Source organism: Phoxinus phoxinus (genome assembly GCF_949152265.1).
Source record: "Phoxinus phoxinus genome assembly, chromosome: 2".
Classification (NCBI taxonomy): domain Eukaryota; kingdom Metazoa; phylum Chordata; class Actinopteri; order Cypriniformes; family Leuciscidae; genus Phoxinus; species Phoxinus phoxinus.
The window spans coordinates 27,952,814-28,096,992 of record NC_136877.1 but is presented as its reverse complement, the minus strand read 5'-3'; the positions used below and the strand labels follow the sequence as shown (position 1 = coordinate 28,096,992).

The 144,179-nt window shown below is 37.0% G+C and overlaps 6 protein-coding genes across 10 annotated transcripts in view; 2 read left to right on the top strand and 4 right to left on the bottom strand.

The window, feature by feature from the left end:
* The window catches only part of dnajb6b (DnaJ heat shock protein family (Hsp40) member B6b), a 49,458-nt gene extending 42,123 nt beyond the window's left edge, over nucleotides 1-7,335 (bottom strand). Inside the window, exon 1 of the mRNA XM_079604885.1 lies at nucleotides 7,009-7,335. The gene's annotated coding sequence lies outside the window, so the exon portion shown is untranslated. The remainder of the gene's footprint in view (nucleotides 1-7,008) is intronic.
* Nucleotides 7,336-10,218: 2,883 nt separating this feature from the next.
* On the bottom strand, nucleotides 10,219-40,593 carry ube3c (ubiquitin protein ligase E3C). Its single transcript, XM_079604876.1, has 24 exons — nucleotides 40,478-40,593; nucleotides 39,341-39,473; nucleotides 39,071-39,124; nucleotides 38,718-38,792; nucleotides 38,460-38,606; nucleotides 38,120-38,235; nucleotides 37,861-38,018; nucleotides 37,555-37,708; nucleotides 34,849-35,069; nucleotides 34,533-34,684; nucleotides 34,248-34,435; nucleotides 29,048-29,134; nucleotides 28,791-28,948; nucleotides 28,368-28,594; nucleotides 24,902-25,006; nucleotides 23,938-24,025; nucleotides 22,068-22,165; nucleotides 21,682-21,814; nucleotides 19,469-19,716; nucleotides 15,937-16,149; nucleotides 14,974-15,162; nucleotides 14,638-14,704; nucleotides 14,107-14,237; nucleotides 10,219-12,049 (listed from the first exon to the last, which is right to left on the bottom strand). The coding sequence occupies exons 2-24, from the start codon at nucleotides 39,404-39,406 to the stop codon at nucleotides 11,879-11,881; spliced, it is 3,246 nt and encodes a 1,081-aa protein (XP_079461002.1). The 5' UTR covers nucleotides 39,407-39,473; nucleotides 40,478-40,593; the 3' UTR covers nucleotides 10,219-11,878.
* A 5,160-nt stretch (nucleotides 40,594-45,753) lies between these two features.
* mnx1 (motor neuron and pancreas homeobox 1) lies at nucleotides 45,754-48,197 on the top strand. Its single transcript, XM_079604886.1, has 3 exons — nucleotides 45,754-46,396; nucleotides 47,516-47,676; nucleotides 47,904-48,197. Exons 1-3 carry the CDS (start codon nucleotides 45,898-45,900, stop codon nucleotides 48,183-48,185), a joined length of 942 nt encoding a protein of 313 aa, XP_079461012.1. The 5' UTR covers nucleotides 45,754-45,897; the 3' UTR covers nucleotides 48,186-48,197.
* Nucleotides 48,198-51,161: 2,964 nt separating this feature from the next.
* Nucleotides 51,162-62,684, bottom strand: nom1 (nucleolar protein with MIF4G domain 1). The gene is made up of 12 exons (XM_079604879.1): nucleotides 61,467-62,684; nucleotides 61,056-61,168; nucleotides 60,797-60,934; nucleotides 58,255-58,312; nucleotides 56,411-56,737; nucleotides 54,881-54,991; nucleotides 54,387-54,557; nucleotides 53,515-53,636; nucleotides 52,915-53,047; nucleotides 52,479-52,610; nucleotides 52,249-52,358; nucleotides 51,162-51,860 (listed from the first exon to the last, which is right to left on the bottom strand). Exons 1-12 carry the CDS (start codon nucleotides 62,472-62,474, stop codon nucleotides 51,683-51,685), a joined length of 2,601 nt encoding a protein of 866 aa, XP_079461005.1. The 5' UTR covers nucleotides 62,475-62,684; the 3' UTR covers nucleotides 51,162-51,682.
* Nucleotides 62,685-64,397: 1,713 nt separating this feature from the next.
* lmbr1 (limb development membrane protein 1) lies at nucleotides 64,398-104,575 on the top strand. Of its 4 annotated transcripts, XR_013796678.1 has the most exons (19): nucleotides 64,546-64,828; nucleotides 69,720-69,792; nucleotides 72,832-72,871; nucleotides 73,210-73,349; nucleotides 73,901-74,004; nucleotides 81,363-81,489; nucleotides 81,584-81,652; nucleotides 82,517-82,581; nucleotides 83,079-83,151; nucleotides 87,007-87,096; nucleotides 89,064-89,140; nucleotides 89,262-89,339; nucleotides 93,107-93,180; nucleotides 93,369-93,459; nucleotides 93,816-93,882; nucleotides 99,255-99,416; nucleotides 99,899-100,020; nucleotides 100,309-100,376; nucleotides 104,176-104,575. XR_013796678.1 is itself a non-coding variant. In XM_079604881.1 (18 exons), exons 1-17 carry the CDS (start codon nucleotides 64,766-64,768, stop codon nucleotides 99,982-99,984), a joined length of 1,479 nt encoding a protein of 492 aa, XP_079461007.1. In that variant the 5' UTR covers nucleotides 64,546-64,765; the 3' UTR covers nucleotides 99,985-100,020; nucleotides 104,176-104,575. The 4 variants fall into 4 exon arrangements, 3 of the variants coding, with proteins under 3 accessions (XP_079461006.1, XP_079461007.1, XP_079461008.1); XM_079604881.1 differs by lacking the exon at nucleotides 100,309-100,376; XM_079604882.1 differs by lacking the exon at nucleotides 104,176-104,575 and having other exon boundaries at nucleotides 100,309-100,392.
* Nucleotides 104,522-116,016, bottom strand: rnf32 (ring finger protein 32). Of its 2 annotated transcripts, none has more exons than XM_079604883.1 (8): nucleotides 115,900-116,016; nucleotides 114,467-114,728; nucleotides 114,247-114,389; nucleotides 109,637-109,669; nucleotides 109,402-109,526; nucleotides 109,178-109,286; nucleotides 107,049-107,222; nucleotides 104,522-104,921 (listed from the first exon to the last, which is right to left on the bottom strand). In XM_079604883.1, the coding sequence occupies exons 1-8, from the start codon at nucleotides 115,906-115,908 to the stop codon at nucleotides 104,706-104,708; spliced, it is 1,071 nt and encodes a 356-aa protein (XP_079461009.1). In that variant the 5' UTR covers nucleotides 115,909-116,016; the 3' UTR covers nucleotides 104,522-104,705. The 2 variants fall into 2 exon arrangements, with proteins under 2 accessions (XP_079461009.1, XP_079461010.1); XM_079604884.1 differs by lacking the exon at nucleotides 104,522-104,921 and adding an exon at nucleotides 106,703-106,938.
* Nucleotides 116,017-144,179: the final 28,163 nt, after the last annotated feature.

The following is a 144,179-nucleotide window of genomic DNA, read 5'->3' as shown; positions in this document are numbered from 1 at the left end:
CTATGTGGGTGTGTGGCTACTGTGAGGGACAACCTCAAACAAACCAACATGTCATGTGAAAGCACCTCTTACATAAAAAGCATATATAAGGAACCGACTGATTTATGACTATTTGTTATTCCCTCTTGTCTCCTGTGTAAGATTTCAGTTCCCTTTGGGAAATCCTATTATCTTCTAATCTACATGGCCATACTCCAGCTTGGTTTAACCCTAATAAGATATGAACATAGACATAGTAAATATAATATATTATATAAATAAATCATTTTCAAAAAGCAGTTTACAGATGTTCTTACAGCATTTTCTGTACAACCCATCTATAACTCCTAAAACCTACAAGCCATTTTTAAAACCGCTATGAGTCATCTCAAATCTAAACTTCTAATGAAGAACAAAATGTCAAGTGCTTTCAAACAAACCTAATACCCAGTTCCAATAGCTTTCCAGCTGGATCTCATTGGTTATTTATATCTGCAGTGTCCTTCAGGACAGGCCCAGAGGTGATCATGGCACAGCACTGGCTTTCCTCTGCGTTTTCCAAGTAAAGGCTGGAATACACTACACGACTTTTAACAACTGAACAGATTTTAAAACACTAGGCATCATACACTTGCCGACTTTGTAAATGGTCAGGAAACTGGCCATCATATACCAAATGAATGAGGATCACGCATTAACAGACTGTAAAGTTGTTCCAAACAGAGAAAGATGTGCCTCGTTGCCAACAGATGCGCGACAAATGAAAACAATATGTGTTCTAAAATAGGCTCAAAAAACGACTGGATGAAATCATGAAGGAGCGCCGTTGCTAGTGGGGTGAAAGGTGGTGACAGTTATAGGGGCCCCCACTGCCCAAGGGCCCCACTAAATCAAGTACTGGTAGTTATGCTACAGTATATATTCCCCTACTCTTACGATTCATTATAATTAATAATAATAATACAAATAAATATATATATATTATATATATATATAAATCGCAAGTCCCACCCCAGCTAGTGATCAGATTTGAGGCTAAAGTAAAGTTAGAGTGGAGACTGACTGAAAAAGTTGTGTAGGGGGATCGGGGTACCACCCCACAAACACAAGAGCGTTCGTAGTTAGTTACCGTTTGATTATTTTTAGGTTATTATTTTGCAACCATAAAATAACATTCTGAGAATGTTGCAGCATGATTAATTTTAAATAACCTTAAAATAACAACCTAAAAATAACCATTAATTAAGGAAAGTTCTGTATATTTAATAACCCAACCTTCCAATTAAAGTGTTGCAGATGTTTTTGTGTAATGACCTAAACAGATCTCTAGTTTAATACAGCACTTATGATAAAATGAGATCAATCAAAATGTGTTATAATGATCAGATAAATCCAACTTTATAGCTAACATACAGTAGAAACTCGAAAAATTTGAATATCGTGCAAAAGTTCCATTTATTTCAGTAATTCAACTTAAAAGGTGAAACTAATTTATTATATAGACTCATTACATGCAAAGTGAGATATTTCAAGCCTTTATTTGTTATATTTTTGATGATTATGGCATACAGCTTATGAAAACCCCAAATTCAAAATTAGAATATTGTGAAAAGGTTTTCATAGTTGTAAGCCTTAATCATCAAAATTATAACAAATAAAGGCTTGAAATATCTCACTTTGCATGTAATGAGTCTATATAATATATTAGTTTCACCTTTTAAGTTGAATTACTGAAATACATTTTTTTTTCGTGCAATTTTTTTTCTTTTGCACGATATTCACATTTTTTGAGTTTCACCTGTATTAAGCCAGAGTTAAGTTAGGTATAACGTGAAAAGCACAGAAATCATAAATTCGTGGGTTTATCTTCATTTACTGTGATCTGCACACTTTTTCGGATAGATTTTACACCCTTATTGAGAAGAGAACATGATGTTAATCGAGAAGTTTTTGTTTACGGATCAAAAGCAGCATGTCTCGCTAAACTGTACAATTCAGTGGTATCCTACTTTAAGTCAAATAGTTGTTTAATTTTTCTTGTCTGTGAATACATTTCATATTTTAAAAACCATAGATTGTGTCATTGAAAAGTCATTGTTATTAGGTGCTGAAGAAATGTAAAATCTCTATCTGGGTAACCAGTGAAATATAGTAGCCTAAATGATAATGGAAAAATGTAACCTTCCATATGACGGTTGATGTGGTATTTTATTAATTAGTCTAAACAAATAAAACAAGATATGGTTTGTATAATACTGATTATTGGCGTCCACACATCCATCTTCCATACAGCTTATACTGGGTCGCAGATGTGCTGGATGATTACTGACATACAGCGATGTAATGATATCAGAGTAAAGAGGTTATGGGAATGACGTTCTACAAACCACAAACAAACGTTCTATTTCTGTCACGAAAATGTTCCTGGCTAATCAAAAATAAATCGAAAAAAAAAAGAACGTTCTGGGAATCAAAAGCAGTAAAAAAAAGAGGTAGGCCTACACCAGGAAATCTCAAACTTTCTTTAATAAGACAGGTTAGTGTGATGGGATGCCATGCCCTGATTATTATTTTTGCAGGAAAAGGACACCTAATAATAATAATAAGAGCTGCTGATACAGTACATCTCATTACTGTATACCGGGCGGCGCACCGTCCGAACTCAAAGTCCCCGTATTTTGCTATTAGTTTGTTGGTTTGAATAACATGCAGAAAAACAAATATGTGTGTCAGAAAGATTGTTGCTTATGTGATATGGTTTAGAATAACAATACTGCTCTTGATGGATACATTCGTTTTATTCAATAAAATATTATGCAGTCTTTATTTTGCGTTTGACTGTATTCTTTTTATGTTCTGAATGTTTACCACAACCATTATGGGAAACAAAAAAAGAGAGAAAAAAAAAACGTTTATTAGGGCAGTGGGGGCCCACAATGTTTTTTTCAGGGGGCCCAGAATTTACTAGCTACAGCCCTAGACTAGTATTAAGCTAAAACAAGTCTGTGCCAAATCATAAACTACACAATATTCTGTGAAATGTGTCAACTCAAGACTGAACAAAATCTGCAGACTGGTTCTGATTTTCACTAGCATACAGACTGCAAATTGGGGCAAAAATGTTCACTGGACATGTGAAAACCAATGAGGTTCATTCTCGTGTTTCGTAGCACGTTTGAGCTTCCTCAAGAACCAATGAGGTTTGTTCTCGCTCGTCAAGCAGATTGAGTTAAGCTTCTGTTTATGTCTGCTGATCAATGTTTATATGTGAATAAAAGTCAATCAAATCTGTTCATTATATAAAGCGATTGAGTCTCTTCAACCGCTCAATTCATTTGGATTAGTTTTACGGTCTCTATGACATTATTGAAGCATCAAAGTGTCAGTTGTGTAGCTGTCTATAGAGGGGCCGAAAGCTCTCAGCTTTCATCAAAAATATCTTTATTCGTATCCCGAAGATGAACAAAAGTCTTACGAGTTTGGAACGACACAAGGGCGAGTATTTAATGAAATAATTTTCATTTTTGAGTGAACTCCCTTTAATATTGATTAATATGTACAACAAATATAACCTAGTTTTTGATTTGTTTATTTTGGGTTTGCATTCATTTCCCTTTAAGGAAATTAAATACAATATTACAATCTTAAAATTTGTTCAAAATGGGTACAGCTAAAATGGCTAAATAAGGGTTACCCAGGTTGACGCAGCCACAGAAAAACACAACATGATTTGTATTGGCAACAATTAAACCTTGGAACAATAGAGAGAAAGATTATACCATACCTCAGGCCACCCCAGTATCCTCAAATTTCACAACAATGTTTGGCAATGCTTAGTCAGTAAGATCTACTAGTCAGTGTATTATTGTACTTCATAAAAATGTTACACAAACACAAAAACAAATTAATATTGAACATTAATAGCCACAACCATTAAGACAACATAAGGTTGAAAAAAATAGTAACTATTAAATACTTAATAGTTTTACTGTGGTGGTGTTAGGACATAATCCGAGGAATTCTGTGGAATGGATTTTTAAATACGACAAACGGTGTTAAAGCAGCGGAGAGTTTTTATCTGAAAGCACAATCAAAAGTAGAATTTTTTTTTTTTTTACTAAATTACTACAACACAAGGGTGAAAGATATGACTTGACTTTGTGAACTTTGACTGATGATCCACTTTCTGCAGATGCAAATTCTCTTAATACTCAAACCCACTATTTCAAGTCCACTCTTCACCCACTTTTGGACGTTTAAGTGCCTTTCTTTCAAACCACACCTACTGCACAACAGCCAACATTCCTGACTCATGCTACAGTCAATCTTTTCCACCTTTTTATAACAGCCTTTTCATGGACATACAGGTGAAACTCGAAAAATTTGAATATCATGCAAAAAAAATTTATTAAGTAACTTTGAATTACTGAAATAAATGAACTTTTGCACGATACTCAACTTTTAGAGTTTCACCTGTAGGCTATACTTTAAGCAGCAGTTCCCTCTTCTTCACCTTCATCTTTCCTCTGCCATATCTTCCTCCAAAATCTGTTGCACATTCCTTTGCTACTTGTCATGAAACAGCAGTCAGGGCAAGCTCACAAATGTGTGAACAGATGTGAAATGGCTGCTGAATTCTTTGGAGGTTGTTTTCTGGCTTCTCATAGTGGCACTAAGAGGAGGCTGTCAGCTCAGCTCAAAGCAGATCACTTGACTGCAATAACTCTAGCCAAACTTGCACCAAATGACCACAGCTCAGTCAGTTTTAGTTGGTGAAAACTGGTTTAGTGATTTAAAAGGCTATCTTAGACTTCTACATGTGAAAGGCACAACATGAACAGTCCTAAAATAAGTCAGTATGATAGTATGGGGATGTGTCAATGTACATTGATGAAGGATCAGTTTGACAAACCGAAGAGCTGGATATGTTGACCAGATGTTGCCATAATAATTACAAGACAATTTGTCCATGTGGCCATTTGTTTTCTCTTCTTTTTCTTTCTTTGCAAATTTAGGAAAGAGAGAGTATTTAACTTGTCAATGCGAGTGACAGATGAGCCATTGCTATCTAGGGCAATGAAAGTCATTATTTGGCAAGAGTGTGTGTTCAGAGGACAGCTTGATGCTTCCAGTGTTTGAGGTTTATGGCCAACTGAACCAAGTTTCTGACGGTTACTAATTAGAAAAGACAACTAAATTAAGTTTCTCTTTCTATCTTTGAACAAGTACAACAACATTCATTTGTGTTCATCTACAGCACAGAACAAAGGCGCACTTACTGTATTTACAGTAAATTCCTGCATCAACCAAAGACTCTAGAGTAACTTGTTTGTCCAAAAGAGGAACTGTCACAAATAAGGCTGAGGCTATATGAACTTCCTGTAAAATATTACATTTGATCTTTCTGGTAAAACATTCAAATATGTAATACACTAACTATATTATGGACTAAACCAATGTTTATGATAATAATGATGACATAAATATTGTCCGTCAGACTCAACAAACAAGTCTAATTAAGTATTTTTTACAACTAAAATAACTGGAAGTGGATGACCGGAAGCCTAACACAAAAAGTAAAAAAAAAAAAAAAAAACTGAGGCTGTTCTTGCATTTAAATCAAGGTCGACAGATAGAGGCACAGCTTATAGATAAGGTGAAATGAACACTGATACCTCTTCAAAGTCAAAAACTACACAGGAGTACCTTTAATAGCATTAATCTCAAAATACTGGGACATTGACAAAGCACAGATAGCCTAATTAAAGGGGAATTTGGTCGGTTCACTTGAAGACGAAGGCTGTCAGATTATGCCATTTAAAAACTTTTAACTGTCAAACTGACTTGTTATGCATTTCATCCCTGATGAACAAAAAGTGATGCAATTCACTTCAACGTGAAAGTGAAGCCAAACCATCAACAGACACCACTTGGACTACTCTCCATTCTACTGAAATATAACTTATGCTGTCAACTCTGATCTCAAATAAAAATAAGACAAATAAATATTAACAATAGGCCTATGAATAAATATGGAAATGTCAGTTTGAAATTGCAGACCAAAACTTAATCATCAGCTCACAAAACAATCATCAATGCATTTAATTAACATCAGCAATGTAATTAATTATATCAATGTAGTAAGAATGCTAGTAGGCCCTATCACCACATCCATGTAGCAGATGTAAATGGAAGCCCGAGAAAGAGAAACGCTGGCACTTTCTATAACAAGAAAACCGAGATGACTTTCTGCCAAACATGCACGAGCAATTAATAAAATTAAAATTAAAGTATTTGAAGAGCAACGTGGTGTCTTAAGTTTAACTCATAACACTAAAACGAATCGTGGAAATAATCTCAAGCACGTCTCAGGTTCATATAGGCGATCCCAATAAAGCATGTTTACAGGTGTGAGAAGACACGGAATGTACTGGAAACTAAGTCAAACATTTTACCAAATTCCGGTGAATATCGTACGAAACGTTTCACCTACAACAGTTTACACACATAAAATACCCTATTTGACATTTGCATGCAAAACTGATCACCTTACCATTCTGTTGTTATTGTTAGTCAACTTATTGGGCGAAATAAAAGCAGTAGCTAGCCTTAAAAAAAACTATAACTATGGGCGAAGGCTACTATTCAACACTAACGTAAAATCGTTTAAAATGATATCTGAAATCTGATAAAAACTTTTAGATGTCAATAAAAATGTTGCGGCTGAAAGTCAAAACGTTTGTCTTTTGTAAAATTATTAGTATTAAACATTTATTTATTTCTGCCTACCATTTAACTTCATTAAAAATAGATCTGCTGTTGTTCTATGTTGTTTTTGTAGGCTATATGAAAAGGCGCTCCAGTGATCCCCGAGCGGGTGTCCGTGTCTCATATCAGCTGCCTGCCTAAACGGGCATCATAGGCGCGAAACTAGCTTTTGACACACCAAAACATTTGTAGGTTTTTCCATCTCGTTTTCATAGCAAACCGAAAAAAACATCAACATATCTCAAGGTTAAACTCACAAACCTTATGTGTCCTTATCCCGGTGCTTGTTTGGACCTGCGATCAGTGCATTCCAATGATGAGGTCGAGTTTCTTTAGTTGAAATAGCCTACTATTCCTGTAGTAATAGCCAACTCTGTTTGGTCCGAGGTCTGTCCGATTATAAAATAGTCTTAGGTGATCGGTAACTTCCCTATATGAAAGACAGAGGTGAGCAGACGAATATATAACCCTTTATCACTGATATTGGGCTGCCACTAATGTTCTACAACCATCCGCCGACCTCTATAAAGCGACATGATTCTTGTGCAATTTCGTCACTTCCTGTTACCCAAAACAGCTGAAGGAGATGTGACAGGTAGCCTAATGGTGTTGTAATATGGGGAATCAAAAGACTTCTTGAGGGAAAAGGATTCATCTTCATATCTCAAACATTTGCGCCATGTTTAATCTTCTAAGGAGCAGATAAATATGGATTAGCCTATAGATGGACAACAAATATTTACATAATCCACTCATTAAAATAAATCTTATTTTAAACCTAATATATATCTAAATATCAAGCAGAGGACAGAGTTTAAGGTTAGTTACTTATGATGCTGAGACAGAAGAAGTGTAGTGGAAAGTGAAAGTGCAGCTTCCACATTCAATGAAGGATGAGAGGTCATGACCTGTGACTGTCTGCGCCTATACAATCACCAGTGTTTAATGATCTATTCTAGAACAAATCCAATTGAGCTTTAGCAGGCTAATAACCATGCAAATTAGTGACTACAAAGCAGAACCCCTTCACACACCATTTATGTTTATGGTTTTATGACTGACAAAAATGCACATTTATGTTTATTTTTTAATTTAGCATTCAACCAAATGATTACATGTTAGTAGACAGGATGTGATGCATGCATTGGATTCAGATGTTGCCTTTCCCCCTCCTGCTGCCTGTGAAGGTTTCTTGAATGGAGATTGATACCATGGAAATCATGTGGAAGGACTTTTTTGTTTTGTTTACCACTCTGATAATGATAGCTAGACCCTTGTTAGTAAACAAAATGGATTGTATCATTCTCCATATTGTGCTATTTTTTAGGGAAAGAATGTGCCAAAAAAAAGTTTGTGCTGGAATCTTCTACTTGTTGGTCCAAACTTGGCAGGGAGCGCGTACGAGATGGAGAATGACTCTTGTCTGCGGGGATAGTTTAAAACAATCTGAAAGTCTGTTCTGACTTTCTTTTTTTCTGCAGAACAACAAAAGAAGATATGCAAGTATGTTACGTAGATAAAAAAAAAAATCCATTTTATTTTTAGTCTATATGACAAAAGAACATTCTTCAAAATGGTTAAGGTTAAACAGAAGAAAGAAACAGGTTTGGAACAACAACATGTAAAAGATGACAAGACTTTTCTTTTGGTGGACTATCCCTTTAAGAGAGCATTATGCTGTTTCATCCAGACGTCAAAAGCCGTAAAAAGTCAGAAGAATGTGAAACCTAAAACAACATCATGTTACATTTTTTCCTTTTTTTTTTTAAATAAATAAAACATAAAGACAAACTGGTATGAGTAAAGTGTGTGGTGTGTTAGTGTTACAGACTGCATGAGAGTATACAGTGATGGGGTGTGATGGGATTTAGTGGAACACAGAATAGTGTCAGTGTTATGTAAAAAGTGTTTTTTCTATAGTGTTTAAGCTCTGTTGTATGCACTGTATGTCTAAGTATTGGCCAGCAGAGGGAGAACATTCCTTTCCTTTGATCAATCATTCCGTTCGCATTTAACCCCCTATTACACAGTACACTATTAAACTTTACACAGCGAGATAATACCAATATGTGCCTTTGCCCAATGGCAATGATTAAATTAGACTTTTTATCTTGTAATAACAGAGATCATGATTTATAAATCCAGCCTGCATATCAAAACTGATACTACATAACTTATTTCTAGTTAGTTTCAAAAAACCTCCACAGGGAGGCACCCTTGGTCTACTAATGATTATTCATCTTTATATGCGGTAGTTAGGCTACTTGTTTAGGCCGGGCAACAAAGCAATGGAAAAATCTAATATTTCTAAATCATAGTATTTGTTATTGTTATTATTAATTGTATTAATCATTTAATAATAATAGTGATATATTAATAACGATGATAAGAAAAATATAGAATGGACAGAGATCTTGCATGACAATATTCTTGAAAAGCGATTATGGATTAACAGGCTATCATTTTGCAGTCAATTCTTTCCAATTTACTGTTGTTAGCAGTATTTCCATTTTTGAGCAAGCTGTAAAATGGAAACCATATAATATTTAATACATCCAGGTGACATTTCTTATTTATGTAGGCCTTTATAATAATGAATGTGTATTTACTTCAAATCTGTTCAGATTTGCGGCAAATTATCTTATGTAAAGTGTCAGATTGTTTTTTATCTCTCTTTGTAATTATTTTACACATTAAATAACACGATTTTTTTTACGACTTTAATCGTTTCTTGGATGGCAATGTACATATTTTCCTGGAGAAAAAAAAGCAACCAAAAAAAACAAAACAGACTAAACGTAAAGTTGTTGTTTTTTAAACCCATTAATTGTTCTTAATGAATTCTCTGAAATTAAATCTTTAAGCTTTCACATTCTGGTGTGAAATGACTTGACCCTAAGTGCAATAATAACATTTCTAAAAGCTATATAAAATACCTTTGGTATATATCTTTGCAGGTGGATGTGATTGATGGCCAGAGGCATTAAGTTTGCCAGCTATAATCCATTATAAGGTAATAGACCCAAATAAATCTCCCCATAATTAAGGCCAATTCTTCATAGCTATAAGACAAGTTAGTTTTTTAAGACCCAATTACCCCCGTCTGAGATTGCTGCTAAAATCCTGGAAATTTGGCCAGAGAGGGAGGAGTCTAGAGACTTATTCCAGGGAGGAGGGTGAGACTGAGGCTGGGAGAATATATGGAGATGATCCAAGGTGGAATAAAAAAAGTTCCCCCTGCTCTCCAGCCATCACTTGCTCTCATTGCAGGGCCCTATTAGATTTATGTCAAACGAACACACCCTTAATTTATGTTATACGGATAATGCATCCGTGGTCCCGACTAGCCTCCTTTCTTGTTCCATCACTGGATGTTTCTTTAATTATATGTCAAAGGCCATAAAACTCTACATGAAATTCTACATCCCAGTTTTTCTTCAAAATGATCTTTTAACAAAAGATGCTAATATCCCCAGTGCAAAAAAAAAACAAAAAACAAAAATTTAATCATTACCACACATTCTATGATACATCGATTGAACACCTGTCTTTGTCATTCAAAATAATCATTCAGGGCACATACACTTAAATGTCGGTAAACACATCTTTACAAACAACTTTGCTTGTCCTTGCTCATCATGAACATCCAGACGGACTCTACACATCAGTGTTTGTGAACGATCAGATATTCAGCACCTGTATGCTGTCATATTACTAAATTACTTGAACAGATTTTGGGAAACAGGTTATTACTGACAAGGTGAGGAGAGAATTTAAAAGTCTTGTACAAATGCTGCGTGAACATTAAAATATGTAGACAAATACATATTCGCATATCCATCATCATCAGCTTTCCACCAACCAACATGTCCATACAGCCATGGTGAACCCCGTAAGTAGCAGCAGAAAAGCATTCAGAGGATGTTGACAGCACATACTTCAATCCTCTTCATTTACCAAATTGTTCTTTGCTACAGCAGAACTTAGGCATGTCACACTTTTCCTTCATTCGTCAATTTGTCTGACCTTAAAAACTCCCATAGATCCACTAATCTAAAACTTGCATGTCCTCAAAGTTTCTGTTTTTAATTATTGCACAATGTCAGCAATCACTCTCTCCATTGCTAAAAACAAGGCCCAATATGTGGAATACATAATTACACAATTTTTTTTTTTTTTTTTTTTTGTAAAATGCAATAGAAACATACAGTAAACCTTGAGGCCTGAAATGCAGCTAGCCATTGTTGTAATTTAAAACTGAATAATATTTTTTTTTTCCAAGAATCAGCAAATTTTAAGCCATCATTACTACATGATTCAAACAAGATGACTCCACACCTGTGCTACTGTTCTACCGCCCCGGTTAACCTCACAATCCTGCCATGATTCTAATCCATTCAATTCTTCTGTTGGTGGCACATTAGCCAAACAATAGTATTTAGCCTGCAAAATTAATAGCTCAGAGTTTTCAGCGAAAGCTACAATATTAGCATGCCCTGTATCAAGGCATGTACATTTGTATAGCTGAAGCAGTGTGACCTCAAACCAAGCACAACCTTTAGTATCCCTACTGTGCTGAAGAAATGTCAGGCATGCTGTTACATTGGAGAAGCGCATGTTTTAGCTTGTTCTTGAGTCAGCGAGGCTAAAGCATGCATGTTTATTGGTAGACACTCAATATGTGCTGCACTATGGTGACAGAGCAGTTAAAATCGTCAGTTAAAACATCCACTTCAATGTACGCAATGCAAAACCAAGGAAAATCTACAAGTAAATTTTGCGCTGCCCTTTTATTCCGTATCTCCAACATTCCGATGTTCCTGTTCAATGTTAGTGCTTTTGATCAATGGACGCCTTTCCCTGATGCTGCTTTGAGATTATAAATGCATTATTTACAAGGTTACTCTGTTTGAAGTAAAAATAAAACTGAGCATATATTTGTCCGTGCCACAACTTCAAACTGTCCTTCTGCATTTGTTTTTTAGTTTTTTATGTCCCAACACCTGTAAATCACTGTACATCCACAGCAGACACACTGTCTGTTCATTCTGATCATTTAATATCTGGTCACTATGACAAAAGTCGCAGCTCAGAGTACAGTTTCAAGGCCATCAAGGGGTTGACGTGTTCCTCAGCTGAGCTCAAAGCCAGCAGAGGATTCAATAGCATAGAGTAACTTGTTCCTCATTTGCTGAGAGTCACAAAACTCCGGTAGCTTGAGAAGGTTCATGCAAGTGCTAGCGGTAGGGAGACGCTCCAGGTCAGCGCCTCCGTTATGGATGCAAAATGCTGGGTACAGCTCCTAGAGACAAAGAGAAAGCGGAAAATCATGAAAAATTATGAAAAGCAATACTCAACAAACACTTTGAAGGGGGAAAAAAGTATCTGGAAGAGACGAGAGGAAAAGACCTAAAAACATTTAGTTTTTCAGTGAAACAATATCATTTTAGTCAAGTTGTAGATGTGAGATTGCCAAAATAAATTTGAAGACACAAAACCATGTCTTTCTATCAAGTTTTGTGGGCTGCATGCAAACCAAAACATAAAGAGTGACCAGTGTCATCCAATTCACAAATGACTCATGAGCCAGTTATTTTAATGAATTATTCAGAAAGATATTACTGGGTTGAATCAGTCTGACAAATCCATCACTGAATGAACTCCTTGAATCCGTCAGGGCGGTTACTGAATTTAAGGGAACATTCGTCAATTTTCAATTGTGGTAATAAAACATCAATTTATTGTCAGTATCTGGTCACACTGCGCTCCATTCAGTGTAGACTGTTATATTATTTTAAAAAATGCAATCAAACAGGCAGCATCTACGCAGATAAATGCAACAAACAACAGCCTAATATCACAGCAGCAGCTAAACAGAAAACTTTTCAGGTCTATAAAAGGTTACTGAAAGAACAACAAGATGGGCCTACTGGAAAAATCCTCCACGTGGCTGCGAGGCTCAACCCCAAAATGAACCGGATTAAACCTGCTTTAAGGGGCCAATTTTTCTAACAATTAAGGTATTAAAGTATCGTTGCTTATCGAGAAAATGTCATGATGGGAGCCATCATTTTGAAAAAAGCGTATCCATCATGATTTTTAAATAGCTCACTGTGACAGGGCTATTTCTCCCCTAATGAATTCTGGGATGTTTAACGGCATCTAATTAAGGCTGAGCTGGCTGAAGAGGCAGACGAGGTGGGAGGCCATCTCCCCTTGATCTGTCTCTCTTCGTCTTTTTCCTCTTACTCCTCCTTTCCATCCGTTCCTCAGAGCGTCTGCACCAAAGTCAAATTCATTAAACAGCCCCACTTTAATTTTGGCAGTAGCACGTATCTGTGGAATTGCTCAGAAGCCATGATTTTCCCCCACCCAAATTCATTCAGGCTAAAGTAATCTGCTTTAAACTGATGACAGATATTAAAAGATGCAATAAAGTCAATGAAATGACAATTACTGTCCTTGGTTAGTCTAAGGAAGGCATAAAAACACATTTATTGATTTTTCTGTTCCCCAGATTCTGCTGAGTGTAATAAGCACAACTGACAGACTTCACACTCTGGTATACAAGAAACAGGCTTAAGGTTGAATTCCTGGAGACGATACTAATCCGAAGAAAATAGTTGGTGGATGAAGTAGTCAGAATAATTTGAAAGCTCTGTATTTTATTTTCTGTGTTTACTGTCAAGACGCTATTCTCACATCCTCATTTCCTGCCCTTTGACTACACGCTAGATACGGTCAACATCAAGCAAGAGCCGTTTAAAGTTCAACAGGGCATTTTATCAGTCAGATGGATTTCACACACCCAGTGGCACTTGGAAAAGCCTCAAATAACATTACAATGCTAGGGGTCACAACCTCTCTAGCACATATAGAGGCCAAGATAAGGCCTATCCTGATAGCTGTTATAATGTGAAAATGATTTGTTACAATAAGCCCGTTTGCTCGTACACCCTTGTGTAAATTAATAACGTGATACTGCGACAAAACATATTTTTTTCACTCCATTATTCCTCCGTTAAGGCGGCACACCTTGCAGGGAGTAGACGTCTTTGTGGTGGGGATCCTGATAACTTTATTGAATAAAAATATAGAAATTAGGACAAAATCATAAGCAGGTGCGAGTTGGCATGAACTTCATCTGAACTTCATATGTGATAACAGAGGTGCGAGTCATATCGATGCAGCTCTCAGACACGGGGTTGGGTCATGTCTGTACATTTCACTTTTCCAGTGAACCCACTTAAGGCCCCTTACAATCTTAGATAAAACATGAACTCATCTTTAAAGAGTTCAGACACAACCCAAAGTTAATTAAAATCATATTTTCAGAGGGTTTAGGTCAATGTCACTGACCTTGAAGCCTAAGAGCGGAGGTCGTGAGCAGCTTGTAACAAACTTGAGAAGCTGCCGTTTCTCCTCATCACTGAAGCTCTCCACCACATCCCAGAAAATGTTGATCACTGGATGATTTGCTGAATAACCACCTGAGTAGTGCAGCAACAGTTAAGAAAAACAAAAAATATAATGCATAATAAACAATAAATATAATGCATTTATCTAAAGTCTTTCATAACTAAACCCTTCTTAATTATCAGATAATACAGCATATCAGCTACGAGCTTTACTGCAAAACATGGTTAAAATATTTGAAACCCTTTTTAATACATCCTGTTTAAGTGGAGGACAAGTTGAAGCATTCTCTCTATAGTTAATAAACTACAAATTCACACTTGACCTGTGCATGTTTGGCTCTCCATTACTAATAAATAAATGCAAGACAAAATGGAAGAGCAACATGACATCTCGGGAAGGAAAGTAAGAGAGGCTAGTAAATCAAACTAAATCTATAAGTGATAAAAAGTCTGATGGGTGTGCTTATAGTACCTGAGTAGTTTGTAAATTTCTTCAGGTCATCCAGACTGATGGGCACATGTGCACCAGAAATCAATACCTGAAAATATAGGTGGACTTAAGTTGTTTACATTTAATTAAATGACAACAACAAAGAAGAGAAGAAAAGACAGACAGTTTTCAATATTATCTGGTGATAATGTCTGTTGATCATTATTATTATTAATCCTTTCTGACACATAACTCATTGGTTTGTGTCTAGACACATGTGTCCTTGCCCACATTTTTAGCATGCGTCTGTGTGCACGTGTGTGTGTGTGTGTGTGTGTGTGTGTGTGTGTGTGTGTGCACGTCCAGGTAAGGTGCTACCTGAATTTCCTGCTGATCAAACATTCGCAGCCACTCCAGGTTGACCACGTTAGCCAGGCCCTGTCGAAAGGCCAGGCAGTGTGCTCGGATCTGTTTGTTCAGACGGTAATCGGCCACTAAATGGATGTAGGCTATCCTGTTGGCTGTGGTTACCGGGATGTCCTTTCCCCCTGGTTTGAGCTCAACCACCTGGAAAAAGAAACAAATAAATGGAAGTGTGACAGGCACTGTCTCCCTGGGTTCAGTGATGATTTAATTCCATGTTGAAAGTGAAACAGTACAGCTGCAGAGGAAAGTGTTAAAGGCAACTGAGGTACATAATGGAAATGAGTGCACATGAACACCCTTTACCTAATGAAGGGGAAAGTAAATAAGAGTTTACTTGTTCTTTGGTACCTTAGTAATAAGAAAGAATTATCCAACTGTTTATTTTTCTCTATTCATGCAAAATAAAAGTAAAAAAAAAAAAAAAAAAAAATCAGTATCAATTATCATTTGTATATATATAAGGACATAAGTGTTACTAATATTTGACCCGAGTTGACAATCAATATTTTCTGAACTTTAAATACCTCCTTTCATTAACAATTTTGTAAAAGATTTGTATTAATTTTTTTAAACTTAAACTTGAACCAAATGTGGAGAGCACACACAATTTCCCTCCATACACCACAGGTTGAATTGGTTTTCATATGTTTGGAAGTGAGGAGTGGCACTGCCAGATATCAAGCTGGATGATTAGACCTTATTCTATGCTACACAGTTTTCTCCCAGTAGGTATGTTTGAGCGGGTCAACAGAGAAGTTCTTTTAAAGATCTAGACAGATACGTGCTTTATCTCCATCAGCCAAGACTAACAACAGTTAGATCAATCATTAACAATGCCAGAGAACAAGAGATGGAGAGAGGAGACACAAAAGACAAACAAAAGGGCACAAAGGGGGGGAGAGACGTGTTGTTCACCTGTGCCTCCCCAAGATCATTGTTGACCACAGTGAAGTTAAGGCCGAGGTCTTCCACGTCACCTTCATAGCTCTTGAGGAAAAGCAGGTTTCTGTACATCTCTGGGTCTAGAGAGGCCAGATGGTGGATGTCCACCTCTGAACTGGTGCCTAAAATCTTGGACAGGAAGAAACTGGCAAAAGGCAATTCCACTAGCATGTTTTCATACAGCGCCTGGGAGACAGAAGAAAGAGAGAAAAATATTTAACAATATGACCTCTAGGACTGTTAAGCACTGTGTAATGTAAAGTAAGTGGCAAAAATGATGACAATATCTATATCCTGTGGGCTAATCTGTCTGTCCCAAATACTATTGACACTTTATATTGAAGAAGCTCAAACTTTAAAAACATCAACTGTATCCTTAACCTGTTGTTCCATTAAGAAGCACAAGGATGGTGAGTCCTGAAAGCTGAAGTACCACAACAGTCCTAAAAAGACCATATCTGAGGTCATTAAAAAACACCGGCCTTGAATAAATGATTGCACTAAAATCCTTCAACCACATAAGCTAAATGGATTATAAATTTCCCAAATCTCCATAATGCATGCATCTAAAACACACACGCAAGCTGTAAATCAGAGCATTTCCTAAACACAGGTTAATCGTGCAACTTCAAACATGGGACATTTTTTATGCAAAATAATCCACTTAGCAACACTCTTCCCACGAGCCCTGTTGTGGGAACATATGTGCTGCGCCCTCCTGAAACCTATCAATAACGTCGCTCCCGGGAAGAAGCCGCAATAAGGATATGGAGGCACAACGCAGCCTATTTTTCAAACCTTCAGGTTATTTATGGGTGTTTATTGCCAGAAATTGTGCCAAAATGATTTGGGATAAAAAGGATTAATGAATGGCCGGGACTTTTAATATAAGTGAGTGCAGTGGCAACGCAATTAATGCAAATTGTGGCACCATCAGGAGAGTAAACGCCAACAACTTAGCAGCTGCCTTCTGTTTCTGCCAAATAAATGTGTAAATTTACAGCATTAAGAATCAATAAAAAATTTAACACACTTGCCATCAATCAGGAGTTCTGACCTTCTCTTTCCTCTCTGTTGCCCTTTGAAGAGGGACAGTTAAGCACTGCTTGTTGAACTGCAGAGCACGTGGCATTTGTGTGTGTGTGACTCAGTTCGTATTTGAGGGATGTGTAGAGTAGAGTGTGAAAATAATTCAATTCTACACAAGGGTGGGTCTTTAATTAAATGGCTGTAGCATGCCTTGATATTTAAATTAAAAAGGTTTATTTTTCAAGCATCCACTTCCAATATTGTAAAAAACAGCATTTTCTTCTACATCATGATCTATAATGCACCCAGCCCATGATGTCTTCCTGATAAAGACATGTAATAGCAATTCTATAAATTAATATTGAAAATGTTATTCGTCACACACACAGTCATATATAGAATACAACTAGCAGTGAAATGTAAACCTGGTCAGCGTCTTAGACTAAACCTAATAAACAATCATCAAAAAAATCATGAAATGATGAAAGATAATAATAAAACAAAAACATTTGCCAAAAACTAGATTGATGAATGGATCTGGGAGTACTACATTTCTTAAATGGTAGCTGAAACAAAGTATAATCAAATTAATCAAAAGCTTAATCAAAACATTTAATGAATAAGTGAAGTGATGTGTCGACCCTTGTAAATGACTATGGCTCCAATTCTGTGTAAATCACCGGTTAACAGGACCACACAAAATCTGCATGTGCAATGATGTCTAAACTCTCTTAAACCTGATGACACAAGTTTGGGCTGCAAAGCTAACAGTATAGGGCTCAACAAGGTTTTATCCAGCTATAGTTTTTCAGGCAAGAAGTTTAGATTTTACGTAATACATGTCGCCACCACGAGAGAGAAAAATAAAAAATAAAAATAAAACTACTGACAGGTTTGGACAAAACCTTTTACCAAAGCCAACTAGATAACTTTACCATGGTGACAAATCGTCAAAATTGCAATGCATCACAAAAAGTAAAATTGACAGGTCTCTTCTTGGACCCTGCCACAGTTACAGTGACGCAATTGTAATCTATACAGATCGTCTTTATAACAGCACTAAACAAATATCAATATCCTACTCAGTCTGCCACTCCTTCACATATTTATGGAGAGAGAAGGAGGGTTAATTGAAAGTCAAATTGAAATTAATCTCGTCACCTTAATAGCTTCGCCCATTACTAAGGAGTGGGGGCAATTGAATGGAATAAGATCAAGAAAGTAGGAGGGAGGGGGCCAGCCATTCCTCAGGGTAGGAGCTCAGTTATGTCCCTTCCATCCTACAAGGTATGTGTGTGTGTATGTGTGTGTGTTCATTATAGCTCTCTAATAAGTGGCCTGAATTGCCTCTTCACAAGTGGTGTTGATGCCCGTGACTGTAAAACAGATCAAAACTCTATTACCAGCGGCACGGCTCCAGTTATTTATGGTGCTAGCTGATTTAGCGTCCATGGCCAAATGCGATGGCTACACAAACAGAGACGGGAAATCATGGGCTAATGGAGTAGCCTAATTGAGCAGCGAGCTTCTTGGCATGAGGTAATTCATCTACCCTTCCCCCAGTCAATGTGCTTTGTGATAAACAATCCTGGGCATACGCATTAATGAAACTTTAAAAACATTAGCGGCTAATAAATACCAGCTAGCGGCCATACAAAAGAGATGGCCAAAACAACAGCGTCAATAAATTGTGGCTCAAGGTGCAGCCATTATAGGAAAGCACTAGGCAAAATTAGGATAATCAAAGAGTTATCAAGATGGTTTTATTGTAAAACCTTTTCCACTTATTGTGAACCATTCTAACCATTACGAAATTAGCATGCGCTTATATCAAATTCTTTCCATCCAACAAAAACTATGTACTGATACTGTATATACAGATTTCTGCAATGCTTGGAAACAGTAAACTGTAATTTCCGTCGCTAAATTTAAAGCTCCTAAACAACTTTGAGGCCTCATTAGACAAAGTAATATAATTGTGAGCAAATTATTTAATTTACATGCAAACATACATTTCTAGTATTTTGATGGAGATTTATTAAAGGTAATTTACTAAATGATCTTACAAAAATAAACCTAGACAAAGAAAAATTATTTGGATCAAAAGGCCACAAATAAACTTGACTTTAAACTTCAGTGACCTCGTAAATATAATGCATATGATCTATAATGTTAACTAAGCTACTCAGCCTGAGACCACTGATTGAGCCTGACATTTGACCTTCAGCATTGATCCAAATGACCCCATTTGACCCCAAAGACAAATGAGACAACTTGAAAAAAATGAAAAGACAAGCCACTGCAAGGGTTATTAAATTATTAACTTGCAGTGAAATATGTTAACTAAATCGTGAACAGGTGTAGCAGGTGATCAAACTGATTTCGTAATGCTCTTTGGTCTCTGCACCACTGAACAGATAAAGACTGTTATAGTGTAATGTAATACATCACATGATCCTTGTGAAATCGGTCTTACCTTTCCCAGTATCCTGCCAAGAAAGTAGTAATGGCGGGTGAAGGATTCTCCCACAAGCATCTCTGCAGTGGGGCTCGGATAGAGAAGCCCTTCATTAGTTGTCTTGAAGAAGCCTTGGTTAGGATTAAAGCCTGACTTCAACAGTTCATTCAAGAACTCTCGAAATATTCCCCCTCCATCAATGCCAGCTTCATCTAGCCCATGAGCATTGAGCAGATGAACTCTGATCCTCTTCTTGAGATCAGGTTCTGAAATGGAGATAAACAAATGTATTTAGAATGTTTCACATGCACCGTAAGAAAAATAATCTGTAGAAAAAAGTAAAGGTAATGATAATTTACTGCCCGGACATTATCCGTTAAAATTACAATTCTGTCATTAATTACTCACCTTCAGGTTGTTCCAAACCCATTAGACTTTCGTTCATCTTCAGAACACAAATTAAGTGATACATTTTGATACAATCTGAGAGCTTTCTGTCCACAACTGACACTTTGATGGTTCAAAAAATTCATAAAGAGATAAAACAAATCCATATGAATTGAGCAGTTTAGCCTAATTTTTCTGAAGAGACTCGCTTTATATAATGAACAGATTTAATTGAGGCTTTTATTCACATATAAACATTGATCAGCGGACATAAACAGAAGCTCAACTGAATCTGCTTGTTGCGTGAGAACAAACCGCATTGGTTCTTGAGGAAGCTCAAACGCGCTACGTAACACATGAGAATGAACCTCATTGAAGCGAACATGCTTCACTAAGCTTATGTTAACCACAACTGATATGCGAGTTGTTGAATGTTTATATGTGAATAAAAGCCTAAATTCAAAATCTGTTGTTCATATAAAGCGATCGAGTCTCTTCAGAAAATGAAATGGCTCAATTCATATGGACTAGTTTTACGATCTCTTTAAGAACTTTTTGAAGCGTCTAAGTGTCAGTTGCGTAGCTGTCAATGGAGGGACAGAAAGCTCTCAGATCTTCATTTATGCTCAGAAGATGAACGAAAGTCTTACAGGTTTGGAACGACATGAGAGTGAGTAATTAATGACAGAATTTTCATTTCTGGGTGAACTAACCCTTTAAGTTTACATTTCCTTTAACCCTGAAACAAAACACAATGCAATGCATAATTTACACTATTAGAAAAACACCTGTGAAAAATATTAACAATACAGTGTGCCCTATTTTACAGACTTTTAGTAATTACATCTGTATGGGGTGAACTACCTCAGAAGTACAGGAAATAATATTATGAGAAAACAACAATTTATGAATTTATGTGACAAAATTAGAAAATCAAGTTCTCATTCAGATCTGCCATTCAACACTAAATCCCTGCACTACATTCCTTCTTTTTCGATAATCTGTTTCACTTGGATGTACATCACAGTACAGGAGAAAAGATCTGTTGCTACTTCCGTTACATAGAAACTTCAAAGGCTTAAAGGTAGGGTAGGTCAGAATTGTCTAAAAAAACTTTTATTCAAATTTGTTTAAACTGTCTTTATATACCAATACATAATTAAAATGCAAGTACTCTGAAATAGAGAGTATAAAAAACTGAGTGACACTAGTGTATTTAATCTTCAATAAACACAGCTCATTAATTCCATTCACTCCCACCTAAAAACGGGTGCGCGACTGCGCGCACGTGGGCAGAGCCAGTAATAGCGGCGGTAGTCATGGCGACGGAGAGTGACAGTCGGGCAAACCAATCACTTGTTTCGTCCCGAATGGAATTAATGAGCTGTTTTTTGAAGATTAAATACACTATAGTCACTCAATTTTTATACTCTCTTTTTCAAAGTACTTACATTTTAATTATGTATTGGTATATAAAGACAGATTAAGCCAATTTGAAAAAAAGTTCTTTAGACAATTCTTACCTACACAACCTTTAACACCAGTCTGTGCTTTGCTATAGTCAGAAAAACATTTACCAACAAAAAAAGCAAACACTAAAATTTGACTAAATCTTCTGTCATCTATAAATGTCTCGTGCTACACAACTAAAAAGACTTTTCTCAGGTAAGTTCTAACACTCAAGAGGCCTCACCCTAAATCATCAAAACAGCTGCTATAAATTATTATATCTTATTTCTTTAATGTATCATCCCAGTGTTTATGAACATCACATTCTGTGTGCTAATCACTTTTTATTAAAAGAGCTTTCAGCATATTTGAAGGGGTAGGTTTGCCTTGTTTACCATTCTCCGGGGATAATTTATCATATGCATCTTCATAGATGTAGTTCCGCCGAATAGTGACGTTAACGCCATCCAAAAAAGGGCCCTCTCCTTGCACCTCCCGCTTATCAGCATAGATCAACTTCTGGAAAATCTAAAAACAGAATGAAAGAAGTTTAGCTAATTAAAGTCAGTTACCGGATCCGAATTTGAGCATGTGTTCATTTAGATTCTCACCGTTTCTTATCTAAAGCACAAAAACACATGAAAGAGTTTATAAAACCCAATGCTATCAACTAATTACAGCTTTTAACCTTCTCTTTAATTCACAGATCATTTAATTTTTTTTTATTAGACCAGTGCTCAGCATGAAACGGAATCCATATCATACCAGAAATGGCTCTTACCTTCACTCGCTCCTCAAAGGGCACAACAAACGGTAGTTCAGTCAGGATAGCCAAATGTCTCTCCTCCGATACTGACAATGGTGGAGGCTCCAGTCCAACTGTGCGGGGGACAAATTTTTTTATTAAACTTTTATTCTTCAAGTCATCTCTAAATATCTCCTTATTTCCCCTTGTATCCTTGTCACTGCTTGTCTTCTTTAAATTGTGCAAGTAAAAAAAAAAGGCAAAAGTAAGATAAACATCTACAAATACTGTATAATAAAATTGTGAAACACCCAATACTGTGTTTTTTGCCTTTAGGAATCTATCCCAATATTTGTTTATTAAACTGCTGTTCAATTTACAAGGACAACAAAATACATAAAACTGAAAAGCAATTTATTCTACAAGCACAGAATTCATCCTCCTGGAGAATTCATGCTCCATCTACATCTATCCTGTTGACAGTCAATTGCTAATGCTTCTCTATTCACCATCCAAACACATATACTACCAGTCAACCGAAAATTATTACTCACCTTACGCACCAAATCAGCATATTAGAAATACAATAAAATAGAAAAGTTGTTTTAAATTAGGACTGTCTAATTTCATAATCACGATTATTTTGGTCAATACTGAAATCACGATTATTTAACAAGATTATTGGTGGGTGATATAATCAGTCTTATTTCAGATATAAGATGTATAAAAAGTACTGTCATGAAACTCTAGATGGCACAGGCTGCTAGGTTCTTTTACCTACTCAATTTGTTAGCGATCACATCATTATCTATATAAGTTGGGCTTTTAGGGAGGAACAAATGGGCACCGCTGTGAAGGAAAGGAAGGTGCGCTGGACAAAGTGCAGCAGCGGCAGAATAATTGTTTTACCTCGATTATCTTTTTTTCATAATCGTTGGAAGCCAAAATCGAAAATCAATAACAATTAAATCACACAGCCCTATTTTAAATAGTACTAATATTTCAATATTTAATTTATTTTGCTGTATTTTTTTATTAAATTGGTGGGATCTTAGGCTTCTTTCAAGAACATAAAAAATATTATTGACTACAAGTTTTTGAACGTAGTGTAGCCTATATCCACATATTTTTTCCATTCACAACCAGGTCAAACGATGTGGCAGTAAATTGTTAGAGATAATTAACCTACACAAGACAATGATGTCTGTTGCAAAAGACCTACTTCATTTACATCTGTACACTTGCACAACCTTGAGTGAGGTCTCCTTCCAGCCTTGCTGAATGTGATATTTACAGAGCATCCCATTAAAGATCACTCAATCCCCCTCTGTCTTTCCTGCCACACACTTTTAATTAACTCAGCAGCGATTTGCCCATCCACCTGTCCTCTCCCTCCATTACAGGGACGTTTGTTTTGTATTATACAAACGTTTCGACCACGGGAAAAAAAACTGCCATAGCAGCAGATGAGAAGTGTCATTCATCTAATACGTTGCTTGCATGGTGGAACGATTCTACTCAATTAGTCCGTCCTTTCTCTCTCTCTCTCTCTCTCCACAAACCAGCCATCAAGAGGCCATCTTGGTGAAGAAATATGGCGCAGCATGGTCAATACAGGAGCCATTCGTCACTACCTCCAAAGTCCATTTAGGGAAATGAAAAAGGTCCGGACAAACAGGCAGCCAGATGTGTCTAGCCTTAGGTTGATTGAATTTTTAAGCACATATGCTCCAGGGTGGCATGGGAAATATCAGACACACCGGCACTGGTTAGCATTAAGACCCTCTTGAGTGTTCTTGCTTTGGAATGAAATTGCTTGACAGAAGCCATGTCATTATTACTACATGTTTTTGTTTGTGTTCCACAACACTTCAATTTAGATGTGGTTGTTCTCCATAAGTCTTACCATCTAACGTGGACTGAAGCGGTCCGATACGTCCCATTCTCCTGGTTCTCCACACATGTCTTGCAGAGGGCACATAGAGCTGAGTCACCTACACACAAACAATAATATACAAAGCAAGTGAGTTTAGTACAAATTATTAGTGAGTTCATGCATTTCCAACCTTGTTTATTTCGAAACATGTATTTTATTTCGAAACCGTGTTGCAGTTTCTGTATATTGTGTCTCTCAGAAATCAGAGCTTGTTAAGAGATACATCATTATACACATTTTCTATCATTTCATTATAATGGGTTCTGTTGGTTTTTGTAGTTTCTGACCAATAGGAGCGATTTCTTATTAAAGCAATATGATTGATGAGGGAGAGCAATCCGCAGTTCCTAAACAGACAAATACACTGTCCTAAAGAACATATCCTTTAATTAAAACAATAGTACTAAATGTTAAATAAAATGAATATTTTAATTATTGTTGTATTTAATTATAATTTATTTAAAAAAATGGTAAAAAAAATAAAAATACATAAAATAATAAAAAAAACAAGAAAAAAATATTTTATAAATAATACAAGGCATACTTGCTATATGCAAATGATGAAGGGAACAAAGTTACATTTACACAGGCTTTTCGTATAGTTTAGACAAACCCCCGGTTTATGTGCCACCCACATTTGGCTTTATCTAAATACGAAAATTTTTGCCATTGCCACAGATAAAAATGTTGGCTTTGCTGTACACCACTAGATCAAATAAATAAAACCATTACACTTTCATAGTAAATTGTATTTATTCTTTAAAATGCAAATGCTTGTCATTCATTAGCAAAAATCTAACTAGTCCAGCTTTCATTGGATATTTAATGTTTATCAATCAAATACATTGCAGTCAATTAATCAGACAGCAAAACTACTAGTAATTCGGTTTATTAGGTTTTAATCATACAATTACATTTCTTTAATTATTTTTACCTTGTCTGCCCTGATGTTGACCTCTTCAGACAGCCAATGACCCGATGGACAGAATGGTCTTCGAATATCTCGGGCTTTGAGCATTTTCACAAGGTTGGTAATCACCTAACATATTTAGAAGAAAAAAAATATTTTTTTTTAGCACAATGTGCATTCACAATCAGGACAGTGGAAGTTTAAAAAATATTTTACCAAAATGGGTGATATATGAAACGCATACCAGTACATATTTTAAGCTTCTAAAAACATTATTAAAAACATTACAATTTAGTTATTAACAGTTCAGCAACCAGAAAAAAAAAAGATCTGCCCCATGTGTTTGTCTTATTTCTTTAATAAGTATAATTAGTTTATGTTGACATAGCTTATGTAGTAGTGCAACCAAAAGTGGAGCAGCCAGCACAACTAACAAAGCATGTATTTTGTTGACATCAGGACACAAATATACACACACTCACTTGTGCAGGAAAAAGTTAAACAATAACAAAAAACAAACTACTATTTAACAAATATGTCTTTTCTAAGTCTTCATTCTCTTTGAACACTGGGTAAGTCACATCTAAAGTCAGTTGACTTTATCTGAAATCAGTTATCTACACTTCTGTTTAATACTCATTTTCTCCGATTACAGTGTCAAACAAACGTCTGGAAGGCCATTTCTAGAGAACGCCTATCAATCTCTGACCGAAGGAATGTTAACGTCACTGTAATAACGGCAAGTGCAAAACTCTGTTGCTGGTGGGCTTGAGGGGCAGGGGGTCCGAAGCCTCTTCCTGTCTAAGTGGAATGAATAAGCATTGGTTAATTAGCCCATCGGGTTAAGTGCAGGCCTTAATGGGTCTCTCCAAAACTCCTGCGGTGACATCTCTCTCCAAACAGGGCCAAGAAGAAAGTTCCATTAGCAATATTAATACAAGCTTAGTTGATCATTTTCATTCAATTAACTTCTTTCAATTAAATAGATAGCTCGACAATAGGAGTGATAAAACATCCGGAGGGACGGCCCATGGCTGGAGGCAAACATTAGTGTGTGAGGGGTCAACTGCGTTAGAGCTGACTGTAAATTGCACATTCAATTTGGGAAATGCGTTTCTCCTGCTTGTACTTCTTTAATGGGTCGTTTTAGCTGACAGGAGGCGTTTTCCGCCATCTTTTGTGGAAATCTTTCAGAGCCTTTTGTATGCTGTACTGACTCAACCAGTGGAACCCAAGCAATAAGATGTCTTTTAAAGTGCTTTTCTCAGAACAAGAGTCTTGCTGGAATAGTACAGAAAATTCCAGTGTGTTTGATTAGGGTTGGAGCTAAACTCTGCAGGACAGCTGCACTCAAGGACTGATGTTGCCTATCTCTGACTTAGGATCTGTTTCTATCAGTTTTAATGACAAAATGAAGGCATAGAACCAGCTTATTTGTAGTGTGCTGACAACATAGTTTTATATAATTAGTTTAATAATAAGGTTAATTACTATAACTAAATTATATTATATTTTAAAAACTATACAAATAAACCTTAAGATAAATACTTATGTACAACATTTTTAGCTGCAAATGATAACTTCAAACTTATTTGAAAGTGACCTATAACATCTTAAGACATGATATTCATCTAAATGTAAATGATCTCATGGATGTGGCTGTTGTGGTTCATGGTCATAATGGCACCAGCTGCTACAGAAAATGAGGCATATTTAAACAACTTTGACAGTTTTTTTTACATTTATCCGCTTTAAATGCACATTGCCCACCGTGCACAGCTGTCCTAAAGCCACCGGGGTGGCAGTGACGCTGGAGCTTGGCCCCGTCATCGCTGCTAGCAGCTATATTTACAATGTTGTTTTTTCCTTGATTAGGTTCAATTTCACAAGGAAACCTTTTTTATTATAGAGTGCACCTGTTTGTGTTCTGGGATTCCGCTCATAGTGGTCATCCGTCAAGATGGATTGACAATTTAGCTCCACAAACTAGCTGTTGTGGTTACACATGTGCATAAATGTATAGTAGTCTGGATTAGCGTTCTAAATGATAAATTACATATAATTTATTAGAAGTACTCTTTGGTTTTCAACTGCGATAAGTAATGTTCCAACCCACTGAATTAGACACTGCTGGGGTTTTTTGTAATGCATTTCCCATTATTAATTATAATACCGCAGCTTGGTTCATTGGTCCAATAGGTCAGATTGCTTTCTCACCATACGCAAACTGCTCCAGAGTTTGTTTTCAATTAGGCCAAGACCCCCTTGTTCAGGCGTTCTCGGACTGATTATTTTAATCCGGATCTGATAGCGATTACTCTGTTCATTTATGTCTAAGCAAATTGAAATGAGGGAGAAAATACACCAGGTTCCGAAACAAATGGTCCAAATGAGCCAGGTGAGAAAATGCCTAAACAAATGTAAACTGAATTTCGCAAATAACAACTTGTTTTTTAGGGGGGGTTTTTCATCCAAGTTTATTTTAAACTTTTAAATTGTGGATCTCCACAATTATCTGTTAACTGAATCGGAGTCAATTTTTGGAAACGTATTGTTTAATCTGTATTCTTGTGTGAGTACCGGTATATAAAGCTGAATATATGATGTAATCAATAGTGGACAAATCTATTGTTCTTGATGTTGTTTTAAACTGATTTTCTATATGAAGAGTCTATCTTTTGTTATCTAACAGTAGTGTGAACTGGATTAGATAGCATTAATCATAGTTTGGAGAAATGTGTAATATCAGTATAAGAAAAAGATTGATGTCATTCATTCAAGGGGAACATCTTTTTTAAATGTACATGTTACCAACATGTTCCTGAAGACACATATGTACTGAGATGTATAATCATACAAATTCACATTATTTTATCATGCGAACAACACTAAGTTTAACTGTCAGTGTTGAAAAACTCTACAAATCTATTGAAAATAAGTTTAGTAAAATGAAAAGAAAAGTAGGAAAATGAGCTGTCAAAAGCAAGCAAGAGATCTGGTTAAACCACAAACAAATAATGAGGAAAAAGCAGAAACTTGACATGGGGATGGAAGTAAGAACATGATGGAGAAAGACGAGGAAGAGGATGGAGATGGATGGAGTGAAGACAGCTGACTAATATCCTAATGCCGTTATTCAGCTCACTTAGTCTTGGCAAACAACCTATTAATTTCCCGATTGAGTGGTCTTCCTGCCTGGCTGATCAGCACTGATGGCCATAACAGATGCTAAGACTATTCGCCTCATTAATAGTCAACTCATCTAATTAGGTCATCAAAGACGTTGTTAGGACTGCTAATACAGCGCCCGGCTAAAAGTAACGCACATCATCCACTGGAGGTATTATCACCGCTAATGAATGTAGAATAAGTGCTAGTGAGAATCTTCTCAGTACTGGTTAAGTTTAATTCCTTTCAACTACAACACCTAATGGAAGAGAATTCTGCATTAACTAGGTAATATGAGAGTGTGAGATATAGAGGAAATCACCTTAAAGAGCTGGACCCATCGTTTCTGCTGAGCTTGAATGCGCTGCTGCACTTGGCTGTTGGTTTTCACCCCGACACTACGGAATGCAGCTACATACTCCTCTTTGTGCTCTGTCTTAGTCTCAGGATAGGCCAGCTTAATGATTCCCAGACACGCGTCCCGCAAACACCGAGACAATGTCACCAACTCTAACAGAGAGAAGGGCATCATCGACGACTGGCTCTGACCTGCCCGAGCAATGAAAAAAACATTTATTATGTAACATCCCATATAAAAATGTGAGTGTAGGGGTTTTAGGAGTGTAATTGTATTAACAAGACCAAAATAAAAAGGCAAAAAATAAGAAAATTACCTGATCTGTTAAATACTTCAATATATTTCTATACAGTTATTAGTACATTTCTGCAGAATAGGTATTATTACCATCTGCTGAGCTGCCAAAAAACTCGCTGTCATGCACAGAGATGAGTGAATGGCTGAAGAGTGAACTGAAGAGATAGAAGAGAGGGATGATCCTATTGGAGTCCTCCGGAGACATTGGAGAACCTCGGGACATCACCTGCAACAAGGGAACCATAGAGCTACACAAAAGAGACAGAGAATAAAGAGAAAGAAAAATGGATTCATTAATATTATATTCAAGAAATATACATTAGAAAAGAACAATGTGGAAAACTCACCCTGTGATCATTTTAGTCTTCATAGATGTGATTAAAAACCAGAGGTGTCTAAGAAACCGAGCATTGAAGGCTAAACTGTACAAAAGCCTAAGAAAGGGACAAAAACACAGAATAAAGATTTTTAGTCAAAGTACACCAGCTAAGAAGCTACCACTAAACATTATGTAGTCTAGGCTATATACACACACATTACCATTACTAAACAATTCACCAACACTTTTAGTCAAAGGTGCTACAGGAACTACGCTCATCTCTAAATGTTCAAACAACCACATCTCCTGCCCATAAAACCTGAACTTCCAAAATTTCCAGCAGGACTCATAAAGTAGAAAAAAATATAAACAACCCAGTGAGCTGGAATTTCTAGTCTTTGTATGTGACCACAGGAAAGATGAAATGAGCCATTAAGCTTTATTTAGGTGAGGCACCTTCCATTAGTAAACTAGCAGTCTGCGTCAGGGTCGTAAACAGACCAGTGGTTCCTGTGGGGGCTCCATTTAAGTTAATGACGGCCAGAGAGACAATGTTGCACGGCTACAATTGCCTGACCGTAGAAACAGCGCTGCCATCACAAATTAGATACTGTGCTTAGGCCACCCAAATCATTAACCTAACAGCCGTCACACCAGGGTGTGAGAAATCGCTCCTCTGGTTACTGCATGCTTGTTTTGTGTCAAGGGGTGAAAGAATAAATAAAGCATAATTGCAAGTAATTAAGGGAGAAAATAAGATTAAAGTTGGGGTAAGGTTAGGTAAGAACGTGTACGTGCACCTTACACCCACACAAAGCACTGGTCTCCAATATGGTTTGTGTCACTTTTACAATAAAATATCAAAACAACTACATAACTCTCACTGAGAGATGAGATGGATGTAACTCTAGGACAAGCTGGCAGACTTAGAGTATCTGGTCCAAAAATGTAAATAAAATCCATCAATACTGGTAAATAAGAAGACCAAATGCTAAAAAGTGAAACTGGCACATAAAGCAAAATGCTATCCGGTCTTTTTCCACATAAAATAAATAAATATATCAGTTTATGATAAATTCAATCAAGGACCAAATACAGTAAAGTGAGTTTACAAATTAAGCAGTTATCTCAGCATCACAGGTTCAGGGGAGATTAGGCGAGAACAATAAATTAAACGTTTTATTGTTATTTATTGCTTACATGCTTCACAGAGCATGCACTGTAATTGACTGTAAAAAATGACTAATTTTAACAGTAAAAGACTGAAAACACCTGTTAATTCATTAACAGCAAGTTCCCGTACTAAATGGAAGTAAAAAGAACAAATCCATCTTATAATTTACAGTGAAAACAACTGTAAACTGACATTCCTAGAATTCCCTGTGTGGCACTTCACATTTTATGGTTTTTAAATGTAATAATTATGTTTCTTCTTAGTTTTGATCTCAACAGTTACATTAGGGTTTAATGTTACATCTTATGTTGTTTAAAGAGTGTTTATTGCATTATTTTAGTGTCGTGTGTTACCATGATGGAGTTTTGTGTTTGTGTTCATGACACTGTATGCAGCTTCTATATATTAGTATTTAGCTCAGCTTGTGGAAAAGCCACTTGCGATGAACAATGATTCATCATGTGGTGTTCTCTTTACCACCATTGTCAGTAAGTGTAAAAAGAACAAGACAGAACATCGCGTGGCTGTTCGATTTACCGGTTACATTTTTTTTCTACTAATTTACAGTTTTAAATTGTAAAATGTACTGGTTGTTCTGTAAATATGTTTGAAGTTTACTGTATTTTTACAGAATTATTCTGGAAAGACAGATTTTATTTTAAAAAATGTACTGTGTGTGTTTGCCTGAAATGTGAACAAAGCTATGGACATCACACAAAACACCCACTTTCACTGACTTTAAGGTTTTGGTTTTTTTTAAAGTGTCTGCCAGCTACTACATATTTATAAGTAAGATATGCAAGGATAATGAAGTTGCACTTAGAAATCTTGTATCTATTATTAACATGAATATGAGACTGCTTTTTCTTCATTTCATCTTTCTGTTCTTTGCATCTAATCGTTATTTAAAAACGCCATGAAGATGATTTGAAATTGTCAAAACAAATACAGCAGGCTTAACATCAATGAGACCTTTCCATGAACAGGAACCAAGCACTCTATTTACAGTAACAGTTTTTGATACTTTAATGACCTGTTTAGAGTAAAATACAGCCACACTCTTCACTTTAAAATATGATAATGTTCAAAAGGCAACCAAGTTTGCACACGCACTGGGTGCTTCTTTAAAGGTTGTAAATCAGCGACAGCTGTTATACCTCTTGTAAAACTATCCCATCCACTCCTGCGAGAATTAATCTTCCTAGGCCAGCTAATTATTTTGTACAGATATCCGATAATGATAAAGTAGTGAAGGCAGGATTTATGATAAAAGCCTTCTCCTCTGGACGGAGCTGTAAAATATAAAAATACCACCCAAAAAATATTCAGGGAAAAAAGGAGGAGTAAAGAATATTAAAGAAAACAATGGAAATAAGCGGTTCATGTCATGTATGAAACAAAATTGGAACAGGTAAAACATGTTAAAGACGTCAGAGGAGCAAGATTAAGAAGGAAGTTTAGTGTTGAGTCAAATGAGGATGCATGTTAGATTTTTTTCATATATTTTTGATTACTCTATTTCCATAGAACAATTAATAATATTAAATAGTATTTAAAACATATTTTTTCTTTGATTAAAATGCCATTTACAGTAATTTTAGCATTTGAAAGCATAATTTCAATTGGACAATATTATTAAATGTGCGTTAAACAGCCTAAACATGAAATCTACAAGTCCCCTAGTCAATCATTTTGTATCTTAAAACTCATCTTTGATCACCAAAATGTCATATTTAAAAAAAAAAAAATCCTGTAATTTTTTTTTATTCATGCCTTAAAATAGCTTGAATGTAACTCTACACCCTTACACGGAACCATAAATATGCAAATGAACCCCATCTCCACTGGCTTACAGGCTCGTCTTCAAGGCGATGTATCAGAATGATAATGCGTTTTATGGATCACTCTCTACAACATCGGACACATAACTGTAATTAATATGATTAGCCTTTTGCTTGACAGCGTTATCAAACAGCTAATAATAAGGTGTTGCTAATGTTACACAAACCATGTTCACCACCTCAAGAGTCAGAGAGCTGCTTTCTAAAAATCAGCATCCTTAGAAACACTTTGAACAATTTAGAACATCAGTGGAGAAAGCCGTATAGTACTTCATAATATCGTAATATACATCATATACATAATTCACCAACAGAAAAATATACCAGGATAACCTGGATTCTCTTGAGACTCCCCTGCTTCAGAGCATAGTTAATGATATGCTATGTTTGTGACATAAGAAACTGTTTCACTACAGTTTTAAGGAGAAAATACTCAGCAATGTTGTTAACTTATGGGTTAGGATTAGGACATTTGCACATGGTTTGTCTAAAAGCATATTAAAAACAGCCCATAGAAATATAAATGACATTCAAAAAATTATTTTCACCAGAGGGGGTCTTTAAAAAAATTGTTATTTAAACATTGCAAAAGTTATCAAAAGAAAATGTGAAAATATATATTTTTTTAAAGAAGTGACTTTTTTTCAGCATACTATATGCAAGATGGATCATTACATTTTTTTCTAAGATTTGAAAGGCTTGTGAATGCTGCCTCCTTAAAGGAGTAGTTCACTTTAAAATGAAAATTAGCCCATGATTTACTCACCCTCAAGCCATCCTAGGTGTATATGACATTCTTCTTTCAGACGAATACAATAAGAGTTATATTAATAAACACCCTGACGTTTCCGAGCTTGATAATGGCAGTGGATTGCAACCATCAGTTTGAAGCTCATAAAAGTAAATCCATTCATCATAAAATAAATCCACACGGCTCCGGGGGGTTAATAAAGGCCTTCTGAAGCAAAGCGATGAGTTTGTGTATGAAAAATATTCATATTTAAAACTTTATAAAGTAAAATAACTAGCTTCTGGCCAAGCGAACATACGGGTTCGACTTAAGTGTAAAGCGCAACTTATGCGAGTAATGCGACGTACTGCTGATATTTCCGCTACGCCATGACGCACTACGTCACAAGTTGCATAAGCTTTGTTTAGGAGAAAGTAGACTGCGTATGGCCGGAAGCCATTTATTTTAGTAAAATATTTTATTTTACTTTAGTTTAGTTTAAGTTTTAAATATGAATATTTCTCATACACAAACTCATCGTTTTGCTTCAAGAGGCTTTTATTAACCCCCGGAGCCGTGTGGAACACTTTTATGATGCACTTTTTCGAGCTTCAAACCGATGTTGTCAGTGTCAGGGTGTTTATTAATATAACTCGGATTGTATTCGTCTGAAAGTAAAAAGTCATAAACACCTAAGATGGCTTGAGGGCGAGTAAATAATCATGGTGTAATTGTTATTTTAAAGTGAACTACTCCTTTAATTGTGAAGACTGTTTTCTGACAAGATTTTAATACCAATATTGAGAACATAAAAGGTATAGGCCAGGGAGCTTATAGCTTAATACACTGCGAGAAATGATTTAGTGAGATGAAACACATGGCATGTGATGAAGTTCTGATTAGCTGATTGACATACTTTCTTTCTCTCTTTCTTTCTCTCTCTCTCTCTCTTTCTTTCTTTCTTTCTTTCTTTCTTTCTTTCTTTCTTTCTTTCTTTCTTTCTTTCTTTCTTTCTTTCTTTCTGCTGAAATCCTGTTCTCATTTTGTCAATATAGCAGAACCAGAAGTAGATAAAGCAAAGGTAATTGAGAGTAGAGCTCATTAAACTAATTGATGAGTGACAGCAACTAAAACTGCCCTGGTAATAGAAAAAACACAGCAAGATGAGACTTAACCGTCTGACTGCTTCATTAGAGATTTTACGGTTTTCTGTTTTTAAAAACCAGCAGAAAAACAGAGGCCAAGATAGAAAAAAGAAAAACAACACTCACAGACTTGAGGACAGTTTGACAGCCCTTTCTTGACTGCATCTCTTTTTATCAATTAGAGAGGTACAGCACGATTAACTTATCTGGCAATGAGATCGTGATAGAGCACAAGTGTGCACTGTGCAGTACATCTAGTTCTATTGGTTATCCTTAATGTTGTGTTGCACAAAATGCTAGGTGATTCATTTTGTTTGTATGTGTGTATGTGCTCTGACCTGACTCTGGGCACCATCATACGGTGCTGCACCATCAACGTGTGACAGATGGAAGCCATCATGGTGAAGATGTCTTCACTTGCAGAGTCTCTCCACACTAATGTTAGCAGAGCATTAGTCTGCTGCTTGGTGTCCAACTTCTGTACACATTCCTCTGTTATGTAATACACAGAAATCCAACTGCCATCCTTTTGAAAAAGAAGCAGAATTATATCCACCTGTTGTATGCTACTCTCTGAAATTTTTATTTTGTGCAAAGATTTGGATAAAAGATAATGTGTGTACCTGCGCAGCAAGAGGCTGTACAGTCATTTCTTCCTCATCTTCTGAATCACTGTTGATGTCAGCTCTCCTGTTGCACTCCGTCACTGGCAACAATGGCAACAGAGTCTGTAGAGCGTTTAAGTACAACAGCAACCCTTCCTCTGAGAGTGAACCTATACAAATAAAACAGACAAAATACTCAAACCTGATTCCCTAAATATACTCACAAAAATATCTAAACCAGAATTGCAAATTGATTTCTAAAGGGGTCACCTTGTACGCACATGTTATACTAGTCATACAGTGCAGTTTTATCTTTCTTACACAGTCTACTTACCCAGTCCTGATTCTCCAACTAACAGCACAAAGTAAAAGAGCCAAGGAGCCTGAGCTCTCGCCTGGGCAGAGGAGGCTATGGTGGTCTGGAGTGACCAAAGGAAATTCTGAAATGGGAAAGCTAGTTTTGGGTCTGCCAAAGCTGGCACGAAGAAATTATAGATTTGTTCAGTGAAAGGCGCTGAGATGAACTCCTCAGTGAAGGCTGTAAAAACAAACTGCCTGTGAATGAGAAGAGAAAAGGTTGTGAATTTAAAACTCTATTGACTAACATCTAGTGTAACTGTAGCATGTTTTAGCCTGCAGGAAGTACTTCAACTTTCATATTTTCTAAATAATCACAATATAGATCCACTACAATACTAACATACATTTACACACACTTTTGGCCATTTGTGTATCTATGAGACAACAAAAACCCCAATCTCCTGTCAACAGGAGACCTTTTATTAGAAGGACTTTGTTAGTTATCATAAGGTGTACTCACACTAGGCACAGTTGCCTTGTAAAGTGCCCTGGCACGATTGTCGAACCAGGCCCGTTATAAACCTAACTATACTCGATTTAAATACCTTAATTGAAAAGTGTACTGTCCAAGTAATAATAGAAGATGTTTGCTGTCGTAATGACAGTAACGCATACAAAAGTAGAAGGTGTTCCGTGCTCCGACACGGTTAGCATTCACACTGCATGCGTACCGCACCCGAGGCTGACTGAACAGTGCACTGGCCCACCTCTAACCAAGCGGGCCAGGGATGGTTAAGCAAACAGCGCCTGGGCATGGTACCAAGCGATCACACTGGGTCAAACATGCTCGGGTGCAGTTCAGATCGCCTAGTGTGACTACACCCGTACATATACAGTACCGGTCAAAATTACTAATTCAGAAGAAACATTACAAATTTTTGCGCTCCATCAAGCCTGCATTTATTTTTTCAAAAATACAGCAAAAACAGTAATATTATGAAATATTATTACAACTTAAAATAATGGTTTTCCATTTTAATATACTTTAAAATATAATTTATTTCTGTGATGGTAAAGCTGAATTTTTGGCATCATTATTCCAATCTTCAGTGTCACATGATCCTTCAGAAATCATTCTAATATGCTGATTATGATCAATGCTGCTTAATTTTGTTTGTTTTTTACTTGTGATACTTTTTTCAGGATTCTTTAATGAATAAAAAGTAAAAAAAAAAAAAGAACAACATTTATTTAAAATAGAAATATGTTTGTGATATATGTTAAAATAGAAATTATTTGCAAAAAAAATGCAGGCTTGGTGAGCATAAGAGACTTCTTTCAAAAAAATGTAAATAGTATTTCTAAACTTTTGACAGGTACTCCACAGAATACATATTTTTCCAAAGTAACAGTACAGTAATTAAGCAATTCTAAAGAATGTATTTTGCCTTTGCCCTACAGTCAAAGTTGTTCAAATATAAATGGCACCTCCACAATTTAGTCTACCCACACTGGAATGAAATATAAGGTTGCAATGTACACTATTGTTCAGAGGTTTGTGGTCAGTAAGATTTTTTATGTTTTTGAAAGATGTCTCTTATGCTAACCAAGGCTGAATTTGTGTGATCAAAAATACAGTAAAAATAGTAGTTATAACATTGTTATAACCCTTTTTTATTTTCATACATTTTAAAATTTATTCCATTTTAATTTATTCCTTTGATGGCAAAAATGAATTTTCAACATCATTACTCCAGACTTCAGTGACACATGATCCTTCAGAAATCATTCTAATATGCTGATTTGCTGTTCAAGAAACATATTATTATTGTCCATGTTTTTAAGGATTCTTTGATCCTTATTTTGATCCAAAGTATTTGAAATCCACTGTAACATTATAAATGTCTTTGCTGTCACTTGATCAATTTAATGCATCTTTGCTATTCATTTATTTTTCTTTTTTTTATCTTACGAACCCTAAACATTTGAATGGTAGTGTACATTATTAACCCTAAAAATGTAAAAGGAAAGAACAGATAAAAAAGTGTCAATGTTAATTTCAATCAAAAGGTGATAACTCGAAACAACATCTGGCTGGTTTGTCTAGATACGTGCCTCTATGTATGAGTATGTGTGTGAGAGAGAGAGAGAGAGAGAAAGAGAGAGGACAAACACAGGACTGTATGCACAAGCTTATACTCTCGCGCTCTTGTCGTTCTTCAGAGAGAAAAGAAAAGAAAACAGCACTGTTCGTCACTCGGAGAGTTAGAATGAAGGGTAAATGTTGTGTAAACATTACATGTTGAGTCAATGAGTCTGTCTGGATTTTACTACTCTCTGTAAACAAAGCAGTGAGAGAATTACTGTCCATTGGTCCTCTGGAAGGATAAAGCTAACGGTCTGCAATAAGGGCAACCTTTTACTGGGTGGGACTCGTGCACCACACATACACCAAAACAAAGACATTCCTCGAACAGCTTAAATCGAATGATCTCCAAAGCATATATAGTGTAAAAGGCTGTGAATAATTTGAACTAGTCAAGTCAAGTCAAGAATATTTGTATAGCGCTTTTCACAATACAGATTGTATCAAAGCAGCTTCACAGTATTGAATTAAAATAATAATAAAACGTCCATGTTTGGTAATGCTAATCAATAGTATTATTAATTGATTAATTAAATTGAATATCCCCATAACTAGTCAGATTTCTTTACAGTATGAATGTATGCGAGTGTGTACCTGGTATCTGGGGGGCAGGAACTGTATGTAAAGTGCAGAGGCTTGAGTGTGTGCTCCAGTAGCGTTTGTGCCAGTGGAATGGAAGGGGAGTCACTATATTCTAGACTCGATGGCAACTTGTGATTCACTAAAACATACAGAGATCTGTAGTATCCTGAAAGACATTGAAAAGAATATGATTAAAGCAGATGCAAACTTTTGCTAAATCAAAAAGAGAATTCTGTGTACAGTCTCTAACTAAATATATTCATCTATTCGCCTCAAAGTATGATTAAGACAAATAAAACATAGGGCAAAACTCTGTACCTTTCTGTACCATATAGCGCAAAATTTGCTCAATAAGTGCAGTGACATAGTTTTCATCCTGTAAAAAGGGCAAGTAGGTTTTCTCAGATGAAAACACCTCCAGCATCCGCATCGGGACTGTCACATTCAGACTGTTATCTTCACGTGCTTGCAATAACCTTAGACAGAGAGAAAATGCTTAGCGACCAACCAACAAGCAGATCTAAAGATTTTTACTATGCCAGAGATGTTTATTTTAGGGATGCTACTTGTTTTGTACCTGCAACAGTGTCCCAGCATCCCCTTGATCTGAAACAGGCAGCTCTGTCTTTCTGGCCCTGTCAGCAGCTTGACGAACTGAGCATGATGCTTTACCAAACTCTGACACATCCAGATCTACAACAGTTAAGACATTTACATCCTTAAATGCACATAAATCCAATGAAGGCTCGTGGATTCATTAAATACAATGACACCATAGAACAAAGCTGTCCAACCTCTTTTTATTTTTCATCAATTCACATTAAAAAGGCAATTAACAAAAACAAAACGTCATTGACCCTCATATGATAACAAAAGCTTTTTAAACCGGCAACGCAGATCATATTTTTGGTTCTTACCATTCTGTTTCTGTCTTCACTTTGTCTGTAAAAAAAGAGAAGCTGGCGAACAAGTTGGCTGAGTATGGCACTGTCTGTAAGTTGAGGGCCAGAGCCTGACTGGCACTGACACACACAGTGGTCAAAGCAGCCCCTTTGAATGGCATACTATATGAAACAGAGAGAAAATTCAGGAATTTAACAATCTGTCAATCAAATACAAGAACGGGTTCAAAGAAACCCATCCACACTTGTAGAGTTTAAAGTGATTCCACATACTTGCTGTTTTCGGTCTTGGTATCCCCTTATGTATGACTGAATGATGATCGAATTTTTTAGTCTTTTCCTCTCATCCTGTGCGAAATACAAAGATAAGTAAATCATCTTCTATTTGTTCTATCTGGCTCTAATCTAAAAAATAGATACAACTACCTAGATACACATCATGGGAATTTTGTGCTACACCAAAAAGTATTTGGACACTCAAGACACTTGAAATTGTATGAATGTCATTTAATTAGATAACACAAGTCAAAGCAAGCTTTTCTCAGAACTAACATAACTTCTATGGTCCTATTTTCACAATAAAATGCTTTAAACATCTGTAAAATATCCAAATGGCGGATACTTACCTCTCTTTTCCTTCTTTCTTCCTGTGTTCGATGAAGAAGAGATGCTTTTTCCTCCTGAACAAAAAAAATGCGTTAGACATATCAAAATAGATCCAATATCAATATGGAACAACAATTACCAGATCTGTGTTGTCCATATGTGGAAATGATTTGCTCTAGTTTAGAATTTGCAAACAAATATTCACAAATATACAAAATGATCAGTTTCTAAGTAATAATCATTGTAGAAAAATGTCAAATGTAGTGATTTCTATCACATGGAAAACTTACTTTTCTGCTAGCACCCCCAAGGGACACCTTGGGTGTTCTCCTGAAATCTCCCTCAAAACTGAACATGGTTACACTTTTCCCATTGAGCAGCAATCAATACAAGTATTCTGTGTGCAGTGCAACAAAGTGCAGTCTGTGCCAGCAAGACAGAGAAAACAAAAAATTATGAGATTGGAGTCTAGTCAATGAACTAATCATAACGGAAACATTATCTCATAACAGAATTTATGTTTGCTTGTAACTATAAGCACCGGTAAAGATGCTGCTTAAACATATACTACTGTGAAATAAAGCAGGCTGTTATGATGAAGATATTTAAAGCAACTTTATCCTTGTGATAGATAACTGAGGAGGTGCAGAAGGTTACAGTGGGCGTGAATGGAAATTGTCACCCCGCTTTCAGCAGGTGTGATGATCCACACTAAATAAAGCTGTATAACACCACCGTATCTCCAACCAGAAATGTCACAACATGACCGCTGAAATATTATTTAAAATGTATGTACACATTATTGTACATGCGAACAAATATCTGTGTTCAACAAATGCCCTGCAATGCGCCCTCATTTGAGCGAAACATGTTCAAGAAAAGGGTTGTTCAATAAGGAGACACACACATTTGTTATGACTCAAGCCAGGCTAGTTAGCTTGCTAACATAAAGAACCAGTAAAGAATCACTATACCAGAAGTTCATCATCATTTACGAACGTGTTCTTTGAAGTTTTAAGTCTAAATGAGCATTCGCGCTGTGAAAGACAGAGTTCATGGTATTTTCTTTACTCGGATCTAATGAACTCCTCTGTTAGCCTCTTGGCTAAAGGTTCTTTGACTAGCTAGCTAATGACTCAGCAGCAGGTCAATTGTCTTTCACCTCGACAATTCCCAATTTCCCAGAAATGTACACGTATAACTGTATGTTATTTGGGGTCTGTCACCGCTTTATGAGAATTAAGACAGTAATTTGGAAACATAAATGCTGTGCTGTGCTCTGCTCTGACATGTTAGTTCAGCTTGACAGTAACTTCAGTCATATATGTCGCTCTGGTCGCTTCTAAAGTCACCTAGTGATTTCAGTGAGGTTTTACAGCTTTTTCTACTGATGAGTCGTGTTAGTAGATGAAATGCGAATTGTTTACCTGGTTTTATTGAATGATCAGCCGAACCATATAGTTCAGCGACTGGAAATCAAAGAAAACAAAACCGAAATCGTTGCTCCTGCTCTACTAAACAAACACAACACAGAGAAACGCCCGCCCACTCAGGAGCACGGTGGAATGTGATTGGACAGCACAACACTGGCTAGCAAACGATTGGTTAAAAACGAGGTCAATAACGGGAAAAATTTCACAATTACTTCCTGGATGAATCCCAGCAATAAAAGGAAACCAGTTGCGGACGGTGAAGCGATCTAATCTCTGAGACGTTGAACTGGATATTCTTAAAAAATATATATTATAAAAATAACTTTCTTTATTGGTTTCTTTGTGTGTAATTAATGTGATGTAATTAATGAATAGGCAAACACATAGCAAAACAAAAAGCAACCATTTACATAAAGTTTTGAAACATTAAAATGATTAGTACACCCAAAATGTAGATATAACTCTTTTTATTATTTACTCACCCTCATGTCGTTCCGAACTTGTATGACTTACTTTCTTCTGTGGAACAGAGAAGATTGTTTTGAGAAACAAATATGTTTTGTTGTTGTTGTTGTTTTCCCTCTCCATAGAATGGAAGTTAACATTCTAACAGGGGGTAATGCAGATTTGGAATGAGTGTGAGTAAATGAGGACAGAATTCCAGTTTTAGGGAGAACTAACTTTGAAGCCAACCAACTTACTTTACAAACACTCATCAGCACTTCACACACATCCCCCTAAAGATTGTAGAATAGGTCTCACACTCATTGCTTGGCATCTGATTCTTCTTGGACAGCAGTAGCAAGACAGGAAACCACTCAGTTTCTCATATATGTTATAGAGGGATTTATGAGTTATTGATTGATCATATCCTGCCTTTTAGACCTGAAAAGGGTATAACGAGCCACTACAGCAAGTCTTCTGGAGCTGCTTCAGAATACAAAATGGGGGTCTCATCATCTCAAAAGGTCTCTAATTTTGAAAGATGTCAAAAAAGGGTCACACATTTATGTCAGCTCCCTGAGTTATATGTCTCCATAACTCTTTGTTGAGTCTGGTTAATTGCTAAATTGTTCAAGAGTCCTTTCAGGGCATTGTATTCTTAGTAAAAAAGTGTTTTTAAGCTATTCCCTGCATCCATATATATATATATATATATATATATATATATATATATATATATATATATATATATATATATATATATATATATATATATATATAATATATGTATATATAGGCTATATTATATTATTATGCTTACATAGTTCATGTATAATATTCTTCTAAACCCATAGGCACTAAAAATATTCAAAACATATGTGGGTTATAAATTCATATTAATTCATACAAACCGTAAAAGAGCAAATTTTATATCTCTAACGTACACTTGTCTTTTTCTTTTCTTTTTTATAAAACAATTGAAAGTTCATCATTAAATCTGTTCATTAAGTCCTGAGCTATGTGCTTTGTACTTTGCAGTCATTGTTTGAAAAAAAATCGCTACAAAAACAAGACTGATCCTTCATCAGTCAGTGAGACAAATGTAAAAGCTGAGCTTGAGAAACATTCATAAGAAAACAGGCAACTGATGTTTTCATTGACTAAAAGCTGTTTAGCTCTTAGGATGTTAGTTGATAATTGAAACATGCTATAGGGCCAAATGCACCTCACTCCTCCCCTTCTTTTTAAAAAGTAATGAAAAAGAGAAGAAAAAAATTGACATCCTCCAATTAATTTGTGGTGGCCAAATGGGCTTTTCTGAAACCCAATACAACCATCACTGTGTCACATTTGCCTAACATAAAAAAAAAATGGATATGTTTTGGGGAGGTCAGGTTTAGAAGACTTAAGTAGTAATTATATCTAAGGCAGCATTGTAGCTTTTATAATTAGGCCTATTGTTTTTAAATAATGTAAGCCCAAATGTGCAGATTCAAATCATTACAGTTTTACTCTGCAACATTTTTGTTTTTACACAAACAAAACAAAAACTGTTATCTCACCACTTTATAGACGAATATTAAATCATAAGGGGTGTTGTTGATTTAGTAAACAGCCTACATTATACATTGCTTTTAAAATATTGTTTTGTGGGCTCGTTTTAATAAACAGCGAGATCTTTGACTCTTTGCTGTGCTTATGACAGGTATGAAATGAATTCATTTAAATTAGCCTGACATCTGGTGACATCGTCAATCACGCTCGTGTCACGGAGAGAGGGGACTCGTGGGTCATCTCGTTTAAAGCACATTTTAAATTACACCACTGACTGAATTGTGTGTGTTCATCACATTAGTGTAGTCTACCAGTATGCTCGGTTGAGTGACACCTGGCTTTCGGGCTTGTTTACAGTTTGGTCCAGTGATGTGAATCAAGATATAATCAGGGTTATCAAATCAAACTGATAAAAACGCTAATTTCGGTAGTAGCCTATAGCCTGCGTTTAAAATGAATTATATTCAAGTTCCATGTTCAGAATCATAGCCTACATATAAGCGCTGAAATCGGATTTCCTTTAATGATTTTTGATAGGCTGGTATCTAGGGCCATTCTTTGTATAACCGATCTTTACAAATTAAATTGATAAAAAGATTATGAGCTCGAAATGTGTTTAAAAGCAGTGCAATATACATTTCATCACACTGCCCATTTGTGCCATTATGATCGAAAATATTTAGGCTATTGCAATAAAAGAGACAGTGGAGGTCCCGTTAAATGGGCTTTTCATAATGAACACATTTACCATGGATAGGCATAATTAATATATAAACTATTTCGATTTGTCATTGTGATATGTGTTCCACTTAATTGTGAAAGTAATTACCGAGCGAATGAGCAGCTTTGAGGAGAGTCCCTGTTTCAGGCCCTTCTATCTGAGGGTGCAATAATAATAATTTTACTCTCCCTGATGTGATGAAAAAGAGCCATAAATCTCTCTGATCGCTGCAGGTCCATGGCTTCATATTTCACTGCTGCTTTAATAGAAATATTCATGCGATCCCTTAATGAAATTAAAACTGATGGGAAGCAGACAAAGCGGCAAGACACAAGAACGTTTAAACGCGTTTAAAGACACAAGCATTTGATTGGGAAGATTGTTGAAGACCTCAAATTGGAGGATTCCATGAACTCAAATAAAATTAAATTTGCGTTGTAAATCACGCAAAACCATTTATTTTTCGCAGTCCATGATCGTCTAAATAGGTTATAAAGTATATGCATTGTAAAGTTGTAGCCACCTGCGGCTATGATTCCTATTATTTCAGAAATGGTGGGCAACTTCATCATTACGCGCGGCACCCTGTTATTTTTCTCCTTTTGGTTCGTGACTTGTTGATTTCCCCAGAGCAAATAAACGCATGCGAGCAGTCTCGAGAGAGTGGTTAGCTGATGAATTGAGGAAAACTAATCCGCTTTATTGGTAGACAGGTTAAGGGCAACAGAGTGTCAATAATTCTCTCTCTGACCTCTTTCTCCATTAGCTTAAAGAGGCTTATAAGAGGAACAGACCCCACAACAGATCTTCCACACCCCCATCCCACATGTGCCCAGCTGCTTGAAGAAATATATAGCCAATTTAGATTTTAAGAGCGAGCTCCACCGTTTGCAGAAGACATAAATTTTAAGAAAGCCATAGGTCTCATCTTTTTTTCATTATTTTTTTCATAAGCTGTCAATATTTTACATTTTATCAAACTAACAAGGCCTGATTTGCCTATGTTTATGCAGAATACAACCTACAAAATATATGTAGCCTACCAACATGTTACAATCAGAAGTTTGTAGCTGTCATGATAAATGTGCAGTTGATTATAATGTGGCACCTAGGCCTATAGCCTACTTTGCCTATATTCGGGTATTTATTAAATACAATCTAACATTGAAATAACCTATTATCTTGTTGTTTTGTATACAAAGTTGCTAAAATATGTAAAAATCCAGAGAGGCTACAGAATAATGTTACTGTTCATCACTAATTAAGTTATTGTTCTTTTTTAACATAAAGACAGGCGCTACATGTCACGCGGAAAAGTTGTCAAGGAGTCAAAAGTCAAAATGTGTTTTCGCAGTGGTTATAGTTAAAATTAGGCCTATCTTACATTAAAATAATGTTGTAAGTATTACTCCAGAGTACACATCTAATAAATGTATATTTCTGTAGCTGTTTAGTAAACAAATGATCACAATAATGTCAAACCGAAACTGGCATATTTTTAGGCAGAGGTCAAATAAAATCAAAGTCGATTTCAAATGAAGGTTTGACCTGTGTTCTCAGGACAAATCTATTTTATATCATGTGGCGGGCAAGTTGTCACACGCATTAGCCTAAATATTGTAAAATAATTTGTTAAATTTAGGCTACATAACACTTAAAAATGTATTAGGGCTATTATTAAATGTAGGCTATAATTTAATAGATAGGCCTATTTGTTGCTCAAAACACTGCTCCGACCAAAGTTACCTTGTACATTTTTGCCTAGGCTATTTTACGTTTCATCGTTGTTTCGCTTCAATCTTTGGGGTGAAAAAAATTATCATTGGCTGTTCAAAAATATTCACTGCAGTGCAAAAAAAGTGTTACAAGGTTTGCCCTAATATGGTTGGTGTGAGACTTTCCACAAATTTGTCCTCTTATTCAGAAATCAAAATAGGCCCATTTAAAATCAAATGCGTATAGGCTATATCCCACTCTGTTAGCTCATATAGGCCCATAATCATCGAATAATTTATTATTTTTAAACAACAAAAAAGGCTCATAGTTTTTGGGTGCACATTCTGGTGGATATTTGTCATTCTCTTTTTCAAACACATAGTCGTTATCTTTATAAGGATATAAACTATATTTTTCCACGTAGCCTACTACCAGTTTTAGCCATTTATTTAGACATCTTCGTTAATAGTCTATAGGCTACTGAAGCTTTTTGCAAAAAACTACACTATATCGTGATAATAAGCTACACTGTATTAAACTCTTTTTAAGAGATGCAATGAAAATTTTTCTGTTCTGTAATTTGAAAAGCATTTTAATAATTGCGGTTTAATTCTCTTAAAACAATTAGCCTGTATGGATATAAAATATAGGCTATAAAGTAGCTGTGAGTGTTGTGTGTCAACAGTTTTTTTCCCACACACCCTTAACTTCCACGATGATACGAGACATTTCTTATCTTTTGAGGACTATTGAATTTCTACTAAGCGCACCGTGAACACGGTGAAATCATTGTCCAATCGGAAATCCACAAGGATGACGTGAATGACCAATCCACACCCTTTCGGGCAGCAGTTGACAAGTGCACTTCTGGCTTGCACACCTTGGCCAAGATCATAACTTTAAGGAGAGGAACGGTGACACTTGTGACAGCCTTGTAAAGTTGCGAACGACGCGTGAAACTGTTTGTGAGGTGGGCCAGATGGAGAAATCTAAAAACTTTCGAATCGACGCGCTTCTAGCTGTCGATCCACCAAAAGTGCAGACCTCGCCGCTGGCGCTGGTCACTTCCCTGCCCACATCTTCCATATCCTCCTCCGAAAGTGTCCAGGCGTCAGATTTGAACACGAACTCCGAAGCACTTCGGAACGAGACTCCTTCGCCCCCCAGGATATCATCTTGCGGCTTGATTCCCAAGCCGGGTTTCTTAAACTCTCCACATTCGGGCATGGTCGGACTACACCCTCAGAGCAGCACCGGGATTCCTCCTCAAGCTCTCTACGGTCATCCAATGTACACATATTCAGCAGCAGCGCTCGGTCAGCACCCGGCGCTGTCGTACTCTTATCCGCATGGGTCGCACCACCATCATCATCATCCCAATGACCCCCTCAAACTCACCGCCAGCTCCTTTCAGCTCGATCACTGGCTGAGGGTCTCAACTGCGGGAATGATGCTGCCCAAAATGGCAGATTTCAATGGTGAGTTCAATTTGAAATGCATGTGGATAAATATATAGCCGATAGGCTTTAGTTATTATTAGCACATTGTTATTATTAGGCTATCATTATTTTTTAATTGTATTTTGTCATAGCACATTCAAAATAGTTTGAATGTTATGCTTTATAAATGTTTTTTTTTCTGTAATTCCTTAATTAGCCTCACGTGGTAAGCTATTTTGAGTTTACAGAATAGCCTGTTTATTTTCATATGATGTAGACTAATAAATAAAAATAGGCTAATCATTTAAACCAGCGCGTGCAGGGTCAGTAAAGCTGTTCTTTGACTGAGACTGAACGAGCACTCTCTTTCAAAGAGGGGCTAAAATGGACAGATAATGGACAGAGGGAAAGTGGCGGACGAGTGTGAAAACCACAGCCTGCCAACTGTGTACACTGCAGACACTGTTTCTCTGTTCCGCTGCTCGTCTGCAGATTTTCTCAAACCTCTCCCAAACAAATCAGACAGGGTGGAAATGTTACCAGATGTACTGACAATGCCGTGGCACATAGAGGCTATGTGTGATTGGGAATTGCTCTAGGGGCTTTTAAGAATGAGAGCTTTTAACATTTCTTGCCGCCCCCTAAATTGCATTGTGTGTTAAAAATCAGTTTTGAGTGCTCTAATGCTGTACAGTAATACAGCACTGCTGCTGGGACTAAATTAAAAAGATATGAAAAGCAATCCTGCCCGTACACTCTCAGGAATAAATTAGGCTATTTAACGGTTCAGTGCAGTAGCATTTTCATCAAATAGCCTAACACTCAAAGTTTTTTTTCTTCTGGTTTTCTTTGGAGATTACGAAAATTTATGTTGATTTCTTGGTATTGCATTATAGTTTTGTAGATATCTGGGTTCTTTAAAACATCAGTTTGTATCTGATTATTTAAGATTGTTATCTTAAATAAATTAAAAACCTGGAGTAGGCCTAGGCTACAAAAAATATTTGCAAAACTTAAAATGTTATTATATTGTATAAACGTAGCTAAATCTGTTTTGGTTCGAATAGTTCTGTTTAAAACAATATTTGCAGAAACTTTATTTATTTATTTCTGCTGTTTTACGAAATATATGATGAATTATACATTTTGTCATTCTAGGCCAGGCGCAGTCAAACTTACTCGGGAAGTGCAGAAGACCAAGAACCGCGTTCACAAGCCAGCAGCTCCTTGAACTTGAGCATCAGTTTAAGCTCAATAAATATCTATCGAGACCAAAACGCTTTGAAGTGGCCACATCTTTAATGCTAACAGAGACACAGGTAAACCTTCAGATTTTCTTAACGCATCGCCTGAAATCACTTCTGTAATGAAAAAAAATGTCTTGTTATAAATAATGTTAAATGTTTTTAATAAATAGGCTATAATAGCCATAAATCTGTTTAATTTAAATATGGCTGATTAACATCAATAACGTCGAAAAATGCCACATTCGATTAGCTACTGAAGAGTTGTTTACGAATGAGAAATGTCATGTTTTTATTTCCAGGTGAAAATCTGGTTTCAGAACAGGCGTATGAAATGGAAGCGCAGTAAAAAGGCTAAAGAACAAGCCGCTCAGGAGGCCGAGAAGCAGAAAGGCAAAGGAAACCAGGACAAAACGGACGGACTAGAAAAGGACTTCCAGAAGGTAGATTCAGTGAAAAGTAACAGAATACGGGACTTTAGAGACAGTGACGACGAAGAAGGAGAAAATTACATGCTGAATTCATCTGATTGTTCCTCCGAGGATGAACGAACCAATGCCAGTGATATAAGTCCACAACCATGAGACTTCTTTTACAAAAAAAAAAAAAAAAACACACCCATAAAAGCGAAGTAGGCTATGTGATATGCATGTTATCATCTTGCAGTCATTATGGAAATGCTGAGGTGGACGCGTCCACATGAGCGGTTTGTATGCATACTAGCTACTTACAAACATTGACTGGATAGGCTACTTTTCCTGAAGTAATGTAGCCTAATGGTTGCAGAGCATGTGGTAAAATCGTATCTCATCAAGCATAATGGATGAGTAGGCCTATCACTATCAGCTATTAATAATTAGCATCATTAAGATGATCCTATTCGAGAACCACTTATTATTTTCTGAACTCGAGTGGGACAAAAAATAATAAGCCAGAACCATATGTGATGTTTATTTTTATACAATGTATTTATAAGAAATTGCTTTTAAAATGCATGTAAATTATTGTTTAGGCTGATCAGTTACACGTTGTGAATAAAATTATTTTTTTTGTAATTTTTAACAATTTTTTAATTTGTAACAATGTTGAACTCATATATTCCATTACAAGCGTTAAGGAAACCCCTCCTCAACAAGGCTGGATGTGAAGCGGTCTCTGTCTCTTGTCAGTGGCATGGTCGGGTCATGGGAATCGCTGTTTATAGAGCTCTCATATCCGTGCAAATGTGCGAGTAAGCATACTCGAATATGGCCAAACATTTCTCACCACTGCAGCAATGGCCACCCAATAATGAACCTTTGAGACAAAGCCCATCCATCATCAGAGCACATCACAGGGCCTATTCTAGGTGTCTTTTATATTTATGTTAGACTTTAAGTGAAGTGAAATTAGACTGACCTTTCCGCTGATTTTAGACACTTCATGTTATATCTATCCGGAAGTCTGTTTCTGTCATGTTCACAGAGTAATGTTGAAAATTAGCCTACAGTAGGATAGCTATTAGCTAAAGACAGAGCGATAGTACTTAGGAAGGACATGAAATGAAAATGATAAAGAAAGAGAGTATGCTGGATTACTCTACAGCACGACTATTTTAATGGTCTTTTCGGCAATCTAATTGAGGTCTATTTCGCATAAGTGCATTTCCTCCTTTATTAATAACGACATGCTTTATTGGGCAATAAACCCAGAGATCCATCTGGTCTTTGCCAAGGAGCTTCTTCGAATCAATTAGAGGACATTTAAATATAATCACTATCCACTCCTATCAGTCCAGGGCCACGATAACTATACTCGGACACTGAATGTGTTCTGAAATGCTTCTTGTTTTTCATTTACTAAGCCACTTTCAGACACATTCTTAGTGGAATAATATGCAGTGTATTCTGGTGAATCAATTCTCTGTGACAGACTCCCCTTTCATTACTCAAAAAACAGCATTTACCTGCCCTATGATGTGACTGCAATGCATAGCAGAAACTAAAATCTGGCTAATCTATTAAACTTGGCATTATCCTTGGGTCCTAAAAGGCTTGTAGGGTAAGTCAAGCCAAAGGCAACACTTTAAAGCAGAAACAGGAAATTCAAAGGGGTGAAGCAACTAAAGAATGTTCAAATTTAGTTCAGTTTAAAGCAGATATAAAACATTATGATGATGTTGGTTATGATAACTAAGACCATGTACATACATAAATGTATGTTATCCAAATATACTCTAATGGGCAACAATTAGCAATGATTTATAATACAGAATTAATTTGGCCCTGAACAGGTAGCAGTCAATTTGAAACATTAGTTACTGATTTAACTAATGCCTAATTTACCCTACTTGCACGTTTACCCAGCTGCATAAGTACAAAGAACTCAGAACCTTATCAGTGCCACTATCACCCTCTAACCATTGGGAAAGAAAACTAAGAGTGAGCAGGGTGGGACATTTAGGCCTACATGAAGGCCTGGATGAGACAGTCAAAGGTGAGACAAAACATGCAGGGTAAATGCATTACTAAGCATGAGTGCATAATAAACCAAATCATATAAATTGTTAAAATTATGCGCTATGTAATTTGTCAGTATAGAGGCCAGTGCACATGGTTTTATATGACATTCGGCTCAGGCCTATGCACATGTATGAATCTCACATGGTCCTTAGCACAGGAACATGTAACATCCTCACAAACAGTATTCTAACTGAGCTGTTATCAGTTCAAAGGCAACTTCGCTTCCTATTACCAGTTCAAACTAAGGTCAGTATCAACCTTCCCATGGTCTCACACAGACAGACAATAGCACACACTATTTACAGTCACCTGTGTGTATCTTAGTGGGCTGGACCCACATTATACGCTTCTCCTCACATATGGTGACAATGTTGTCTTTGTCAAAGGGTGGAAAAGCAGGCCATCTGTAGGTAACCCTCCCGTTTCTAGCTCTAAAACTGCGAGAGAAAAACAGCCAGACTGATGTGTCATCATTACAGGTTCTAATGTGACAGTCTGTTTGATCTGACACCAGGGTATGTGATAAGGTTTAATTAATCAAATATAATTGAACACTTAGCTCTTTTGTTGTAGAGCTGCAAGGGTGATGTTTCCTCTGCCTGACCCCAGATGATGATTGCTCATCCTCTGATCACTCCATGCTGTGGATTGATGTCAGTAATGTTGCTAATGAATTAACCATGGGCATCAAATCTAACGGTAACCCTCTGCTATGTTATGCTAGTTGGTCACGTCCAGAGCACTGCTGAATGTGCAGTTGATCCAAACAACGGCAATGAATCCATATTTCAAATTAGGCAAACAATGCATGGTTCAGCTCTTTTCTAAATTAAATTAATACAGTTTTGTTTTCATGGGATAAGCTATTCAACTCAAGAGTCACATGCTGAATTTGTTAACACAACAGTTATTGTACATTGAATGTTTTTGCGCATTAGAGGAATGAAAGATATTCTCTTTTTCTGCTTGAAACATGACTCTGGCATAAAAAAATATATATATATAAAAAAAAAATATATATATATATATAGGCCATTGTGATTTAACACACTCAAATATCGGTTACAAACTTTGTATTTTTTACTTTCCTTTTTTAATTTTTTTATCTGCTCATAGTTTTCAAATAAAAGATCACTTTTCCAATTAAATAAACATTACAGAATGTCTGACTTACTATTAAAAGAGAAGTAATAAAACCAAACATATGCATCACACAAATGTTATATTCTTCTTTCTCTTACTCGGGTATGCAAGTCAATACAAAATAAGTTCCAAACTTGAGATCTGTTCTGGTCAATGTGCAGTCATGCATGTAATAATAATTAAAAAACATAGTGATAACATCTTACATCAGAATAGAAAAGCTGGCCATTGAGGTTTTCTAATATGTAACTTTTTAAAACACAAAAAAATCATTTATATATTTTACTTTTTATTCTACAGAAAGCCATTAATAGAAAATGCAATAGCATGTCAGTGATCAACATGTGTCTTAAAGCCTGCATACAGGTTTGCATATTGCCCCGTGTAGAAATTGTCACTTTTTTAAGTCTGATGCATTAAGCACACATCTGTGTGCTCTATAGCTTGATTTGGGCGTCTCGGGCCTCCATAGCTTTGGTGGCGACCTCAGCTCTGTCCATGAGTACCTTGGCTTGCTCAGATGGTTCTTGTGTCTGAACGGTCCGGAGCAGAAAGTGACTGATGAAAAGCTTCAAGCCTTCCCGAAGCATTCCTAGCTCGGGAATTCCAGAAATCCTGGGACACAATGGTAGACAGATATTGACACACTAAGCCACACACAAGCCATATTAGATGAACTCAGGCTGTCCGGCACATCTGGTCTTTTTTACTCATTTTACTGAAATTTAAAGTGTTTAAAAACTTGCACTCACAAATAAATATTTAAGTATTCATGTAAGAATTGTTATAGCTAAAATTAAGTTCATTTCTCTTTTGAAGTTCATTTATACTGCCATTATGAACAATGTCTCTGAAACAAGACTAATGTATAATTAGCGATGTCACACTTTTGCCTTTGATTACAAAATATAGATTTATGTCTTTAAAAAATTTATGTCTTTGAACATTATGAACATTTATGACTAATACTAATATTAATTTTTTGTAGACAAAAAATACTCACCTGCCAAATATATTGACAAGTTCTTCTGGCTCCGTTTCTTTAAGGAGTTTCAAGAGAATCTGCTTCAGGAATTTGACTTTGGGCTTATCTAGCTCCCCAAACTCAATAGCCTTATTAAAACACAAAAGACCATCAGAAAATTAAGCCATCCTTTAAATAATATGTAAATGATTCATAAAGAGGATGAAGGACATTAAACATACTACATAGTGCTGCCAAATGAACTTTACCTTGAGAATAGAAAGAGAGAGACTCCTCCGGTGTAAAAGATGAGTGACCATCTGGACCAGGTTACTGAAAGACCTACTGGAAATGTTTGGCAGTTCTTTGAACTTATCCCACAGACTAAACTGAAAGGTCATCTAAAGAACAGAAGAAAAGCACAGAGGGTTTACATTTACAAAATAGATGTTATGTTTAATTGTAAATGACCTATAGTAAACAGCTACAAGCTACTAGGCATTACAGTACATGCTGCAGAAATGGGTGTAAACAGACTGACTCATATTATCAATACATACATATAATATACAGATTTGTATATTAAAAAATTATAGCTGATCTTATATCATATGATAAGAGTAATATTCATTTATAATATCATCAATAGCAATCTTAGCTAACAGACTGAGACATGCTGTAAGAATCACTGCAGCTCCACTCTACCTTGAACCGACGGTCGTGCAAGCAAAGTTTCTCTGCCAGAACCGCATAGAATCTATTGAACATTTTCTCCTGCAAGCAGCAGTCCGTAAGAACATGAACTATTTCCCGCTCTTGCTGGTTTTTCAATCCTAACCTGAGACAGAAAATAATCCACTGTATAAATTGGGCAATTTATGGTTTATGAAAAATATTACAAATATAGTACATCATGATTGAAATACACAGGAAGAAAATAGATGGGTCTCTTAGCAAGTAATCTAAAGAAAGATTTGTGTGAAAACCTTAACTAAAATGAAACTTAAATAAGTGTGTGGCATCATCACACACCAAGGATATCATTTCAGAAGATCTAACGTTCTTCTTGTTCTCTTTTTAACTGAACATAAAATAAACGTTATCTTGCTAATAAAGCAGATCTGTTAATCTGTAAAGACAATGTTTTAAATAATTTTATACAATTATTTTACATAAGTAGGTTTGCAACTAAATAAAAAGTGCATTATCGATTCCGGCATTACATGACAACACTTGCAATTAAATTAGTCAACATGGCCTATGTCACTGAAAATCTATATGAAGAAACAAACTATGCAGACAAACCTTAAAAGTTTCTCAAAGGCATCCAAATAGTCTTCACTGGACATAAGCACGCAGAAAATGTTCCTCCTGATGTCAGTGTTCATTCTTTGTTTGTGTGCAAGCTCCAAAATATTTGTGCTGTACTGCAAATTCATAAATAAATTCATGAATAATACATTTCAGATGACAATTTGACTCTCATAAAGCCAATTTATACACAAAAGTGACAGATTCTGTAAACAGAAATAACTATATTTGGTAACACTTTTTGTTTTTTACAATAAGGTTTTATTTGTGAAAATAACATGAACAATACGACTACAGAATGTATTATTCCTTGTTCATGTTAATCTCAACATTTACTACTACATATTTAAAAAAGTTGTATCTGCTAACACTAGTAATGCATAAACTAACAATGAGCAATACATTTTTAAAACAGGTTAAAAAAATTACATGTTGGTTCTGAGTGCACTTTTTGTTTTTTACAACAAGGTTTTGTTAACATAACTTAGATGCATTAACATGAACTAAGAATGAACAATACGTCAACAGAATTTATTATTCTTTGTTCATGTTAATCTCAACATTTACTTCTACATATTTAAAAAAGTTGTATTTGTTAACACCAGTAATGCATTAACTAACAAAAACTAACAATGAGCAATACATTTTTAAAACATTTGTTAAAGTTGGTTAAAAAAAAATTACATGTTGGTTCTGAGTGCATTAACTATACCCCCAAGTTAATGCACTCAGAACCAACATTAATTTTTTTTAACCAACTTTAACAAATGTTTTAAAAATGTATTGCTCATTGTTAGTTTTCTTCATTCTAATTCTTAATATAAATTTCAAACATTTCTAAATAAGCAAAAAAGAAAAAACCTTACTTGTTCCCCTTTGGTGGATGTGGTGTTTGTCTTGTTCTCATGGTCATCAATCATGGGTGCTCCGCTCCAGGAAGATCCCACAATCCACCAGCGGCCAATGCGTTCAGCTTCCAGAAGATTGTCTAGTGAGACTCTCAATTTCATATCACTGCCACTGGCACTGCTGTGAATCTATTAAGAGGGTTGTGTTAGTGCATGAGCATTCTGAAACCATGTAACGGGCTACAATTAAACATTTATCTGAAAATACTGGACAAAACTCGGATCAATGTCTGACCACACCAAAGTATGGAGTTAGTCTGACCCCTAGTGGCCACAGCGAGAAGTTAATTTGGTACCAATAACACTAAAAAATATATATTATTATTAAGGCTCCAATGAATTTAGAGCTGATAATAATGTGAACATTAACTAGTTATACGCTCCAAGCACTTTTGCATCTCAAGTCCACCTTATAAATCTACCAATGTAAGTAACATCAGTCATTTTCTCACCAAAGTCCTCTGCAGTTTCCTTAATTTCTCCAGAGGTTCAGGGTCATAACCCGGAATCTTCCTCATGTCATTGTTCTTTAGTGCCAGCATAGTCTCCAACATAAACCGAATCTGACAAGCAAACCAACATAACAAACGTCTGTTTGTAGAACTTGAGACCGACTATAGCACAATTGTCCTCATTTGTAAGTCGCTTTGGAGAGTTTAATGATTAATGAGTTTAATGATTAAATGTATATATAATAAGATAATTTCTAATCACCAGGGGCCTCATTTATAAAACTGTGCGTAGGATCCTTACTAAAAGTGTACGTGCGCCAGAAAGCCAAAAATGGCGTGCGCAAAAAAATATTCAGACTTATAAAAGCGTGCGTACGCCAGAACCTGCGCAGGATTCACTTTATAAATCCCAGTCAGAGGAAGATTGTGCGCACATGCGTCTCCTCCCCGAAATAACCATATATGGAGCTTACAACGCCTAGTTTTACTATGCAGATCCTCATCTGCATATCATTTGCATATGATTATTCATCCACGTGATAACATGTTTAACGGTACAAGACATTAGGAAAATATGAAATACGGATGTGCCGTCACATTACATTAATAAAAATAATTTACCGCTAGTAGCATATATCTTTGCCTTGTTTTTGAATAAATAAATAAAATAGTGTGCAATGCATTTCAGAGAATGTTTTTCTCAATCTTTTCCACTGGCCAAATAGTATTTTTAATTGATTTATATTTTTAATGGAAACAGATAGACCTTGTTGTGCATTATATTTGCACAATCTGCTATTATCATGATAAGCATTATCTCTGTAGCTAAAACATTAAAACACAGCATGCCAAAGGAAAAGTGTTCAAAAGCATCGCATGCACAACAAATATGTATAGGCTATTAATTGAATAGGCTATATATATTTAACTTTTCAGTAAATGTCATGAAGTTTAAGTGTTTAACTCCATTAATGAGCATATTTAATCTAAATGTTTATATAGTAAAACATAGTTTAAATTATATTTTATTTAAACTGTTATTTTGAATGTGAATATGCACTGTAGCCTATTTATGATTAGGACTCATAATGAAGATTTACAGTTTTACTTCATCTGCCGTTAGAAATGCGTCAGTTTCACTAACGGCACAACGCGCTCGCTGGCGCGGACATTTAAGATGTGGATATTTGCTTCAAGTGATAGACTTGGTGAGTGAAATTATATTTGTAGCTATTATCTTTCTGTATATGTATAATTTTATTTCGATTTTCTGTCTAAAAGTGACCAAAAAGACATTTAACTCCAGCTCACCATCGGTGTCGCCAAACTGCTCTGTCTCCAAAATGTGCGTACGCATGGGTCAGAGTTTGCGTGGAGGTGCGCATATTTTCACGTCAAGTTTTTCTTTATAAATCCCACCTTTTGCGCAGGAACTGGCGTACGCATGTTTTCAGCCCCGTTTTGTGCGTACGCAAGCTTTATAAATGAGGCCCCAGAAGACAGCTTCTTCACAGGACAAATGAGTCTTACCCTTGTTTGGTCCTGAAAACGCTCTGCTTCAGCGTTGGCTTTCCGCTGAGCCTCAGAGATCAGCTCCTTAAGAGCTAGCGGATCATCCTTTCTCAGAGCAAACCCAACGTTCTTCAGCAGCAGCAGAACTAGTTCTATATCCTTTGAGCTGAAACGCGTCACCAGCTTCTTCAGAATGTCAAACACTAGGAGAGCATGAACCACATGGAAGTTGTATATGTGGGCAATTATGGACAACAAGTTGTCACATTCTTTGTCTGTAGCATCGAGTTGACTGTAAGTTTTATCAAACTGACGGACTACAGTCTCCAGAAAATGAGCTCCAACCTCAAAGAAAACAAGAGAGAAAGTGAGAGATTAGCAGGTGTCAAGCAAATCTACAAACTATGACAGAAATTCTAGAGTATGCCACCAAAAAACAGCAGCCGCTAAGGGTTTAAAAGAATCAGGATGCCCCATAAAAAAACAAAACATTTAACATTAATATTACATCTGCACGAACGAAGAGCACGAAAGTTTAGAGCTACATCAAGCGCAAGCTTTGCTTATGAAAATATTAAGATACATTTCTATAGCTCTCTAATTTAAAATGGTAATTTTGACACATTTCTAAATGTGTCATATTGACATTACTTGAGTATGGTAGTTGAATTAAATACGGTAGAAAAACATCAGGGGAAGTAAGAACACGTCTAAAATGCATGTGCACAGTTCAGTTGAGCTACAAAATGTTCACTCTTAAATCTGTTAAACTGAATGTACGAAGTAAATTGTTTGCTGAAATAACCACAAGATTAACAACACTGTAAGGCGCAGTTCATCTGTCAATCAGCCGCATGTGTTCATTACTATAGCAATTTATTCACTACTATACAATGAGGTGTGTTATAAAATGTTTGGAGTATAAAGAATAATGCACTGAGATTTCAATCACCAGTGAAGACACTATAATCCAGAGAAAGAAAATAAGTAGTTTTTTACTATTCAGTGAAGAAAAGTTAGTTTAGAATTAGTTGGGATATATATGCCGTATTTATAATACATGATATTCTAGTGTAGTCTATCCATGTAAGATTTGTATGATTGTTGATTATTTAATGAATCTGTAATGTTCTTATACATTATGGCTATGCTAATTACATTAAATTAAAGGGATAGTTCACCCAAAAATGATGGTTCTGTCATAATTTACTCACACTTGTTTCAAACCTGTATGCATTTCTTTCTTCTGCTGAACACAAAAGAAGATCTTTTGAAGAATGTCTGTAACCAAACAGTTGACGGGCCCCATTGACTTCCATAGTATGGAAAAAATAAAAATATGGAAGTCAATGGGGCCCGTCAACTGTTTGGTTACAGACATTCTTCAAAATATCTTCTTTTGTGTTCAGCAGAAGAAAGAAACGCATACAGGTTTGGAAAAAGTGAGTAAATTATGACAGAATTTTCATTTTTGGGTGGACTATCCCTTTAATGTAATGTAATTATCATAGCCGTAATTTAAGATAAACCCTTAAAGATTTACAGTTTATTTATAAATGTGTTCCATTTATTATTAGTTGCTTTATTATTGAGTATCTGTGTGCACTAGTTAGGCTTAGTTGTTCCCATCTCACTTAAGCTTGGTGCAAATGCTTGAAAAAAGGGGTTCTGTGCTTGAAGAGAGGCAGAAAAATAAGGGCTACAAATGAACAGGGCGCATAGTTGGGTGTGTTAGCGCCCCATATCTGGAATTGCTTAGGGCCCCCAAATCACTAAGTCTGCACCTGGCAGCTGTGCGGACTATATTGCCATGATGACAAGTGTATGAATCTGTGAGATGTAGTAAAGTAAATATTAGATACCTCCAGGCCAACACTATGGTGGAGGACGCTGACAAGTAGGATGTGCTCCATTAAAAGCCTGGAAGAGAGAGGTGTTAGTGTTAACAATAATAATTTACAGGTATTTATTAGTGTTTGTAGCAGAGCCGCTTATATGTTTTAAGGTCATATTTAAAGGGTTAGTTCACCCAAAAATGAAAATTAGCCCATGAATTACTGACCCTCAAGCCATCCTCCTAGGTGTATACTGTATGACATTCTTCCTTCAGACGAATACAATCGGAGTTATATTAAGAAATGTCCTGGCTCTTCCAAGCTTTATAATCACAGCGAATGACCGTTTCTGTTTTGAAGTCTATCGAAGCGCATCCATGATAAAAGGCTCGGGGTGGTTAATAAAGTGCTTCTGAAGTGAAGCGATGCGTTCATGTAAGAAAAATATTCATATTTAAAACTTTATCGACTAAAATAACTAACTTCCTGCCATTATAAAGCTTGGAAGAGCCAGGACATTTTTTTATATAACTCTGATTGTATTCGACTGAAAGAAGAATGTCATTTACACCTAGGATGACTTGAGGGTGAGTAAATCATGGGCTAATTTTCATCTTTGGGTGAACTATCCCTTTAATTACTCACCCTCATGTCGTCTTCTGAACACAAATGAAAATCTTTTTGATGAAATATGAGAGCTTTCTGTCCCTCCATTGACAGCTACGAAACTACCACTTTGACCCTTCAAAAAGTTAATAAAGAGATCATAAAACTACTCCATATTAATTGAGCTGTTTAGTCAAAATTTTCTGAAGAGACTCGATCACTTTATATGGTTAACAGATTGAATTTAGGCTTTTATTGATGTATAAACATTGATCAGCGAACATAAACAGAAGCTCAACCGAACCTGCTTGATGCGCAAGAACAAACCTCTTGCTGAAGCTCAAACGTGCTGCGTTTCGCAGTTCCAGTTTCACGAAAATGAACCTCATTGGTTTCCGCACATCAAACGAACATGCTTGAGCTTCTGTTTACCACAGCTGATGTGCGAGTAGATGACTTTTCTCCAGTGTTGTGAACTTGTGACGTATTTCCAAGTAAAAAGGAATATTGAACAGAGGGCAGGGTTTTACTTTAGCGCTCTTCCTCTCCATCTCGGCTCATAGCAGACTAACGGTTTGAGAGGAGTGGTTAAGCGTTTTCAACCCAAGCCGTCAAACTGACGTCATCAGAAAAGGAACGCCATTCCAGACCGGAAGTAACTTTTCAGATTTTGATTAAAGATTTACCACGGCAAACTATTGTTTTCTGTGTATTAACGTGCACGTATTAATTGTTCACCACAATACTAGTAATATGCGCTAACAAAGTAAATAGGGTCAATTTTGATTTAATGTCGACTTTAACAGTTCAATTCATAAGGATTCGTGTTACAATCTCTTAATTAACTTTTTGAAGCATCAAAAAAAATATATATATATATATATATATATATATTGTACGTTGGATTGTACTGTGAAGGGTCATAGCACTTACATACTGTTGGTCTACTGCTAGTTTAATTGCTTCTATTGTTTCTCATTTGTAAGTCGCTTTGGATAAAAGCGTCTGCTAAATGAATAAATGTAAAATGTAAATGTAATCAAAGTATGAGTTGGTAGCTGTCTATGAGGGAGGGTCAGAAAGCTTTTAGATTTCTGCGTTCTGAAGCGTTCTGAAGATGAATGAAAGTCTTGCGTGTATGGAACGACATGAGGGTGAGTAATTAATGACAGAATTTTCCTTTTTGGGTGAACTTAAGTTGAGTGTTTATGTTGAGTGTTTTTTAAGGTGGTTGCTAGGGAGATGCTAGTGTGTTCTGGGTGCTCACAAGGGTATTCTGAGTGGTTGCTAGGACATAGATTTTTTTGATCAGTTAGAAAAGATATAACACAGTAAATGCTGGAATACACTACACAACTTTTAAAATCATAAAGGCATCATACACTTGCCGACTTTGTAAATGGTTATAGAGGAAAAACAAGGACACATACATTAAACGACTGAGGATCACATACTAACAGACTTTCAAGTTGTTCAGAACACAATCTCTCGCAGAAACACATCCCTCGTTTCTAGGAGATGCATGACCATTGAAAACAATGTGTTCTAAAATAGCAAAATATCAAACATGTTTGATATCCTCCGACTGGATGGAATCACAGTATGAAGCTAAAAATATCTGAGTCTGTGCTCATCATATACACTACGCATCTGTCTGCAAAATCTGTCAACTTGGACTGTTTTAAATCTGCAGACTGGCTCTGACTTTTAGCAACTAGCATTGATGTGTCTAGACTGCAAATTGGGTTAAAAAAAAACAGGGAGAAAGTCATGTAGCAGTTTCCAGCTTTAAATCAGAACAGTATGAAGACCTGACCTGGTGCTGGTGGATGAAGCTTGAAAGCAATAGGGGTTTTAGTCTCAGAAGAAGAACATCAGTATGTGGGCTTTCTCAAGTCAACCTAATTAAACACTACACAAATGATCAAAGACTGGGTTATAAAATGAAGTATAATAAGGTAACCTTTCAGGCATGAGAGCAGGTGTGACGCAGGCAGCCAGCAGAATGTCCGTGAGTGTATCGTTCATGTCCTTCCTGCTGGTGCTCATGTACAGCTCTTCCAACTGACTGCTGATGGATGCCATGTTGGGCTGACTTAATCTGCCAAGCAAAAGGCGGATTATCAAACCGATCAACAACACGTTGCCTGAATTTCACCTGCTTCGCCAAATATAGTATACAATACATTTTTTGAAATTAAGCTTGTATGTAGGCACATTACCTGTTTATCAGACCTTTTACACGGCGCTTCAGTTTCTCCAGCTCGGCTTTACGTTTGCTGTCCATGGCTTCTCGTAGGTGAGGTGGAACATATTTGCACACAGTGGCAGAATTCTATAAAAAGAAGAAGCCACAAATATCAGCTTCAAAACATACTTTTGATGAGCATGCAATATACTGTGAGTAAAAAGTAATGGTCAGTACACTAGAGCCGTTATAGCTGAATTGAGTTTGATAATTCATGCATTTTTCAACATCAACACTGTTGTTCATGTAATGTTCTTTTTATTACCGAGAAGCTACTTTAAAACCATCTGAATTTTCTCTATAAATAAATGTGACTTGACTGATAGAGAGAACAAGACTGAATTTAGACCTAAACAATAATAATGAAAGATTTACAATGACATACTAGTTCCTGGCTTTCAGGTTTATATTGTTCAGTTTCAACTTCCTCCCCATGATCATTTTCCTCTGATGCGTCTGTGTGATCTTCCTCTTCTTCATCTTCTTCCACACAATCTTCTACCTGTGTGTCTTCTTCTTCTACATCCTCCTCTTCTTCATCTCCTTCCACACAATCTTCTATCTGTGTGTCTTCTTCTACATCCTCCTCTTCTTCCATAATTGTGTCATCCTTTCCATCTTCTACCTCTTCATCAGCGTTATCTTCATCCTCACCGTTGTTCTCATCATCTGTCATTTGCCTGTCGCTGTCCTCTTCTAACTCATCGAAGTTATCCTTCGCTTTGTCGACGTCCATTTCTTCATCACTCTCATACAGTCCTGTCGCAGATGCTCCAGGGTCAAGAATCCCTAAAATATAATCGAGTCCATCGTTGGCGAATGACTGAGGCAGGCTCTTTTTGTTCTTTCTTTTATGCAGTCCAAGGCGTTTTTCTAATTTCTTTATTTCCTTGTCCTCTTCGATATTTGCCTCTATCAGAGCCCGCTTTCTGGTCTCGTGCAGACTAGATTTAGTTCTCTGCTTTGGCAAATGCTCGGAGAAGTGGACTTTCATTTTAGTCGTCTCTTCTACACCATCTTTCAAAATAATATTGTCTTTATTTGTCTCCTGCTGTCTCTCAGCGGCAATTTTAAGTTTCCCAATCTGCTTCGCAGCTGGTTTCTGTGTATTTTCTTCATTTTGCTTAGGTTCCTCCTCCTCGCTGGGCTTCAGGAGGGATTGACCCATGTAGTGACTTTTCATCTTAGATTTCTTTGACTTGCGTTTCTCTTTGCGCAGCTCTTTTCTACTTTTCCTCTTTACGAAGGTTGTTCTTTGGTGGTTTTCATTTTCATCGAAGCCGCCTTTGCTCTTCACAAAGTTATTAACTGAATCCATGAATTTCTGAAGTTTCTCCTTGTGCATTTGCCTTCCACCTTTCCCTTTACTCTTGCGCTGCGCCTTTCCCTTCATTTTCAAAGCGAACTATATCTAACGGTGCATAAACTCTTTATTTATTGTCGATAGTTACGTGTTTACAGACGGAAAATCGCTAAATATCGCATAAAATAGGTTTGGGAAAAATAACACATGCAGAAGCTGGAGGCAGCCATTGATGCTGACTCGTCGTTAGGTGATCACGACATTACAGCAGAGAAAACACGTTTGAGTGGCTTTATCGCCACCTACTGAGTTGGAGCGTACTTGTTGAGATACAAAAAAATGAAGTGTGTGTGTGTGTGTGTGTGTGTGTGTGCGTGCGTGCGTGTGTGTGTGTGTGTGTGTGTGTGTATACTAATTTTTGATGCTTACGTTACACTAATTTTTAAAACCAGATTAGTATTATTATTATTATGTTACAAGGTGTCCTTGTTACAATTAAGGTGTCCTTGTTACAGTGTAATTGTATATGTGAGTTGCATTAGGGTTACACTTAGGGTTTAGTTAACCCTCTGGTGTTGTTCGATCATTTTAGACCGAAAAAAAATTGGAAATTGATTTTTTTTTTGCTTCATCAGAATGGTACGAAGCTCAATTACTTTTATGGCAGTCGCTATGTGACTACACACACACAAAATAATTGTGGACTTGATTCGAAGAAGCTAAATGGTCGTAAAAAAAAGTCCCTCTTGTATTGTTTGCGGTCAAAAATGACCGATTTTTGTGTGTGTGTACAATCTCCAAATCATCCACGATGCAGAAAAAAAGTGCACAGAAGGGGTGACACTAAAATATAAAGAGTGCAAAATAGAAACACTTTTTTTTCAGAGACACACAAATATATGAACTGGTGTGACTGTAACACAAAGCGAGTTTTTGAAAAATGCATGACATAAAATCAATCATTCAGCCACAATGCACAGACAACAAGGAAGGGGTTCTAAAACATTGAGTGTACCACACACACACACACGCACACACACACACACACACACACACACACACACACACACACACACACACACACACACACACACACACACACACACACAAATGAACTATTTTGGCTGTAACAATATGGCAAAATTGAGCCAGAACACTCAAATAAGAGGTTGAAATCATGTTGATTAACCTCTGATAAAGCATTCCTGTTCATTTTAGTTACATTTTTGTTGAATTTGATGTTGTGTAACAAAATTACTTTCTCTATGTTCAGGTTAGACTGTAGTAAAATTCATGCAAAAAACTGACACTTTAAACCAACATTTCAAACAAAAAATATAAACCTTTACAAAAAGTTGTCTGAGAATGTTTAAATATATCCAAATCCACAACTTAATAAAAATAAGTATTTATGTCTAAAAACAACTAGAGAATTTATAATCATTTTATATAGGGCTATATAGGAAGGAATCTTGTGTTTAAACCATGGAATTACATATGTTTTTCTTTCTCTTTTTTTTTTACTCCCACCAGATGGCACTAATCTGCCTTCAAAGGTCTATATTTTAACATGAAATACTGCTTTAATTGCATGGGTTTAATTGAGAAGTAATACAACATATATTTTATTTTAATGATAAATGTATGATAATTATTGCATAAATATTCATTAGTACCATGAAATTCTCTCAAAATAAAAAATATTATTGAACAAAAATATATAACATTGATTTTACTGAAAATAAAGAAAGTTACATTTCAGGTGTTCGGTCACTTTTAACTGCGAAAAACACAAGTGTGACCCCCAAATTTAACAATACCAGAGTGTTATTTTTATGCATAATTTCCTGTAGTAACTACATGTAACATGTTTAGCAAGAACACTGTGAAATTAAGTGTTACCAATTATTATTATTATTATTATATTACTATTATTGACTCAAGACTGGGAGCCTGCAGGATGTTTACCCCAGATATATGTGGTTATGTGTTTGGCCATGCGAGAAAAAACATACTCTCAGTAGTACGACAGGAAACGTCAGATGTGTCCAAAACAACGCGGAACAAATGCTGAAATATGTAATTCTTTAAAATAATTTAAGTCTATTCTCAGTGACAGCTGTGCAACTATGTACATACGCCCTCTAGCCCTGTGGTCTATGGTCCTGTCGTGTGTCGCTGAATAATGACGCAATATATTTTGACTGTGTTTTGATCGTTTATTTGGCGCTGAGACGCGACTGGATCTCTGACTGCCTGTCAGTCGGTCGAGCTCTTCTCCTCAGGGCGGTCTGATTATCCCATAGATGCGCTTTCTCTTACAGTGAATGGACTCGCCACAAAAATGTGTTGCTAATGAATGTGTTTCTGCAATATGAAGAATGGAAGAAGACGATGTGACGATCAGAGAGCAGAATTTCCACAGCCAAGTGCGCGAGTACATCGTGAGTACAGAGAGACTGACGAAGAGTGACCGTGTCTGCCTACCGTGTTGTTCTTTATCGCATTTAGCCTCCATTGCGTATATTTCTTGAAATGAAAATATAAATTTGTGTACTCTAATTAAAACTTTTGATAGTTTCTCTGTTGAAAATCTACTGACTTTGAGTGAGGTTCAGTAGGCTAGTTTGCTAGCCTGTTAGCTTTTAGTTAGCTACATTATTGAGCTCATTGATCCCTTTCAGTGGCATTTTATTTATTAAACAAAGCCAAAAGCTGTGGTTAAGTTATTCGTTGTAGTCTGTTATTGTATGCATGATGCTCAATAATGAATGCTATGGTTTTGTGACATGCATTCCTGCATTTCTAGAATTAGAGTAGACCTGGTAACGTTAGTTAACGTTAGACCAGTTGAGTAATCCTAACGGTTCTGCACTGACAGCTTGTTTACTGTTGTTGGTGTACATATAAGCTTTGCAGCATTTATTTTGGGTGTCAGGATGTAACGTGTATCTCCTTCCACCGTAAGCAAACCTGTTCTCAAGATCTGCAAGTGATTAAATATCACGAATTAATATGTCAATGCTAACTGGCATGTATGACTGAACACATTTTGCAGTCTGTACTTGTAAGAACAGCCAGGAAACTCTAGTGTGATCCCAGCTGCGGTCTCTGCCTTACAACTAATGCAAAACTGTTGAAAAATGCAAAATAGAATGATTTAGTAATCAACGTTGTTCTTGATCCACACTTTAAAACAGGGAATCAAGTTATTCTTTAGAGAGTGAAGCAATGAAATATGCGCAAGATTATAAATTAAGTGTTATTCACTGTTGCATTTTTTAATCTTATTTTCATATTTGTCTGTACATTTCTTAACTGACCTTTACATTTTACCACTAACTTCAGAGTGAAAAATGGAGAAGCACGTGCAGTGTCTAAATTAATTTTGCTTAAAGGTGTGTAGAAGTGAGATAGCTGTTATCAGCTGCTTACAATAAGTTATTCTAACAAATATCTGTTTTTCTGGCTCTTTTTTGATGTTGTGATAATAATGTCCTAGTAGTTTCTAAACTGTTCTGTTTCTTGACTGTCATTCACGGATGACGTTGCTAATATACAATAATCTTGATATATTTTGACCTTTACCACACAAATAATCTTTATTTTCTAAAGCCAACCTTTATTTATTTATGATTTTAAATTACATGTTTTTATCTAGCTTTTGTGTGTACAGTTTTATATATTTTTATATTTTTAATATGCATTCATTCAGTCCGTGTAGGCTACTTTGTTTATTATTCAAGGATTTTGAGAGTGGTGATTGTGAAGATCTCAGCTTCAGAGTTTTTTAAAAAAAAAGCAGAATTTAAGAATAAAATCCCCCATTCACACAAGAACGATAACTATAAAGATTACTATAATAGCGTCCACACCAGCGGATGATATCGTTCTATTTATTCTAAGCGTGTGCTTGTCAGACACTTTAAATGCTTGTGCTCGAGCTCTTTACAGCAGGATGGATTCTTGATTTTATCGTTTATCAGCTGGATAAAATCATTCTGAAAGTGATTCCAACGATATCGTTTCTCTGTCCTGTTATCATTATAGCTGTGGTGTGAACATGCTATTCTTTAATATTGAAAATAATTTTTAGAATTATATCTTTATAGCTATCGTCCTTGGTGTGGACACCTGAGAGTTACTTGTTATAGGCTAGTCTTGGGTGGATCAGTTAGACATATCAGTTATGCTTTCCATATGGCAAGCCATTTTATTTCTAACAAAAGCGTTTATGACGTTTAGCAGTCACAGAGTATCTCTTGTTGAAAATGTATATTCATGTGTTGTAAAAAAATGTTTTTAAAGAAACTATAAAATATAATTACAAATATAAATGTTAAAGGGTTAGTTCACCCAAAATGAAAATAATGTCATTAATGACTCACCCTCATGTCGTTCTAAGCCCGTAAGACCTCCGTTCATCTTCGGAACACAGTTTAAGATATTTTAGATTTAGTCCGAGAGATTTCTGTCCCTCCATTGAAGCTGTATATACAGTATACTGTCCGTGTCCATAAAGGTAATTTAAACATCATCAAAGTAGTCCATGTGACATCAGTGGGTTAGTTAGAAGTTTTTGAAGCATCGAAAATACTTTTTGGTCCAAAAATAACACAAAATAAGACTTTATTACGCATTGTATTCTCTCCCGGGTCTGTTGTCAATCTGCGTTCAGGACTCCGCAGTGACGCTGCTGACGGAAGACGCTGATGACGTGTTATCTGGTGCGCCCGAGCTTCGTTTACAGTCTGAGGAAGACGCACGCTATATTCAAGCTATTCTACATTGTTTGCGTGGAAATCATTTTTTTAATGGTGCGTAAATGTGCATGTCACGGATGAGACACTTTTATAGCGTGCGTTTCCCTCAGTCTATAAATGAAGCTCGGGCGCACCAGATAACACGTCATCAGCGTCTTACACCATCAGCGTAACTGTGAAGGATTCACAACAGACCCGGGAGAGAATACAATGCGTAATAAAGTCTTATTTTGTGTTATTTTTGGACCAAAAAGTATTTTCGATGCTTCAAAAACTTCTAACTAACCCACCGATGTCACATGGACTACTTTGATGATGTTTAAATTACCTTTATGGACACGGACACTATACTGTATATACAGTTTCAATGGACGGACAGAAATCTCTCGGACTAAATCTAAAATATCTTAAACTGTGTTCCGAAGATGAACGGAGGTCTTACGGGCTTAGAACGACATGAGGGTGAGTCATTAATGACATTATTTTCATTTTTGGGTGAACTAACCCTTTAATTTTGTTTTGTTTTGTGGTGCAGCCAGCCAGATTGTAGCATGTTGCTTTGCTGTTGCATGATTGTTCTGGGTGGATAATCATTTGTGGACTTTCCTTAGTAAGCATCATTAAATATGATAATTGTTTTAGATTGGCCTCTTTGGCTTGTACCTCAATAGACTGCCAATCAGTGTTAGACATTGTAGTTTTAAAGGGATAGTTCACTTTAAAATTAAAATTCTGTCATCATTTACTCACCCTCAAGTTGTTTCAAACCTGTATTAATTTATTTCTTCTGCTGAACACAAAGAAAGATATTTTGAAGAATGTCAGTAATCAAACAGTAGACTGTACCCATTGACTTCCATAGTATTTTTTTTTCCTACTATGGAAGTCAATGGGTACAGACTACTGTTTGATTACTGACATTCTTCAAAATATCTTCCTTTGTGTTCAGCAGAATAAATGAATTAATACAGGTTTGAAACAACTTGAGGGTGAGTAAATGATGACAGAATTTAAATTTTAAAGTGAACTATCCCTTTAAGGTTTAAGATTGTCTCACTATGCGAAGGGTTGTCAAGCATATTCTTTTATTTATGCTTTAATAGCAGTTATTTGTTCATCAAAACAAAAGCAACTTAATATATTTTATTGCTGAGAAAGTTCACCTGGAAGAAGTTTAAAGTCGGTAAATTGCGACAGTCTTTTCTTCCCTATTGTGACATTTATTATATTTTGGGTGCAGTCGTAGACCGGTCACCAGAATGTTGCGGCTTCAATTCTCAACACCTGGCAGGAAAATGTAGGTGGGGGAGTGAATGAACAGCAATCTCTTCTCTTCCACCTTCAATTCCAACTGAGGTGCCCTTGAGCAAGGCACCTAACCCTCAGTCGCTCCCTGGGCACCGCACAGTGTGTGTGTGTGTGGGGGGATTCAGTTTGCAGTGTGTGTGTGTGGACACCACTCACTACTCTGCTCCTAATGTGTGTGCATAGTTGCATGTATGTAATGCAGACCTCAGTTAGGGATCTGTAGTTCTGTGAGGCTAAGCAAGGTGTAATATGAGTAAAAATTCACGCTTGACCAGCATGTTTACATATGCAGATCCATCAGTCCCTCCTAAAATACACCCCAGTGTCCTGGACACTCTGCTGATTCTTGCCATACCACATAGCTACAGCTCTAAAGATTACAGATATAGCATATTTTTGATGAATAAAACAGAGGTAATACTTTATCATTTAATTGGGCTCTTGCTTGGCTGGACATATTTTTTTTTTGATACAGGCAAGACTTGTACAGCATTGAATTATGTTGGGAATTAGAGCTGCGCAATTCTGGATAAATTGAGGATACATTTTTTGTGTGTGTGTTTAAAATAGAGATTTACCCACGATTCTGTATTGACAACTAAATACAAACAAATTACCAGACGTTCTGACAACATTGCTGCAGTCTATTTAAAAAGTATTTAATCAGAATTTTTAATAAATCGGTTTGAATTAATGACTCAATCAGAATTTCTTTTTTTTTTTAAACAATCTTTTACTTGTCACCACCTTCTGGTGTGATGATGTAGTCGATCGCTACTGTTAAACAGTAGTGTTCCAAACTAAAACTTTTATCCCACTACTTCGGTGATAAAAATGATTGTAACAGAAATGATACTGTGGTGGTTGAAAAGACAGTTTGTGAAGCTGTTTCATACCTACAGTATACATGACAACTGCTCTCTGGCTCAGTGGCAGCCCCGACACAGACTTTTGGTGTTCGCTGTGATCGTACTTGTCAAAGATTTAGACATGGCTGAATCATTTAGGAATTAGACTGCGTGGGAGTTTGAATCAATATTGCGATCTTTTAATGATTAATTGTGCAGCTCTAATCCATTCAGGACACACACAGCACACACAATCTGTCTAAGGTTAAATGTTCTAGACCACTGAATTTCAGTTAGGTACTACTACTACCTTTTAGTTAAACGGGCCTTAAATGTAAAGTTTACAATGTGAAAAGTTAAACCCTCGCAGAACTTCAGTGTTTGTAAACTCATTCATCTCCTTCATCTTTTTCTAGGTCTGCTTCCTCCTGTTTGCAGTACTATACATTGTGTCGTACTGCGTCATCTCCCGCTACAAGTGGAAAAGTGGTAAGTATATGACTAGACTAATCCAATTGTTGTTACTGATCAAACTGTTGCACCATACTCATGCAATTGTATTTATAATATCTACTATGAATAAATACAGGTTTTTACTTTTGAGATCTTTGATGTTGTAGATAAGTTTTCCAGTCATATATTTGACTCTCACAGGTTGATGATGTCCTGTGAGTAGGGTTGGGTACCATTCACATTTTAACAGTTACCAGTACTGGTACCTGAAATTCGGTGCCGGTATCCTTTATTCGGTCATTTAGGCATGTTTACCTCAATAACTGTAAAGAAACTAAGTCACTTGTCGAAGTGTTATTGACATTATGCCAGAGCTACCTTGGTCATTTTAGTAATAAAAAAAAATAAAAAAATTCTGTGTTGTGAATTTTCTAGTAATCAAATCAAAACATTAATTTAATCGATCTTTTAAATTAATAATTTAATCGAGTTTTTTTCTTTTGACAAAAAAACGTAACTTTTTTGTCAAACATGCGGCACAACTGAGCTTTCTACTGTTAAAATTACAACATAGAAGAAAAAATGTGTTTATTCCTTATAAAATAATTTTTGGATAATTTATTATTATTAGTGTTAGTATTTAATAATAAAAGTTGTATTATTAAAGTGAGATATCTCAATTCTACTGTACAACAGTAATATATTATCAAGTTAAACCGAACTTTTATTTTGACAGGTTGTGGTGAAGACCTTTGAGTTTCCGTGTGTTAATGATATAACGATAGTTTTTCTTAAATTAAACTATAAAATGCTGATGAACTACAGTGACTGTCAGAGCGGCTCTGGAAATGCATTCATGTCCTCATATAGTGACTGCAGAGTCTGAAAAACAGTGTGTGTGTGTGTGTCTGTGTGTGTGTCTGTCTGTGTGTGTGTGTGTGTGTGTGTGTGTGTCTGTGTGTGTGTCTGTGTGTGTGTCTGTGTGTGTGTCTGTGTGTGTCTGTGTGTGTGTGTGTGTGTGTGTGTGTGTCTGTGTGTGTGTGTGTGTGTCTGTGTGTGTGTCTGTGTGTCTGTGTGTGTCTGTCTGTGTGTGTGTCTGTGTGTGTGTGTGTGTCTGTGTGTGTGTCTGTGTCTGTGTGTCTGTGTCTGTGTCTGTGTGTCTGTGTGTCTGTGTGTCTCTGTGTCTGTGTGTCTGTGTGTCTGTGTGTGTGTGTGTGTCTGTGTGTGTGTGTCTGTCTGTGTGTGTGTCTGTGTGTCTGTGTGTGTGTGTGTGTGTGTGTGTGTCTGTGTCTGTGTGTGTGTGTGTCTGTGTGTGTGTCTGTGTGTGTGTCTGTGTGTCTGTGTGTCTGTGTGTGTGTCTGTGTGTGTCTGTGTGTGTGTCTGTGTGTGTCTGTGTGTGTGTCTGTGTGTGTGTGTGTGTGTGTGTGTGTGTGTGTGTGTCTGTGTGTGTGTCTGTGTGTGTCTGTCTGTGTGTGTGTCTGTGTGTGTGTCTGTGTGTCTGTGTCTGTGTGTCTCTGTGTCTCTGTGTCTGTGTGTCTGTGTGTCTGTGTCTGTGTGTGTGTGTGTGTGTGTCTGTCTGTGTGTGTGTCTGTCTGTGTGTGTGTGTGTGTGTGTCTGTGTGTGTGTCTGTGTGTGTGTGTGTGTGTGTGTGTGTGTCTGTGTGTGTGTGTGTGTGTGTGTGTCTGTGTGTGTGTCTGTGTGTGTCTGTGTGTGTGTCTGTGTGTCTGTGTCTGTGTCTGTGTGTCTGTGTGTGTGTCTGTGTGTGTCTGTGTGTGTGTCTGTGTGTGTCTGTGTGTGTGTCTGTGTGTGTCTTTGTGTGTGTCTGTGTGTGTGTGTGTGTGTGTGTGTGTGTGTGTCTGTGTGTCTGTGTGTGTGTGTGTGTGTGTGTGTGTCTGTGTGTGTGTCTGTGTGTGTGTCTGTCTGTGTGTGTGTCTGTGTGTGTGTCTGTGTCTGTGTGTCTGTGTGTCTGTGTCTGTGTCTGTGTGTCTGTGTGTCTGTGTGTCTGTGTGTCTGTGTGTCTGTGTGTCTGTGTCTACCGAACTACCGAAATTTGGCTAACGTGAAACGGTACTTGGTAGTACCGATGTAATTCGGTCGGTATCCAACCCTACATGTGAGTTCTTCAGATTTAGATGAAATTCCTAGATGACAAAACAACAATTTGATTCCTTGCTTGCACACTTTTAAGGGGTTTACACCTTCTATAACTCCATAATGCAACGCCTTACATGTTTTAATGTATGCACATTCCCTTGAGTATCATCCAACTCCATAACACAAAAGCTGCCACTTCCAACCTTTCATTCCTGACACAAACAGATATGAGTTCTTGAGAAGGTCACGTCTTCCCATTTAAAAGTAGCATATGTAACATCAGCTAACCCTTGTGGAAAGCGTCAATCACAACAAAAACTCGGCTGTTCGTGTCGTGATAAATGAACAGATGAGCTTAGATGCTGTTGTGAAGCGTGACTTTAAAGCCAAATGACCCCAGGCCTCATGTAGAGGTTTTCAAGGAGTCTGAATATAGAGGCGGTGCTGGTATGAACCTGGGAACAGCAACAAATTAGACTTCCGGCTTCTGACGTCATACCTGGACCACTCTATTTAGTGATGCTGTTCTATGCTTTTTGTCCATCTCTCTTCCCCTTTTCTTTTCTTTCTTTCTTCTTTTGTTGCCATTTTTCAATCTGTTCCTCTGCCCCTTACTCTCTAACCTGCTTTGATTCTTGACAGCCTCCATCTGGCTGATTAATTGTAAAGGTTTATTCACATGTTTGTGATTTATGATTAACCAGTTTTCATGTAGCTTTCAGTCAAATGAAGAGAGATCATGCTTTAGACATATTAAACCATCTGTCACGTCTCTGTGTGACCTCTGTAGCTAGAGCTATTTGTGTCGCAAGGTCACAGGAAAGAACTTTACACTAGATTATAAAACAGCTGGTTGACATTTGTTTCATTGATAAAGATTGTCAGAGCATCATAGCTCTAAAGAACTAGAGGAACATAACCTTTATTAGAAATTAAAAACTGCAAAACTAATGAGTTTGCATCTGTGGTTATGCCTCGCAGATGACCAGGAAGATGAAGATGCCATTGTCAACAGAATATCGTGAGTACAATAATAATAAGTGCCAATTTTTTTATGGTACTCTAACAGGATCCAGTTATATTAATATCAATGAAACTTTAGTTTAATAAAAAAATATATATTAGATGTTCCACTGTACTTTGAGCTGTAGACACTTGTTTTCCTCATGTAGCACCATATTATTAAATATGATCTTAAATGTGAAGTTAAAACTGATGTAAATGGTTAATTTAATTAATATAATAATGCATAAAATGTTTTTGTCCTCTCTCTCTCCTCTCTCTTTCTCTTTCTCTTTCTCTTTCTCTTTCTCTTTCTCTCTCTCTCTCTCTCTCTCTCTCTCTCTCTCTCTCTCTCAGTATGTACCTGTGTACATTCACATTGGCAGTGTCTGGAGGGGCTGTCCTCCTCTTACCATTTTCTATAATCAGTTATGAGATCCTGCTGTCCCTTCCAAAAAACTACTATATACAATGGCTCAATGGATCACTCATTCATGGTCAGTATCACGCCGTTTTCACTGTATTTTTACATATGCCTACATAAGTATGTTTCCTTTTCGTCTGTCATGCATTAGGTGACTTTCACAGATCGTTGTGGAAATTAAATGTGCACTGGAAAATATTTAGAGTACCGGTATATCATTTTGTTGAGTCCATACTTCTCCCATTTATAGTCATTTTATTACAGCTGAAGTATTTTTCTCCTTAGTTTCAGCCATGGCCACAAGGGGGTGTCATATGTCTTTGTTATTATATTGTGGATGGTTTCTCTGTGCAGTTTTTGGGTTGTTTCACATGATGAGAACATTTGGGGCTTTTTGAACTTTTTAATTTTTTTCATTGCATTTTGAAAAGGGGAAATCTGTGGGATGGATTTAAACACGGCAAAAAGTGTTAAACTAAAAGCACAATCAAATTAGACATAGCCTAATATTTACTGAACAAGGGATGGGGGGATGTTTTCCAAATGCTGTTATTATATAAAATGATATTGATCAGGTTAGTTAGCTGAACTAAAAGTTGAATGAACAGATTTCTCTTTGTTCAGGCCTGTGGAACCTGGTGTCCCTCTTCTCAAATCTCTGTCTCTTTGTGCTGATGCCTTTTGCCTATTTCTTCCTGGAGTCTGAGGGCTTTGCTGGTTCAAAAAAGGTATGTGGTAATGTGTGTTTGTGTTTGTTCTCCAAGCTTAAGGCTTTGTGTTTATATACAATGGCCAAGGACACATAAGATACTAAAGATATTTTTACACATTTGTACAAACCAATACTCCCAGCACACCCAAGTTTGTGCACTTACTCACCCTCGCTTACCCAAACACACACACACACGGTTTTATGTGTGACCATTTTAATTTCAGCCACTCCCCCACCCTAAAAAGATAAAAGTTCAAAAGCAGCGCGGTCTTATTTCTCCAGCTCATTCAACCTTATGTTATTAGTCACTCAAAGAAGGGCTGTCACCGGTGCTCATAGAGACCGTAAACCAGCAAACACACACCGTCACAATAGAGCGTGCAGATAAAAATGAAAGGGTGGGAGGGAATGCATCACGTTGCCCTCTGTCTTACTCTCATCACAGTTTGAAGTCGCTCCTGGTTTATGTCCCTTCTGGCAAAGCTACATAAAGATTAGTTGCTACTGTAGTTTATGAGGGCTGCACTCATTTGTACGGGAGCAAGGCGTACTGCTTCATTTTGTCTCGTTTGCACCATGGCTGTTTCTGGCCATTGATCAACCAGAAACACAGGAGAAAGGGAAGCACTGCTTTATGTTGGCCTACACGTCTCGGAATGACCAGTGGAGAGTATGTATGTGCGCACGTGTAGCAAAAAGAGAGGAAATGATCAGAAACTGCCGCTTGTATGAAAGCCCCCTGCTGGGACAGGGAAGGGTTAAGTCGTCAACTGCAGAAGCCCATAAAATCAAGATTTCATGTTTTCTTTTTAAGTATAAAGTCAAATGGCCTGCTTGTGCCAGTCTCCATGTTAGATGGTTAAACGGGGACGTATATATGGCAAGTTACATTCAGTAACTGGAGGAAATGAAACTGGGTAGTTTGTTAAAAGCTTGTGTGAGCTGTAGCTGGTGCGTTTTATGGGCCAGTGTTTGTATTAGTACTTCATCAAATGTAATAAACAAAACCAACTATATCTGTGGAGGAGAAAGGTGTGTGTGACTGGACTGTTTTTCTCTATGTCCACTTTCTGACTGCCAGTCAAAAGTTTGAAATGATTAAGAGTTTTTTAATGCTTTTTGAAGAAGTCTCATCTGCTCACCAATTCTGCATTTATTTGATCAAAAATATAATTAACAGTAATATTGTAGAATAATAAAATTTTAAACCGCTCTTTTGTTATAACTTAAAGTTTTTAATGTTGTTTATATGTGTATGTGGTGTTTTCACTATGCTTTAAGACAAACCATGTGCAAATTCATAAATCAACACCATTGCTGAGTATTTTCTCTTTTTTTAGCATAACAGACTTCTTTCAAAAACATTAAAAACTTAATTATTCAACCCTCATATGAATAATATATTTGTCAAAAGCTTTATTCCCAGTACACAATGTGCGATTTTGGACTGTCCCAGACGAAATATGGCCAATCGTGATTTCTGTGGTCGTGGATCCTAAATCGTGGTTCTACGTTGTACAGTGAGAAAGGTTCTTGTGACCAAAGATAGCCTGCGATCATTTGCTGACAGTGTCAGAAATTTAGTATGATCATCTCATTTATCGCCTCATTTATCAACTTAATGTAGAAACAAGTGCAAGATCCGAGCACAGAAATCATCTTACGACAGGGTTCACGTGAGTAAACAACCCGGCCAAGAAGAGGAAGTAATCTAATGTAAGAGAAATAGTTTTTACTCCAAAAACACCCATTAACCTTGTAACAGCAAACAATTACATGAATTTAAATGGATATTAAATACCGGTAAGTAAAAAGAAACATTTACAAACATTATAAACATGTAGCCCTATTGTAGTTCCCTCCACAACAAATCCTTTAAATTTAACGGTATTCAGAAAAGTACAAGGATGAAAAATAAGTAGCTTTAAAGTTATGTATTGATCAGATTAATAATGCCATTCATTATAAACAACATACGTCGTCAAGCCAAAATGAATTTATTTAAAGGGAAACTGAAAAGCATTGGGCTCACCGCTCTCATTGGGCAAGTGTCCAAATGTTTCCATATTTGCCATGAAACATTTGGTTGCTAAACTGTTATTCATCATGTAACTAAACAGGGCTTTGTAATCTAGAATCCGCGTAAAACGGCATCCTTCACATGCGCAAAAATGTGTTTGGTTGGGCACTGGGCACTAAGCAGTTTAACTTTTATGTTTGGTTGACTGCATTTTAGTTTGATGATGAATGGCTGAAATGTCAAGCTAACGCTAGAATATATGTTGTGTGTGCGTGTGAGGCGCCTGCGCGATCAGTTGGATTTAATCAAATAAAAAGATCTAAAGAAACAAATACAATGTGCTAGAGTGTCACGAAAACAAGCGTCACAGTTTTTTCTTTTGTTAATCTGTTAATTATTTAAGTTAAATATATTTCATGTTGTCCTATTTATTTTATTCCTTTTACTTAATTTTACTCCGTTTTCTCCGTTCAAACAAGGGCTGCTGGTGTGTGATGTGACGATGTGAGAATCCTCATGTTCTGTTGTTTATGCTGCTATTTGTGCATGTAAAGCTAAACCCTATTTGTGGAATTTGAAATGGGTCACAGACAGCCATGTAATCTAATTGAATCTAATCTTAACGTTTAATGATCGACTAATAAGCTTCAGTTGTCAGTCAAAATGCTCTCATAACATGTCTCCTGCAGATTTACTATGCTGCACGCAAGTTCACACTAACTCAAAAACCTGCGTGCACGAGCTGAGACCTGACATGAGATTTGATCCTAGCCTCGCTCACGTCCCTAAATGCCAAGTTTTGTGTGGAAATGACCGTACGCCCAGTTTTCTGTCATACGTTCGTTTCGTAAATGAGGCCCAGTGTGTTTGCTGCTACGACTTGCGTCCACTGACTAGCCAATAAAAATGCAACATGAAATGGCATATTGATCAACGTGACATGGCGCTAAAACTTAATACTACTATTTTCACCTCTTTTCCATAGCCATGAACTCATCCATATTCTCCTCATTCGCTTCCCTTTTTTTCAGCGCATATACCACAGCTACCACAATAGCCAAAGTGTGATTAATCTTGCTCTATTTGTTTACCAGTAGAGCATGCTGATGACATTTTATTATTCTATACTAACTTGCGTCGTAGCCTACGATTCAATAGGTGTCATCATCGTACAGTCTACATGCATGTCGTACCCAATTTTATTAGATCTATGTCGTACATTGTAATTTGTAATGATTTTGTAGGATTGCCGAAATCGCAGTCTGTCGCAGTCATTATAAGGGTGCTTTGGATTGTAAGATGCCTGCAGTTCTGATCATGTACAACAGATGGCAGGATTATGATTTCAGTAAGCATGAACCGGATGCCTCAGTCAGTATCACATAAAAAAAAAACCTATGAGGAGGTACTTATGGCCTCCTAACTCTCTACGATGCACCTGGGGATAGGACTAGTAAAATCTATTGGTTATCACTATGCGAAAGGACTCTAACTTAACTGACTCCTTACAAATCGTGTGTGTGTGTGTGTGTGTGTGTGTGTGTGTGTGTGTGTGTGTGTGTGTGTGTGTGTGTGTCTGTCTTCCTTTGTAGTCTGTCCACAATAGGACTGATATTTATTTTTGAGATGTGATTCTCGCTCCCAGGCTTTGCTTGCTAAGGCCATGACACTGTGTATTTACTCTGCCTGCGCCCCATTCTATACCCGTTTCTATGACAACATATGAGTTTCTCTATTTTGACGGGAAAAAGCGCGACACTCGATTGGATAATATCCTCCATAGTCAAACCTTAGAAAGCGTGAGGTTTACTTGAATGCAAATGAATGTGTGTTGACTGTTCACTACCATCAGCACTGTTTGTGCAATAGTTTGGCTCTATTACACTAGATGCCTCGACGTGTGTTTGAACAACACACTGAACAATTATTGCCTGCTTCCCTTTTCTATTCATTTCTGATTTTTATCACTCTTAAACATTTTCTTGGCTTTTAACATCTTGCTGTTTGTGTTTTTGACAAACCCCAGATTAGTTCAGAAGCCGTTCTCAAAGGTCTTATTTGTTAGACACCTCATGCTAACAAGAAAAAGATGGTGACACTGTAGAAAGAGGGATAAAAAGAAAATAAAACACACCCACAAACTTCAAAAGTACTGAAGTGCCTTCCTCAAGTCATATATCCTGTTTTCTCGTCATTTTGACGGGCTTCTAATGTATTAGTCAGAATGGCACATCAATGGCCTGTGTGTGTGTTGATATACAGTGATTCATGTCCCCTGCGTGTTCTGCGCTCTGTTTTGTGTCTCTGACACTGCTCTCGCTGTAGCAGGCTTAAAGAGAAGGTAATGACTACTGTTCATGCTAAGCCTTTATTGATGAGAGTTAGTAGTTCACGGAGGGGAAATCGTAGTAGACAGGGAAAACACTGCATGTTTGTGAACGTGTCTGTTTTGCAAGGTCAGATCTGTTTTAAGAATTTTGTCTAACTTCGTAGAGGTTCTTCTCTTCTCCTTTTTTCTTTGTGATCTCTCTCTGTCAAGATTTGAGACCTTGTGAAATTAAGCATTTTGTAGCTTTCCATTTATGCTTGTTACACAGACAGTCATTTTGGGAATGAAAGAGATAGAGCAGTTTGTGACCCTGACGCTGACTGAGGGTGTGTAAGGTCAGGGAGAGCCCTCTTAGGAGACTCAGACCAACAAAACATGCATAAATGCAAACATTTGCATTTCCATCTATTTATATCTCTCCCCTTGTCTCTCTCTCTCTCTCTCTCACACACACACACACACACACACACACACACTTCTTGGAAGTCAACCTGGTAGCAGCGGCCCGAATAGAGTATACTGCAGTGTGTGTATGTGAAAGAGTGAGATTGTGTGTGTGTAAGGACTAGATGCTGAATATTTTAGAGTTACTATATTAAGCAGAGCTCACATTTAGATGGGCAAGAGTAGAAGAGCTCAACCCTTCTCTGGCTTCTCTGCCACGTGTGTCTCTCTCTCTGCTTCTTAGATACCAGAATGGTACGCTTCACTTTTAAAACTATTTTCTTGCCTATATGTTTTCTTGTTCTAAATACAAGTAACTTTAGAAAAATAGCCATGTGACATCACCAAAAGCATTTGTGTGTGCAGATTTTCAGTTATTTATTGACACTGACGCATTCATTCACAGTTCAAATATAAAAGGTTCAAAATCCATTCGAGGGGTGACTGATATGAGGCAGATGTTGTTCATCAGGAAGTCACTTGGAGGTGCTCTAGATTCTCTTAATATCAAGAAAAGCTGTTAACTACTGCACATACATAAAGTGCCTCACGGACAGAGACTGAGACAGGCTTGCATCAAGGATGCAGGGAATGTAGACACTTGAAAAAGTATAGAAGGGCCAGTTGGGTTTAAGGTGAAGGGAAATAATCCTAATGGGTTCAGTCAGATGTGTAATTACTGCATTAAATGACTGCTTATTAATGTTGCACGTACTTGCTTGTAGGGCTTCACGATAATGGTTAAACTGATAATCATGATTATTTTGCTCCGATTATAATCGTGATTATTAATCACAATTATTCTCATTTGGAATATATATATATATATATATATATATATATATATATATATATATATATACATACACACACACACACACACACAGTCTAAAGGGGTAATAGCACATGGACTTCATTTAAACAATTATGATGGCTTCATCACACAGGAAAAAAAAATGTAGGTTTCAATACATTATGAAAACTGGTAAACATGAAAATGTGAAATTCCTAATATTTATTTAAATAATTCCTAATTATGTTAAAAAAAAAAATTGTATTGTAGCACAGAGGTTGCACGGACCACATTTATTCACCAACCATGATCGCAAACAATATGGTCAAGAATCATGTTTGAATTTATTACAGAGGGTCACAGAGACTGTTCGCTCGCAGATTTAGTAGCAGCAAACTGCACGCTGCCTCGTGAAGGAACACAAACTGGCTGTATGACACTTTCATTGGAACAGAATTTCACAATGAACATCGCTTAACTCCAACATGCATGTTTGTCAGTGTTGTCAGATCATCATTGCTTTTTTGTTGCGCAGAGATATGCACAGATTTGTTGCCAGATTGAGAAGTAAACACTGGGCAGAAAATACCTATTTAGGGGATTTATTATCTTGAAATCTGACAACCTCAAGCAGGAAAGATAGCGGAGGCTTATTACCAATGCAAATAATAAATAAGTAAAAAAATAAATAAAATAAAAAAACGTTTTAAGGACAAATAATCAGTGGGGCAAATATTGCGATGAATATTTTTAATTAATTGAGAGAAGGATAAATGATCACGATTAAAATATTATTAATCGTGCAGCCCTTTTTTCTTTCTTTTTTTTAACCGTGATACTTTTTAGGATTCTTTAAAAACAGAGTTTTAGAGATTTTTTTTTTTGTAGCAAAATACAAATTCTTTACATTGATCAAACATTATAATGAAAGTTTGCCTGACAATAAGGTTGCATTAGTTAATGCATTAACTAATATTAACTAACAATATTACAGTATTAATTAGTCAATAAAAATACAACTGTTGATTGTTCGTTCATTTTAGCTCAGGTCCATATTACCAGATGCAACTTTTGATTTTAATAATTTATTATTAAATGTTGAAATTAACATAAACGAAGATGAATAAATGCTTTAGAAGTATTTAATATTGTTAGTTCATGTTAACTGATGGAGTTAATTAATGTTAACAAATGGAACCTTATTGTAAAGTGTTACCAATTTGTTTAAAAAAATCGTACTGACCCCAAACTGTTGCACGGTAGTTTATGTGCGTGTTTTCTGCATAGTGGAGATCGGACTTGTCACAATCTTGCGGTTTACAATCGTGCTATAACATCAATATCTAGGTTCTGTGGAAACGAATCAAATCAGGAGTGGAGTTAAATGCCACACATCAGGAACTTACTGACCCAGAAAAAACTCCTAATAGTTTCCAGATGAGCCTCTGGAGTTAATCTCAGACAGTAGTAGCCACCTTTTTCATTTCAGCCGCAAACTCCGACCGGACATGTTAATAACAGTTCATATAAGTGTGCGTGTCAGTGAATGAGAGGGAGGAAGGTCATTCGTTTCTTTGTGTGTGTTGTGACCTATTGTTGTGTGTGTGTTTATGTTAGGAAGGGGGCTTGACATTGAGGCAGTGTTATAGGGAAGTCCCGGGGCTTCCACAGCCAAATTTCCAATTAGAGCCTCATTTACACCTGCTGATCTGTGTGTGTGTTTCTGAATCACTCTTGGCTACAGTAAGTAAACTTGAAATCATTAAAGAGGGTGTTTGTTGGTTTCAGGGCATAAAGGCTCGAGTGCTGGAGACATTTGTCATGCTCTTTCTGCTGGGTCTCCTCATCCTGGGCATTGTATGGGTGGCGTCCGCTCTCATCGACAATGATGCAGCCAGTATGGAATCGCTCTACGGTATCACTTTTAACCCTCCTCCTGCATGCATGTGATGTAATCAGATATGTATTGATCTGTGGTTTACTGTGCCGGTCTTATTCTCTCATTCTAGACTTATGGGAGTTTTATCTGCCGTACCTCTACTCCTGCATCTCTCTGATGGGTGGCCTATTGCTGCTTAGTAAGTTCACAGGAAACCATCGCTTCCGCATTTAGCCCTTATTGGCCACCGTAACTTCTAGTGCAGAGCAGTGTATAGACCTTGTAAGGAAAATTAAGCACTGTCTGAACAGTGACAAGTTGTAGATTGAATGTTGTAAACTTTCTTCTAAAGTTTAACCTAATGTAACATAATTAGCTGTGACTGGCAGTTATGACAAATATGACAGAAAGACTTTGCTGCAGTTTGCTATGGGAGAATACTATACGGGAAGAGAATAAATACGCAGGCAGTTATTGTGATTGTGCATTAGGGCAGGGTGATATTTTGAATGTTTATGATATGTTCATGATTTTGCTGGCGATATAAAATGTAAGCAACACTGTGAACGAGGCGATTGATTTTTAGCCATTCATGTGGCATTTAAAATGTTTTAGTAAGTATGTAGGTAAATGTTTTGTTCCTAATGTATTGTTATATTGGTGCATACAATTCAATGTGTTCATTTAGTGAAAAACAGTGTGGAAAATACTTTTATTCTAATACTTTGAGCATGTTGAATCTTCTGAATATCGAAAGTGTCTGTTTGGTTAAAATGGGTCCTCTCATTGAAATTATTTTAAAAGTATGTTTTTTTTTTTCCAGAGCTAATGTGTCAAAATGGCATACAAGGTTGAAAATGATCAAGAAAATATATTTTTAGTTATATCGCCCACCCCTGATGTCACTCAAAATGCCATTTTCACTTGTTTCACCCACTGTAACAGTAGTTACATAAACTTGAACTCTTTAGTTTAAAGGTTGCATTCATACTCTTGCCTTAGAAAAGCATAAATGAGCATGTGTGTATGTGGTTTTAAGCAGCTTCTTGTCTCATCTCATCAGTGTGTACTCCAGTGGGAATGTCACGCATGTTCACAGTGATGGGCCAGTTACTAGTCAAACCCACAGTAAGTTTGTGTGTGTGTGTGTGTGTGTGTGTGCTCTTGTTTATGTGATTTATGAGGACACAAATTTGTATAATGACATGTGTATTACACTGGTATTACAACTTAAATGTGGTTTATGATGACATTTCAGGAGTCCTCATAATTCAAATAGCTTAAAAAACATTGTGGGAACCGAATGTGCCCACAAGGATAGTAAAACCTGAAATCACCTCCATTGTGGGGACCAGCCAGCGGTCCCCATGAGGGGAATGGGTTAATAAACATACTAAATTATATATTTTTGAAAATGTAAAAATGCAGAATGTCTCCTGTGATGGGTAGGTTTAGGGATAGGGGCAGTGTAAGGGGATAGAATATACAGTTTGTACAGTATAAAAACCATTACGCCTATGGAATGTCCTCACAAGGATAGAAATGAAAGCTTGTGTGTGTGTGTGTGTGTGTGAAGATACATTCTATCATTGTCCCTCACACACTCCCTCTCTTTCTCTGTGTAGATTTTAGAGGATCTGGATGAACAGATTTATTGTATACAGCTGCAGGAAGAGGCCCTGGAGCGTAGACTCAATGGTAAGCGTGTTTGTTTTTTGTATGATGGGGCAAATGCATTATATAATCTTGCACTTATTACAGGGGTAGACTCTCTGGAGTAACCTGGGGATAAATGCATTGCTAAAAACACAATGGTCATGTTTCATGGCTCAGCCTGGTCAACCAGCTACTGTCCGGTTGGGATTGAGCCACCATGCCACCCAAATGACAGATCTGACATATTAATCCTTAAATATGTTGCACTTCAATTTTTTAGTTCTTCCTTCATTGACCTGCTTCTGTTCTAATAGTATGATGTTCCTGACTGTAACCCACCCTCTCACTTCCTTTAACACCCTCCCGTTCATCCTATCTCATCTGAGAAATCATACCCATGCACTCTTACTCAGGCCACATTTACACATAGCCGGGTATTTAGAGAAACGAATATTTCCCCCCCTCCGTTTTCAATAATAACAACGTGCACACAACCCGCATAAATACGCCGTCGAGCGCCATCATAACTATGCCAAACCTATGGGCGGCAGTGTAGGGAGAAGGATAAAGCCATGCAAGCCAATCAGAATCCTCAGAATCGACAAGAGAGAACCTAAAACCCCGTTTCTCCCAGTTGACACAACAACATATAACCGGCGTTTTCAGAAATCTCCACTTTGGCCGGAGTTTTTAGAAATAATCGTTTTCTGGGATAAAAACGGCGTTTTCGTGTAAATGACAGGCCAAAACGCAGAGGAATATCTGCGTTTTCCCATCGTGTAAACGTGGCCTCAGAGGGTGCGACCATTAGCCCACTCAAAGGAAATTGTCCATTTTGTATGTACATGATGTTTATTTGTCTATATATAGCCTACTTTGACATTATCGCTGCTGTTCTAAACATTTTTAAAGTACTACAAACAAGCTACGTAGCTATTTGAGTCTGAGTGCCGGAACTCTAGGATTGCTGTCGTGACACTCACGAACAGCACTGAAAACACACTTTGGTTGGTACAAATTAAAATTTGTTATTCTAAACTTTCTTTTCATTAACTTCAGGATATACAATAATAAAGGAATTGTAATTGGCTTCTTTTTCTGTAGAAAGCTAATCTCTATTGATGCGTCTAATTTTATATCGATCATTTATTGGTAAAGGGTGCCATACCTGGCAAACCACATGATTTTTGTCAAAGAGTAGGTTCCTGACTGCTGCCCTACACAAACATCCACACAATACAGGAAGTGTTTAGGCTTAAAGCCAAACTAGACTTCAGCTTCAACTCAAGCACGCAACAGAGTGTACAGATGCCAGTCAACATAGAACATGTGCTTTTTCTATTGAATTCACGGAGGTAAGCTAGATCATCTCAACTGATAGTACCCAGTTGGCCAAATCCCATGGATGAATTTCAATAGCCTCTCATTTGGTTGTTTGGTTCTGTAGTGTTAGCACCAAAGGCAGATTTGCTTTGAACACCTGATAAAATAATTGTAATCGGTCTTAACGATATTCGCTTTTTTTGTGATTGTTGTTTGATGTGAACCGCAGTGGCAGTCACTGTGATCGGGTGACAAAAGGCCACTAGGGATGCGGAATGCAATTTTGGCAAAGCATAAGAACTCTGCGTTATAGGAAGATCTCGCTCAGGCGTTAAAGAGAGAACGAATTTACCTTATCAGGAATTTAAGGAATTTTCGTTCTTTTCTTCTTTTGCACCGTAAATAAAAACCTGAGGTGAGGTTGAGGGGAAGAGAGTTCAAGAGGAAACTGTCTACTTTGCTTTACTCTCTTATCTGTGTTCTATCTAATAACAATTACCCAACTGACTGTAACTTCATTTAGATACTACATGCCTGGACACGCTCTCTTGCAGGCCTTTGATATGGGCTAATTGATAAGCGTGCTAACTATTCCATTGATCCAGTAATCTGCATCTGATGTCAACTTTACTGTCCTTAAATTGAGGCCATTAATACAGATCACTCCATTTGGTGTCTGTGTTGTATTTTGAATGCATTCATCTAGTTGTGTGTGTATATTGCTATGTGTGAATGTCATTCTATGTAGGCATTAGTGATTTAGTGCACTTGTGTTTATGCAATGTGAGGGAATCTTGTGGCTGTGTGTTTAGGTGCATTTGTCTGAGTGTATGCTTTCATATAATTGCAGGCATTTGTTTGTCCTCTGTCTTGGCTCTTGCTATGCTTTTCTCTGTTGCCCAGATGCGCAGTGGCAGGGTGACCTTGCAAAAACTCTCCTCGGTACCGGATGGCTCTCTGCTTTGCATAATTACCACTGACGTAATGCAGAACCGGCTGAAGTTTCTTTAGAAAACAATGACATCATCTCCTTTCCTTCTGCCAGCGTCCCTCTACTGAGTTGCTGCTGACCAGCACCTTTATCACCTTAATCGAAGGGCTATAAGCAAGAATTTAGTCAATCATTTGCCAAAAGCAAAAAGAAGATTAGGAAACACTTGACTAATGCTGATTTTAACAAACTATTGGAATTATTGTTCCATAAAACACGTTTGAAAAAAAAAAAAAGACTTGTTCTTTCTCTCACTTTTTGCTCACATCATGTTAGCCCTTAGGGCAACTGTGAGCCATGTTTGGCAGAACAATCCAGTCCTGATCAGCTAATAGTGACACTTTCTATTTCATTCTTCTCAGTTTTGGTCGTTGGGTACAGTTTTTTTCTAAAGATCACTGGTATGGACAAGTACATGATCAGGAACCCACCTGTTGTGTTTTTTTTCTTCTTCTTTTAATAATTTCTTTATGAACCTGAACCTCTACCAGACAGGGCGTGGTACAATCATCATAATAATAATCACGTTTTGATCAAAGTGATTGACTTCTCAGCCCCATGTCGGTGAAAAGATGAAAGATTGTGTTTTTATTGCATGCCAGTAACGGTGTAACACTGAACTAATTGCTGCTGATCTGCCAGTGTGTGTCCCCCGAGGCCGTGCAAACCAATCCTTTGCTTTGAGGAGAAAACGAACCACTGAAACAGGAGGAAAAAAAAAAAGAAAAAAAACACACCAGAATGAAACGGCTAAATGAGACAGAAGTCTGTGGTTTTCCTGGAGAACCCCTCTCTGGTTTTGCCCTCTCACTCTCACCTCCTGACACACACACAGTCAGTGTTTTGAAGAAACCTCAGTCCCCTCTTCCGTCAGAACCAGTTGCAGCATGCACACGTCTGGCCTGGACCCAAAGTATACCTCAGTTCTGACGCGAATACTGCATTTGTGTCCATCTGGATGCATAGGCGGTTTGACACATGCGCACTAGAATCTTTGACCAGTGTCTGTGCTATTTCTCTCCAGAAGTTATGACCTATAAAAAAGTGACCTAAAAGTATCAAACGTGTTCCTTTCCATGAAATATAATGATTTAATGTAATCACTAGCAATAATTAACTTTTCAAAGCATTGTCTTCCAGCACTGTTAACCACATTTGAGATTGCTGTTGTGTGGTGCTCATGAGATTTTCTTAAATAATGCAGTTAAAAGTGCCAGAATTAGCGAAGCAGAATAGAAAATTTAATAGAAATATTCTAATATACAATAATGCTGAACTGTGGTGACAAACCTCCTGCAGGGTATTTCGCTCAGTCTCACTTCTTGGGCGTCCAGATATTGAATTGTAGATATTGAATCTCCACTCCATGAAAGCTGTTCTTTCTTGACAGACTTTCTGACAAATGGTGTGATATATTAATTATGTACTTGAGTATGGGAAAAGATAACGTTCAAACCACTGATTTATGTTCACATCAGTAATGTTTTCTTTGATCTTTTTTTTACAGAAGCTATTAATAAGCCAAGGTAAACAGAATGAAAGTATCTTTCTTTGTTCCGCTCTTTCTGTCTTCTGTCACTCAGGTACGATGTCAAACTCTTATTTCCATGGAAACTCTCAGCACCATCTCTACAAAGAGCTGGACAACATTCGCAATCAGAGGAACAAACTCGGTGAGAGATGTTTTTAACAACGTTATATTAAACTAAATTGAACCATGATTATGAACTGTCAGTTTAAAATATGTGTAGGCTGCAATATCCACTCATAATAATGTTGAATTGCAAAGTGTGTGCATATTTGAATGTGAACAGTCATTTGGAGTGGGGCCAGATAGGGTATGGCTGTATCATTTTCGACGTCAGCTTGTGTTTTGGGGTATTATAAATGATTCCAGAGAGACAAGCAGTTGGAAGGAGAGGAGGCCACAAAGGCACTTAGGATATTGGAGTGTGATGCAAACTTTATTGTGGCTGTCTCTCCAAGTGCGGTCATTAATTTAGAGGCAGCATGGTGCATATGCAGGGAACCCAGCCAACCTCAGAGCCAGAGCAGAATCAGAGCGGGAGATGTTGAGAAGGAGAGAGTAGAGGACAGAGCGGCACGGGAGTGACAGACACTGAGATAGAGAGATGTATCTAGACCCACTTCATGAGTGGAGCAGGAGAAGCCTTAATGTTTGAGGTTTTCCATCGCTGTTCGGAACTATAGACATGCTTATATGTAGCCATAATTCAGTAAACTCTGAAATAACTGGTAGCTGTTATCTCTACACACTAATGAATTGCAAAGCAATAGATTATCATAGAAGCTACAGTTAGTTCTTATTGACTACCAATCAAAAGTTAGAGGTCAATATACGATAAACATTTTAAATGTCTTAAAGGAACACACTAACTTTTTGGGACTTTAGCTTCTTCGCCGTATCCCCCAGAGTGAGATAAGTCCATACATACCCTTTTCATCTCCGTGCGTGCCGTAACTCTGTCCGACACACCCACCGCTAGCCTAGCTTAGCACAAAGACTGGAGGTAAACGGCTCCAGCTAGCATACTGCTCCCAATAAGTGACAAAATAACGCCAACATTTTCCTATTTACATGTTGTGATTTGTATAGTCATCTTCTAACCGTATACATACTGGGAACTATATTCTAAGCACTGCTACTTCTGCGGAGTGATTTGCTCGCAGCACATGAGAAGCCCCGTCCGTGGTGAGGAGACGAGAGTTCACTCAGAGTTGCGAGCAAATCACTCGGCAGAAGTAGCAGTGCTTAGAATATAGTTCCCAGTATGTATACTGTTAGAAGATGGCTGTGTCTCATGCGACCTTGTTATTTGTACACGCTGTGACTATACAAATCACAACATGTAAATAGGAAAATGTTGGTGTTATTTTGTCACTTTGTCACTTATAGAATACGGATTTGACTCCCGTTACACGTTCATACAGACAGTATTCAAGACGCTACTGTAAGTTGCTGTGTGAACAGGACATTTCGAAGCTCACACCTGTAAGTTGTCAATTCCAAAAACTGACATTGTAAATGTAGCCTTTTATGTGTGACACTTGACAATAAGTTTAATTAGTTAATGCCCTTGGTATCATGAACTAACCATGAACAATACTTTTACAGCGTTTATTAATCTATTAGATGAATGTTAATTTATACATAGACTACTGCATTTTAACAGTTTTTTTTAAGTTATATTCTGTATACATTTAGTTTAATGTAACTAATATATGTGTATTATGATTGTATTTTGGACAAATATGAATTAACTAAGAAAGTATATATTTGTAGATTAACATTAACCTAGGTTAATAAATATTGTAGCAAATTGCTAGTTTGTGATACTAATGCAATTACGTTAAGAAATTGAAACTTATTGTGTAGTGTTGCACTTATGAATAGTGTCCTTATTGCTTTGTTAATTGAAAAATAATGTTTTAAAAATTCTCCTGCATTAAACACAGATTGTTTATTTACTCCGTATTTAATTTTAAAAAAATTCAGACACTGAGAGGCATGGACTAATTAAAGGAATTATAAGGTTAAATTGAAAGGTTAAACGTACAGTATTTACAATAAGTCAGAGATATGTGCACTAAAAAAGTTTCTCTCATCCCTCCGTCCTAGAAAGGAGAAAGAAGGCCTCAGCCTGGGAAAAGAACCTCCTGTACCCCATAGTGATGCTGATCCTTCTTGCTGGAACGGTATGTGTTTTAGACTTTGCAGGGTTGAACAACAAAGCATATGACTTGATGCAGTTGGTGTTATATATTTTTTTCTGCTGTTTATAATGCTTATGCTTGTTTTAATCTGTGCTGCTTGCAGGCGATTTCTGTTCTCCTGGTTGTTCTGAACATTGTGTACTTGCTCGTTGATGAGACTGCTATGCCAAAGGGTTCAACGGTAAGAAAAATGCAAGTCAACAAACCAATACTCAGCTTTTCTGGACTTTTCCTTCACTTGTTGCCGCCTCCTCTCACTACTGCTGCGTCCTGCTAAAATCATGCTTTGCGTTGACACAAACTGATTTCCTGATATGCTCAGGTGTGTGCTGCTGTAGAAGAAAAGAGTGGTCGAGATGTGTATCATGTCGCTGCTGTTTGATGCTCTTTATCAGAGTTGTGCTCCCGTTCGCTCTGCTTGATGTCAATTCAAAAGCACTCACGTACTGTACGTGTGTGAAACTCTTCACACAGACCTCATTTGTTTTAACTGGGTGCTTTTAGTACTTGACTGAAGTCCTTTCAGCCAAACTGCTGCAATGAAACCATCATTTAACCTTTGAGCAGTTATGCACTGTGAGAAGACAGACTCAGTTTTCTCTTTTGACAAGGTAATTACAAGCTACGGCTGGTTACATTTTTGTCCAAGTCAGTTTACCACTCATTTGAGCTTGGACAGGTAAATGCTTTAATAGGTCCATGGGAACCGTTACGTCATTTCCTGTTTTTTTTGTTTTTTAATTAACATTTTGTTCTTACTCTTTCCTTCCCTCCATACAATGATGGTCTTATCTCACCTTGCTTTCCCACTCCCACCTGCTGCCCTTGCTTTGCACATTTTTCTTTTTCTTCCCACAACAAAGGAAAGGCAGATCCCTTTTCTGGCCACGGTTTGACAGTGTTGAGCTTCTCTATTAGAGTGCCCGCTTCACATTCTAATTATTTTATTAGTGTCGATATTTGCCTTGGCATGATGCTTGACTGAAAATCCCCCAAATTACACTTGTCACAGTGTTCAGAGACGAAGGGCCCTCTTGACAGGCTGGTTTAATGGTTTATGCGTTTGATGAGCTGGACTGGTGCCATGCTTATGATCTCGTGTAACCACGACAACCCAGCAGTGGTGTCTCTACGTCTGTTTGATGGTTTTTACGTCGGGTTGGGATGTGGTGGGGCGTGGGCCAGCATTCCGCAACAATCTTAAGAGAGATTGATGCGAGTTAAGGTAACTAGGTTAACGCCGAGACCGTCAGATAAGGCAGGGTGTCGTAAATGTGGCTATGAGGTAAGGAGATCTAATGCAATGGCACTGCTTGCATTAAGCTGTCTGATGCACTGTTGCTAATGACTGCCATAAAAGTCTTATTGCTGTCACTCCCCATGGATTCAGAATTATCGTCGATGCTAAAAACAGCCTCATTAATGTCCGTTTCTCATCCGAACTCATATCTCACATACGGAGCAGAAGGAGTGATGATAGCAAGGGATATCATATTTCTCTTTTTGACCTCTGAACCTTTGATAAGAGTCGACAGATGGCATTTAGCCCCTAACCTGTCAGTAAACAGCTTCCTAAAAAAGAGAATGTAAAAAAATCTAATCCTTTTAGTCATTAATCTATTTTTTTTTCTGTTATTATCCAACATCAGAGGTAGCTGAGACACATCAAAACATGTAGTGTAGTTAGAACACACCTGAAGGAAGGTTAACACACAGATATCCTCAAACTCACTCAAGCACAGGTGTTAAGCAATGCCAACAAACACCTGACACAGCTCTGAGCATAAAAGGAGTTTTCAGATGCCTGTCCAGTTCAATAATGTCAGTCGGTTTATGGTTTGAAGTTAAATGACAGTCAAGGATGGATGTGAAGTGAAGCTGTGTGTGTGTACATAGGTGTATATATAACATTACATTAACTTACATTAACCTAGACTAATAAATGCTGTTAAATAAAATAAAATAAATAACTAATATTAACAAAATTAAACTAATTGTAAAGTGTAATGCTTTACAATAAGTTTAATTATACATTCATACATGCATACTACATACTAGAGCTGCACGATTCTGGATAAATTGGGAATTACGATTTTTTTTTTTTTTTTTAAATAGAGATCATGATTTTGGTCAACTAAACAAAACATTTACTAGAGGTTCTGACAACATGTTTATTTCTGCAGTCTATTTTAAAAAATTCAATAGCTCAATCATAAAGACTTCACTTGTTTCATTACTGGATGAATCAGTGTTTTTGAATGAATCTCTTGAATGAATGATTCAATTAATAAAATGTTTAACAGTCACTTGTCGCCAATTGTAATTGATACAATTTGAAGCTCCAATTTACTTTCAAAAGGTGATTTACTTTATTTAGTTCTCTACCGTAGACATCAGTGTTTATATCCCAAATATAGACTTTTATCCCAGTACTTCTGTGATTTTTTTATTTATTGAACCAGGAAGGTCCCATTGAGATACAATATCTCCTCTACCAGGGAGGCCTGGTGTGGTTGAAAAGACTGTTTGTGGAGCCGTTTCATACCTAGCCTACATGACAACTGCTCTCTCTGGCTCAGCGGCAGCCCTGACGCAGATTTGAATGTTCGCTATGATCGTACTTGTCAAAGATTTAATAGACGGCTGAATCATTGTCCTTTAGGAATAAGATTGTGTGGGTATTTGAATCGAGATTGCGATATTTTAATGATTAATTGCGTAGCTCTACTACATGCTATATAAATATACACTCACACAGTATTATGAATCTTAGCTGTCAGTTCCTCTGAAACACTCTCAGTGGTGTTTATGCTGTTATTGAGCAAGTGAGAATGGGTTGTGGTTTTATGATCACATTACCTATTTTGGTCTCATTTCACATGAGCTAACTACAAGCTAACTTTCTTGGATGATTCAGTAAGCGTTTGATCGTATTTTACAAGTCAGTGTTTAGTTAAGCTTCTCTGTTTTTTTAATCACAAGTAAACTTTCTTCAGTCCTGACATCAGTATCAACAAAGCAAGACTGACATTATAAAATCTGGTTCAGATTTGATCTAATCCAGTTAAAAAGATCATCATAAATATTTTAATATGCTCTGTTGATTTTGAATTGGTCTTCTGTCAAGTGCACATCATTAGAATGAGACTGATGATTGATTTTTATTTTATTTATTTATTTTACTTGTCAAGCCCAGACTAAGATTGTTTTACATTGATAAATTATGTCAAATAAATGTTGGTTTTTATTGTAATAATTCTAATCCAAACCTTCAGATCACATCAATGACTTCAAAAGATATTAAAGGCCTGAGATTGAAAAACTTTGTTTGCCAACGCATTTGTTTTGGTTTATTTTTTCCACATTTTTCTCCTAATTTTTGGCAGCCATTCATTCAATGCAGCCTCTTACTGTAAGAGCACCACTGCTTTTTCATTCTTTTCTCTTTTTTTTTTGTTTGAACACCTGCTCGCATATTATGCGTGTGTGAGCAGCGGTGAATTTAAAAAGATTTCTTTCATCTGCTTCCATTCATTTCTTCGCCAATTTCACTCTGTCTGTCCTCATTGGTGAGAGGGGAAACTTCGCTAATCTGAGCTTTATACGTTTTATTTCTTCATAATAGCATTCACTCAGAACAGCTCCAAATATTTGTGCCGCTTTTTTCTGCCCACACCGCCTGAAGCACTGAGGTGTCAACACTGTAGTCTTATTTAGATTAACAGCTTCAGTTGTAACAGGAGCCTTTGCGTTGGGCATGTCGCTAAAACACGTCCACTACATGCAGTTTCTCCATGTAAGAGTATTGCCTCAGTCCAGAACCTAAACCGGCGCTTATGGTAGTCATACAAAAAAAAGATCATGTTCTGAAACCAAATTTTATATGGGGAAATAATGAAGTTTATGAAAATAACCTTTGACAGTAACTTTCACTCTTTGTTTTGGCAGGAGAGAGATATTGGCAATGCCTCTTTATCCACGTTTGGAGTTGCCCAGGCAGTTATTGAAATTATTCTCATGTTGTATCCTTTGCTGTGTGTGATTTCTCAAATTATGCATGAGCTGTAGTCTAGTGTTTGATCACAGATTGTGTGTGTTTAGTGAAGGGACTCAAGTTGTTTGCTTATGATTGTTGTGAGTGTGTTCTGGAGTGAAATGCTAGTAAAGGGTTTGACGAGAAACCTCTGTGTTAGTCTTAACTCTTGAACAGTTATCTGATGGTCTCGTCTGTGGTTGGCTTCTATAGCCTTCGCATCTTTCAGGAGCTCACTCCCAGAAAGGACGACACTACCATGACAACGGTAGGATCTGCAACACTGCTTCAGTTTTATGGCCTGTTGACACTTAGTCAGATGGGAAAATATTCACAAACAGTTCATGGTTCATGTTATTCTCTAAAATACCTGAATATATTTTTTTAGCATCTGAATACAAAAATAACATAACCTCCCAATTATTGCATTATAATATTTTGTACTTAAATGTATAATTACACTGTAACAAGGAGACCTTAAAAAGAAAATTTAACCTTACAATTTATATTATTATTATTATTTTGCATTTAGTTTTTGACCACAGGACTGGAGTCTTTTGTCATTTTATATTTAATTTGGAATGATGGAAATGTTTCTTAGACTTGTTTTTCCTTTTCTTGTAGATCATCGGTTGCTGTGTATCTATTCTAGTGCTGAGCTCGGCCTTGCCTGTCATGTCCCGAACACTTGGTAAGGTCCCCCTTGCATGCATGTATACACACACTATCCTTCATAAGCATCTGTGTATTTCTTGGGGTTGCCATTAACATGCCATGTAATGTTTGTTTGTTTGTTTTTGGATACTTGTTCATCTTGTGGTGTACTACAATTGTTCTACATTATCCAGCTGCACTGACGTACTTGCAACTTACACATACCTGCAAACTCATTTCCACTGTTAAGATTTAACAAGTAACATTCCAGCAGGATTTGCCATAGAGATTTTACACAAGAATGGAGCGAGAAAAAGGACAGACAAGCAGCCGTCACAATAGCTGCAATAAACAACATGGCAAGCGACAGAGACAGCTGTTCAAATAGCCGTGTGTGTGTGTGTGTGTGTGTGTGTGTGTGTACAGTGACTCATTGGGAGCTTCAGAAAAATATCAACATTTCTGCTGTGCTGCATTGAATAGATGAAAGGAGAGCTTGCATAGAGTAGTTTTTGGTTTTACCAAAGAATTTTATCAACTTTGTTCATATAAGCTGCTTTTCCACCGTCGAGCCAAACGGTTCTAAGAACGGTAAGGAACAGTTCCACTTATGTTCCACTTGAGCCGAGTACAGCAAGGCATGATTACAAACCATTCTGAACCCGGAATTCTCAGCACGGTTGGCTAACCATACGTGTAGTGACGTCGGTCATCACTCAGGATTGGTCACTTGTCTGTTGCCTGGCTACCAGTTTCTCTGTAGCTGGCTAAACTAAGCGTGCTATTTGAGCGACGTAAACACAAATTAATAATACAATTAAAAAAATATCTGATCATCCTTCATAACCCAGTATACATTTCATGTCATCAGTAAATAGCCAAGGCAAAGACTGACGCATTTGTATTACATTCCAAAGAGTGTTATCACCACAGTGGAAAATGAAACCACATCCGTGCCGGCTGACCCTGATCGGCACAGAATGGAACGGTTAAGCAAAGAGAACGGTTTGGCCCAACAGTGGAAAAGCAGCTTTAACAGACAAATTAAAACTCATTTACTATCAAATAGACTCAAAAACATCCTGCATGTGGATGGAAGATGGAAGTCCTTCAGAAATACTCGCGTGTGTGTGCGTGTGTGTGTGTGTGCGTGTGTGTGTGCGTGTGTGCGCGCGTGTGTGTGTGCGTGTGTGTGTGCGTGTGTGTGCGTGTGTGTGTGTCTGTGTGTGTGTGTCTGTGTGCGTGTGTGTGTGCGTGTGTGTGTGCGCGCGTGCGTGCGTGTGTGTGTGCGCGTGTGTGTGTGTGCGCGTGTGTGTGTGTGCGCGTGTGTGTGTGCGCGTGTGTGTGCGTGTGCGTGTGTGTGTGTGTGTGTGTGTCTGTGCGCACGCGTGTGTGTGTGTGTGTGTGGTGCATGTGTGCGTGTGCGTGCATATGGGAAAGGCAAACTAACTTGTGACTGATTTTTACATAGACATTTTACAACTCTTACCTCAACACTTTTTAACATCTAGATATTTAACTCTTGATTTGTTTTGTTTTTGTTTTTATCTAGTGAAGGAGTAAGTTATTTGGATTTCTTTATTTTATGTCATTACTAGGGCTTTCCAAAAAAAGGAGGCCTTTGCTAAATAAATAATTTACACATGAGTGGGAAAGTGCAGTTCACCTGAAGTTTTATGCAATCGTTTTAATTCAACATGATCGTCAATGACTATAGGTAATAGACTAGGGATGCGCCGAATGGAAAATTCTTGGCTCAAATAGAAAAAAATGTGATTTAAGAAACCATATCATTACCAGTTAAAACCGAGAAATTAATATCATCAACCCTGTTAATGTCCTGACAGCTGACATGTTTAACTCTTATAGCTTATCCACATTGTGTGCACGCAACAGTCGCTGAACAGCCATTTCGGCCTAAAACCGAAAATAGCTTTTTCAGCCAAAAAAATTTGTTAGCTGAAATTTCAGTGGATCCCTATTATAAACCTTGTGGTATGTGATGGACTACTGGTATTATTAGATTTTATGCAATTAATTTAATTCAGGATAATGGTGTGAATGTGACTGCAGCCAAAAATCAGGCAAAGAAAAAGATGAATTAATTATAATTTATGAATCCTTTTCATTTTCTACAATTTGTTAGCAGGTTGTAGGTTTGTAAGTCTACACCGTTGAGCTTCTGCAGTAATTGGTGGATGCTGGGCATACCCAAAAGTTTTTTTTAAGCTGGTTGGTCAGTATTCAATTTAGAATACATATGTTTGCAGGGATGAAAACTTGACCCCGTTTTACCATTTTCAATTGATGCTTTTTCTGATGATGCTTTATATTTTGAAAGCGAAACATTGAAGTTGTTTTAAGTTATCCTCAGGAGTCAGCCTGTTGTGCGCAATGTTTTATTTAGAGATAGTCCAGAAAAAGGTTGAGTTATAATGGTATTTAAAGAAGCACCCAAAAGCTGGAGAGAGAGGAAAACAGAATCATGCCCAATAGGAAAAGCTATGATGCATTTAAATGGAGGAAAAAGAAGGAAGGCAAATTGTTCCTTTCTGACACGTGAAACTAGTTGAACTCTAAATTTCATGCGTTTAAATGCAAGTAATTTATAGTCAGTGTTTAAAAAGGCTACATTATTTATTTTGGTTTAACAATATTTATCTGAATTCAGACTAGCTTTTTGGGGAAATGGAATGAATTTGGTTGGAAATTAGAAAATGAAACATGCATTCTATATATTATTTCTATGAAAAACAAAATCTTGTGCAGGAAAACCTTCCTTGTTGTAAATCAAATGTCTTTAAAATATTTTGTCATATTTATGATGAAAACTGACTTCATCCATGCAGTCTAAAGTGATGACCTGAGTTAATTCATTTCAGACTGCACATGCTGCATTCACTTTTATTAAGTTAAACACTTGTTTGGAAACTTAAAACTCAAATTTATTTTGCACAAATACATGTCGTTTGAATGTGCAAATGCACCCTGTTGCTATTGATCATTTATGACGCTTTTCCAATGCATGGTTCGGCTTGGTTTGCTTTTCCACCGCAGTTAGTACCGCTTCAAAGTGGGTGGGATTAGACTGATCGTTATAGTTGCGCCGCATCTACTGCCATGCCATCATCGTAAACGCACCACACTTCAAACGCACAACACATGAACAATGGACCCTATCGAGGGGATGGTGTTCTTGATTCTCGGCATGTGAATGTTTTTAACTGCAAGACTGAGAAATGTGTTTCAAATGAGGTTGATGGCAGCAAAACAAAGACACGCCTTTAGTCAAAGCACAACTATTGGATCCAGAGTCAATGGCGCTGGTAGTGACGATTCTGTCTGACCAATCAGTGACCTGCAGTGTTTTCACGTCACATTTTAGGATCATTACGGGACGCTTGGAACCTCAACAGAGGTGGTACCATTTAAAGCGAGCCGTACCGTACCGTACCATGCAGTGCAAAGCGCCACAAAGCGAGCCGTACCGTACCGTACCGTACCATCCAGTTGAAAAGCACCATTTATCAAGTGTAGCGTTAGTTCTGGCAGGTCACGTTAGTCAACCTCGCATCAGCTGATCCACATCGACCTAGGAATACGACACCTATCACTGTATACATATATTATAAGCTCCTTCAGTATTATCAGCAGCTATCGCGTTTCTCAGGAGCGAATTACCCTCCTCCATCCCCAGCTCCTCCTCTCGTCCAGTCAGGATTTGGCATTCTGATTCCCCTTGAATCAGAATAAATTATGTTGTACTTTAAAATCTTGAATCAATGATATCTGCAATACATTCATGTTGGTTCTGTTCTGTTACCCTAAGGGGGGTTATTGCTGCTCTCCCTGCTCCTATCCATGCTAGGCTGCATGGGTGCGCAGTGAGTTCTCGCCCAGAACGGACCATACCGCCAATCCAAACTATATGCTAATTGTCAATCATTTGAAGATAGTGGTCCTGACAGAAGTCATATAATACAGTATATGTACAAGAGTTTAACTTGTCCATTTTGTTTCAGAAAGAATGTGTTATTCTCAATCAGTTTTGTGTGATGAACAATAAACAAACTTCATTCTAACTGTAATATGTCAGCAGATGGTAAATGGCAGACTTATCTTAGGTGTTGTTATCTGATTAAGATGGAGTTGTAGTCCTTTAAGTGTCTTCAGAATTACCTCCTTTTTATCACGTCTTCATCTTGAGCCCTCACCTGCTCTTTCAGTCCTTTCTTTCCAACCATACATTTTCCCCTTTCTTCAATCCTTTTATTCATGCTTGAGACATTGACAGTGAGTTTAAAATGCCAAATCCTTTTAAGAATCTCCAACCCACATAAACAATCGTGGCACATATATTTCATCATGAGTTTACATTCTCATTTCACTGATGGGTTTTTTGTGCATGTGGTTCTTTTGTTTGATATTCCGTTAATTCAGAGAAAATTTTAATAATTTGAGAATTGTGGGTTGTAAAAAAAGTAATGAATCTTTAGGTTGTAATATTGGTTTGGTGTAGGATTATTAAAGCTACACTGTGTGATTTTTACCCCCATCTAGCGGTGAAAAGGTATATGACCATCCAGTGAATATTAGTTTCTGTTCCTCTCAATTCCGATTTCGTTTTAACTCCTACGGTGGCCAATGTAGTCCAAGATTAACATGGCTTCCAGTTCGACCTCGTCCATGAGTATTCCTTCAAGTGATGAGGTTACTTTAGAAAACTATTATAATTTGCAGTAATTTAATTTGTCAGTTAACATATAGGTTATGACATCTATGTAAAATTAATAATAGTTTTATGTTTTCGTTATTTTTTTTACCATTTCATTGCTAACATCAGCTATCAGGTTCCCAGACGAATGCAAGCTAATCTTAGTAAAGTAACTTTTATCAGTGCTATCGTTATTCTGTATATTGTACGACATCACTAGCGTAAGGCAAAGTTTACATTGTAGGCTATATAATTTTCTCCGTGAGCAGAGATCAGCTGAAAAAATAAAAACAGGGCCGGTGCCAGTGAATTGCGGAGACGCGAAAGGCGAAGCTTGAATTAACGGGTATGTCCCTCTTTGGCTAATGAACTTTCAAGATGGAGGGGCAACATGGCGACCAACATTCGAACCCCTCACCCGTATGTATTTTCAATGGCATATTATACACTCACGAGAATACCTTATTACTTGAACGAAGTAAATATACATTAATGAGCACATATATTTTTGAAAGAACTAAGTGTTTTTAGCTAAGAATAAACTAGAAAAGTTACACAGTGTAGCTTTAAGAGAGAATGAATGCAAAAGCGTCTGTTCAGCTGTTCAGCAGCCCTTTTGTTGATTAAAGGAAAGAGGTGGTAAAGTAAAAACTAGAGAATTTGAGAACCATTTTTCTGTGTCTCACTTTCTGCAGGAATAACAAGGTTTGATCTCCTGGGTGATTTCGGACGATTTAATTGGCTTGGAAATTTTTACATCGTACTTTCATACAATCTTCTGTTTGCTGTGGTAACCACATTGTGTCTGGTCCGAAAATTCACGTCTGCCGTGCGAGAGGAACTTCTCAAAGCCCTTGGTAATGTATTCATTCTATTACGACTTCTTACATCTTAATTTAACCTCCAAATTTCTTTCTGCTCTACATTTCCCTCATTCCTGCACTGTAAAAAATATATATATTTATCACAACTTTTTTTCCTTTGTAAAATCAACTTGGATAATGTGGTTCAGATAACATAATATTTTGAGTTTCTGAGTTTCTCCTTTGTATTAACTTCAATGAACTCAAGATTTTAAGGCAGCCAGGTTACCTACTTTTTTTTTTTTTTTGTTAAACCAACAATAATTTTTTACATAATGTGTGTTCTCTACATTCCTGTTCTGTTTGTTTGACTCATGTCTCTGTCTGTTTGTATTCAGAGCAATCCACTGATTGATGATGCATAGGCTACTGTAGTTTTGGGGTTTGAAATGCTAGTTTGTCTATTAGAGAGAGAGTGAGAGGAGAAGAAGAGATCAAATCCGAATCTTTCAAATTCTTTTTTTCTTTGGTTTCAGGTCTGGATAAATTGAATCTGTCAAACAGTACGACGGATACTGAGTCAGGGAAACATGCTGTCAACGGCCATCAGAAAACGTTGTGATAGAAAAATCATCGAGACATTCTCACACAAACACGCGTATGTGTATACAGTTGGCTTTTTCATTTTAAGAATATAGCGGTATACAGTCAGAAGGCATCAAAAACTATAAAAAAAAAAGGGATGATAGGGAAAAGATATCAATGTGAGATGCTTCTAGTGTCAAGTGTTTACCTGACGTGTGGAATATGTCCGTCACCTCATGTGAGCAGTCAATCTACTCAGAAACTCACTGCAGAATCCTTCCAGCTGAAACCAATCTGAGATTCACAATGATTTAATTTTGGTCAATGTTTGTTGTTCAGCTTGTAAATGCTTTCATTTCAGGTGAGAAACTGTTATTTTCATGCTGACCTGCACATCTAAAAGGCCTCTTGACTGCACCCTTCAATGGGGTATTTTTATTATTATTATCATCAATACTTTCTCTTTGATTAGTGGAAATATTAAGCTGTTTGCCAAGCTGATTGAATTTCACATCCAGTGAAACTTGCATTAAGTCTCATTTAGGGCATATCATTTTCCTCCTGGATTATTGTAGATTTTGTGCTCAGATTTTTTTGAACAGTATTTTGTTAAGTTAAATAGAACTTGATTTGTTACATGAAACAGGTTTAGGCCTTACCTTACCTTAAGAATTGCAGAGCTTTTAAGTTTGAAGGGAAAGAAATTGCTGCAGTGAGTGTTATATAACATTTATATAGTTTCAAATATTTTAATACCAAATTGACTGGTTCTAATTAAAATGGCACTCATTACAAAATCAGTTCATGATAATATACAAGCAAAATGTGATCGCCCAATATTCTGAAAAATAATCCGAATTGGTCCATATCTGTCAAATGTGTTGCTTGACGTGTAAAGTTTTGTTAATCTGTGTCTGCCATTGAATATGTTTACATTTCAATTATGCATACATGATCAATTATTATTTATTAGATGATCAATTATAAGTGAGGAAGCATTATGATTTGTTTCCTCATGCTGTACTGTGACAATTCAGGTTTGTTGGATGTGACAGAATGAAGTACGGTAATGGGAATTGACAAGGAAACTCCCCAAACGTGTGCCTTACTCAAAATGTTGGCATATTCTGGGTAGTGTTGGAATGTTACTACCAGTGGAGGATCCTACCTGCCAAATTTCTATTTGCACTGCAACTGTTCTTGTTTCCATCGGTAGGCAAAGTTCAGAAGTGGACATTATGGGTTTGAGTCACTACCAGCAACCAGCTTAATATCTTGTTGTGTTTACTTGAATTGGTTGCGGCAGATTGTGTTTAGGAATGTTTCGACCTGCCAGTCACTCTCGGTAATATCACCTCAATGATTTAACACATTTAATGGATTGTAGTGCACCATAGTCTAGAATTAGGGAGGCAACTAAAATTAAATGACAGCAGAGAGATGCTTCTCTTGTTATAGTAGTAAAAATGCACCAAATATTTTGGGGGAAGGTGAGGCACAGTCTTGGGATTAAGATTTCTGTTCTTAAATCTGCTGCTACTTCCTCCACAACCTTTGATACTATGCTATTCTACATGTACTACACAAAGTGATGGGGGCTTTTTTCCCTTGTTGGGAGAGCAATATAACCAGTAACATGCATCCTTTGAACTTGGTTATCGCTGCAGAGCTTGTTTGCCTTATTTCAGCATCACTAGCAAAAGAGCCTTCAAACATCTAGTCTGTACTTCTGAGCCTGCTTTGCTTTTCGCAAATGGCAGATTATTATATCCATGAACATTTAAATGTTTTTCCACTCGCTCTCCTGCTGGATTTTCGGCCACTTTAGCCTGTTTGGTCTAGTGAATTACTGGCATACACAGATTAGAGGTGACACTCTTATTATGTAGGATCTTGTATATAAAGGCTGTGGAAACAGGACTGCAGAGCCACATCAGTCGGTCACATGCCTAATAAAGCTTATTGTGCGGAGAAATGAATGTGAAGTCCGAGCTGAGATAGTAGAAAGCAGCGCGACTTCATGAAGGGCAATGAAATACTTTGTAGCAATGAAATACAGTGTCATAGAAACTTTTTTTTTTTTTACTTTAATTTTAACTTTGTTGAAATGTTACTGGTCACGCATTTATTGTACAATATGTTCTTTATAGTTTCCAAACATTCCCATTCTGAGGACAAAACCAACAGGCTAAAGAGAACATTTAGACCATAAAAAGAACATTTGATGTAAAGCTGCATAGACATCCTGTTTACTCTTCATTGTTTGTCTCTTTAACTATGACAAGCCTCATAATGTAAATGATGTATATACAGTATATTTCTCTTTTTATTTTTGTAGAATGTATGAAACAGGCTCTTGAGCCTCATTCATACTATGCTTTTTGTGGAAAGGGCCAGACAATTAGTCTCTCAGCATTTGTTTATTGTATAAAAAAAAAAAAATCACCTCTGATGCCTTAAACAGGCTTTCTAGGCTTTTTTTTTCCGTTTTGGTCTCCTGTTGTCCGGTATTGAGGAGACGAGATGTGTAAATGAGTGAAAGAGTGAGACTGACTGTTAGGGATGCACGATATGTCAGCCACCATGTTGGTATCGGCCGATATATCATCCTTTTTAATGTTATTGTTGTCGACCTGATAATACATTTTGTCCGATTAAAGCCAATAAATAATGTGTTATTTCCTTCAGGTGCGCACTGTTTGCCATGATGGGTTTGAATCGCTTCGAAAAGGACAGAGTTAAGAACAACATGTGCAGCGCAAATCCGTCATATAGGCTACATAAAATTATAATGAGAAGTGAACAAAACTGAAAGAATTTAGGCAATTCTTTGTACACCCGTGTTTGTGTAGTTACAGGAAAAGCGCATCCACAGCAGAGTTACACCTTCGTCATGACTATGACATCATACACCTTCATCAAGTTTGCTTGTGCATCGCCTTTTGGTTTGTGCAATTATAAGTTGCATTATGTTTATTTTGTGTATATATCTGATTTATCTCATATAGGATGCATTTGGTTAAGAATTAAGGGGTTAGTAAAGCGTGCCGGTGATCATCTTCAGCTTCAGCACATGCAGCTCAACCGCAATGCATGACATTAATAACTATGATTGGGACTGTCATATTACATAACATTATAATGAGAACACTACTGTAAATAAACGTTATGAATTCATTGGGTTTAGTTGCCATGTTTCAGCGCGTTGAAATAAATTTGCCCATAGGGGTGTAAATTAATTTTAAAACTTACACTGGTTCAAACTAGGCTACTGTACTGTATATGTTTGATCTATGTTGAAGTGCTTGGGACATGGCTTTTAATGGTGAGACTTTTGTTTTTGTAATCAGGCTCTCAAAAATTATATAAAAATGTGGATGTAGGTTTCGATTTATCGGTCAGTATATCGGCTATCGGCTTTCAATTTTCGGCCAAATTTTCATATCGGTGCATCCCTAGTTAGCGTGTATAACTTTTTATTGACTAAGTCACTGTGAATCCCTCTTGTCAATAACATGGCATACCAAAACAACTGGGTGCGTCTTTTTGACTAAAACTGGCCAAAGGCAAAAGAACCGGTCAGGGTTCTGATATGGAATATTAATGTTTGGGCAGGAAACATTTTAAGAAATGTATTGTATTTTGTGGAAAGTTGAAGGATTCATATGAGGGACACTGAATTCAAAGCCTGTGAAATGGTCATTTAAAATTGACACCTCAGTGGGTTCAGTGGTTCAATATGATGCATTGTTTTTATATTTTTATTGTCATGGATTTAACAAAGTTTCACGTAAAATACCTTTTCCTCCTATTGATTTGCACAAAGAATATTTTGTAAGAAAATATCTGGGGAATAAGTGTATGTCGTCAATAATTGTGTCATTGAAGTAAGCTTAATCTTTGTTTGTTTTTTCTTTTGTGTGTTTGTATCACTTTTTTTCTGCACAAAGTTTGTAATGCCAGAACATGTTGTGTCATTAACTATCAATACTGTCTGGACAAGATGCTAAATTCTACTCTTGTTACTACTACTCTTTTAGTTTAATTGGCTTTTTGAGGGATGTTGCTGTGCCAGGCTTCACACCTGGTCCTACTTTATGCAGCACAAGGACTGGTGTGTTAGTTGGTGTGTTGGGCTTCTCAAAATAGAGGCATTTGCAGTGATGTACTAGAATTAACTGAAAGAAAACGAAGCCTATTCATTCCATACTCTGTTTTTCTGCTTCAGTTGTTCATCTCTCTTTCCAATCCTCAATCCCATCGTCTGTACGACATTGTTGAGCAACAAAACTACACACTACGTCAAGGATGCTGTGGTATTTTTGGTTCATCAATCTGTCAAACTCTGACAGACAGTGGCCTGTCTACACACCGAAAACAACTTGTTTGGTCATTATAGGTTAAATGTCTATGGTGTGCAATGTCTGGTCTCATTTGAATTCTCATTTTTTCAGCTCTAAGGGAAAGATTAATTCTGTTTTTGCCTGTTGATTCTTTTACATGTGTGAATGTATTTTCAGAATGTTAGTGTTTAATTGCATATGTTTGTGAAGCAAAATGTTCAGATTATCTTTAGGTTACTTTTGTATTTAATTTCAGTTTTACAATAAAGTTTGTGGTTTTGACACAATAATTTTTTGGACTGTATCATGTAGAACCACACATTCACATTTTAACTGGTGTGGGGGACGTTTATTTGTCTCTTTAAGTAAATACACTGGAACATCAGGACTATGTAATAAATATAGTGCATGAGCTTCAATTCCTAACAAGCATTTTAGCGTAGTGTGACCGGCAGAGAGGACATTTGGGTTTCACCTCCTGGCAGAAAAGCTCATAGGCCTGCAGACAGGGTTTGTGGAAGAGATGGGAACAGGACAATAATAGGACATTTCTGTCTTCCTTCGATGAGCCGTTGTGTGAGCTCAAGCGGTTCAGGCAAATGGGGCAGTCCTGAACGCCTCGCTGGACAGCCTAGTGGAACCAAGAAAAAGAATCATTTGTAGTGTCAATTTTTAGGATTGTGTAATTCAAAAAAGTAGTTTGAGTACCAGGAAAGAGCTTCCCCGTGGAAAACATTATCAGTGAGTAATCAGACTAAGTATGTGAGAACAAACAGTAATGCTGCCTGTTAATGATTTATGTGAGAATTACATTGGTAATGCTTAAAATGCATATATACCCATCCAGTTGCTTTCAAGAAGGTGCTAAAATGTCAACGACATCATATATATCATCCGGTATCCATTTGCAAATTTAACCAATTGTCTAATAGGATCGAAAATTAATTGTCCACTACCCATAAAATGTGGCATCAGGGACAATTCTTGACGTTTAAGAGACTATAACCATTCAAAATGCACAATGATTTATGCTGGTAAGAAACCACTGTGACACTGACACCAGCCATTAGTAGGTGCAACTGAATCAGTTGCTATTCAGGTACAAAGATGATCAAAATTGCTGCTATGCATCTATTGATCAAATGCCCTTTGTCCCCCACCTATGTCCATTTACATCTTTTTTTATTACTAACTGAAAATTCAAACTTCGAATGAATGAAACTGACAGTACGATGCTTGGTGCCAAGTTGTTCTAGATGTCCCCTGGTTAACTGTGGGACACATATCTATACACTACTGTTCAATTTGGAATAATACGTTTTAAATATATATATATTTATATAAGTATCTTATGCTTTAATATATTTTCAAATATAATTTATTCCTGTTGTGACAGCTGTATTTTCCATCATCATTACTCCAGTCACTCCAGTGTCATGATCCTTCAGAAATCATGCCGATTTGGTGCTCAATTATTATCAATTACTAATGGTACTCCATTATTAATAATGGTTCTTAATCTTTTTAAAGTTGAACGCAGTTTTTGCTGCTTAACATTTTGAATGGAAGTGCATCACGGTTTCCAAATTATTAAGCAGCACAGCTATTTTCAACATTGAACATTTCAATTTCTTGAGCAGCAAAATGACTAATTTCTGAAGGATCATGTGACACTGAAGACTGGCGTGGTGATGATTCTGAGAATTCAGCTTTATCACAAAAAAAAATAAATTTAAAATATATTCAAATAGAAAAAATTTATTAAAAATTTAAATAATATCTCACAGTATTACTGTTTTACTGTATTATTGAAATGCAGCCTTGGTGAGCTGAAAGAGACTTCTTTCAACAGCATTTAAAACATTTTTTAATTATTCCAATCATTTGATCGGTAGTGTAATGTTATTTGGTATTTAATTCTCAAACTATATTCTTCTATTATTCCCTTCCCTTGAGTTAACAAGCGAATTATTTGCTTTCTAGGCCTCTGAAATGCTGATGTTCCATGTCACAGTCACGAACAGACACACGCCACGTTCCGTGAGAGTGTTTTCCTGTTAAATTATCAGGGGGAAATGATTAGCAGATTTATGACCGCTGTGTGCAGCTCGTATCACAGTTGAGATTCAGTTGAGTCTAACAGAAGGTAGGTGAGCAGCCATAATCATTAACTGACTGTCAGCTTCCTTTATTCAGCGACGGACAATTGCTTCGCACAAGAACGTTTCATAATTGTTCGTTCTGTTTGCCTGGGTGGGAATGGCTTGGTTCTGACTTGAACTCTGCTAACTCTGGGTTTGAGTCTCAAGTTATCTCCCGACCTCTCATCCAGAAGATAAAAAATGAGCATTTCTTTTTTTAGTGGATCACCGCCATTGACTGCCTCAACACAATAACAATGAGGCCCACTGAAATGCCAAATCTTTTCTTCAGCTCGCATGTAATGAAAGGCTAGGCGTGCATTATCCACACAGCTTGTGTTTTTTAGTAAACACAGTGGATTATTTCTGCTCATTCATTAGCCAGGTAAACAATCATCTCATGGAGGGTTTGATACTGTTGAATTGGAACATCTGTGCTGCCAGCGCGGCTCGAGCGTTCTGGGACAGGTGGCGGCATGTCGGGCTAAGGGCAGGACCGAGGAGCGACTGCAGAGAGGGATTAGAGGCATTGATGAGCTGCTCTTTTATAAAGGTACACTGGTATTTCAGTCTCCGTCTGCATGTGTAGGTGAAGGAGCAGCGGCATTATTCCGAACCTTCTCTTGAGCTTCCAGCCAGTCTTTATCCTCCATTTCAGAAACACTCGTGTACTTGTTGTCGAAGCAGCGCAGGATGTCGTGGCTCATGGCCACCGATCGATCGATATCGTTCAGGAATGCTTCCACGTCTGTGCTGCATGACTGCACCAAGCTGTCGTTCATCTCCTGAAACTGATTAAGGAAATAAATGACACGAAAATGGGTTTTGGTCAGACTTGACAAGGCAAACTGATGTTCCATCATAACATAAATCAATTCTGAATCTTACACTGACAATGAAAGGATGTTAACAGCCAGATCAATAGCAATATGAATGGATGTATGAAGGAAACTTTTTGGACAATCCCAGAAATTGACCTGCAAGATTAAGCATGCACAGGTACACACACACACACACATCCTGTGGCGACTATTGCACCCAATGACATCAGTGGTTTCTTTATAGCTGTATTTGATCAGTAATTAAACAGACGTTAAGCGTTCCACAGAGTTCAAACGTAGACCTTCCTAAAGAAGGACAAACAACACTTGGCAATGTGAACTCTGCCTCTTCACATTCAGGGAAAAGAGAGGGCAGGTACAATCAATCTTAATGTCACCAATTTAACTTTCTAATATGTTGACTTAGTGAGGTACCTGAAGAAAAAAAGAGCGACTAGTTGATTGAAAAGCTATCTAAAAGCAAAGTGATAAGCATACTACATTCTTTCTCTCTTTTGTTCCATATTGTTTAGCTGGTTAACTGCTTCCTGGTGTGCCAAAGGTCTAGAGAAACACAGACAAGCACTAGAAATATACTATTAACTCATTCACAAGTAACATGCCAAATATAAAATATCCACATAATATTTTGCCAATGTTATTTCATGGCACTAGCAACACCAAGATTATGGGTCTGATTCCTAGGGAATACAAAAAATGTAAGTTGATTTATTAGTAATAATAATAACTTTAATTGTATAGCACTTGCCGCACAAGAAATGTAGCTCAAAGGGCTTTACAAAATTACAATAAGCACCAAGTACTTCACATGAAAACAAGTAAAATAATTAATATAACATAAGATAAAAGATGATACCCACTTTATAATGATAATTAGTATACATAAAATGCATACAAATGGAAATGAAAACCAAGTAACAATAAAAGATGACAATACTTTCTATATGCTTCAACAGTAATTTGCTAGCTAAAAGTGTAAGTAAGAATATATGTTTTTAGCTTTCTTTTAAAAATATTTAGTGAGCTTTGTATAAGCTGTTTGCTAAATTAATATATGTAATGTAAATGTAGATCATTTTACCTTCTGACTGCCATTCCCGCCACTACAAACTGAGATAGTTTGTACACGTCGGTGTATGAATGAGTGAGTGAATGGGTGAATGTGAGGCAATATTGTAAAGCGCTTTGGTGGCCATTGGGTCTGTGAAAGCGCTATATAAATGCAGTCCATTTACCATAGTTTTTGGATATTAGTTGTTCAGCAATCACAACTGAATGCTACTGAGTCCCTAGTAGCAGACAAATGTAAAAATAAAATAATAAATAGAGTAATATTCAAACAGATTTGGCATCCCCCAAAGGCAATACTGTCACAGGGGTTGCAGAATCTGAATACTTTTAAATAAGAACACTCTGTTCTTCAAAGCAGTTTCAGAATATGTCTAGCACTGCTTGGACTCTGTAATCCTGCTGTCAGCTCCAGAGCCGTAACCAAGACTTGACAGTTGCTGCCTCACTAGATGGCAACCTTTGCTTTCCCTGGGCTGTGGGATAATGAGGGGGCTGCAAGAACAGACGTCTGTGTCAGTGAGGTCCCTGACCAACAGCCTCTAACCACTTTCACCTGCTATCAGTATCCTGCCCTCTGAAGGGTCAAAGGGTGCATGAAACCGCCACGGAAAATAACAGGAAAAGACTGTTCACTTTTTTAAATTGTTCACAAATCTTGTACAAAATTAATTAGCAAGAATTATTTTAATTTTGCAGAATAATCAATAACAAATTACAAAATATCAGACGAACAATAAAAGTGTGAATACATTAATATAATTAATCAACTTAAAAAACGCTATTGTACAGAAGAGTGTCAATCAGCAATATCAAAATATCTCAATTAGTGTTACCTTTTTTTCAAAGAATCTTCGTCTTAATTGTTGGTCTCTCGGAGGCACGTGCTTCCTTATGTTGCTGTACCATTTGCGAACATGGTAGCCACGCCAGAAAGCCTGTATTCTGAGATTTTTGAAACACACACAAAAAAAAACCCAGTTACAAGTTAATTTAAGAGACCTGGGAGCTATTTAGGTGAATGTAGATTGTCAAACCTCATGAACTTCTACATCTTTACCTGAGAGCACACTTTTCTCGATAGAGCCGAGCACCATCATAGATCAGCCTGGTCTCATACTGCTCCTTCCTGCACATCGGGCAGCTCTTCCTGCCTGAGAACTTCTCAAAAGACTTCAGACACACCTGAAATTAGTGGCACAAATGGACTCATCACCAACTCAGAGTGATTCCCATAAGGTGTTATTAAAGCTCCATGACAATTCATGATGTTTGAAGAATCTGTGGTGACTTACTTTGTGAAATACATGGGAACAGGATAGTAGGACCTATACAAACATCACAAGAAAAATCATTAAACATGCTGTCCTGACTATTTTAAGGAGCGACTCTATCAAATCATCTAGTATAATGTTTTCCCAAATGTAGCATGTGTTGTACATTGCTCACTGGTATATCTATACCTATTAAACTCTGCCATAAAACAGTGCTTTAATGTACTGTGAGAATGTAGAAGGCTGAAAAGAGTTCTCAATAAATACTGCATGATAATGAACTGAACAAGGTGGCAAGGTTATTCTGGAATGGTGAGTCGCCAGAAACGCCAGCTAGGAGTATATATAAAGCAAAATGGTACAAATAAAGTGCAGTGGCTATATGCAATGACTGTGGGTGGCAACTGGGAACATTAACAAAGCCCTAGAAGTTTTATTGCATAGAAGAGCAATAGAAAGTGGGCATACACTTCTTATACAAGATGTAATAACAGAAGAAAACGGTTAGGATTTCATTTGTAAACAGTAAAGCAATTCATTGTAAATAATTACAAACAATGTAATTATATTGCAATCTAATGACTTGTTTGCAGTATAAATATAGTTTTTTTTAAGGATTTGATTACATTTATAAACATTTACAGATATAACTTATATATATTTTAGAATGGCTATTATTGTTCAATAATACATATTTTCTATTATAATGTTAACATACTTGGTATTGAGAAACTGTCTGATCAACGAGTTCAGTGCAGGTTAAGTCGCTATGCCAGTAGGTAGCGGCAAGGGACTTTAAGAGTGAGTTAAACCATTCATTAAAAAAACACTGATTCATTCTGGAACAAAGCAAGGTTGTAAACCAGGATATTATTTTAACTTTGAACAACACCTTATACGGCGCAACTGACAAGCAAAGGTTCTCCGGTGGGTGAAGCTGAATCTGACACTTCACGTCACAGAGATTGTCCAGCGCTGATGGTAAATTCCCTTAACCATTGAAAGGATACTATGACAGATATCGCTTTCTTTGTTCAACCTATTTTTTTTTCCACATGAATATATGATTGACCTGAAGAATGAAAGCTGCATTATATAACTTGGAAATATATGAGCAATATCACGCACATAGCCATGCGAAATGTCTCTTTATCTATACAACTGATATAGAAAAAGAGACATTTAGCATGCAGTGCTAATTTTGCATGAAAAGATTGTATTTGTGTGGGGTTTTTTTTTTATCAATTTCAGTTTTCAAGGGTTTTTTCAGGACTTAAAGCTACACTGTGTAAGATTTTCTCCCATCTAGCGGTGAACTTGTATATGACTACCAACTGAATATTACTTTCTAGCCCCTCCCATTCCAACTCCTACGGTGGCCGTATTGTTCCAAGATTAGCAGTTCAACTACATCAATGGTTGTTCCTTCAAGTGATGAGGTTACTTTAGAAAACTATTACAAATTGCATGTAGTTATTTAGTCAGTTAACATGTAGGTTATGACCTCTATGTAAAACAAATAATAGTTTTACGTTTTCGACTTTGGTCTTCTTGATTTGCCTGTCGCTTTGTCGTTTTAATTCTCTCTTTCGCTTCCTTGGCGACTCTGTTACATGTCCTCGAGAATAGGCGTGATCCTCCATCTTCAACAAGCTTTCAAATCTGCTGGCAGTCGCGAGTAATCGTGCGAAAGGTGAAGCTTGAATTTCCAGTTATGTCCCTCTTCGGCAAATGTATTTTCAAGATGGAGGCGCAACATGGCTGCCGCCATTCGAGCGGCTCGGCGCGCTCATATGTATTCTGAATGGCATATGTATTCTGATTCTACGCTTACGAGAATAATTGATTATTAATTGGTGGAAGTAATTACACACGAATGAGCACATATAATTTTGAAAGAACAAAGTTTTTTTTTTGCTAAGAATCAACTTAAAAAATTACACTGTGGCTTTAAATTTCAAAAAGTCCAATTCAAGTACTTCAAGCACCTTGTACGAACCCTGATGTTAACAAATGTAATACTTCAGAACTTTATATTTTATATAATATTAATATTTCTCAAATCAACTATTATGTGATTAATAATACTTTCAATGTTCTTGTTAGTGCTGATCTACTTAAGCCTTCTCTCACCATATTGTATTTGTATCTTAATAGTTTTCATCCCTATACAACAGAAATAAGGGTTGTGCTTATTTTGAAGAATACATAATTCCTTAAATTAATATATTTTATATTAAAATGTATATAATAAATACTATCAAATAATATTCTAATATTTAATATGAACTATATACCAAATATTATTTCTTCCTAATTAAAATTTTGTCTTTTTGGTTAGGCTACATCTTAGTGAAATGTGAAACTTTTTTTAAAACTCTGAGATCTAATTAACAAACACATATAGACACATGCTCAAACTAATATTTACATGTGACTAAGGCAACTTTGTTGTCTTTGAACATCTGGCCTTTTTTCCCAGCATTCTTAAGGTAATTGACATCTTAAAAGGGAATCAGGATGCTGTAAATGGCTGGTTGACCTCACACACTGACCTAACTGACTGCTACACAAAACAGCTAAGTTACAAGACATTATGTTAAATTTGTAGAGTTACAAGACCCTAAAAAGTGTGATTGTGCACATGAGTATGTAGGAAAAAGCAGGGGCATCTACTGACTGACAGAACATACTGAAAGGAACACATCATACCTTGACTGAGATAATAAAAAAGATGACATACAGTTGAGGAGATACAGGGAAGAACTAAGTGTTAGTTCACCCAAAAATGAAAATGATCCCAAATTTACTCACTCACAAGTCACTCTCAAAAAAGCTCATCTATTATAAAAGTAATCCATACAGGTCCAGGGGTTAATAAAGGCCTTCTGAAGCAAAGCGATGTGTTTTTGTACGAAGAAATCAAAACTGCTAATTTCTTTCCTACAGTTGCAATACATTAGCCTGGGTGCCAGCCCGAACCCCGCCCACAACATTTTTTGGTCGGGAAGTTCGGTCTGGACTCGATCCGTTGAGGAGTAATTATGCTCGGCTCCCAGAAGGCCGAGCCAATCAAATTGCCAGGGCGGGCTTTAATTGATGATGGACAGATGATCTGCGGTTACGTTATCACCACGTCATCAAAGAGCGGTTGGGTTGAATAGGGGTTATGCGGAGCGCCCAGCGTTCGAACCGGAAAACAGGTCTAAGCATTTCTGATCAAACTTTAGAGTAAAAAAAAGGCGTAAAACTTAAATCCTTTGTTTTGGGGCTCTGGACGTCCGTTTGGCAATACGGTGTACATCAGAAATTGATAGTATGGGTAGCTCCTGTAAACACAGGCTATAAAAGGTCGCTATTACTACGCTGTGTTTACCTCAGTAGCTGACAGCCGTAATGTAGTTATACCCGTTTTGTAGAATGTTGCGCATAACCCGTATTGGTTTTCAACAAAGATGACTGCAGCTGGAGAATTGAGATGTTTAGATTCCGCTATCGCGTCTGTTATAAAAGAAATCGACAGCGCATACATTTTAAAAGAAGAACAGAGAACCGCAATCAAGGCATTTGTCGATCGGAAAGATGTGTTTGCCGTCCTTCCTACGGGATTCGGCAAAAGTTTATTTTATCAGCTGGCTCCGATGGTCGCTAAGAAGATGGGATGCAATGAAAACCAATGGAAGGGATGGGCTCACGATCTCTATTTTTCTGAAGCCTCAGATGAACACGCTTCTTCAGCCTGGTCTCTTTCGTCATCTTTACATTTTTTTAAATCAGTCAAGATTTATTTGCTTTATTGTCGAGATCTAATCCTAAACTGAGAACTTGTTCGTATACATACACCTTTGTATGTCCTGAGAAAAGTGGATTTTGAGGGGTATAGCTCCATAGACCTCCATTCATTACTCGCCCTGTGAGCGCCCTCATATGGAACCAGAGTGGAACTGCAACCAGTTCAGAAGCCGGAAGTTTACTGAGAGTGGCAGTTCTCCCCATATTAGTCATTCTCTGGTTGGAACTAAACTCTGTAGGGCTGTGGCCCTCCAGGAACTGAGTTTGACACCTGTGTGCTAATCAATGACTAGAAGATCACTACACATAAACTACATAAATTCATCAACTAACCATTCAGAAATGTCTACATTGAATATTAGATTTAAGTCCTGCATAATTTCAGTCTTCCACATATTTTTTTAGCTTATAGAAACACATGAATTTGAATCATCAGCATTGGACACCGCAAGACTAAACTGCATCTTATTTGTATTTGCAAACTACATTTTGTGAATCAGAGGTTGTTCTCTCTCTGTAATCTTTAACATCTGCGATATAAATTCCCTAGTGCATGAGTACAGCCAAAAGTCATTCTCACAAAAGGCTGACATTTAAATGGATATATAATAACACATATAGCAATGATATGAACATTAAATGCTAAAATTCTTTGGTTGTATTGTGCTGACATATTAAGATTTGGTAAACTTTTGTTTGGACTCCCCCACTAATCACATTTTGGGGCACTGTTAATTTTGTACTTATAATAACCGTGGAACTAAACAATCAAATGTAAATATATTTATATTTTGTCTTCTGGAAGTTGCATTCATGTTCAAATCTAAGGGGGCAGTTACCTGTGGTTGCAGACGAAACTCCTCCCTGCATATCACACAGGGTTGGGTTGAGTCTCCCTCCTGGATGGACCTGGCTTTGACCTCTGCCCACTCCTCTGCTGTTAGTCTTCTTGAGGGAGCTGCCACCAGACCCATCCTCTGGGCTGCATCAACAACTGCATTTTAGTCACTGTGAGCTTTCAGCAAAATTTCAGCATGAAGCACCATGATCACAGCCTACCAAGAGTCAGAGGTGGAGGGGCATGATCCAGCACATACTCTCTCTCTTGTGGTGTCCCCTCAGGATATCTGACTCTCTGCCTTGTGTTGTGGTCTTTGTGCCTCCTACTAACATATGCAGCTCCACAGCCAGCAGGACATGAAGTGTCTGATACGGGGAGGTTATGGGGAATGTTTTGAATAGGAACGCTTCGTATGATATGGTCCTGTAGTGCTACAGCTGCTAGAGTCAGTCTCCTGCTCTCTGCTTTACAGCCAGATCCCTAAGGAACATGGAGCTGTCAAACTCAGTTAAGAAGGAAGATAATAAGTATCAGTCCATTTCTCACATTTAAGAGCCCTTGTAAAATAAAAAATCCACAGTACTATAATTCAATATTTGTGAATTATACAGTAGACTTCCATCAAAATAGAAACATGCTTCTTTATAGACCAGTAGTCTAAACTGGTTTACCTACACTTTACAATTATTATACAATTATATTACATTGGATATAATGTGGATTATTGTGAATAATCAAGGGCTCTTAAATATGTGAGAAATGGACTGACACTTATCTGTCTTTTGCCTTTGACAAGTGATCAGAAACATTATCGAAACCGAGCCTTCAGTAGACCAACCTGCTACTGAGATGATTGGTAATGCTAATGGTATTATAGACCTATGTGTTGTTGTTGTTGTTTTTTAACTTGGGTTTCCTATAGACCCAAACCCTAATGGCCATGAAATATTAGCCTACCAACTTGAGAACTTCTAATCCAGTGCTTTCATTCCAGGTCAAACAAACCTTTAAACTTAAACTGTGTGTTCACGAGCTGCGCTGAAGTCTGTGGAGAGTCTGGGAATTTGAGACTGTCTTACAGCAAGATCCTATTTTATGAGAAGATTGCATGTTGTTAAATTGAACGTTGCGTCATAAACGAGTGATTTATGAGCACCATAACAATGGTAGATTATATTGATATGATGGTGATGATAATGATTACATGATTTGATGAGCAGGACTAAATTCGTAAAGCTGAAAAGATTTTTATAGTCACCAGCCTCATAAAAGTGTCACGATTGTTGCATTTTGAGCCACTATTATACAGTTTACTTTACAGCGTCCATTTATCTTACACCTGCGTCTGCGTCTCGCAGAGATATGAGCACAGAGATTATCCTACAAAGAGTTTACCAGAACTTGCGAATGTCGTAACGTTACATTTGTTTAACCATGGCAACTGATACAACTGACGGAATCAGAACAGTAACCATAACAGCTGGCAAAAGCTCGTCGACTAGCGGAAAAAATAAGACAAACGTTCTCTTAAATTATGAGGCGCAAAATAAGCAGCGACGCATTTTGATAACCTTACAAGTCACCCTCTCATACTAGCTTAAGAACGCAGAGAGGATCCTCAAAAAGAGTGAAGAAAAGAAAAGCACCTCACCCGCGGCATTGCTGTCCACAGAAACACTGTTTACTTGGTCGCTATGCGACGAAGTTCCATTCAACACAGTGTGACGTTCCCACGAACTCATCTCATTTTCCTGATTGTCAATATAACCTACCTGATTACGAACGATTAATTGAATAGTGGAAATGCTTTTAAAATGTAAAAATATGTTTTAAAAAACATCTGAGGTCTGAATGTTCATTTTTCATTTGCACCCATTAGCCTAATTATTGGCTAAAGAAATTTAGAAACAACCAAGTCAAGTTTATGTTTAAAAGTAGTACTATTATATAGAGGATAATGTAATATAATAAAACAGCAGAACATTTATTCTTTTGTTAGCCCACCATCAACCTAAGCACACGCTCATGTCCAGAAAAAAGTATTATAATAAAAAAAATAAACATTAAAGTTAGCCTAAAAACCTGTGTAATTTCAACATTCACACTCCTCATCTTTATAACCATTCTGAAAAACTTAATTTTATATAGGCCTAAACCAGAGTATGGCCATGGTGATTTTTCATCCATGATTTATTTAGCCTATTTATTAGAGTCAGAACGTTTCTTGACAGGTGACTGCGTGATTGAGTTGACCAATTAAATCAGCTGCAGGCCAGGTTTGCACTGGTTTGGAGAGAAAAACATACATGGCCAATGTGTGTAAGGGATAATGTATAGCGATAGCTTCGCACCGGGGTCCCGATCAGCCTGTCGGGGTTGTATTCGCTATAACAACCGCCTCGCTATACATTATCACGCTTATTACATGGCAACCTACCAAATAAATCAATAATTTGATACAAAATATTGATTTAAAAAAGAGTTTATTGATTTAAAAACAATTATATTGCTTCCATTAAAGAACACTGTGTCCATGGCAAAGCTCTGTTTTTCATGGCAATGGTGTGTTATACTTAGCAGTGGTCTGTTATCAAGAAATAACAGACCGCATTCTACATTAGAATTCAATCAAGCCATGTAATAAACAGGTATAATCTATAGGTCTACATTGAAGGAATGTTGGATAACTTGTTACAGTTTTTCTGTCTTTATTTTTTATTCCAAGATGAACTCACATTCTTCTTAGGTCGACACCTCTGGTACTCTTCAGTAATTTTTTCTCTTCAAGGTCACATTTGTACTAAAAAATTACCACATTGGAAATGAATGAGAGACTAATTTCATCTAGGGAAAACTTTTGGTACTGCGGCCAAACAAAATCTTACTGAAAGCAAATTTTTTGAGATATCAAGCTCAAATTTGGAACACAACTTATTTAGATTTATGGCTTTGATTTTTTTTTTTGCAGTTAAATGTGTTTTTGAAAATATGTATTTCATATTAAATTTAGAAAAGTATTTTTGTCAGGTCTATGCTCAAAAAGGGAAAACATGGATTATAACTACAGCGTAAATGAAAGCTTTAGCTTAAGTTGTGCCAGGAAGACTTAATTACTACGTCACTTATTACCTTCATTTCTATCCAATCACGTCTTTATACTTTCTGTATAAAAGATTGGTACTTGTTTGAGTTCGCAGATGCCGACGCGACAACAACCTCCACCCTCCCCAGCACCACCAGGATGGTCCTGTCCATACCTCCCAGGGGGGTCGGCTGCGCCCCTGCCTTTGTCTTCAGGCAGGAGATGCAGATCCGCTACCCTCGGATTACAAACTATGGACGCCAAAGAACTTTATAAATGATGCTTGCATGGGCTGTCAATAAATCATTTTATCTCTCTAATCTTTCTGGTAGAAATATAATTTAGTACCATAAACATATTAATATTAAACAAAATATTAAATAAAAAACATTATCTAAAATATAGGCCTATTAATTTCATTGAAATAAAAAAAAATCTGTCATTTTTGACCCCCAGAGAAGAGCACCAGAGGGTTAACTTTAAATGAATAAGGTCAATTAGTGGTTAAAACACATGTACTGTCTACAGTGAGCTGGAGGATCTCATCAAGCTGTCGTCAAATGCTGAATTCCTCAAAGCTTCTTTGTTCATACCTGAATCATGAGCTCAGGTGTTTCAAAGAGGTCATTCTGAGATGTAAAAAAAAATAACTTTAGAGGAAAAAACACACACATACAAGAATCTTCACACGTGATCATAATGTAATGGTGTAATATTACATTTTATAATTTAGATAGTCCAATAAATTGCATATATACACAAGGTGTGAACAACTGGCTATGTTCAGCACCCATCACATCAATAAAAGTGGAAGTCTTTAAAAAGAGAATTTGCCTTTTCTCTTAGTGTGACAGAAGAAAACCATCATGCTTTTTTCCACAGACTCATGCATTCTTGAGATTAGTGCAAGAAAAGTGCAGCCTATGGCCTTTAATGCCACAGACAAAGGTATGGAGCAATTTATTTGTAAGGAATTTATCCCCTGAGTGTTCAATCAAAAAACTGTCTTCCCCAATCCCCATGATTTGAGGCCCATAATTTGTGTTTTTAAGCAAATAATCACAGTTTAAAAAAAAAAGTACAGTCAAGTCTCTCCATAAAAGCTGCTTTCTTCCAACTGTCATCAAAATGGATCTTAGCTTGAGCTTTCATTTTAAACATGAACTCTTTTTGTTTTCTTCCTCTCTATAAATACCAGTTTAAAGAGCTTTCTATTTAACTTTCTTGTGAACCAATTTACCTGTTCTGCGGTATTTTAAAAAAAAAGCTGTGCAATGTTGATGACCTAAGAAACAAGGGCTGTGGGCTTTGTTGGTGTGATGTTTTAAATAGGAAACCTTTGCTGAACTTCTGTGCAAACTTTGCAAGGCAGACAGACAGTTTGAAAAAGGAGAAGTAATCCATCGATTTATCTCTGCATAAAGAGAAGGGGCAGGCATTATCTGAATATGAATGTGTTCATGTCAAAGTGAGAAAAGATAATTAAGGAGAGAGCTTGTTTTTAAAGCTTGAGATGAAAAGTGCAATATGTATTACTGAATAATTTGAAACAACAATGGAGAAACTCCCCAAGGATCGTTGCTCTTTTGTGCTTAGAAGCATTGGTTCTGTTTAAAGGACAGAATGTGCTGCTTCCAATCAAGTCAGGTTATGTTAGACTATTTGCCTGATCAGGCTTTCAGAATTCTAAGACACAGCACAAAAGCAATGAATGAATGAATGGATGAATGAATGAATGAATGATTGAATGAATGATATTTTACTTGATCCATAGCTGACAGTTAAAATAATTTCCTGTGCTTTCTTCTATTAGAACTTTAATATTATGCCACTAATACAACATGCATCATCAACCAACTGAGATGGGAGCTAATCAAAAGTTTGAGACGTTAATGTTATTGCGTTATTGTTGTGTCATTGCCGCTGACTAAATAAATGTGAAAAAAGAAAACAGTCTTTGTAAAGACGGAAGGCGAAATAGTTATAACATGTCCACTGAAAATGAAATACAAATCACTGTGTGCTTTTGCGTCTTTTTATTTCATTTGCTAAGTGCTACATTACCTCATGCTTTGGACCTCACAAAGGATTTCCCATAAATCTCCTGGCGGCTGAGAGTAATCGATCAGGCGGTTTGATTAACCTGTCTGAAGGGTCCTCCCACAGGTCTTTGCTGTTTCTGCGGATGCCTTGTTGGAAATGTTCATTGTCAGTTAGCCTGACTGAGCTCAGACTGCAGGGGATAAATTCTGGGACCGACCTGCATGCGCTGGAGGAACGTCTCTGCTTTCATGTTGAGCACGAACCAACAAACTACAGTGACATAAATTTGGTGATGGCGTGTGGTGGATCAATAGCGCTGCGAGTGATGCTTTTACTATTTGTCTCTTTGGTCACATGTTACTTCCTGCCCATCAGCATACCTCATCCACTTATGCGACATATAATAATAAGTCTTGATGCTTTGCACTCGCTCTCGTAGTCTGTAAGGACTTGATCTGTGTGCCAAGTGGATTTCACTTGAATATCGCAGTGGTGCCCAGCAATCTGCAACACACTTGCGAAGCCATCTCGTCCCCATAATGGCCAATAATTGAGCAGAATCCATCACAGGGGCTGAAAATAGACTGCCATAATGGCCATAAATTGTAGCCCAGGAGAGATTAACACACAGAGCTGTGCCGACCCTGCTGTGCCTGAGAGTCTCCTGTACCTCCAGAGACAAGCCTGCCTCATTCTCCTCTCTGTCACCTGCTGGTTTCACACATAGGGTCAGCGATTAAAATTATAGCTCCTAAAGCATGAGGCCTTGTGCTCTTGGTGGGTGGATGTGTGGGAAGAGCTGTGCTATAGCCCCCCACACAGCATACTGAAGTTCGCAGTGATACCTGTGCAGCATGTGGGGTTTAATTCTGTTGAGAACACACCGCAATGGAAAAAGGAAGCTTATTAAGAGCCATCTTATAGCCTCAGGCTGTTTGATTGCTTACTTTGACCCCCTAACTGTTAAAAGCATAAATGATAAATCTCTAAAGAAAATTAGTGTTTTCACTGAGTGGATTTATTATCGTTATCATTAATGGTGAACCCCCTCACATATATACACAAACATCCAGAGAGAGGGTAATTAACTCATCTCATTTAAAGCACGAGTTTAAAGCCCAAAGACTTCCTCACAAGTCCCACATTAATCATGTGATTGAGTGAATGAATGACTGAATGATGGAGGCTGACGTTTGCCTTGGGTTGGTGGAATGTGTTTGTGGTGATATGTCGTAAATGCAAAAGTACTCTGAGCAAGGAATATAAATATGTCCTAAACTGCTCACTAGAATTATCACATAATTGGGGGCTTTCCGCGTCTACCGTAGGGCAACACCCTTCCAACTCCCTGCACTATGCCCCGAGTTTGAGTTTTGTTTGTTTTTATTTGTGGCTTCCGAACATTATCTCTTAAATGCAAAACAGTCTTCCTGATACAGTCAATTTGAGTGCAGGCAACAATTTTTTCTGTTCATTTCACACATCATTGACTTGAGGTTTGATAAAGTTCTCATGGTGAACCAATAATGTAATGTAATGTAATGGGTTATTCCATATGTAAATCACCATTCGTTTCTAATTAATAAGTGCCCTGAGAATCTTAATCTTCTAACCAACATTATTATCAAAAACATATTGACCATCATAATTTCAGCTTGTTTCAAATGCTATTGCGACTTTTGACAGTTCTTTCCATTTGTTTGTTTTGTTCAATGTGTTCTCTCACTCCATATCCAAATGATTGAATAGATAAGCACAGTTCTCGAGGAAGAAAAAAGCCTAAATGACACATGTTGCCTCACTGTTCAGCAGGCAAGTCATTCAGCACGCCTTTGATACTTCAAAGCATGTTGAGGTTGTGCCAAAGGAGAGGACTACTTTAGTCTTGTGTTGTAATTTCAGACAGTGATGAAAGATAAACTATCAGTGCATATTTACTTGTTTTTAACCCTACCAAAGATACAGTGCATAGAACACTTTTCCTTTTATTGCTCATATTGACATACACTTTTACCGTACATCTGTTTTCTGTACCCTCAGTCAATATTATTACAATGATCTCCAAAGTATGTTGTTTATGTACTATTACTATTGTATTATATACTATTGTACATATTATATTTTCTCATATTTACACTGTAGATATTATTCTGATTGTGGATACACTGTCTGAATGTTGATTTGTCTAGCCTTTGGATGCTTAAAAGATTTTCCTGTGAAATACTGCGCTTCTAAATGTGGTGACATGTGACAGACACTCGATAATAGCATTTCGATATGGGGCGTTGAAACATCCTTCATCCATCCCACAACATCTGAAGCATCTATTTGACATAGCCTGTGACAGGAAAAAGCTGAAAGTTTGATATGCTCTGTTGCAGATCGTTAATGCTGAGAAAACAAAACGTCTTGTCTTGAATTGCAGTGATGTACATTCACACTAAAGAGATGGGAAGCTTTACACTAGAGAAAAAACGAATATGTCAGCCGAAACATAATGTCATATTAAGAGTAAAAATGTTGTAACCTGTATAACATACTCATCGTCTGCTGTAATATAGACCAAGCCAGTGAAATATGAAAAAATACCACATGCATTACAATGATCAGCTTGATGACATGTATATAATTTTATTGTTAAAGTGGCATGCTGTGACATTTGTTCAGCATTGTGAATAAAAAAAGATGGATATGTTTTGACTTCTATAGACAATTCTGCTCAAGATGTGCGTTATCTTATTGTTATAATCAGTTCAAATGAACAGGTCTCAGACAGATCTTCTGTTTGGCAGAACAGATCCTCAGCCACACATTTCAGCTCAGTCTGGAATTATTTGGTTTACCAATGAATAAAAAAAAGGTATATTATTTATTGATTCATGTGTCCATCAAAAGTGTTATGAGCTGACAATGGAAAAGTACTAAGATTGTCTGAAGTCTTCAATGATCAGGCATAGGTCTGATTGTTAAGTCACACTCAAATGTTACAAAACGGCCAAGGTGTTATGAACCTAGACATTTCAATGAGATTTCCTCCGTGGCATGCTAACATGCCACTTTTTTGTAATGACTGGTTGATAACCTCAGGAGGTGACACCCCGTTGGCTGCCAGCCTGACCCTGCCATCCGCGCCGAAGTAAACAGGTTTGATAACTTTACATCGCTCATCACTTTACAACCACTCAGCTGTATCTTTTCGACAGCATGAACATGGAAGAAAAAATAAAATAAAAAATGTTCCATATATCTTAAATCGCGGTCCATTGCTCTATGATGGCTCATCTTTTTCTTAATCATGGATTGCTTCCAGATGTTTTATTGTTTTAGAGCATCAGTCATTTTGTAGGCCAATAATAGTACATGTAATAATGGATGATCTTTACAACTGAACTGAATCAACACTGAATGAAAGCTTTAGCGTAAGTTCTGCCGGGAAGACTCAATTGTCAACTCATCATGTTCTTATACTTGTAGTATAAAAGATTGGTTCTTACACATGTCTGAGTTCGCAGATGATGACGCTTTCATTCACCTCCATCCCCCCCACCACCACCAGGATGGTCCCTTCCCATACCTCACAGGGGGTCGGCTGTTCCCCTGCCTTTGTCTTCAGGCAGGAAATGCAGATTCCGTTACCCTCGGATTACGATCTACGGACGGGGCCTACGCCAAAGAACTTTATATCATAATATTTGCTTGCTGGGCTGTTAATAAATGTATACTTGTTACGGTATTTTGTCTTCCGAGTCTTTTCTGGAAGAACTGACTTGATGACACGATTTTTTTTTTTTTTTTTAAGAGCTGCTTTACAGCTTTACAGAATTTAACTCTGTTTGCATGATTGAATCATTATTTTCCTGTGGATCACTTTAAAGCTGCTTTGAAACAATCTGTATTGTATAAAGCGCTATAAAAATAAAGGTGATTTATCTTGACTTGACCAAAAAGTCTTGATATTGCCTAACAAGACCATGACCATTCAGGGAAAAGGCAAGTTAGCCATTTTAGAAGATGGCTTCCATTTAGGCAATCTCTTTTCTGCATTTTTCTAATATATTTACCTGACTCTCTGCTTTCCATATGTAAAAAAAGGTGCATTACTAACATTATTGGCAGGGGGGTGAAAAATGCATTGGGCCTTGACAGCTTTGATTGGCTGATAGTTTTGTCTCACATTACAGTGTTGAACCGTTGGGCCCATCCACGTGTCAGGGAAGGGAAATGGAAGATCAAGGGCAGAGGAGAGTGGCGTGTTTACATTTTTCTCTGATGTTCCTCTCTCCACATCTCTCATCTAGCTCTGTGAATCAATAAAGGATGGATGAAGTGGAGGAGGAGATCCAGTTCGTGTAACCCTTCAGCAAGGTGAACAAGCTTTGTGAGCTTTATCACGTCAGCTTGTGGATTTTTCTCCTGTTGGGGAATCACAATGAATCATCTCAATTTGGAAATAAAGAAAATACTTTCAAGATACTTCCGTTCTTGTGATGTCTTGTGCATATTGTAGGCTATGTCTGTATATGCGAAAATCAAATGCTATTCTCATCTACCAATAAACATCAAGATTTAAATGAGATTCTGTACTAATTCAGCTACTATTGGGTGTGAATATTTTTATTTATTTATTTTATAAATATGTATATATAAGTTTTAGATTAGGTTTCTTATTGGTTCTTAGTTTTCAAGTTTTTAACAACATTTCGATCAACTACTTTTTTATGTTTTCAGTATCCAAAAGTACATGCATTATTGATCAGTTCAAGCTATGCCTTCATATTTCATTGCAGATTAATGTTTGTTTTTTTTCTGGCAAAAAAAACAAAAACATTCATCTGAAAAAACATGTATTTAACTGCAGCCTGCAGTTAACATTCATAAGCAAAGTTTTTTTTAAGCTAAATGTCTGTCTGCTGTGGTCACCGTTAGTAAGACATGTTCCTGGATAAACATATTTTAACAATAAAATAATAACAACATTTCCATCCGAAAATGCTGTCCTAATCATATCCCTGCCCCTAATAGGCTACTAACCCTACCCACAATGTATCCCTAAAATCGAATGATGGGTGAATAATAGCCTACTAATGTAGAAGCACCCTTGGTTGTAAGCCTTAAACTTGACATAAACTGTAAACTTGTCCGTCAAATCTGATTGGTTGATTGGAATGTTGTTCCAGGATCAACAAAGACATTGATCCATTCCAGGAACATGTTGTTGTACTTGGTGAAATCACGTTCATCTGGGTGAAAGACTGGATCGAAAGCTTCGAACAGCTCACATCTCCTTCTCGGTTACCGAAAAAGTAACCAAAACCACACATGATTAACGACAACATTGCGGTTCTGTAAAAAAAAAGAAAGAAAAAAAAGTGGTTATGTGGGTCCTAATGTACGCATGTGTTTGATTCATATTTGATTAGAATTCTGTTGTCACTCTTATAAATAACCGAACTGTGTGTGAACGTAACCATATTAAGGACTCTCAAACTTAAGCTATCTTGCCGCTGTGTGAACGTGTGGGCACAGTTTCCTTCTGAGCTGTTTACAGTCTCATTAGGATCGGGAATTGGTCTATATGTTTCGCTGTATGTTTTTGATTCACTAAAATGAACCGGCTCAAGAGATTCATTCGGGAGTCAGACTACATGCTGTAGCAGCCTACTATAGCCTACTAAATGATTGTTAAATATTCATATGTTGTCAAAAAAAAATTTTTTTTTAAAGGGGATTGAAAAATTTCATGTAGAATAAAGCATGTAGCCTATGATTACCTTTTAAGAACATTCTAAACAGATGGTTCTTAAAGGTTCTTTGCTCATTATAGTAACAGTTATATTTAGAACCATATCATCCTGAAGAACAGTTTTATACAAAAATTATTCTTTGTTAGAGTTTAGGGTTATTTATTTATTTATTATCCTATTTGTTTTTTAAAGGGGTGGTATAATGTCCCTTTTTACAATATGTAAAATAAGTATCTGTTGTCCCCACAGTGTGTATGTGAAGGTTTAGCTCAAAATACCCCACAGATATTATTTTTTTACATGTTAAAATTGTCCCTTTTTGAGGGTCAGTAAAAATGCATCGTTTGGTGTGTCCCTTTAAATGCAAATGAGCTGCTATTCCCGGCGCAGAGGGCGGAGCTTCAAGAGCACATGTGTGTTAGTGTTAGCAGCTATTTTTTTTTACAATCTATGGTTAGCAGCTCCGATTACCTCAGGCTAACATGCACTAAAATGTCAGAAACTGTTCTGCCTTTTATGTTTAATCTGGAGTCGGACAATGACGGAGATACTCAAGAAGAAGTGACATGTAGAATGCAACAGGACGTTTCTGAATGGTTAGTTGATGAATTTATGTTGCTGATGTCATGTGGAGTTAACGTTAACTATCTTCAATTAGCACATTCTGTCATGATAATCTATAAAATCGTTAGTGTGGGAACTGTTGTTAGATGCCAGACTAGAGCGACATGCTTTTGCGTTTGTGTTACGTACTGTATTGCATGATGCAACAGCTTGAGCAGACTCACAAATGTGCTCTTTATCACAACAACTCCTCATCTCAACACTGCTGCATGTAACCTTAAAGCAAATATCTTCCTTTGAACTTTGAGCATTGTAACTTTGCAGATGTTGTTTATGCTCAAACAGCAAATTACTCACTAACTAAAGTTAGAAAAGTGAAATCATAGTCAACCACCCCTTTAAATAAGAGAGCTGATGCATTTGTTGTGTGTAATAGGCTAATTGTTGATTCATTGCCACGCCATTCTCAGTAAAGCTATGATTGTTTGTGAAGTATCGCGTTTTGAGATTTTGCTGATAAGCATACTCAGGAGAAGGCCTAGGCTATTACAAGCGAAGGTCCGAAAACTCTTTCAGAGTTTATGCGCCTTTCAAGTTAAAGGGATAGTTCACTTTGAAATTAATTTTTGATATGTTTTAGCTTACCTCAAGGGCATCCAAGATGTAGGTGTCTTTGTTTCCACAGTATTTTCAATTTTGATATTTTTAGGTCAAACCGTTGTTGTCTGACAGTCATATCAGGGTCCACCTCACAGAGAAGTCCAAATTAAACATGACTTAATGACTCGTAAATGTAAGTACACATTGATGGCCTAAGACACGAAACGAACGGTTTGTGTGAGAAAACGAACAGTATTTATGTCGTTTTTACCTCTTGTAATCATAGACAGTATATAAACGCTTGTAATCACAGTCACGTCCAAGTACTCTGTGGGCGCGGGCGCTTCCTTCTGTGTGACGTGTAGGCAGACTGGTGCATAGAAATATATACACTAGATGTCGCATTAAAGACATTCGTTCCAATGAACTGCCGTAGCCAAGGTGGCGTCTAGTGTATACACCTATGCACCAGTCTGCGCACACGTCACACACCAGGATGCGCTCGCGCCCTCAGACCACTTTGGACGTGGCTGTGTTACAAGAGGTAAAAACGATATAAATACTGTTCGTTTTCTCACACAAACCGCTCGTTTCGTGTCTTAGGCCATCAATGTGTACTTACATTTACGAGTCATTAAGTCATGTTTAATTTGGACTTCTCTGTGAGGTGGACCCCATAGACCTGCATGACTGTCAGACAACAACGGTTTGACCTAAAAATATCAAAATTGAAAATACTGTGGAAACAAAGACACCTACATCTTGGATGCCCTTGAGGTAAGCTAAAACATATCAAAAATTAATTTCAAAGTGAACTATCCCTTTAAGTCGGAAATATCGTAGTTGAGCCATTCCACCGAAAGGGTGACATTTCTGTCCCCAGTACATGTATAAAATTGCATGAAAATTAACTCTAAAATAAATTTTCTTATTAAGAAAAATGTCCTGCACATTAAGCTAACTAACTACAAATTTAAAATGTATAATTAAAAACATTTATAAAAACTACATAGAACACTATAGCATTTTCTGCATATTCCCACTCTCTATCTCTTAACTTTACCATGAAATATGATTAACGTTAAAATCCTTCAGAAATCTTTTTTTTTTTGCATTGTTGTGTGACTTTATATCCAATCTATGCTTTAAAATGTTTTTTTTTTCTTGAGAAAAAAATATTTTATCTAATATTTTAGATAAAATACAAATTTTAGTCGTGTCCCCGGGTTTTCACTCAGTCCTGTTACCCTAACATCAATTATTTGAACACATAACCAACTATTTCTTTAAAATAAACACTTTCTTGTGGGGAGGAATCAATTGACATGCTTTTAAACATGGTTTTTAAAGGGCACATGAGTTTCGGTAACAGGACTGAGAAAACATGCATCCATCTTCTGCTTATAAACCTTGTAAAAATTGAAATAAAGTTGCCTGAGATTGACCGATACACATTTTTAACAGTTAAATATGTGTAGTATTAGATTCAGTGTTGAAAAAAAGATAAAAAATAAAGTTGCATTTTGAAGAGATACAGCAAGCTAATGTCACCCATTCGGTGGAATGGCCCAGTTACGAATTCCAAGCGATTGAATTAGCGAACGAAGTCGTATTTACAAATCTCTGAATTGATGATACGCTACATGAGTTGCTGAGTTGGGCTGTTGGAAAGAGCATGTATATGTGAAACATGTCAGAAACACTTATCTTTTTTTATAGACTATATAGTACATTTAAAATCTAAGAGATAAATGAGCAGAGCAAATCTTTGGCGAATGGTGTTTATTGTTCAAGATAGACTTCTTTTGTTTTGTTTAGGGGTGTTCGACTTGAATGCATGACATGTCGTAATAATTAAGTGTTAGGGTTATGGTGTTTGTATGCGTGAGAACCGCTCCTGGAACCCTATAGATATTTTTTTTGAAAAGGAAACCCTCAGACATTGCCATTTGGGGCTCAGCCCAAAATGTCCTCCATTGCAAAACTCCTCTCATGCTGATTTTTACATCAAAAGGCGTGGATGAGGTAAGGATGAAACCTAAAAGCTAGACTCAGACACATCAAGCTTTGCGTGCCCTTTAATGCTTAATTATACCTGTTAGGGTGATGAGAGACTTATCCCACAAGCCTCATGATTAATAAACAAGCCATCAAGGACCCAACAAGTTCCTGCTCATCACCTTGACACATACATTCAGTAAGAGGGTACATATCAAAGCCCATGCTGTACATCTCGCATAGACACACACAAAACCGTTAAATTGGCCCACACCAGACCAGCTTTGTCTACTCTCTGACCTGTTTCTTTCTTTCTCACTCTTTATCCTTTTGTCTCTCTTTTGCACACCTGTTTGAGTGACAGACGATGAGAACGTGGTGACGCTCGTAGCCCAGATGGGGTGAGTGACAGCCTCAGTCATGCTTTCATCTATCAGCATTTCAATTCTGCTTTGTAGCAGACCAGCCAGGGTAAGGGTTGCGTTTGGCCGTTTAGTAAATAGTCACCTCTCTGGGAAAAAAAAGATGGCTCAGGAGGATGGAGTTACTTACTGCTAGAGCTGAAAAACATACAAGAGTGACCTCAGGCCGAGGTCATGTAAAGATTCCTCCTTTGATAGTCTTACATGTGCAAAAGAATCCAATACAGGACTTCACGTATACATGTCCTGTATACGAAGATCAAACGCTAGTCTCCTCTGCCACAGTAATCTGTGATAAGCAGCAAGTTTATACACGTTTAAATGAGATTCTGGAACTAAACATGAAGCTGCTCAGGTGTTAAGGAAAACTTTTACAATTTTTGAGAGTTTAGTTTTTTGGGGGTTCTAAGTGTTCATGTCTGTATAATAACATTATTCACTTGTAAAGACTTACTAAATGAGATTCTGTACTAATTCAGCTACTACTGGTAGCTGGTCAGGTGTTATACGTTTTAGAGAAATGGGTTTAGTTTTAGTTTTCCTTTCTGAATAAAACCAATAACATTATAAAAACTACTGCAGGTGAATGATTTTTTTCTGGCTAACAATCGACAAACACTGTGGCGGCAGTAAACATTTATAAGCTGTAAACATCCATAATCGTCTGTTTTACAAATAATTATTAGTATCATCATCCTAATTCCTGATAAAGAGGAATAATCAACAGTGATGTAATGAATATTTTTTACCTGTGAGTGTCTGTGATTATTAGTATTTAATTATGCGCAGATATGATTTTTTTTGTGTAAGTTTAATGTGTTAATGAGAAAATGTTTTTGTGGCATCCAATACCAATTTACTCTGCAGAGCTATGAACTGTGAAATAGCTATTTTGGGGAAGTATAGAAATGTCTTACTCTTACCCCAGAGGGATTAAGAAAACTTTTCTCATTTACTTTTTACTACTTTGAGAAATAATTGGATAGAACTTCCTACATAGGCTGACTTACTAGCACTGGTATTTCATTGGTCGCCTCTGTCTAGACAGCCTCACACCACTTCTTCAGCTATATAATCAGTCTGGAGGTCTTGGAAGCTGAAATTGGTTCTGTCCATCAGCTTGCATGTTGCAGAAATTGACCTGCCTCATGCCTCCGCGTTTCATCTCAGACTATAGCCTGCAACAAGAAAGGGCAAAATGTCTTTCCGCTTGGCACAATACCATACCATTAGTCTTTTGCACTCGATATGAAAGTGAAAAAGGTCTTATGGACCCCGTACTAGTTGTAAATAGAACATAGGAAGCCTTTTACTTTAGCTATGAAATGGTTTTAGTTTACTAATAACTTGTTGAAAGGAGGAGGAAACACCATTTTTCCTCAAGCTGAAACTGAATAAATACTTCAGTCACAAGTTTCATATTTGATGGGAACTCATCTCTAATAATAAAATGGATAGTTGCAGTTCAAGCATCTGAGTAGTTAATACAGCGCATGCTAAAATCACAATATAGTAACAGCTGTGATGTAAAACACCTGCTCATCACTGTGCAGCATCCATAGCGGATCGTGTTTTTGTTTCACAGCAACGTTATTGTAGCAGAAGGGTATGCATTTAATGAATTTGCTTAATAAAATAATGTGTTAATTAATAATTTTGTATTCAAAATCTTGCATATTTTTTACAATTTTAATTTAGTAATAAGTCAATTGATGGTATTCGCAGTATAGCAGTCTCTCATACCTTTTTGCTTAAATACTGCATGTAGTTTAAATATTTCCATCATTGTAATGTAGCATTCCTCAGTTCTATTAAAGACCACTGCTCTGTTATTTGTGTGAAAGAAAGCTCACTAAACTTTTGTCTGTTTGACCTTTCTTGACACCCCTCTCTCTCTCAGCTCTCAGAAAGACAGCTGTTCCTGTCTTGGAGTGTTTGGACACTGCTAATGAGGGGATGCTTTGTGGTGTCCCTCTGTCCAGAATGGTCTCTTTAGTTGTCTCTCTGTCTAGCGGTAGGTCTAGACCTTTCTTTGACCAGCTTCTCATCAGAAGCAGAATCCCCATTAAGGATGGACCGTTGTCAGTTGAATGAGAATAGAGCATAGTATGTGTGTGTTTGAGTGTGTGGATCAGGGAAACAGCAAAGTCTTTTCCACTATGCTCTTGCTCAGGATATAAAGCACATCGTTGTAATTGCAAAGGATTCCAGCTTTGAGCGTCTGTGGCCACTCTAAGCCCATCTCTGTAGATGCATGTGCTGTGCAGATTATGTCAGCTTGCTTTCCACAGGACTCTCACTCTATTCAGTGAGAGCCTGAGGAGCTGTCAATGCAACAGAACGATTGCCTCTTGCCCTACTCAGGGAGGAGGGAAACCCAGCAAACACTATAGCAATTACAATGTATATAGCATTGTGAAACTTCACTCAAATGGTTATGGCGAGAGGGACGTTTTAATGTAAAAAATGCAAACTGGTAAAGAGACGCTCATGCAGGGCATGCTATTATATAGCCTATCATATTAAGAAATCTCTTGGCTAATCCACATCTTGTTGACTATTTTAAAATATATATTTTTACATTTATTTATTCATTCATTCATTATTAATATGACTTGTTATTTTACAAATAATATTTTTTTACTTCATTTGTCTTGATATGTCGTACATATATTTGAATTGAACAATGTAGTGTGTATAATTGAATGAAATGGTAAGGTGAGATCACTAAATACTTGAATTCCAAAAAGATGTCTGTTTATTTTAATTACTACTTGCACTTGAAAAAGATTTTTTCCCCAGCCTCCAGGGGTGAACACTTGACTCAAAAGTTTCACTAGTCATATTATATTTCTTAGTAACATTATATTGCTTCTGCACAACCTTAGATTTATATACAGATCATATGCAAACACCTGCAGATGGTTGCACAAATGCTAATCGTTCTGCTCAACAAATATAGTGCTGACTTTAAGTGAAAGGATAGCTATAGCATAGGTAGATTGTACGGGTCAATGCAAGTGCGAGCTGTTGTCTTAACCTATTTAACTCTTTTGACTATCAGCCAAACACAGACAGCTGACATTTGAGCAGGCCACATTCAATTCTGGACACAACGGCCAACGCGTGCACCGAAATTGAATGAGATCGTTTTAAATTAATTTGCCCGTCCTCATGCATTAGGGAGTCTACATAATGAGGCATTAGTCCAAATTGTTTTGCCATAGCATTTGTCACTGAAGATCAAAGCAATATTGCATGAGTGGTGTACAAACGTCTGAGGCAAACTCACAGCAGCGCTTCCTCGCAACCTGCAGCATATATTTGTAAGAGAGATGCTGATAGACTAGGGACAAAAATGAAGGAAGGAGGAGTGTGACTCGTTGGTAGCTGGAAAAGTGTGGTCGGAAAAGAAATGATCATACCTTATCATTGATTTTACTAATGATGAGTGCCCCCAGTGCAACAATAGTAATTTTGCCATAAAACTGTCAGCAGTTCATCAATCTCTGGAGGCCTTTCCTCCCTCAGAGCAAGATTTATTAAATGCTTACAGTCATGAGCCTGGACTTGCCTCGTCTGTCTGTAGCATACAACAGAGCTAGCCTTTGAGACGTTAAAGTCCTCTCGCTCACAGCGTTACGTGAAAGTCGCTTTCTCTCTGTGTGTGTTTACATGGTACAGAAGCCTTCTTGGTTTTCTCTGAAGAACAAATCCTTTACAAGAGGATATCCTTTTTGTTCAGCCTCACTATCATGCTTTACAATTTAAACCCTTCTGATTGTTTTTCTCTTCTTCTCTTTTTTTGTGCTTGTGTGTTTGTCTGTGTTCTTCAGGCAGTCGTGTGCAGCCAAGACATGCACTTTCAATGCCTGAGGACTGAGGCCTGTCTGCCAACAATAGGAATTTCCCTGGTTTACACAGGATAGATTAAGCTCATACCTTTCCCAAGAGCACATTATGGTTCTATTTAAACCGATTTGTGCATGTAACTTTACGCTCATACTAGTTCATGCTATTGATTACTTAGTTGGATATGTTCAAGCTCTTGTTATGTTTGAGGATAAAGTGCAGCCTCTACTGTCTGAACATTAAAACATGAACATAATTATGTTCAGCTGACAGGTTTGGAAATGCAGGTTTGGACTCTTTCGTTTTTTTTTTAGACCCAAATAAACATGGCTGAAAACTTGGCATCAGGTCTCAACAGACATGTAATATAATGTTATGCTTCTAAACAACAATGTCTTTGACTGAGAATATCAGCTGTATTCATGACTTAACTGTAAACTTGCTTTCAAAAATCCCTGATACATATTGACACAAGTGAATATCCACCCATATGCCATTTCTGATGTGGCTTATGTTTTAAACACCTGGGTATCTGTACACAAAGTGATCGGCAAAAACTCAAAGATGAGTTAATTAAATTAAAGATTTAATTACCAGCTTGGAGATGAACTTGTATCGTCCGCTTCAGGCAGTGTGAGCGATCAGTGTCTGCAGATAGTTTAGAGATAAACGGACGCATCATGTTTAGATGTTAATCGAGGGGAAGCTGAGGGTTCCACCCACATGACACCTCAATCATCCTAACCCTTTATTACACGGAGTAAACATCATAAAAAGCCACTTTAAAGATGATGAGAGAAATCCGAATTTTGCTTAATATTTATAATGATGTGATTAAATTATTGTTTTTGCTGTCAGAGCTTGCTCCTGCTGCTCTTCCATTGCTCCTTTGAAGTCAGTTTTAAGTTGTGTTTCATGTGGTCATGGAGTCTGCTCGTATTGCTTTCCAAACGGCACACAGTCTTACTTAAATACACACTGAGCACTGTAATTTTTTTACAAGTGAAGGTGCAATTTGCTGTAAATGCAGTATCAGTGTTTCAAAACCCATATGGCCATTGCATTTAAGAGGCAAACTCTTAATATTTAGGAGAGGGGAAAATGAATGAAAAGTTAAAATGCACCTAAACAAGAGTTGCATCATATAATTAAAAATCGTAATCATACAGCTTTTGAAAGTGAATTGCTACACCTGCTGACGCTGCTTTATACGCTGTCATTTTCAGACTCACAGACACTTGTTTCTAGATCAATGCATCTAGTCTTTCTAGATATTCCTTACAACTAGCTAAATGTATGTGTTAAATGAAAGGATCACTTGAGAAATAGTTCACTCAAAAATGAAAATTCTGTCATCTTTTATACATACCGCCATGTTGTTCTAAATCTGCATGCCTTTCTTTTGTGGAACATAAGGTCGAGGTCCAAACAACACTGGACTCCCACAATGGACCATCATTTGAGACATTTTTCAAAGTGATTCATTCAGGTTTGGAATGACATGATAGTGATTAAGTGGTGACAGAATTGTCATTTTTGGGTGAACTATCTCAGGTTAACTTCTTGTGTTTCTATAATATCAGATGCTTTCTTTAAATCACTGATTCACAAGTTGCAAAATATCAAAATGACCATATTTCCCTGCTTTGATAATTATATTCTCCAAGGTGCATTTGATATAATATACACTATGAAATAATGCAGCTTTAGTTCATAAGCACACTCAACCACATTCTGTCTTAATGCATTTTATCCTAATGTCATCTTGTCCATTGTAAAAAGTGTCAGAAAAACATTGGTGCTATTTACTCAAATGATGTGCTGTTTAAACTGTGTTTAACGCAGTTTGGCCATAAATTTGCTTCAGAGCTGCTCCATGATGTGAATATATGGCTATCGATGTGACACAGATGATACATAAATCACATTTCAAAGCTGGTTCTTTTCCAGAAGTTCACAGGAGGCGAACAATGTGTGTCTTTCAGTATGAGGCCACAGCTGGTCTGGGGCTGCATATTAAGTATTATAAACAAGCGTTGCACCTATTTTATTTAGGAGATTATCATCTCTTATTAGAAGGACATTTCCCATAATATTCTGAAGATGAGTTTACGCATGAATACCCATGACTTTGCATTTTGTTATAGACTAGTTCTTGTATTGTGATACTATGCCATTGAGTAACTTTTGTCTCGTATTACCCACATTGCTACAAAGGTTGTCAGAATCACCAGACAAGAATTCCCTTCCACCACAAACTAAAAAAACATAAAGGTGTGATCATGAAGGTAGTACAATTTTGCTGGAAGTTTTGGATTATGTTACTTGTTTTCCTGCTTATAAATAATGATTCATGTTATGTTTTATTCAGTTTCTTATGCAACTGGTGACTAGATAAAATGTTGTTTGATATAAAGTTCTCAAACATGTACACATATAATGTACATTTGTGCTGCTGACATTACTGAGTTCCTGGTGTTTTAATAATTGTATTGTATCTTTACAATGTGACATTTTTGCCACAGTTGACTGTCACTCAAGAGAAAAAAAAAAAGCATTTGTTCTCACCATTTACTCTGGACAATCCCCTTCACCTAAGTTGTTTTTCTTTTGCAGTTTGAGAATATTTTTACAAGCTTCTCCATCCTACAAGAGACAAGACCCAACATAGAGAGGTGGTGAGACATGCTTCAGATAACTGAGTAAAAATGTCATGCGGTTACAGAACTATGTGTGGAAATCATGTCAGGATACTCAGGCAGATGATGTGTTTCGTACTCAGGGGATTGGGCATGAACAATTAGAAGAACAGCAAATAATTATGTATGACAAATATTTTAAAATACATAAAGTGATCAATAAGTTCAGTTGAAACATGAAACATTTTGCATCATTTTTATTTTAGGAAAAATGTGACGCTGTTCAAAATGTTGTCAAAACAACTGACCCAGATGTTTTTTATAAAAAAATAATAATTTTAAAGACAACTTTTTTTATATATATATATATATATAAAAAAAAAAAACAATCAAGATCACATTCGATATCTCAAAATGATTCTAATATATTTTCCACACACTTGTAAGAGAGGTTTGAAATGTATCTCAAGGAGAAGTTAGCAATTTGTTCTGAGACATATTTCGTGAGCTTAGAATTATAAGGTTCATGGAACATTTTATTAATAACTACTAACACAACATTTTTTTTCAAAAATAACACCACACAGGCATTAATAAACACCTGATGGATCAGATTATGTAAACAACTCAATTTCGACCAAAAGTGGAGATAGAACCTTATAATTCTAAGCTCACGATTTGTTGTAGCTTTACATTACCTGAACATAATAAAAAAGTTACTCAGCATCTTCCCTACTTATGTCTCTAAATTTACACAGATCAGCAGGCCTGTGTTTCCTCAGAGTCCCCTTAACCCTCCCTCCAGTTCTTCATCCTTCCTATTTTTAGAGAATGTATCTTTTCCTGATGAAATACAGTAAAATGCACTCAGGGCCACATGTCTGCCTCCCTCTGCTGCGCTCACACACAGTGCATATTTTTAAAGTTCTTAACTGCTGACTGGCTCGCTGACCTTCCTTCATTTTATATAATGCATGAAATATTTATTCCAAAAACAAATATAGGCTTTTCTACCAAGTTCTACCAAGGTTTGAGCAAATGAGCTTTTTAGATGTTCAATATAAATTTTGAAGCTGAGATTTTTTCATTTTACTTTCAATATACTTATTGTTGCACCATAGCCAGTTAGAGAGAGAAAGCGAGAGAGAGAGACCGCAAATTATTTGGAGAGGTGACTGATTTTTTTATGCTCATCTAGGCTGCATTTTTGTTTTATTAAAAATACAGTAACAGCAGTCATATTGTGAATTTAAAATGAACTTTTTTCTATTTTAATATATATATATATAAATGCAATTTATTCCTGGAATGTCAAAGCTGAATTTTCAGCATCATTACTTCTGTCTTCAGTGTAACATGATCCTTCAGAAATCATTCTGATAAGCTGATTTTCTGTTTAATAAACACTCCTTTTTATATCAATGCTGAAAACAGTAGTGCTGCTTTTTGTGGAAATAGAAATCTTTTGTAAGATTATAATTGTCTTTACTGTTATATTTGATCAATTTAATGCATGCTTGCTGAATAAAAGTTTTTTCTTATGAACGGTAGTGTATATAATCTCAAAGTTGTGCACAGTCATCACAAATAAAATGCAGCTTTTCCCAATGCATCAATAGGAGGACATCAGGTAAAGAACCACTGCTTCCCACCACCATTGTCCCATGTACTTTCTCTTTATCTCAATCTGTCTCTTTCTCCTTAAAAATGTCTCTGAAGCCTTTTCCCACCAAAATTTCCCATGGAATGCTAGCATGTTTGTAATTACTAAATTAGACTCACTAAAAGGAACCCAATGCAAGGTTAAGGTTATGGTTATGGTGGATGCAAGATATTTCAATTTTAGGCCTGCATCACTGACAAATTATAAAGTGTATATTGTATCTTAAAGATACAATGAAATGGTTCAAGAACAGATAACATCAAAGCTGACTTAACATAAGTCCAAATTCATAATTAAACCCTTGTCCTCTTCTATTCTTGGGTCCAGTAAAAAGAATAGGCTCAAACTGTAGTCCCATATAATGCTGTTATGAATGTGTCCACACATTAAGACTATTCTGTGAAACTGTTTTTGTTCTACCCAGCATTAGTTTACTCAGTACAATTTGTCATGCTGTTTTGACATTTCCCACACACATTACGTATACTTAACCTTAATCTTTTTAACTATTTCAGAGAGGAGGAAATAGTTTTTTTGCCTTACATGATGCATGGTGATAAGGAATAGGATGTCCCTCCAGGTCGTTGGAGTAACACCACAGCAAAACCATCCCACTTGATGTGGCAGGATGTGCAGGTAACAACAGCAAATAAGTGTTTCAATAGCAATTATTAGCTGGAAGTGAGGTATGCGTGCGTGTGTGCGTCTGGGGCAGTTCTTGGGCTTTAGAGTGTGGGTGTGCTCCGAGAAGAGCAGCCACTCAAAGCTTTTCATTAGTTTTGCCTTGTTTCTCCTCTTTCCCTCTCGAGTGTGTAATGTGTGTTGGGACACAATGGGAGGATCTGCAGAATTGTGGTGAGAGGCTGTAGACTGTGTTTGCTGGCGCTGTGAAGAGCCTCTTCACCAGGCTTTGGCCACAAAGGCCTTTGGGATGCGCCCATGGCTTACTTTGTTCACGGGAAGCATTTCACACGCACCCAGGGCAACAGACAGGCAGGGCTGAGGCCTCAACACTCGGCAGAGTTATTGAAAAGATTTTGTGCTTTTTTTTTTTTTGTTCACCTATCCCGCCCCCCTCCCCACCACACCTCCTTTTTTACCACAAATCCTTTCTCATCCTTTTCGTACAAATACTACTGTTGGGCAAACAGGACACTCTTCTTTTTCTCTTTTTCTTGATCTCACCTCAATATCCGACTTCAATTGTAATCGCCTCACTTTTGACAATTAACATTGTTTCTGTTTATTCGAAAATGTGATGTGCAGTTTAAAAAAGCAGGAAGGAAGTTGAAATGTCTGATAAATTATGGTCACCGTCATCTTTATTTCAAATAAACAGCTACAGTGTTTTGCTGGACTTATTTTATTAGAAATCATATGCATTGTTTAACAATAAAAATTTTTTCATGAGGTTATGACCATAGACCTTTGTAATAGAAAATTCATGTTTTATGATTCTATGCTTTGGCAATGATTCCCTCATGGAGCTTACAGCGCTCTTACATTCGTAAATCACGCATTTGCTGTAGGTCAACTTGCATTGCTCATGATAGACTATCTATACAATATGTATGTCATGTTTGAAATATGCGTGCACACATAAGAGAGAAATAACATTTTGTATTCCTAACAATCTTTTATCCCAGTGAACATAATAATGCAGTTTTCCTGACATGCCTAGAAACCTCCATCTCCACAGCAGCTTAAGTGTCACATGAAAAAATTATGTGTCAGGGTTGGGGCCTGATAAAATATTGATGGTGGTCAGTGGCCCAGAGCTACTGTATAGTGTAAATTTCTGCTCTGGATGAAAGGAGGTGGTGATTGGCCTCATCCAGATTCAGTGAGCATTTATGAGAGCATTTACTTTATTTGTGTAAGGTCTATCAAATGTTCAAGATAGGTATCACAGTGCTTGTGTTGTGTTTCATTGCTAAAACTAAGACTGTGTAAACCACTGGTGCACAGTATTGTCTTATATTACAAAAAATACATTTAATTAATGAAACAGAAAAAGACAACCGCACTAAAAATAATGTAATAAATGTATAATAATAAAAATATATAAATTATTTAAGATTTTATTTTTTTTATAAAGCTCTCTTTTTAAGATCCAACATGTGTTTTGAACAGTTTCAAGATTTTACAACATAAAAGGTCAGAGAGAGAGATTCAATCATTGGGATGAACTAGTAAAGAACCATTACTGTATTACCATTACATGAGGCGCATCATTTTATGCGTTAGGCCATGATCAATCAAGTCTTTCTCTGAGAACATCATTTACATTAAACAACATGGTTAGAAAACTACATGAATGAATGCTTGAGATTTATGACTAATGCAAATCAATCATATTAGGCCAAGCTTGGTGTGAATGTGTGAAACTTAGTTATATCAGACCCAGCAGGACGAAGTTACATCTGTGTCTATTTTCATGGGTTATAAAGATGAAATGAATAAAACATGGCTTGGTCTTTGGAGCACTTTGCTAAGATGTTGTATCACTGAAAACACCAGCACTCTGTCAGATCAGATTGAGAACAGTGCAGTGACACACCTCTGCCGAGGAGATGATAAAATGTACAAACCGTATAAGGAGAGCAAGAGCATCTGTGCCCATCTCTCTGTATGGAGAATCATGACTCCCTCCATAGCGCACACATTGTGTTTATCACATTCATCCGTTAGAGTTCGCTTTCTCAGCAACACAAATTCCGACATTCTGCTCCGTGTGAATTATGATCATTGGATATATAGCAATAGAGACTATACAGACTGCAGGACTAAATGTCTCTTTGTTGTCAGCTCGGACATTTCACCTGGAAATATTATACAAGCTTTTGGAAGAATGTCCTATTGGGTTGCTTTTCAGATGTTAATTCATCATAAGAACATGGCAAAGTGTCTTTTGAGGTCTTTAAATCTGCTTTGTCAATTATTGCTTGTGTCTGTGAGACCAAAGGGGAGTTAATTATTATTTGCCAATGCAGTCTGAGGAGTCCAATCCTTTTATGACTGGTTTCTTGAGCTGGAGACGAGGGAGTGCTCCCAATCACTGATGCCCATCTAGCCATTAGAAGAGATTCCCATTCCTACTGTCATCTTTAAATTGCAGTACACATGCTTCCTCGCACTGTAGTTGAGAAGAAGAGGGATAGTTATGGTTAATGCAAATTGGTATGTGTGATTCTAGTCTTTGATTATTTTCACAGCAAACAGAGACATAAGACGAAATACTAGTTTACCAACAACTTCACATCAGACTATGGTGTGACAGGATTTTGTGCTTTGACTTTGAATATTGCTTGGAAGTTACTAGTGATAAACAATGGATGAGTAAAAAATACAAATAACTAGAATTTCTATATAAAAGAATAAAAAAAGTGTAATATTTATATATTAATAATACTTTCTGTGACTGAAGTTTGAATAGACCAATTTAACAGTGTACAGTTAATAGATTTGTATTAATTACAGTTGTCACTTTTTACACCAGTGAAAATAGTTCTATAAGGTCAACAGACTTTGACTTTTTGTGACAACATGCCCCTATGTCATGTAAAATGTAGTAATATTGTTTTAATATGTGATCCCCTTGGGGTTAATGAGGGAGCTGCAGGAGACTTATGGGACTGGGATATAAATTATAAACCCCTATCATTGAAGATGACCATTTCTGATCACATGCTTTGAATAGAGAGCCTAAGTCCCGCCCCTCCGCTTCCGGCTCATGGGACCTTATTTCGGAAAAAATATGTATGGAAGTCAATGGCGAGAGATAACTTATCTTTTTATTCCGTCTGAACTGTCCCCTGAACTACACATATGATGTTTGTCAATTTAAAAGGTAAATATGAAAGTCAAGAAAGTCGCAGTTTGTCATAAAACAGAAGAGTAACGTTTAGTTGTATGTGAAAATCGCTCGATGAACTACATCTCTCGTCTCGCACTATGTAGCCTACGTCACAAGATCCGTTGCTCGTATGTGTGTATTCTGGCTCAAAACACGAGTCAGGCATGACGGCGTAACGTTAGGATTATAATGTAAGACTATAGAAAAAATGACAGACGTTAGCTTCAGTAAAGTTAGCTTCATTCATTGAGAGAAAAGGTATGACGTCGCATGTGCGCCTTCTGGGTTTGTAGTCTTTGTAATTACGTATTTTCACAGTCTTATACCTCAACAGTTTTACATCAAACTGCGACTTTCTTGACTTTAAAATGTATCTTTTAAATTGACAAACATCATATGTGTAATTCAGGGCACAATTCAAACGAGATCAAAATATTTGTTGTCTCTCGCCATTGACTACCATACAATATTTTTCCGAAATAAGGTCCCATGGTGGTCGACCGGAAGGGGAGGGACTTAGGCTCTCTATAGGCCTGTAAAGTTTTGCTTCTCCAAGTTAAAGGTAGGGTTGGTAATCCTGTTCAGAAACATTTTTTTTTATACTGGGTGAAATGGTCCTTCCATTCTGATAGTAGTCAATACATTATGTGTTCAGAAAAAGGAATGAAAAAAATCTGACCTCTGTAGCAGCTGTATGACAGTAAAAACTCTGACCAATCACTGCCATTCGGTGCGAATGTAAAGAACCAATCAGATGCCTTCATGTCTCGTGCCCGAGCACCACTGCGTGCACAGCAGTGATGCGCGGGTCAATGTATAAACAACCCGCACCCGACCGACGTTTTCAACTAACCCGCCCGCAACTCGGACCGCAAAAAAAAAAGAAAGAAAATATTGTACCTGACCCCCGCGTTTTTTAAAGTAGCTATAGTAAATGCTCATCGCGTCATGGGCCATAGACGGAGGAACTAGGGGTGCGCATTTTTCAGAATGCTGTATGATATAGCCTAGTGTTTTGTAATAAAGGCTTGATTTATTCATTTATTTCGTTTCATTTTCTTAACAATTAAGATGCTGCATGTGTTTATCCAGTCTAATCGACGTGTGCGTCTCTCCCCTGACTTTCCCAACAAAAATCCCGCCCCCTCTCAGCAAATAGGCTACATAAAACTGACATTACTGAGCTATATGCGTTTAAAAGTAGCCTATTAAAATGGCACAATGGCATTGCTCAGGTCAACGCGTTGGGAAATCGGGCATTTTGTCCCGCGTCAGCTTTTATTCAAAAGGTAAATAAGGATTTCCCACTTTCATCTGCAGACTGCTCGTGCGTCATCCTCGCGCATTCAGACAATAAAGTGTAGACCTGTGTATTTCATAGAACATTGTGTCTAGTACTATATAAATTACAAAGGTAAACGACCCGACCGACCGCGACCCGAATATCATTAAAAATATTTTTGGATGACTCGTAACCGCGGGTAACCGCAGGCACCCGCTCATTTTGGATCAACCCGCGCATCACTGGTAGGTACATGCAGCTGACTCCAAATGTGGATGCGCGTTCATGTTTGTGGGGGGGCGTAGCTTTGGACGGAGCACTGACAGGAGGGGGCGGAGCTTAGAAGAGGTGCCACTTTCAAATCTGGCTAGCTCTCCAACATTACCTACCCTAGCTTTAAGCTGATCATTATTTGGCATTATTTATTTATTACAGTGTAATTAGTCTATAACCCACATTTCTTCTTAAACTAAAGATTTCAGATGACTTTTGCCTCTTCTCAAATCATTGAAGGGATGAATCGGAATAAAAATTTCTTTAAAAAAAAAATATATATATATATATATATAAAATTAAAAAATCTGAATAAAAATCGGATGAAAATTTAGAATAAAATGCACTTCATTATCTGAGGATTCCTGAAATTCTTTAAATCTCTTATATTTCAAACTTTCACAAGGGCAAAAGCAAAGCTTTTAATCTGTATGGAAACCATTAAGAGAAAATAGTTTGACTGCCAAAAATGCTGTGGATTAATGGAAAATGTAATGAAATTAAGTGGAGTGATTTATGGCTATGCAGTACAGAGATTTACCATAGGAGGGGTGTTAATCCTCATGCTAACTTTTTTAAAAGCTTGCTCCTGTTTGTGCTTGTACTGCGTATCAAAACTGCACCAAATGACTCAGCACTGGAGTCATTTTATTCACCAATAATCATTTTAGTCATTTAAAGGCAATAATGATTAATTATTATTTTTATTTTGTCCCTTTGAGTGGACACTTTTTGTTTTGAATATTGATTCTCCTCAGCTTTTTTATTAGCATTAAACAAATGTTGCTATAGTCTTTCTCTTCCCTTTTGCAAAGTATACCTGAGTGAAACAGCTCCTCGAACAAAAACAAAAAAAGTAGGGCGGACTTGATTTTGTCCATTGTGAATTGATTGGATTATTGTATCATTGTGGTTTGCTACTGCTGTGATCTCATGTGAGTGACAGGATGTCCCGCCCTCAAACCAGTATACACATCAGAGAAGATTATGAATTAAATAAATAATGATGTTCACATAATGATTACAACAAGAACTTTCATTTCATGTTGACTTAACTAAAGAGTTTTCAGTGACTGACAACAATGGAAATCTTTCTCATTTGTTACACTGTTTTAATGTATAAAGCAGTAAGTTAGTCACAAATAGCCTTGTTCTCACTATATTTCTCTTTCAATTATTGTTTTACAATTTCATTTTTGTCTTTAACAAAACTGCCTTTGGTGATAGTTTGAATGAAGTGTTACTGAAGCAGTTGGAAAGATGTGCCTCTTAACAATAGCTACAACAGAATACGCAGATTGTTTACTCTTTTGGTAATATATTTGAACAAAGCATAAACTGTAAATTATTACATAGTTCAGTGTCATTAAACAGTACTTTAGTCTACTTGTCACGTCAAGTTTTATTGTGCCTATTTTAGAGCAATTTGGTTTATTACATGGTTCCACAGCTTTTCCCTTACATGTGTACACCAAAATATTACAAAATAATATGCACAGTATTTGGTACATAAATATTTGCAACTATATATCCCTTGTTGTTATAAAAAATAACTAGTGGCTATAGGGGGTGTAGTTTCCCCTCTTTCCACAGATGTTGTCTAGTGATGAATAATTTGTGAATATAGATCTTCAGAATGGAGGATACATTCACAAAAAACTCTTAATCTTTAACAGCCATTCTGAGGATTTGTGGGGATTTCACAAATAAGTAGAATCCTGTTACGGCAGCTTTAGGCTGTAATGAAGACACTGATTACTCCAAACATATTAACAACGATGTTAAGAAGCCCATTGCTCGGCTGGAAGCAGATCTAGATAACATGGAGATGATATCAGGCTGTCAGGACAATGAATGAACGAGCATGCCCTCATTGTCCCCAGTGGTCATGTCACATTGCACTCATGGCTGGA

Excerpts from the sequence above, each read along its gene's own strand:
- rnf32 (XM_079604883.1), bottom strand. Across the intron at positions 109,670-114,246 it reads AGTTTCGTCTGCAACCACAG|GTCCTACTATCCTGTTCCCA; the intron begins GTAACTGCCCCC and ends ATGTTTGTATAG. Across the intron at positions 107,223-109,177 it reads GAAGATTCTTTGAAAAAAAG|TTTCAGGAGATGAACGACAG; the intron begins GTAACACTAATT and ends TTCCTTAATCAG.
- nom1 (XM_079604879.1), bottom strand. The coding sequence starts at position 62,474 with ATGAAGGGAAAGGCGCAGCGCAAGAGTAAAGGGAAAGGTGGAAGGCAA. Across the intron at positions 52,611-52,914 it reads TGCACGACCGTCGGTTCAAG|ATGACCTTTCAGTTTAGTCT; the intron begins GTAGAGTGGAGC and ends TCTGTTCTTTAG. Across the intron at positions 51,861-52,248 it reads CTTGTCAATATATTTGGCAG|GATTTCTGGAATTCCCGAGC; the intron begins GTGAGTATTTTT and ends ATTGTGTCCCAG.
- ube3c (XM_079604876.1), bottom strand. The coding sequence starts at position 39,406 with ATGTTCAGTTTTGAGGGAGATTTCAGGAGAACACCCAAGGTGTCCCTT. Across the intron at positions 34,685-34,848 it reads AGTTGGAGAATCAGGACTGG|GTTCACTCTCAGAGGAAGGG; the intron begins GTAAGTAGACTG and ends TTATTTGTATAG. Across the intron at positions 12,050-14,106 it reads CTCCGCTCTTAGGCTTCAAG|GAGCTGTACCCAGCATTTTG; the intron begins GTCAGTGACATT and ends CTTTGTCTCTAG.
- lmbr1 (XM_079604880.1), top strand. The coding sequence starts at position 64,766 with ATGGAAGAAGACGATGTGACGATCAGAGAGCAGAATTTCCACAGCCAA. Across the intron at positions 72,872-73,209 it reads GCCATTGTCAACAGAATATC|TATGTACCTGTGTACATTCA; the intron begins GTGAGTACAATA and ends TCTCTCTCTCAG. Across the intron at positions 99,417-99,898 it reads GGAACTTCTCAAAGCCCTTG|GTCTGGATAAATTGAATCTG; the intron begins GTAATGTATTCA and ends CTTTGGTTTCAG.
- mnx1 (XM_079604886.1), top strand. The coding sequence starts at position 45,898 with ATGGAGAAATCTAAAAACTTTCGAATCGACGCGCTTCTAGCTGTCGAT. Across the intron at positions 46,397-47,515 it reads CAAAATGGCAGATTTCAATG|GCCAGGCGCAGTCAAACTTA; the intron begins GTGAGTTCAATT and ends TTGTCATTCTAG. Across the intron at positions 47,677-47,903 it reads TAATGCTAACAGAGACACAG|GTGAAAATCTGGTTTCAGAA; the intron begins GTAAACCTTCAG and ends TTTTATTTCCAG.